The sequence below is a fragment of the Zingiber officinale genome, chromosome 5A, assembly GCF_018446385.1.
Source record: "Zingiber officinale cultivar Zhangliang chromosome 5A, Zo_v1.1, whole genome shotgun sequence".
NCBI classification, from domain to species: Eukaryota; Viridiplantae; Streptophyta; class Magnoliopsida; order Zingiberales; family Zingiberaceae; genus Zingiber; species Zingiber officinale.
This window is the reverse complement of record NC_055994.1, coordinates 87,128,049-87,272,227: the sequence shown is the minus strand read 5'-3', so window position 1 is coordinate 87,272,227 and position 144,179 is coordinate 87,128,049. Positions and strand designations below refer to the sequence as shown.

At 41.7% G+C, this 144,179-nt stretch overlaps 2 protein-coding genes and 1 long non-coding RNA gene across 4 annotated transcripts in view; all 3 read right to left on the bottom strand.

The window, feature by feature from the left end:
- The window catches only part of LOC121980863 (probable auxin efflux carrier component 5b), a 1,564-nt gene extending 798 nt beyond the window's left edge, over positions 1–766 (bottom strand). The window contains exon 1 of the mRNA XM_042533117.1: positions 78–766. Within this exon, the coding sequence (XP_042389051.1) occupies positions 78–727 (650 nt within the window). The 5' untranslated portion in view covers positions 728–766. The remainder of the gene's footprint in view (positions 1–77) is intronic.
- Positions 767–56,070: 55,304 nt separating this feature from the next.
- Positions 56,071–57,908, bottom strand: LOC121982984. The gene is made up of 2 exons (XR_006112346.1): positions 57,673–57,908; positions 56,071–56,385 (listed from the first exon to the last, which is right to left on the bottom strand). It is a non-coding gene; the product is annotated as an uncharacterized LOC121982984 (long non-coding RNA).
- A 6,085-nt stretch (positions 57,909–63,993) lies between these two features.
- Positions 63,994–109,558, bottom strand: LOC121980862 (stearoyl-[acyl-carrier-protein] 9-desaturase, chloroplastic-like). Of its 2 annotated transcripts, XM_042533116.1 has the most exons (4): positions 109,281–109,558; positions 106,721–107,219; positions 105,736–106,309; positions 63,994–64,127 (listed from the first exon to the last, which is right to left on the bottom strand). In XM_042533116.1, exons 1-3 carry the CDS (start codon positions 109,406–109,408, stop codon positions 105,749–105,751), a joined length of 1,188 nt encoding a protein of 395 aa, XP_042389050.1. In that variant the 5' UTR covers positions 109,409–109,558; the 3' UTR covers positions 63,994–64,127; positions 105,736–105,748. The 2 variants fall into 2 exon arrangements, with proteins under 2 accessions (XP_042389050.1, XP_042389049.1); XM_042533115.1 differs by lacking the exon at positions 63,994–64,127 and having other exon boundaries at positions 105,456–106,309; positions 109,281–109,557.
- Positions 109,559–144,179: the final 34,621 nt, after the last annotated feature.

Genomic DNA, 144,179 nt, shown 5'->3' with positions numbered 1-144,179 from the left:
ATATATATATAAACTTTTTTTTAAAGAATAAAAAATAAAAAAAATATGAGATTGACCACTAAATTTAGTATTATTACCGCTTCGCAAGGAAAGACCAAGCGAGGCCGAGAACACTGGCGTAGACGTTGGGGTTCACCGCCAGCTTCCTCAGCACAACCAACACCGGCGACCACCGGCATCTTCCGCCGTCTTCATTCCCTTCTTCACTGCCTCCGCCTCCCTCCGCCTCGCAGCCTTTACCTTCGCCGCCTCCGGGCCTGACCTTGATCATCTCCAGCATGAACAGAACCGCGGGAAAATACACCACCCCCTGCGCCACCGAGATCTGCACCACCACGTCCTGCGCCCACCGCCCGTACATCGCCTCCAGCATCGGCGCCCCCACCACGAGCGTGTTCGTCAGCTGCGCCAGCGAGAACACGGTGAGCACCCAGCCGGCGCTGCAGGAGCCCCACCGGTGCCATGCGGCGAGCAGAGCCGCCATCAGCAGCTTGGTGAGCGCGTCAGCCGCCAGGACGCTTACTCTGAGGGCGAAAGGATCGATGCCGGCGGTGAACCGGAAGGAGAAGAAGGGGACGACGAAGTAGACGACGAGACGGTGGACCGCCTCGCACTGATCCGCCGTGAAGAACCGCCACCGTCGGACGGAGGCGTAGCCCAGCCCCAGCGCCACGTAGAGCGGTGCCATCGCTTCCACCACCTTGTAGACGTCGCCCCATCGGATCATTATGGCTTCTTCCTCGCTCACTGTGCTCTGTGTTTCACCTCCGGCAATCAATGCGTTGTCGTCATGGTCTCTGGCTGGAGATTTATATAACAGGGTATGGCATTTACCCCCTTCGCATTATAAATATTACCAACTATACTAATTCAATGCTCTGAAATTAAAATTACAACAAAATATAGTATTATTTTTTTAAAACTTTATTTAATATTTAAAATATAATTCTATATTAGTGAACAAAACATTTCAGATCATTTTCTAAGGTAATTTAGTATATTTAATAGAATTTAGTAGTATTTTTAATACAATTTAACAATGTCTATCAATATAATTCAGCATTTTACTAAAGATGTTATCAAATCACATGCTCAATTTTTATAATATTTAAATGTATCATATTGTTGAAATATCTCTCTTCTTTCTCTTTAGATTTATTTATCAATTTCTTCTTAAATTGATTTAAAAAATTCTAAATTACTTTAAATCAAAATTAATGTACTCATTAAAACCTTCTTAATATATTTATGCTATCAAATTTGAATTTAATAGTATAAATTGAGAATAATGAATTTGTAAACTTATAAAGACTCGATAAAATTTCTACAAATTCATTATAAGATCTAAAATAATAATACTCACTAACCAACATTATTAAAAATTTCTACAAATTCATTATAAGATCTAAAATAATAATACTCACTAACCAACATTATTAATAGAGTTTAGGATTCCTTTTTTGAAAATATCAAACTTTCAAAATTTTGAACGGCTATCCATCAATTAGTCAATTCATTGACATAGAAAACTCAGAAATATACGGTTAAAAATCTCCTTAATATATATGCTCTCATATTTAAATTCGATAATATAAATTAAAAATAATGAATTATATAAATTAAAAATAGTGAATTTTTAAGTTGATAGGGTAAAAAAATTCAAGACGTGCTCTCAATTTAATTCATTGTTCTCTATTTACACTATCAAGCTTAGATTGGAGGGCATAAGAGGTTTTGTATATAAATTTTGATTTGAAGTGGAACAAAACTTGCTAAACCTATGGAGAACTAGGAGGGGTCTTTCGAGAATATGATACATGATTTTGATATTATAAAAGTTGGATATGTAATTTGAGTAATATAGAACAACTATCTATATAGATACTTACTGTACCAAACGTGGAGATTGTAATTTGAGTAGTAATATTGAAACTTATGTGATTAAGTAAAATGTCAAATATAATTCGATGGTAGTTGTATTTGATGATTCATGTATTATTTCACTTTAAACTTTTGTGAAATATAGAATAATCAGAGTAGGCATAAACATATAGAATCGGAAATCCAGTCAAGAATAAACAGAGAGACAAAAGAAATATATTTTAAAAATGAACTAAGAGATGTTTAAGTTTGGACCAAATCAAACTTTTTATTTAAGTTTTAGAGGGTGTTTGGTTGATGAATTTGAGAATGATAGAAAAACATAGTATTTGAATTGTGAATTTGAAAATGATAATTTAAAAATAATTTTTAAATTTATAGAAATAAATCAAACACATCTAACTATGTGTGTTTTGTTGGATATTGGGGCCTAAATGGACCAATACGATTTTGAGGAGGAAAAATCGGAAGCCATCAATTGTTGAAAGTCGTAATTGACTTCAAAATTGAAATCTATGTTTCGCGTAGATAGATTTAGACTATTAATTTGCTCAAAACCGATTAAGGGTGAATGAGAAATTAATGTTCAAAGTCGGCCCAAAATAACGTTGGTTATTTATTAAGGAAATGCAAGGGAGAATAGTCCCACATCGGAAATTTCCGATGTGCATTCCTTACTTATTAATGATGTTGAGTTATTGGAGTTAACTCAGAAAAGTACCAGGTACTCTTTGCTCAAGGGCGAGCAGGTGCTCGCACCTGTGAGCCCGCCACCCGCCACGTGCGCAATGGGCGCTTTGTAGGCGCACTTTGCACTTCGCACTTCGCGAGGAGCTTAAATTTATGCTCCAGGTGACATTGCAGTGCATACATGGCACTCGGGTGACGTGTCAGGCTAGTACCTGACATGGCAGTGCCTATGTGGCATCCTCGTGGGCAAAGGGAGATGACTGGACAGTTGGTTGGGCGAACGGATGGCAGCCGTTGATCAACGTTGATCAAAGAAGTATGGTGGATCGCTTGTGATGCGATCTAGAGCGTTGGATCACAATGAGTCACGATCTGACGGCTTGGGATGAGACATGATCTGAAGCATCGGATCAATGGATCCAGATCCGATGGCTGATAGATCTGAGGGTCACAACTCTTAGATCTGATGGATGAGATTAAAGGGGCTATGTGAAGGGTTATAACTCTTCAGTCCGGACGGCCCAGATTAATCCACCCAAAGGTCACACCCCTCCCTAAAGCCTCTTCCTTCTGTATAAATAGAACCCTCCAGATTGGAATCAAATCACTCAACTTAATCTTCTCTTCCTCAAGTATTCACTCACTCATCTTGTGCATTCAAGAGTCCAAGAAGCCTACGAGAAGGTTCGCTGGTCTCGGAAGTCGGAGTGCTACGATTCCGAGACGATTGTCGTCGTTGTATCTTGGGAACGAATTGCAACAATCCGTTAAGCACCGTAGCGGAGCAATATCGTTTACGGAGATAGTGTCGAACACTAGCCTCGACGATCAGTTTGCATACTCCGGAATTTACCGGAAACAACAGTCGTAAACGATATTCCATACAAACTGATATGGCTACCAACGACGTTCCAACCGCCATTCCGACCGCTGTTCCGATGGTCGTTCCGACGGCCGTTCCGACATCCATTCCGCACGGAGAAAAGCCGGAGAAATTCACCGGAGCCGACTTCAAAAGATGGCAGCAGAAGATGCTGTTCTACTTAACAACGCTAAACCTTGTACGATTTTTGCGTGAAGACCCGCCAGTCGCTACGGACGGTAGCAAGGCTGCTTGCGATACGTGGACGCACGGAGATTTTCTGTGTCGCAACTACATTCTCAACGCCTTGGACAACACGTTGTATAACGTGTATTGTTCATTGGAGACAGCGAAATCTTTGTGGGAATCGCTTGAGAAGAAATACAAGACCGAAAATGCCGGACTGAAGAAATTCATCGTCGGCCGGTTTCTGGATTTCAAGATGGTGGACTCAAAGAGCGTCTCATCTCAAGTCCAAGATATGCAATTAATACTGCATGATCTGGACGCCGAAGGAATGAAGCTGAACGAGTCATTCGCAGTTGCTGCGGTAATTGAGAAGCTCCCTCCGTCATGGAAGGATTTCAAGAATTACCTAAAGCATAAGCAAAAGGAGATAGGGCTGCAAGACCTGATCCTGAGGCTACGAATAGAGGAGGATAATCGAAAGTTATCCGACTGCAGAGGAACCAAGCGGACTATAGACGATATGTCCAACCTGGTCGAGCCGAACGCTAAAAAGCCGAAACAGTTCAAGAAGAAGGCACAAGCGAAGAAGTTCAAGGGATCCTGCTACAACTGTGGAAAGGCAGGACACCTGTCCAAGGACTGCAGACGCCCGAAGAAGCCAACCAAGGGGCCAAAGGATGCTGCGAACCACGTCGCAACCTCTCTTGAGGACTTGGATCTCACTGCGGTTGTATTTGAAGCCAACTTGGTGGATACCAACCCGAAGCAGTGGTTCATTGATACTGGAGCAACTCGTCATATCTGTTCCGATAAGGCGATGTTCTCCAAGTATACTCCGATAAATGGCAGGAAGCTCTATATGGGTAATTCCACGACGTCGCCAATTGTCGGACTCGGAAAAGTTGTTCTGAAGATGACGTCCGGAAAGGAGCTAACACTCATTGATGTACTCCATGTTCCCGACATCTGTAAGAACCTAGTTTCTGGAGCGGCACTAGTTAAGGCCGGATTTAGGCTAGTGTTCCAGTCAGACAACTTTGTACTTACGAAGAATAATATCTTCGTAGGAAAGGGGTACCTAGAAAAGGGTCTATTCAAAATGGTTGTAATGCCTGTACTCCGAAATATTGATGGTAATAAAATTAATGCTTCTAGCTATGTTGTTGAGTGTTTTAATTTGTGGCATGATCGACTCGGACATATGCATAATAATACTCTTAAACGTCTCGTCAAATTAAATTTATTACCAAACGTCAATGTTGACGGAACACACAAATGTGAAGTGTGCGTGGAAGCAAAAATGACGAAACTACCTTTTCATTCGGTGGAAAGGTCAACGACTCCTCTAGAGTTAATACATAGTGATCTATGCGACTTGAAATTTGTGCAAACTAGAGGAGGTAAAAAGTATTTTATTACTTTTATCGATGACTGCACAAAGTTCTGTTATGTCTTTCTTTTAAGAAGTAAAGACGAAGCCCTAGAGGCATTTAGAACTTATAAAACAGAAGTTGAAAATCAACTTGACAAACGAATTAAAATAATTCGTAGCGATAGAGGTGGAGAATATGGTGCACCGTTTAATGAATTTTGTTCAGAATCTGGCATTATTCATCAAACAACGGCACCTTACTCACCTCAATCGAACGGTGTTGCCGAACGTAAAAATCGGACACTAAAAGAGATGATGAATGCCTTGTTGATAAATTCAGGCTTACCTCAAAACTTGTAGGGAAGCAATATTATCGGCAAATCACATTCTCAACAAAATTCCTCATAAGAAAAGTGATAAAACTCCTTATGAACTATGGAAAGGCCGCGAGCCATCGTACAAATACCTGAAAGTGTGGGGGTGCTTGGCAAAGGTCGAAGTACCTAAACCAAAGCAAGTAAAGATCGGACCTAAAACGTTCGATGCGGTATTTGTCGGATATGCCCATAATAGTAGTGCATATCGTTTCCTAGTTCACAAATCAGACATTCCTGATATTCATGTGGGAACAACCATAGAATCTCGGAATGCAATATTCTTTGAAAACGTATTCCCAAATAAGAAGGGAAATGTTGAAAATGATAACAACGGAAGTTCAAACGAGAATGTCGTTACCGAACTTAGCTGTTATCAAAGAACTATTGACGATCAAAACAAAGAGCCACGTCGTAGCAAACGGGCTAGAGTTGAGAAATCGTTCGGGCCAGATTACATGACTTTCATGTCAGAAATGGAACCAAGAACATTAAGTGAGGCTCTCTCTAGTCCCGATGCTCCAATGTGGAAAGAAGCTGTCAATAGTGAGATTGAGTCTATCATGAATAATCATACTTGGGAATTAGTAGACCTTCCTTCTGGTAATAAACCATTAGGTTGTAAGTGGATACTAAAACGCAAGTATAAAGGCGATGGATCAATTGACAAGTATAAGGCCAGACTTGTAGCCAAAGGGTACAAGCAAGAGGAAGGCCTTAATTACTTGAACACCTACTCACCGGTGACAAGGATTACGTCCATACGAGTGCTAATAGCCATTGCAGCCTGTATGACCTTGAAATACATCAAATGGATGTTAAGACTGCGTTCTTAAATGGGGAGTTGGAAGAAGAAATTTATATGGAGCAACCCGAAGGGTTCATAGCTCCAAGAAATGAGAAAAAGGTGTGTCGACTTGTTAAGTCGTTATACGGACTTAAGCAGCGCCTAAACAATGGCACGAAAAATTTGACAAAGTAATCTGTCAAACGAATTCAGAATAAATGAATGTGACAAATGCATTTATGTCAAAGACACACCAAAGGCTATATAATCGTCTGTCATACGTAGACGACATGCTAATAATGGGCAGTAATCATGATGTAATCATGACTACAAAGAAAATGTTGACCAAAAATTTCGATATGAAAGATATGGGTCAAGCAGATGTTATATTGGGAATTAAAATTCTTAGGACATCAGAGGGGATAGTTCTAACACAATCCCATTATGTAGAATCAGTATTGAAAAGATTCAATGCGTACGATCTTTCTACTGTAAAAACACCTATGGATCTAAGTCAACACTTAGCGAAAAACCATGGTGAAACCATATCGCAGTTGGAATACTCTCGGATAATAGGCAGTTTGATGTATCTTACAAACTGCACACGTCCGGATATTGCCTGTACGGTCAACAAGCTGAGTCGTTTCACCAGTAATCCAAACGACGCCCATTGGAAGGCATTGATGCGAGTTCTTAGATATTTGAAATATACTATGAACTATGGATTACATTATGGAAAATATCCCGCTGTGTTGGAGGGATATTGTGATGCTAATTGGATATCAGATACAAAAGACTCCAAATCCACTAGTGGATATGTATTCACGATCGGTGGGAGAGCAGTATCTTGGAAATCCACTAAGCAGACGTGCATTGCTCGGTCAACTATGGAATCTGAGTTTGTAGCACTAGACAAATTTATGCTCCAGGTGACATTGCAGTGCCTACATGGCACTCGGGTGACGTGTCAGGCTAGTACCTGACATGGCAGTGCCTATGTGGCATCCTTGTGGGCAAAGGGAGATGACTGGACAGTTGGTTGGGCGAACGGATGGCAGCCGTTGATCAACGTTGATCAAAGAAGTATGGTGGATCGCTTGTGATGCGATCTAGAGCGTTGGATCACAATGAGTCACGATCTGACGGCTTGGGATGAGACATGATCTGAAGCATCGGATCAATGGATCCAGATCCGATGGCTGATAGATCTGAGGGTCACAACTCTTAGATCTGATGGATGAGATTAAAGGGGCTATGTGAAGGGTTATAACTCTTCAGTCCGGACGACCCAGATTAATCCACCCAAAGGTCACACCCCTCCCTAAAGCCTCTTCCTTCTGTATAAATAGAACCCTCCAGATTGGAATCAAATCACTCAACTTAATCTTCTCTTCCTCAAGTATTCACTCACTCATCTTGTGCATTCAAGAGTCCAAGAAGCCTACGAGAAGGTTCGCTGGTCTCGGAAGTCGGAGTGCTACGATTCCGAGACGATTGTCATCGTTGTATCTTGGGAACGAATTGCAACAATCCGTTAAGCACCGTAGCGGAGCAATATCGTTTACGGAGATAGTGTCGAACACTAGCCTCGACGATCAGTTTGTATACTCCGGAATTTACCGGAAACAACATGTTTCACTTTAATTTTCATTCTTATTCTATCTTACTATTAAATCTATGAGTTCATTCTAATCATTTAACCAAGCACCTCCTTAATATGCATTAGTTATATTTTTATATTTGAAAATGATATTAAATTTGAAACGTCCACCTTCAATAAATTTTAAAATAAATATAATTAAATTAGTTTTTTAATAAAAACATTTCTTCTAGATAAAATGCATTTAGGTATTAAGTCAAATCAATAAAAAATTTTGGCACTCTATGCCTAAGGTAGTTAAAATAGAGAACATTTTGATCTTATCAATCTAAACGTACAAAAAGCGAGGGCTGCGAATTAAAGTGAGTCGAAAACATTCTCCTTCGTACCTCGATAGATGAGACTCGAGTGCGCCTAAAGAACCCTTTACCCTTTCTTTCCGACAATTATCTAAGTGGAGGAACATCTCAGGAATCTTTCTACTCCCATGGCGCCTGCCCAAATCCCCCCATCTGACTCATACCACACCATAAACCACACTTCTCCATGTCATTACTCCAAAAGTACCCTAACATTCCAGTTTTCTTAGGTTTTTTTTTCTTAGTGGAATTGAGTGGCGTGAGTCACAATGGAGTAGAGGAGATCAACTAAGAAGAGATGTTTTTGTCATGCCCCCAGAAGAGTCCCTGTCCGAGAAAATTTCGGCAGCATCTCTCCTGTACGGCGGACAATCAAAATTTTCTACAAGCACTAAATACTCAGCCACAGGCGGCTGGAATAATAACAGTAATAAAAATCAATCACCACGCAGTTTATATATATATATTCAGCCTCTGGCTGACACAACCACGCAGTAATAATACTCTGACTCGAAATCAACCCTACTCAACTACACTCGTAAAGCCCAAATCCGATTTTTCTTACCTCTTCTGCCGTTCAGGCAGGCATGTAGTAGAGTAAATCCAAATCATACGAAAAGTTCATCCAACGGAAAGATTCCATACAATATCCATATGTAAGTCCAAAACAAAACTAAAATAAAGTCTGATAGCGAAAAGCTAAAATGAAACAACTCAAAAACCAGCAGCGGAGTAGCACCACGTGCAGTGGGGACTAGCGACTGGAACTCCCTCCTGACAGCATCAACCTGAAAATAACAACAATGGAGGCGGGGTGAGTCCAACACTCAGCAGGTACAGTTGATATGCAAAGTAAAGAAACAACACCTAGCACTAATCATGCGTACAGTCTCCTGATAAGAAAGATAAGAATGCATCTGAAATAAACAGGAGAATACTGTACTAACCAGGTCCTGAGTATAAGGTCAAACAGTCCGAGGGATAAGGAAATCCTGTATGCATGTCAAACATAGGTATCCAAACAATATGCAACATATAAATGCAGCAAACACAAACACAAGCAATAAATGCATCATGCATATGATGCCAATGATGCGTCCTGGTCACCCCTGACGCCAGTCGATCATCTCATACAAAAGTGAGGCCGAGTGGGTAGGGCTGTGACAACCGTGCACTCTGTCGTCACTACTCCTGATGAGTGACCGAGTGGACGGGATGCTGTCGGAGTACACCTATCCTCCTACCCCAAATCATAAATGGGGGAGCGCAATGCTCTCATCTCCCGGTACTCAAAGACGGGGAGGAATCCCTGCCGGATAACACGTTGTGTCACACTACCCATGAGCGGACCAACGGTGCCTAACAGAGTCCCTGCTGCAACACACTCATCCTGAATCGACCACTAACCCATGAGTGGTGGTGTGTGCAGATCCATGTAACTGGCGATGTGCTCAACAATAATGGAGCGGACTATCGCACAGCATGCAATCATGCAAATGATGCATGGCAATAACCATATAAACATCCTGACCTAATCCATATATATAGAAAAGTGCACCCTAGGTCAACGAATCATATCGAATCAAAGGTACACAGAAGGTATAAAAACCTAGGTCCTGAACATGGTCAAGCATGGCATATCACTACCCCTATAAGCATGTACAAACAGGTAAAATATACCTGAGATGCAAAACCAATCAATCAATCAAGCATGTAAGATTTGGGTAGTGATTAACCGAAACAGATAAGAAACACAATTAATGCAACATGTTAATTTAATTACTAAGCATATCAAATGACATAAGTCAAAAGTACCCGCCTCCGACAAAAGAAAGGTCCAATTCCGACTCCGAGATACTCGTCTCGCGTCAAAATCCTGTGTCACCAATATACGTACATTTATTTAGCTAGAACTCAACGAATAGCTAAATAAAATCTCAACAACCAATAGGATAAGATCCTAATCAAACTATTTCATATTCATCATCATAATAATCCAATTCCAACCTAATTCAATGTATTTACCAAATCTAACGATCCTCTACATCATGCATCAACTCCCTATGTCGTACCTCAAATCACAGCCTTGTTCAAGAACAAGAAACTACTGGAATTTGTTGAAATCAACGACTGCCAGATCCACGAAACCCCACACCTGCGGACCAGATCAGAAGGAAATCAAACATGCAACCAAATGTTCCAAATACGACCCACTCACCTTGTTGGCTCGGCAGTACAGTACCAGGGCACAAAGAGGGCAGCAAGGCAATGTTAGGGCACGGAAGCAAGCAGTCTCCAGTGATGGTCGACACTGCTCAGTCTGTGGCCGGAGGCAAGAGGTGAGGAGATGTGTCGGCGGCGGTGCTAGGGCACGGCGACGACGTCTGTGGCTGTAATCAACTCCCTCGGCATCGGCTGCTCGCGTGGATGAACGATGACGGCAGTGGCAACTGGTGTCGGCTATGGCGACGGCATCTGTCGGGTGACCTGGTTTTTCGGCTAGGGCACAAGGAAAAGGGGCTGACGCTAAGGCTCGAATGGCATCGTCATTGCCCGGCGGAGTGGAAAAGGCTCAAGTAGGTGTGCGGCAGTAGAGGAGAGATTAGGGCACAAGGGAAGGAAAAAGGGTCGAGTGCGGCTCGGGAGAGAAGAGATGAAGAATCGCCGCGAGCGGTTAGGGCTCTGAGGAAGAAGACTCGGCGTGAGTTCGGCAGGGAGAAGGAGTGAACGGCGACAACCAAAAACAAAGAAAAAGAAAATAAATAAAGAAAAAGGAATTAAGAAATTCAACTTTTCCTCTTTTAAATAGGGTAGTCAAAACAGGCTTTTCCGGGCCCCATTTTGTCCCTGTTAACTCGTCCATACGAGCTCCGAAAAATTTCCGAAAAATTTTCAAAAATTTCAGAAAATTCCCTTATTAATATTCGCCTATTTTCCGGTATTTTACATTCTCCCCCACTAATAAAAAATTTGGTCCCCAAATTTCGTTATCTACCATCAGCAAGTACTAACAACAGATATAGAAAGTATAAATGTTGAACGGTAAACTGAATCACATACCTCACTTAAAAAGATGGGGATATCGAGCTCGGATCGTATCCTCAAGCTCCCAAGTAGCCTCCTCGTCCGAATGATGCTGCCATCCGACTTTAACTAGCCGGATAGTCTTGTTCCGCAACTGACGCTCTTTCCGGTCGAGAATCCGTACCGGAACCTCCTCATATGTAATGCCAGGCTGAACTGGAACTGGAATATCTGCCAGCACATGTGTCGGGCGTTGGTTGCTACTCGGAAAACCTATAGGTTCCACTGTACAAAAATTTTGTACAAAGGTCTGAACCTTTTCCTAGCTACCATGTGTTCTTTTAAATTAAATTTTGGATCGCCTGCGGAACTTAACACGTTTGATCCAAAACTTAATCTATTTGTTCTTTTAGGTTTTGACTTGGATCTCCTGCGGAACTTAACACGTTCGACCCAAGTCTCCTTAAGTTATTAATTCCATTAAATATTAATTTCCATAAAAGGTTCCCAGTACTGACGTGGCGAGGCACATGACCTTCTTGGATATGGGAGCAACCACCACCGACTAGACAAAACCTTTAATAGAAAGCTAATATTTAATTTCCTAAAATAACTTTAGGTTAACCAAAGAGAACAATCAAATCACAAGGAAAAGAAAGAAACAAAAGAACACAACTTCGAAAAAACATATTCGAAATACTAGAACGTAAGCCTCTTGTATTTGGTATTATTTCCATAAATAACTAGCATGATGCGGAAATAGAAATTACTAGTTATACCTTGTAGAAAAACCTCTTGATCTTCTACCGTATTCCTCTTCTAACCTCGGACGTTGTGTGGGCAACGATCTTCCAAGATGAGAAACCACCAACCACCTTCTTCTCCTCCAAGCAAGGTTCGGCCACAAAAGAAAAGCTTTACCAAGGAGAAAAACCAAAATACTAACCAAGCTCCAAGAGATGCTAGCTTTCTCTCCTTCTTCTTCTTCTTCTCCGAGTAGTATCCGGCCACCACAAGAACTCCAAGGGAGAAGGAGAGGTTCGGCCACCACAAGAGGAAGAGAAGGAGATGATGGCCGGCCACACCAAGGAACAAAAGAGGGAGAGGAATAATAGATGTTGTGTCTTGTGAAGGCACCCTCACCCCTTCTTTTATATTCCTTGGCCTAGGTAAATTAGGAAATTTAATTACAATAAATTTTCCTTAATTTCCTTGACATGATTTAATTGAGAAAAATAAAATAATATTTCCCAATTAAACAATGATGGCGGCCAAATCAATAGGAAGCAAATTGGACAAGTTTCAATCAACAATTAAAACTTTCCTTATTTGTTTCCGGAAATTTTAAAAATAAAATTTCTCTTTAAAATCTCTTCATGGTTAATAAAGGAAATATCTATAATTTTAATTTTATTAACATGTGAATAATTTTAAAGAGAAAATAAAACATCTCTCAATCTACAAATAAGGAAAGAGATCTAATCTCTTTCTTTAATCTTTGTAAATCTTTTACAAGAGAGATATTTTAATTTTAATTCTCTTTAAATTAAATCTTCCACATAATAATAAACATTAAAATTAAATTTTCTTTTAATTAATTATGGCCGGCCCTACTAGCTTGGGTTCAAGCTAGGGCCGGCCACCTTCAAGCTTAGGTAGGCCCTAGCTTGGTTCCCAAGCTAGCTTGGCCGGCCCCTTTAGGTGGGTATAGAAGGTGGGTATATGTGGGTATAGTACTCTATAAATAAGAGGCTACGATAGGGACCGAGAGGAGGAATTGGTTTTGGTCTCCGATAAAATTAAGCATCCCATGTTTGCCCCAACACACAACTTAATTTTATCAATGATAATTCATTCCACTAGAGAACTATCATTGAACTACCGCACCAATCCCAAATTACATTTTGGGCTCCTTCTTATTATGAGTGTGTTAGTCTCCATGTGTTTAAGATATCGAATGTCCACTAATTAAGTGAGTTACTGACAACTCATTTAATTAATATCTAAGTCCAAGAGTAGTACCACTCAACCTTATTATCATGTCGGACTAAGTCCACCAGGTTTAACATGACAATCTTTATGAGCTCCTCTTGAGGACATTATCAACCTAGTATCACTAGGACACAGTTTCCTTCTATAATCAACAACACACACTATGAGTGATACCATTTCCCAATTTATCGGGTTTATTGATTCATCGAACTAAATCTCACCCATTGATAAATTAAAGAAATAAATATCAAACATATGTGCTTGTTATTATATTAGGATTAAGAGCACACACTTCCATAATAACTGAGGTCTTTGTTCCTTTATAAAGTCAGTATAAAAGGAACGACCTCAAATGGTCCTACTCAATACACTCTGAGTGCACTAGTGTAATTATATAGTCAAGATAAACTAATACCTAATTACACTACGACCTTCTAATGGTTTGTTCCTTTCCATTCTGGTCGTGAGCTACTGTTTATAATTTATAAGGTACTGATAACATCATCTTCTGTATGTGACACCACATACTATGTTATCTACAATATAAATTAAATGAACAACTACAAAACAAATGTAGATAATTAGATCAAATGTGATTCTTTATTCATAATGAATGTTTACAAAGCTTAGGCTTTCAGTATACACTCCAACAATCTCCCACTTATACTAATGACTAAGCTGCCATATCTTCTACCATACATCTGATTCTCATTCCCTCCACATGCCGATCGAAAGCTTTCGCCGGAAGGGCCTTAGTGAAAGGATCTGCCAGGTTATCCGCTGATGCAATCTTGGCGATGACAACTTCTCCTCGCTTCACGATATCTCGTATCAGGTGGTACTTGCGCTCTATATGTTTACTCGCCTTATGAGCTCGTGGTTCCTTCGAGTTTGTAATTGCACGCTATTATCACAATAAATTGTGATGATCTTGGGCAAACCAGAATCACATCTAAGTCCATTAGAAAGTTCCCGAGCCATACTGCTTCTTTAGCCTCCTCGGAGGCTACATACTCGACTTCCATGGTTGAGTCCGAAACGCATTTCGCTAACACTCCTCCATGAAATGGCTCCACCTCCTAAAGTAAACACATAGCTGATGTAGACTTACTATTGTCCCTATCGATTGAAAATCAATGTAACCCACATGGAGCAAATCATCCGCTTGGTAAACTAGCATATAATCCTAGTCCTTCTCGGTACTTTAATATATGCTTTACCGCAGTCCAATGTCCTTGTCCAGGGTTACTCGATATCTGCTGACCATGCCTACCAAAACAGATATCGGGTCTCGTATATAGCATTGCATACATTAGGCTTCCTACACCGAAGCATAAGGAATCGCTTTCAAGTCCTCTATCTCTTTTGATGTCTTTGGAGACATCTCTTTAGATAGAGCTACTCCATGTCTAAAAGGTAAGAAACCTTTCTTGGAGTCTTGCATGCTAAAACGAGCAAGGATTGTATCTATATATGAAGCTTGGGATAGACACAACATTCTTTTCTTGCGATCCCTTATAACTTTGATCCCAAGAATGTGTGCACATTCTCCTAAGTCCTTCATATCAAATTGTTTGGACAACCATACCCTTACGTCTGATAATACCTTGACATTGTTGCCAATTAACAAAATATCATCTACGTATAGTACAAGAAATACCACCACGTTTCCGTTACACTTCTTATATACACAAGACTCATCCGGACACTGAATAAATCCATATGACTGGATTACTTCATTAAACCGAATGTTCCAAGATCTTGAAGTTTGCTTCAGTCCATAAATGGACCGATTGAGCTTGCACACTAGATGCTCTTTGCCTTTTTCAATAAACCCTTCTGGTTGCTTCATATGGATGTTCTCTTCAAGACTTCCATTAAGGAAAGCTGTCTTGACATCCATTTGCCAAATCTCATAATCCATATGAGCAGCAATGGATAAGAGTATCCGGATAGACTTAAGCATGACTACCGGTGAAAAGGTTTCCTCATAATCGATTCCTTCTTTCTGAGTGTACCCTTTCGCAACAAGCCTAGCTTTGAAGGTTTCTACCTTCCCGTCTGTCCCTCTTTTCCTTTTGTAGATCCACTTGCATCCAACGGCTTTTACACCATCAGGTGGTTCTACAAGCTCCCAAACCTTATTAGAGTACATGGACTCTATTTGAGAATTCATTGCCTTTTGCCAAGATACTGCATCTATATCTTGGAGTGCTTCAATCCGGGGATCAGGTTCATGTTTACCCGGGATCAAGTCCGAAGACTCTCCCAAAACATGAATCTCTCAGGCTGCCTCACACCCCTCCCACTACGACGAGGCACTATCTGGGGTTGCGTATTATGTTTGACACGTGTTGCAGTCTCTTGTGGTACTTCATCTTGTACGTTTGGTACTGAAGTAGACATATCCTCTCCAAGTTCTTTTAAAACAACTTTACTCTGGGCTTGTGATCCATTATATAGTCTTCTTCTAAAAGCGAGCATTGGTGCTAACAATGACCTTCGGTCTTTAGGACTATAAAATAAACCACCTTTTGTTCCTTTGGGATATCCTACAAACACGCGAACTTCATGCGAGATTCTAACTTATCCATCTGGTTTCAGCACATGTGTTGGACTACCCCAAATCCGAATATGTCTTAGGCGGGTTTTCGCCATTCCACAATTCTATGGGAGTAGAAGAAACGATTTAGAAGGTACTAAGTTCGGAACGATATCTGCTTTTTTCAGAGCATATCCCCAAAACGAATTTAGTAATTCAATAACTCATCATTGATCTAACCATCTCCATAAGAGTCCTATTCCTTCGTTACGCCACACCATTCCATTGGGGTGTTCCAGGTGCATACAATTGGGATTGAATCCGACCTCGATAAGTAATTCCTAAACTCTCCTAAGAGGTATTCGCCACCACGATCGTAGTAGTGTCTTGATACTTTTACCTAGTCGTTTCTCCACATCAGCCTTGTATTCTTTGAACTTATCAAAGCACTCGGACTTGCGGCGCATTAGGTAAATGTATCCATATCTTGAATAATCGTCTATGAAAGAGACGAAATATTCAAAACCTCCTCTTGCCTGGACAGACATAGGACCACACAAATCAGAGTGAACCAACTCTAACACTTCTTTGGCTCTATACCCCTTGGCCTTGAATGGCCTCTTTGTCATTTTACCTTCCAAGCAAGATTCACAAGTTGAAAAATTTTCCAACTCAAATGAACTCAAAAGTCCATCGGCTATAAGCCTCTGAATCCTACTTAAGTTAATATGTCCAAGCCTTAGATGCCAAAGATATGCTTGGTTCATTTGCGAAGGTTCTTTTCTCTTATTAGAATTAGAAGATGAGTTATAAATTTCCATGTTTTGCTTTGTGGAAGAAATTGGATTTAAAGTATACAAATTGCCAACTAATGTACCAGAACAGATAATCACTTTATTTCTTTTAATAACTACATCGTTACTGAAAGAAACTGAATATCCATCTAAAAACAGTTTAGAAACTGAAATTAAATTCTTTCTAAAACTGGGTACATAAAGACAATTTCTTAAAACCAAATTTTTATTTCTACTAAAAGATAAGTAGACGTCTCCCAACAATGCCACCTTAGTAGCATTGCCCATGTAGACGGTAATCTCCCCTTCAGATAGTCGTGGGTTTCCTAGAACCCTGCAGAATTGCAGACATGATCGGTGGCTCCGTATCTACACACCGGTCTTTGGTAGATAACACCGCTAAGCATGTTTCAACAACTAGAGCATGAGATATACCTTTGTTTTGGTTCTTACGAGGACAGTCCGCCTTCCAATGTCTACTTTGCAGATGAAGCACTTGCCCTTGGCTTCTTCATTCCAGTTTAAATCCCGTACTCGAGATTTATTCACTTTCTTTCTGAACCACTTGTTTCTTCTTCTTCTTTCCTTCGGTTTAGAAGTAGAACCATTTTCAACATAGTGAATTTGAGCATTGTGACGAAATAATCCTTCTGCCGCTTAAGTTCATCAGTAGTTCCGCTAATGAATAAACCCTCTTATTCATATTATAGTTCGGCGGAACTGCTCAAAACTTCTAGGTAGCGTTTGGAGGATCATATCGATCCGGGTTTCCCATCAATTTCTCCTCCAAGGATGCGTATCTCGTTCGGATAAGCCATCATCTTTAGGATATGATCCTTACAGAGTACCCTCTTGCATGGTGGTCATTATCTTTCTCATGGCTTCTTGCCTAGAAGCTCTATCTTGATGACCAAAGAGTTCCTTGAGATTGTTCATAATATCATAGGTCGTTGGTAAATCTTGATGTTGATGTTGCAATACATTTGACATTGAAGCCAAAATGTAACACGTGCCATCTCATCTGCTTTTACCCATTTCCTATGATATTCAATCTCCTCTTGGGTAGATTCACCAATAGGTGCATCAGGGCATTGCTCAGTCAGTACATATTTATAGCTGTAAGAACAATGTCCAGGTTTCTTTTCCAATCTATGTAGTTTGGTCCAGTAAGTCTATTCATTTGAAGTATGATGGACAATGGGTTGAAAGACATCCTAAGAATCACAAATAACTTTTGGTCGAACTCTAAATTTAGAATAATATTGATTCCTCAAACAATACTATTTTAAATTAACCAACACCTCATCACACCGTGAATTTTGTATGCCACGTTAGTGTGGACGTATACAAATTCAACATTTGTAAAAGGAGGGTTTTAACCCATTAATTTTATTATCTTGTCAACCTAACTTTTTGACAAATAAAATTAATAGTTGGTATTATTTGGTCACACAAATAATAATAGTGACTCCGTTGGGGAGGATACTATTAGATGTGTCTAAGTGTATACCATTACTTGACACTAAGTCCATTAATAAGATTATGCCCCTTCCGTTGGAGAAGATCACACGCTCTTAATTAATTTCCTATAGTCATCCAAAATGGAAGTCTGTTCTAGTGATCCACAAACAAGCTCATCCGTTATGGAGGAAGGCACTCAGAGCCAACGCGCAAGCTTGTTTGCATCACTTACAAACCAGTAATGGAGACCATGGGATTTATTTAAAAATCTCTCTCCCACTTAGTTATTTATAAATGAGGAATTTTAACTATGCTAGCCTACTAAACTTGTAAACTAACATGCACACACAGCATAATATAAAAGCAATAAATAGAAAATCTAATTTTCAACTATTATGGCTTTTATCTTTAATTGTCCTCGGGGTGTTGTCATCACCTACCATATTTGGCCACCGCATCCATCTTGCTCCGTGTTCCGCTGCGCCTCTGGTCCTTAGAAGGTTCCACGCTTTGCAAGATTCGATCCGCGACATAAATAGAATTTTACATTTTGATCCTATATTCCATAAAAGGAATGTACATGTATCTAGATCAAAAATAAAATCCTAATAAAACTAAATACGACTCCTGCGTATTTTAATACAATCATGCACACACATATAAATTGCCCTTGACATGTCCAGGGTCCAATCACACACATAATTAACTAAAACCATAATAGTTGGATCCTGCATCCACAAAGTTAGCACATCCTACTATTATCCCCTAAATTATGTATGACATGTGCATAATTAAACTAAATACCAAATACAGAGGCAAAACCCTAGCTCGATACCAATTGTTGGTTGCTACTCGGAAAACCTATAGGTTCCATTGTACAAAAATTTTGTACAAAGGTCGAACCTTTTCCTAGCTACCATGTGTTCTTTTAAATTAAATTTTGGATCGCCTGCGGAACTTAACACGTTTGATCCAAAACTTAATCTATTTGTTCTTTTAGGTTTTGACTTGGATCTCCTGCGGAACTTAACACGTTCAACCCAAGTCTCCTTAAGTTATTAATTCCATTAAATATTAATTTCCATAAAAGGTTCCCAGTACTGACGTGGCGAGGCACATGGCCTTCTTGGATATGGGAGCAACCACCACCGACTAGACAAAACCTTTAATAGAAAGCTAATATTTAATTTCCTAAAATAACTTTAGGTTAACCAAAGAGAACAATCAAATCACAAGGAAAAGAAAGAAACAAAAGAACACAACTTCGAAAAAACATATTCGAAATACTAGAACGTAAGCCTCTTGTATTTGGTATTATTTCCATAAATAACTAGCATGATGCGGAAATAGAAATTACTAGTTATACCTTGTAGAAAAACCTCTTGATCTTCTACCGTATTCCTCTTCTAACCTCGGACGTTGTGTGGGCAACGATCTTCCAAGATGAGAAACCACCAACCACCTTCTTCTCCTCCAAGCAAGGTTCGGCCACAAAGGAAAAGCTTTACCAAGGAGAAAACCAAAATACTAACCAAGCTCCAAGAGATGCTAGCTTTCTCTCCTTCTTCTTCTTCTTCTCCGAGTAGTATCCGCCCACCACAAGAACTCCAAGGGAGAGAGGGTTCGGCCACCACAAGAGGAAGAGAAGGAGATGATGGCCGGCCACACCAAGGAACAAAAGGAGAGGAATAATAGATGTTGTGTCTTGTGAAGGCACCCTCACCCCTTCTTTTATATTCCTTGGCCTAGGTAAATTAGGAAATTTAATTACAATAAATTTTCCTTAATTTCCTTGACATGATTTAATTGAGAAAAATAAAATAATATTTCCCCAATTAAACAATGATGGCGGGCCAAATCAATAGGAAGCAAATTGGACAAGTTGCAATCAACAATTAAAACTTTCCTGATTTGTTTCCGGAAATTTTAAAAATAAAATTTCTCTTTAAAATCTCTTCATGGTTAATAAAAGGAAATATCTATAATTTTAATTTTATTAACATGTGAATAATTTTAAAGAGAAAATAAAACATCTCTCCAATCTACAAATAAGGAAAGAGATCTAATCTCTTTCTTTAATCTTTTGTAAATCTTTTACAAGAGAGATATTTTAATTTTAATTCTCTTTTAAATTAAATCTTCCACATAATAATAAACATTAAAATTAAATTTTCTTTTTAATTAATTATGGCCGGCCCTACTAGCTTGGGTTCAAGCTAGGGCCGGCCACCTTAAACCCAAGCTTAGGCCGGCCCTAGCTTGGTTCCCAAGCTAGCTTGGCCGGCCCCCTTTAGGTGGGTATAGAAGGGTATAGTACTCTATAAATAAGAGGCTACGATAGGGACCGAGAGGAGGAATTGGTTTTGGTCTCCCGATAAAATTAAGCATCCCATGTTCGCCCCGAACACACAACTTAATTTTATCAATGATAATTCATTCCACTAGAGAACTATCATTGAACTACCGCACCAATCCCAAATTACATTTTTGGGCTCCTTCTTATTATGAGTGTGTTAGTCTCCCTGTGTTTAAGATATCGAATGTCCACTAATTAAGTGAGTTACTGACAACTCATTTAATTAATATCTAAGTCCAAGAGTAGTACCACTCAACCTTATTATCATGTCGGACTAAGTCCACCTGCAAGGTTTAACATGACAATCTTTATGAGCTCCTCTTGAGGACATTATCAACCTAGTATCACTAGGACACAGTTTCCTTCTATAATCAACAACACACACTATGAGTGATACCATTTCCCAATTTATCGGGTTTATTGATTCATCGAACTAAATCTCACCCATTGATAAATTAAAGAAATAAATATCAAACATATGTACTTGTTATTATATTAGGATTAAGAGCACACTTCCATAATAACTGAGGTCTTTGTTCCTTTATAAAGTCAGTATAAAAGCGACCTCAAATGGTCCTACTCAATACACTCTGAGTGCACTAGTGTAATTATATAGTCAAGATAAACTAATACCTAATTACACTACGACCTTCTAATGGTTTGTTCCTTTCCATTCCGGTCGTGAGCTACTGTTTATAATTTATAAGATATCGATAACATTATCTTCTGTATGTGACACCACATACTATGTTATCTACAATATAAATTAAATGAACAACTACAAACAAATGTAGATAATTAGACCAAATGTGATTCTTTATTCATAATGAATGTTTACAAAGCTTAGGCTTTCAGTATACACTCCAACAATCTCCCACTTATACTAATGACTAAGCTGCCATATCTTCTACCATACATCTGATTCCCATTCCCTCCACATGCCGATCGAAAGCTTTCGCTGGAAGGGCCTTAGTGAAAGGATCTGCCAGGTTATCCGCTGATGCAATCTTGGCGATGACAACTTCTCCTCGCTTCACAATATCTCGTATCAGGTGGTACTTGCGCTCTATATGTTTACTCGCCTTATGAGCTCGTGGTTCCTTCGAGTTTGCAACTGCACCGCTATTATCACAATAAATTGTGATGATTTTGGGCAAACCAGGAATCACATCTAAGTCCATTAGAAAGTTCCTGAGCCATACTGCTTCTTTAGCTGCCTCAGAGGCTGCTACATACTCAGCTTCCATGGTTGAGTCCGAAACGCATTTCTGCTTAACACTCCTCCATGAAATGGCTCCACCTCCTAAAGTAAACACATAGCCTGATGTAGACTTACTATTGTCCCTATCGATTGAAAATCTGAATCAGTGTAACCCACGTGGAGCAAATCATCTTGGTAAACTAGCATATAATCCTAGTCCTTCTCGTGTACTTTAATATATGCTTTACTGCAGTCAATGTCCTTGTCGAGGTTACTCGATATCTGTTGACCATGCCTACGGCAAGCAGATATCGGTCTCGTACATAACATTGCATACATTAGGCTTCCTACAGCCGAAGCATAAGGACGCTTTCATGTCCTCTATCTCTTTTGATGTCTTTGGAGACATCTCTTTAGATAGAGCTACTCCATGTCTAAAGGTAAGAAACCTTTCTTGGAGTCTTGCATGCTAAAACGAGCAAGGATTGTATCTATATATGAAGCTTGGGATAGACACAACATTCTTTTCTTGCGATCCCTTATAACTTTGATCCCAAGAATGTGTCACATTCTCCTAAGTCCTTCATATCAAATTGTTTGGACAACCATACCCTTACGTCGATAATACCTTGACATTGTTGCCAATTAACAAAATATCATCTCGTATAGTACAAGAAATACCACCACGTTTCGTTACACTTCTTATATACACAAGACTCATCCGGACTTTGAATAAATCCATATGATGGATTACTTCATTAAACCGGATGTTCCAAGACTGAAGCTTGCTTGATCCATAAATGGACCGATTGAGCTTGCATACTAGATGCTCTTTGCCTTTTCAATAAATCCTTCGGTTGCTTCATATGGATGTTCTCTTCAAGACTTCCATTAAGGAAAGTCTTGACATCCATTGCCAAATCTCATAATCCATATGAGCGAATGGATAAGAGTATCCGGATAGACTTAAGCATGGCTACGGTGAAAAGGTTTCCTCATAATCGATTCCCTCTTTCGAGTGTACCCTTTCGCAACAAGCCTAGCTTTGAAGGTTTCTACCTTCCCGTCATCCCTCTTTTCCTTTTGTAGATCCACTTGCATCCAACGGCTTTACACCATCGTGGTTCTACAAGCTCCCAAACCTTATTAGAGTACATGGACTCTATTTGAATTCATTGCCTTTTGCCAAGATCTTGCATCTATATCTTGGAGTGCTTATATATGGGGATCGGGTTCATGTTTACAGGGATCAAGTCGAAGACTCTCCCAAAACATGAATCTTCAGTGCCTCACAACCCTCCCACTACGACGCCATCTGTGGTTGTGTATTATGTGTGACACGTGTTGCAGTCTCTTGTGGTACTTCATCTTGTACTGATGCTGAAGTAGACATATCCTCTCTAAGTTCTTCTAAAACAACTTTACTCTGGGCTTGTGATCCATTATATAGTCTTCTTCTAAAAAGCGAGCATTGGTGCTAACAATGACCTTCGGTCTTTAGGACTATAAAATAAACCACCTTTTGTTCCTTTGGGATATCCTACAAACACGAACTTCTGACGAGATTCTAACTTATCAAGATCTGGTTTCAGCACATGTGTTGGACTACTAAATCCGAATATGTCTTAGGGGTTTTCGCCCATTCCACAATTCTATGGGAGTAGAAGAAACCGATTTAGAAGGTACTAAGTTCGAGCGATATCTTCTTGTTTCAGCATATCCCCAAAACAATTTGGTAATTGAATAACTCATCATTGATCTAACCATCTCCATAAGAGTCCTATTCCTTCGTTCGCCACACCATTTGGGGTGTTCGGTGCAGACAATTGGGATTGAATCCGGCCTCGATAAGTAATTCCTAAACTCTCCTAAGAGGTATTCGCCACCACGATCGTCGTAGTGTCTTGATACTTTACCTAGTCGTTTCTCCACATCGCCTTGTATTCTTTGAACTTATCAAAGCACTCGGACTTCGCGGCGCATTAGGTAAATGTATCCATATCTTGAATAATCGTCTATGAAAGAGGCGAAATATTCAAAACCTCCTCTTGCTGGACGGACATAGGACACACAAATCAGAGTGAACCAACTCTAACACTTCTTTGGCTCTATACCCCTTGGCCTTGAACGGCCTCTTGGTCATTTTACCTTCCAAGCAAGATTCACAAGTTGAAAAATTTTCCAACTCAAATGAACTCAAAAGTCCATCGGCTATAAGCCTCTGAATCCTACTTAAGTTAATATGTCCAAGCCTTAGATGCCAAAGATATGCTTGGTTCATTCAAGGTTCTTTTCTCTTATTAGAATTAGAAGATGAGTTATAAATTTCCATGTTTTGCTTTGTGGAAGAAATTGGATTTAAAGTATACAAATTGCCAACTAATGTACCAGAACAGATAATCACTTTATTTCTTTTAATAACTACATCGTTACTGAAAGAAACTGAATATCCATCTAAAAACAGTTTAGAAACTGAAATTAAATTCTTTCTAAAACTGGGTACATAAAGACAATTTCTTAAAACCAAATTTTTATTTCTACTAAAAGATAAGTAGACGTCTCCCACTGCAACAGCTGCCACCTTAGTAGCATTGCCCATGTAGACGGTAATCTCCCCTTCAGATAGTCGTCGGGTTTCCTAGAACCCCTGCAGGGAATTGCAGACATGATCAGTGGCTCCCGTATCTACACACCAGGTGCTGGTAGATAACACCGCTAAGCATGTTTCAACAACTAGAGCATGAGATATACCTTTGTTTTGGTTCTTACGAGGACAGTCCGCCTTCCTGACTGCTTGAGATGAAGCACTTGCCCTTGGCTTCTTCATTCCAGCTTTAAATCCCGTACTACGAGATTTATTCACTTTCTTTCTAACTTGTTTCTTCTTCTTCTTTCCTTTCGGTTTAGAAGTAGAACCATTTTCAGCATAGTGAATTTGAGCATTGTGACGAAATAATCCTTCTGCCGCTTGAAGTTCTGTCAGTAGTTCCGCTAATGAATAAACCCTCTTATTCATATTATAGTTCAGGCGAAACTGCTCAAAACTTCTAGGTAGCGTTTGGAGGATCATATCGATCTGGGTTTCCCCATCAATTTCTCCTCCAAGGATCTGTATCTCGTTCAGATAAGCCATCATCTTTAGGATATGATCCCTTACAGGAGTACCCTCTTGCATGGTGGCTGTCATTATCTTTCTCATGGCTTCTTGCCTAGAAGCTCTATCTTGATGACCAAAGAGTTCCTTGAGATTGTTCATAATATCATAGGCTGTTGGTAAATCTTGATGCTGATGTTGCAATACATTTGACATTGAAGCCAAAATGTAACACAGTGCCATCTCATCTGCTTTTACCCATTTCCTATGATATTCAATCTCCTCTTGGGTAGATTCACCAGTAGGTGCATCAGGGCACTGCTCAGTCAGTACATATTTATAGCTTTCAGCAGTAAGAACAATGTCCAGGTTTCTTTTCCAATCTATGTAGTTTGGTCCAGTAAGTCTATTCTATTGTATGATGGACAGTGGGTTGAAAGACATCCTAAGAATCACAAATAACTTTTGGTCGAACTCTAAATTTAGAATAATATTGATTCCTCAAACAATACTATTTTAAATTAACCAACACCTCATCACACGTGAATTTTGTATGCCACGTTAGTGTGGACGATACAAATTCAACATTTGGAAAGGAGGGTTTTAACCCATTAATTTTATTATCTTGTCAACCTAACTTTTGACAAATAAAATTAATAGTTGGTATTATTTGGTCACACAAATAATAATAGTGACTCCGTTGGGGAGGATACTATTAGATGTGTCTAAGTGTATACCATTACTTGACACTAAGTCCATTAATAAGATTATGCCCCTTCCGTTGGGGAAGATCACACGCTCTTAATTAACTTCCTATAGTCATCCAAAAATGGAAGTCTGTTCTAGTGATCCGCAAACAAGCTCATCCGTTATGGAGGAAGGCACTCAGAGCCAACGCGCAAGCTTGTTTGCATCACTTACAAACCAGTAATGGAGACCATGGGATTTATTTAAAAATCTCTCTCCCACTTAGTTATTTATAAATGAGGAATTTTAACTATGCTAGCCTACTAAACTTGTAAACTAACATGCACACACACAGCATAATATAAAAGCAATAAATAGAAAATCTAATTTTCAACTATTATGGCTTTTATCTTTAATTGTCCTCCGTGTGTTGTCATCCGAAGCTGCTGCCATATTTGGCCACCGCCACCGGGTCTAACTGTCGCATCCATCTTGCTCCGAGTTCCGCTGCGCCTCTGGTCCTTAGAAGGTTCCACGCTTTGCAAGATTCGATCCGCGACATAAATAGAATTTTACATTTTGATCCTATATTCCATAAAAGGAATGTACATGTATCTAGATCAAAAATAAAATCCTAATAAAACTAAATACAGCTCCTGCTGTATTTTAATACAATCATGCACACACATATAAATTGCCCTTGACATGTCCAAGGGTCCAATCACACACATAATTAACTAAAACCCATAATAGTTGGATCCTGCATCCACAAAGTTAGCACAACCTACTATTATCCGAATTATTTATGACGAACTAAATACCAATATCACACGAGCCGCCGCAAAATGCCGAACCTGTTGGTTGCTACTCGGAAAACCTATAGGTTCCATTGTACAAAATTTTGTACAAAGGTCTGAACCTTTTCCTAGCTACCATGTGTTCTTTTAAATTAAATTTTGGATCGCCTGCGGAACTTAACACGTTTGATCCAAAACTTAATCTATTTGTTCTTTTAGGTTTTGACTTGGATCTCCTGCGGAACTTAACACGTTCGACCCAAGTCTCCTTAAGTTATTAATTCCATTAAATATTAATTTCCATAAAGGTTCCCAGATCTGACGTGGCGAGGCACATGGCCTTCTTGGATATGGGAGCAACCACCACCGACTAGACAAAACCTTTAATAGAAAGCTAATATTTAATTTCCTAAAATAACTTTAGGTTAACCAAAGAGAACAATCAAATCACAAGGAAAAGAAAGAAACAAAAGAACATGACTTGGAAAAAACATATTGGAAATAGTAGAACGTAAGCCTCTTGTATTTGGTATTATTTCCATAAATAACTAGCATGATGCGGAAATAGAAATTACTAGTTATACCTTGTAGAAAAACCTCTTGATCTTCTACCGTATTCCTCTTCTAACCTCGGACGTTGTGTGGGCAACGATCTTCCAAGATGAGAAACCACCAACCACCTTCTTCTCCTCCAAGCAAGGTTCGGCCACAAAAAAACTTTACCAAGGAGAAAACCAAAATACTAACCAAGCTCCAAGAGATGCTAGCTTTCTCTCTTCTTCTTCTTCTTCTCCGAGTAGTATCCGGCCACCACAAGAACTCCAAGGGAGAGGGAGAGGTTCGGCCACCACAAGAGGAAGAGAAGGAGATGATGGCCGACCACGGAACAAAAGAGGGAGAGGAATAATAGATGTTGTGTCTTGTGAAGGCACCCTCACCCCTTCTTTTATATTCCTTGGCCTAGGTAAATTAGGAAATTTAATTACAATAAATTTTCCTTAATTTCCTTGACATGATTTAATTGAGAAAAATAAAATAATATTTCCTCAATTAAACAATGATGGCGGCCAAATCAATAGGAAGCAAATTGGACAAGTTTCAATCAACAATTAAAACTTTCCTTATTTGTTTCCGGAAATTTTAAAAAATAAAATTTCTCTTTAAAATCTCTTCATGGTTAATAAAAGGAAATATCTATAATTTTAATTTTATTAACATGTGAATAATTTTAAAGAGAAAATAAAACATCTCTCCAATCTACAAATAAGGAAAGAGATCTAATCTCTTTCTTTAATCTTTTGTAAATCTTTTACAAGAGAGATATTTTAATTTTAATTCTCTGTTAAATTAAATCTTCCAGATAATAATAAACATTAAAATTAAATTTTCGTTTTAATTAATTATGTCCGGCCCTACTAGCTTGGGTTCAAGCTAGGCCGGCCACCTTAAACCAGCTTAGGCCGGCCCTAGCTTGGTTCCCAAGCTAGCTTGGCCGGCCCCTTTAGGTGGGTATAGAAGGTGGGTATAGTACTCTATAAATAAGAGGCTACGATAGGGACCGAGAGGAGGAATTGGTTTTGGTCTCCCGATAAAATTAAGCATCCCATGTTCGCCCCGAACACACAACTTAATTTTATCAATGATAATTCATTCCACTAGAGAACTATCATTGAACTACCGCACCAATCCCAAATTACATTTTTGGGCTCCTTCTTATTATGAGTGTGTTAGTCTCCCTGTGTTTAAGATATCGAATGTCCACTAATTAAGTGAGTTACTGACAACTCATTTAATTAATATCTAAGTCCAAGAGTAGTACCACTCAACCTTATTATCATGTCGGACTAAGTCCTGCAGGTTTAACATGACAATCTTTATGAGCTCCTCTTGAGGACATTATCAACCTAGTATCACTAGGACACGGTTTCCTTCTATAATCAACAACACACACTATGAGTGATACCATTTCCCAATTTATCGGGTTTATTGATTCATCGAACTAAATCTCACCCATTGATAAATTAAAGAAATAAATATCAAACATATGTGCTTGTTATTATATTAGGATTAAGAGCACACACTTCCATAATAACTGAGGTCTTTGTTCCTTTATAAAGTCAGTATAAAAGGAACGACCTCAAATGGTCCTACTCAATACACTCTGAGTGCACTAGTGTAATTATATAGTCAAGATAAACTAATACCTAATTACACTACGACCTTCTAATGGTTTGTTCCTTTCCATTCTGGTCGTGAGCTACTGTTTATAATTTATAAGGTACTGATAACATCATCTTCTGTATGTGACACCACATACTATGTTATCTACAATATAAATTAAATGAACAACTACAAACAAATGTAGATAATTAGACCAAATGTGATTCTTTATTCATAATGAATGTTTACAAAGCTTAGGCTTTCAGTATACACTCCAACATCGGGTCATGTACGTATCTCCTCAACATCGATACGTGGAACACATCGTGAACGCCTACCAGGGACGGTGGTAGTGTCAGTCGGTAAGCTACCGCTCCGATCCTCTCCAAGATCTCGAAAGGGCCAATGTACCATGGAGCTAGCTTCCCTCTGAGGCCAACTTCTTCACCCCTTTCGTGGGTGAAACTTGCAGAAATACATGGTCGCAAATGGAGAACTCTAAGAGTCTCCAACTCCGGTCAGCATAACTCTTCTGGCAGTCCTGTGTCTCTGACACTCTCCGTCTAATAGTACGGACCAACTCTGCCTCATGCTAAGCTCTATGAGGTCCCAACACCTGGGTCTCTCCAACCTCATCTAGAAGGTGGGTGTCCGACAAGGCCTACCATACAACGCTTCAACGGTGACATCTGGATAGCCGAAATGGAAGCTGTTGTTGTAAGCAAACTCTACCAACGACAAGTGGTCCTCCCAACTGCCTCCGAAATCCATACACAAGACCTCAGCAAGTCCTCTAGAGTCTAAATGATTCGCTTTGACTATCCATCTATCTGAGGATGGAAAGCTGTACTGAAACAGAGCTGCGTGCCCAAGACCTGCTGCAAGCTCTGTCAAAAACGAGACGTGAACAGGAGGTCTTTATCCGAAATAATAGTCAACGGGACACCACGTGATCTGATGATCTCTTGACAAAACAAATCTACTAATCGATCCAGGAAATCAGTCTTCCGAATCGCTAACGAGTGCGTGGATTTGGTTAATCGATCAACGATTACCCAAATCGCGTCATGGCCTCGTCGTGTCCTCGGCAATCCCACCACAAAGTCCATAGTAATATGTTCCCATTTCCACTCAGGAATAGGAATCTGCCGAAGTAAGCCGGCAGGTCTCTGGTGCTCGGCCTTCATTCGCTGACAGACAAGACATCTAGCTACAAAATCCGCGATGTCTTCTTTCATGTCGTCCTTCATGTCGTTCCACCAATAGAAACATCTCAAATCTTGGTACATACGGGTACCGCCTGGGTGGACATCAAATCATGAGTGATGAGCCTCCGGAAGTAACTCCTATAAGACCGGATGAGACTGAAGCACGCAAAATCTGCCTCGGTAGTGTATAACACTCTCCTCGTCTCGTGTGAACTCGGTCTGCTGCCCGGAAGCTATCTGGCTGTAAATTAAACTGCAAATACTGATCAGCAGCCTATGGCTCTCGTATCCTTGTCCTGATCAACGACTGAGCACCCATGGTACCAAAGTACCCTACTCTGTCTGTCCTTACCCCATCAAGGACCAAATCGGAGGAACCTTAAATCAAGTCTGTGACTACAACTCGGTGGCAACCTAAAGTCCCTCCGGACTTCCTGCTAAGCGCATCGGCAACCACATTAGCTCTCCCCGGGTGATAGCTAATGGTACAATCATAATCCTTCAGGACTCCATCCATCTCCTCTGTCGGAATTAAGTTCCTTCCAAGTAAACAGATATTTGAGACTCTTATGGTCAGTGAGAATCTCAAATGTAATGCCATATAACTAATATCGCCAAATCTTCATGACAAAAATAATGACGACTTGCTTCAGATCATGTACAAGGTAGTTCTTCTCATGTTCCTTCAATCGACGAGAAGCATAGAAGACTACCATATCGTGCTGCATCAGAACAGCGCTCAACCCTGAATAGATGCGTCGGTGTAGAGGACATATCCGTCCTCTCCAGAAGGTAACACCAAAATCGGAGCCGACACTAGTCTCCGCTTCAACTCCTAGAAGTTGGTCTTGTCATCCTTAATCCAAGTGAACTTCACGCCTTTCCAGGTTAGACGTGTCAATGACATAGCTATCCGAGAGAAACCCTCAACGTATCTCCGGAAATATCAAGCCAAACAAAGGAAGTTGTGAGCCTCTTTTATAGACCCCGTCTACTCCCAAGGTAACAACCTCGATCTCCTGTGGAACCATGATATACTCCTACTGATGACCGTGTGTCTCAAACATCTCACAGGAGACAATCAAAATACACACTACTGAACTTCACATATAGACGTTTCCATCGAAACATCTCTAGAACTATGCAAAGATAGTGTACGTGATACACCTCAGATCAGGAATAGATCACAACATCGTCAACAAAGACAATGGAAACCGATCCAAACATCCTGGAAATACCAAAATCATCAAGTCTCTGAAAACACTTAAGGCTTCCCAAACCCTAATGGAAAAATCATGACCCATAATGTCCATATCACAGACCTTCCCAATCCATAAGATCCTCGACAATAAATCTGAAATATGATCACCAACGAATAAATCCTCCATGGTGAGAGCAACGCTCCATTACAGGAACACCACATATGTGGGAGCAACGCTCTACCACAAGAAATCCTCAATATGTGGGAGCAACACTCCACCACAAATAATCTGAAATATGTATCTGCAATAAATATATGAGCAATGCTCCGCTACCAGTAATCCGTAATATGTGGGAGCAACGCTTCACCACAAAATAATACATAAGTACCCCAAGGCACCTAACTATCCAGCTAGAGATTGTACAAGATCTCTCTACCACAAATCACTGTGGTTAGCCTAGGCTATAACAACCTAGTAAACTAATCAAATCCATCATCAACTCTATCAGCATCCTAGTGAGTCATCCACTGATAGGAGAATTAGTTGACAGGGTTATACAATCAATAACATAATGTAGACTCACAGCATTCTACATTCAACATAGGTAGAATCATCATGATGTTACCCACTATACATCTGTCACAGATGCACACACAACATATGTATGATCGACATAATCATCCAATTAGTACACACCAAACACACTCATAGCACAGGTATAAATCAGTGTAATACCTCCAACAATACCTACCAAACCCGTGTGCATATATCGACATAGGTATAATCAACAATACACTTCAACAACACTCACATGACATATGTACACCTATGCCAAGAGTATAATCAACGTAATACTTCCAACAAATCATAATCGGCACAAGTATACTCTCAAAACAATCATATAATAAACAAGATACCTCAAATATTGCACCCAACACATCCGCACATATCATAACTCAGATTAGATCGATAAGATACATCCAATAAAACACTCAAACATATGTGCACATTCCACAACATAGTTTTTAATTGACAAATACCTCCAATAAACAATCAGACATGTATGTCTAACCACTCGGGTATAATCGACTAGAAACCCACAATAATCATATGTATAAAGGTGTACGATCCAAAAGATAAAGTCAGATTTCAAGAACATCAAGACACTCTCATTTTTATCCTAAAAAAATATCAGCCCACATAATATCAGATGAATAAATCTCTACTCCCCCTGAGAGCAAGTTAGCATTCTCAACATCAAATCATTATTTATCCACATAGTCCAATATCAGAGGAAGTAAACATCAATTTTATCATTCTGAACTAACCAAAACTAACCAGATTTATTAAAAATCTCATAGGCACTCTAAACCATAAACTCTCTAGCACCCGATTTATAATCTGACCACCAACTATAAACATCAAACCTGTGAATACCATTCATGACACTCACTATGTCACCATCAATGACAATCCAAATAATAGATCATCCTAATAGTTATCCACTAATAGATCATCAAAACAAATATCTAATAATGGATCATCAAACAACCACATAACATTTACTCTCATAAATCATTAGAAATCAACACATCACAATATCTGATCTTCCAATATCCCTCAACCTCAAATCATTCTCAACAATGATCAGACATGATAACTCTCCAATGCCCAATTTTCATCGTATCGGATACCCTATTATCCAAAAGATACGAGTATAAAAACTCTACCTGCTAAGTCCACAGGAATATATAGGTATCATCCATTACCCAGCTAACAATAGCAGAGGCTGATATGTGCCTCCATCTCCTAGTAGTAGTAACTGAAGCTAAAACTACTGATGGTATGATATGAGAAATCACCAGAGACTATAATCCTTGATCTCTATGAGGGTCGACCCAGATCAGTGGCTAACCCATCACATGTAATATGGCTACAACAACCAGACAGGTACTAAAGATAAAGTGCTAATACATGTCATAACTATCATAAAATAAACATCATACCTATTTGCTGTCTGGAGATGTTCAGTCCCCAACTTTTGACCTCAAACTCCGAACGAGAAACATCGGAAATCCAAATAAATCCAAAACGAAAATCGAAACATAACCATATCAAAATCCGAAAATGTCGGTTTGACTCATGAGGCTAACCCAAATATCCGAATACCAACAATGGTGTCGATAAATCTCGAACACCATAAGCAGTATATAGCTCGATACCAAATAAATTGGTATCGATAATTCCAAAATCCAAAATACAAAATCCAACAAGTACCGCCAAACTTGCGCTCCGATACCAAGTAAATAAATTGGTATCAGGTATCTCAAACATCCAAAATACGAAAACAAAAGATCGTAAACCCTCCGATACCAAATAAATTGGTATCGAATAAATCTAAATCCAAAACACATAGCAAGTATCGAATACCGCTCTGATACCACAAAATTGTCACGCCCCGGAAGAGTCCTTGTCCGAAAAAATAACTCCCCTGTACGGCGGACAATCAAAATTTCTACAAGCACTAAATACTCGGCTGGAATAATAACGATAATAAAATCAATCACCACGCAGTTTATATATATATATTCACCTCGGCTGTCACAACCACGATAATACTATGACTCAAAATCAACCCTACTCAACTACACTCGTAAAGCCCAAATCTGATTTTTCTTACCTCTTACGCCGTTCAGGCAGGCATGTAGTAGAGTAAATCCAAATCATACGAAAAGTTCATCCAACGGAAGATTCCATACAATATCCATATGTAAGTCCAAACAAAACTAAAATAAAGTCCGATAGCGAAAAGCTAAAATGAAACAACTCAAAAACCAGAAGAGTAGCACCACGTGCGGTGGGGACTAGCGATGGAACTCCCTCGACAACATCAACCCGAAAATAACAACAATGGAGGCGGGGTGAGTCCAACACTCGGCAGGTACAGTTGATATGCAAAGTAAAGAAACAACACCTAGCACTAATCATGCGTACAGTCTCACGATAAGAAAGATAAGAATGCATCTGAAATAAACAGGAGAATACTGTACTAACCAGGTCTGAGTATAAGGTCAAGCAGTCCGAGGGATAAGGAATCCTGATGCATGTCAAACATAGGTATCCAAACAATATGCAGACATATAAATGCAAAACACAAACACAAGCAATAAATGCATCATGCATATAATGCCAATGATGCGTCCTGGTCACCCCCGGTCGATCATCTCATACAAAAGTGAGGCCGAGTGGGTAGACAACCGTGCACTCTGTCGTCACTACTCCCGATGAGTGACCGAGTGGACGAATGTTGTCGAGTACACCTATCCTCCTACCCCAAATCATAGATGGGGGCGCAATGCTCTCAACTCCCGTACACAAAGACGGGAGGAATCCTGCGGATAACACGTTGTGTCACACTACCCATGAGCGGACCAACGGTGCCTAACAGAGTCCCTGCTGCAACACACTCAACCTGAATCGACCACTAACCCATGAGTGGTGGTGTGTGCAGATCCATGTAACTGGCGATGTGCTCAACAATAATGGAGCGGACTATCGCACAGCATGCAATCATGCAAATGATGCATGGCAATAACCATATAAACATCCTGACCTAATCCATATATATAGAAAAGTGCACCCTAGGTCAACGAATCATATCGAATCAAAGGTACACAGAAGGTATAAAAACCTAGGTCCTGAACATGGTCAAGCATGGCATATCACTACCCCTATAAGAATGTACAAACAGGTAAAATATACCTGAGATGCAAAACCAATCAATCAATCAAGCATGTAAGATTTGGGTAGTGATTAACCGAAACAGATAAGAAACACAATTAATGCAACATGTTAATTTAATTACTAAGCATATCAAATGACATAAGTCAAAAGTACCCGCCTCCGACAAAAGAAAGGTCCAATTCCGACTCCGAGATACTCGTCTCGCGTCAAAATCCTGTGTCACCAATATACATACATTTATTTAGCTAGAACTCAACGAATAGCTAAATAAAATCTCAACAACCAATAGGATAAGATCCTAATCAAACTATTTCATATTCATCATCATAATAATCCAATTCCAACCTAATTCAATGTATTTACCAAATCTAACGATCCTCTACATCATGCATCAACTCCCTATGTCGTACCTCAAATCACAGCCTTGTTCAAGAACAAGAAACTACTGGAATTTGTTGAAATCAACGACTGCCAGATCCACGAAACCCCACACCTGCAGACCAGATCAGAAGGAAATCAAACATGCAACCAAATGTTCCAAATACGACCCACTCACCTTGTTGGCTCGGCAGTACAGTACCAGGGCACAAAGAGGGCAGCAAGGCAATGTTAGGGCACGGAAGCAAGCAGTCTCCAGTGATGGTCGGCACTGCTCAGTCTGTGGCCGGAGGCAAGAGGTGAGGAGATGTGTCGGCGGCGGTACTAAGGCACGGCGACGACGTCCGTGGCTGTAATCAACTCCCTCGGCATCGGCTGCTCGCGTGGATGAACGATGACGGCAGTGGCAACTGGTGTCGGCTATGGCGACGGCATCTGTCGGGTGACCTGGTTTTTCGGCTAGGGCACAAGGAAAAGGGGCCGGCGCTAAGGCTCGAATGGCATCGTCGTTGCCCGGCGGAGTGGAAAAGGCTCAAGTAGGTGTGCGGCAGTAGAGGAGAGATTAGGGCACAAGGGAAGGAAAAAGGGTCGAGTGCGGCTCGGGAGAGAAGAGATGAAGAATCGCCGCGAGCGGTTAGGGCTCTGAGGAAGAAGACTCGGCGTGAGTTCGGCAGGGAGAAGGAGTGAACGGCGACAACCAAAAACAAAGAAAAAGAAAATAAATAAAGAAAAAGGAATTAAGAAATTCAACTTTTCCTCTTTTAAATAGGGTAGTCAAAACAGGCTTTTCCGGGCCCCATTTTGTCCCTGTTAACTCGTCCATATGAGCTCCGAAAAATTTCCGGAAAATTTTCAAAAATTCCGGAAAATTCCCTTATTAATATTCGCCTATTTTCCGGTATTTTACAGTTTTTCAGCTTTTAGGTAAGTCTAATGCATCAACCACAACAAGAAAATCAAGCATTAGTGATAGATTTTACCGACGGAGTAAATAATTTGTCGCTAATATAACTTATTCATCATCACTATTGACGGAGTAAATAATCTGTCACTAATAGCAACAACGCAAATACTTCATCACTAATTATATAATAAAATTTTAAAAATCAATTGATTATAGTAATGGAGTAACTATTAGCCATCACTAATCACTACTATTTAACAACGAAATTAATATTCCGTCGCTAATAGCGACCGTCGCTAAAATCGACTAATTTTTAGGGTTTCCGACTCCATCTCACATTCATGCGATCGATCTCCCATCTCTTGTTCACCCTCCGACAATCCTATCTGACGACTATCCGCGACATCTCTGACGCCCTTCCTCTCCGGCCTATCCTCTTCAGTGTGTCCTCTCTGACTAGTCCTTCACGAGTTCTCCGGTGCTCCTTCGTGTGCCCTCGGTGGCGACGTCTCAACCTCGTGTCTAGCGGCCTCAACCTCGTCTTCACTCGCCTCAACACTCTCTCCGGCTAGTCCTTGGTGCTCTTCGGCATTCGCGAGTCAGTGTGCCCGAGCTCCTCCTCTCTGGAATCTAGCTTCTCTCTGGCATCGTCACTAAGCCCTAGCTCTCCACCATTCACGAGCACTCCTTCAAGTGCTATTTGTCTGCTCCTCTTTGTCGCAAGGTAAAACTTTCTCCTTCGAAGTTATGTATGTTGGTGCGGTTAGCACTAACGGTCTAACTCAAGTTTTGATGAATGACAAAATAGGTTAAATTAGTTTCGTTGTTATCTAACACTTTGATCGAGTGTGCACTGTAGGATCGAAAAGAATTTAGATATCTCCACAATGATATGATATTGTCCACTTTGGGTCTAAGCCCTCATGGTTTTGCTCTTGGGCTCTACCCAAAAGGTCTCATACCAATGGAGATATTTTTCTCTTTATAAACTCATGATCTTTCCCATGTGTTTTCAATGTGGGACTATGTTTGCAACCTTGCAACACCAACAATCCCCCCCTCAAACAAAGAACCACAGACTTCCCATGTCCGATTTTCGACCCACCAGGTCTTTCTGCCCCTCGGTCCACCCGACCTACTAGGACTTCCTTACCTAGCCGCAACTAGGACTTCCTGCCTGGTGTCTGATCCTCTTGATCCGAATATAGAAGCCCTCACTTTCTTTGTTTGAGGTCAATATTGTACCCACATGACTCAATCAAATCATAGCTCTTATGCACAGTCGGTGGTTAAACCTTCTGGCAGTCCAGGCTCTGATACCAATTGTAGGATCGAAAAGAATTTAGATATCTCCACAATAATATGATATTGTCCAGTTTGGGCCTACGCCTTCATTGTTTTACTCTTGGGCTCTACCCAAAAGGTCTCATACCAATGGAGATATTTTTCTCTTTATAAACCCATGATTTTTCTCATGTGTTTTCAATGTGAGACTATGTTTGCAACCTTGCAACACCAACATGCAGGAGAAGTTCAGACAGGTCGGCGGGCTGACATGATGTCTGGCACGAAGCCCAGTTAGGTCGACTGGATAGCTGGCACGAAGTCCAAACGGGTCGACGGGCTGACCAGACGTTTGGCACGAAGCCCAGACAGGTCGAAGGGCTGACCGGACGTCTGGTAGGTAAGTGAAGGTAAGTCACTAGAGGGGAGTGACTGTGAGAGTGCGTTCCCGGGAAGGGAACTTAGGTGCCGATCCGACTTAAAACCATTTCGGAACTCTAAGTCAAGATCTTGACTAGATTCTAGTCTCGGAAAGACGGAATCTAAGTCATACTCTACTTGTTGAACTTAAATTGTGCTAACACTTTGTTTTGCAGGACATATGTATTATATATTTGCCTCCGGACTAACGTTTTCTTGCAGGAAGGAAGATGCTGGAAAACTAGGGTCCGGGTGCCCGGGATGGTTTCGGGCACCCGGGATGGTTCCGGGCGCCCGGGAGGTACCCGGGCGCCCTGAGGTAAAAATTTATCCCCAGCGTCATTTTGCCGTGTGGAGTTCAATTATTGGCTCGCCTACGTCACAACCAGGGCGCCTTGAAGGTTCCAGGCGCCCCGAACCTCATATATAAGGAGGGTCAAGGCTGGAATCAGAAAAACAACTCAGAATCTACTCTCGTGTGCTCCTGCGACGCTGCGAAAAGATCTCCGACGAAGTTTTGTTTTCTTTCCTTTCTTATTTTCTTAATTGTCGTTTTCTTTCACTACATAATTCCTGTACGTAGTTTGTAATAAGTTTCGAATTATTAGTGATTGCCCATCGAAAGCACCCTTGTGTGCGGGCCTTGGAGTAGGAGTCGCCAAAGGATCCGAACCAAGTAAAAAGAACTTGTGTTAGCCTTGCTCTTCTCTTGCTTATTCTTTTCCGCTGCTTAACTCTTTACGAAAGTTTTTAAAATTGCTATTCACCCCCCTTTTAGCGAAATTCACGATCCAACAAGTGGTATCAGAGCAGGTACCGCTCTGATTTGGTGCAACCACCAGTCAGAGAAGGGGGGGAAATTTTTTTTCTCTATTTTTTTCAGCTTTTCAGTTTTTCGCATAATTCCAAACTGGTACTATTACCTTTTTGGAAATATTTTCTCGTTTCAATTAATCTAAATTGGTGCAACACCAATTTAGTTATTTCTATTACTTCTATTTCTTCCCGCACTACTAATCCAAGACCAAGTCTTGGGACCTTGCTTGTCTAGTTGCTTTCTTGTGTGTAGGATGTCTCAGATTGAAGGCTTCATCACGGTACGTCCTCCCCTATTCAATGGGGACGATTTTTCGTACTGGAAAAAAAGAATGGAAGTCTACCTGAGGACGAACTTCGACTAATGGTTCAGCGTCACAAAAACCTACAGAGCACCAGTTGATAACTCTGGAAATCCACTTGATCCGGAACAGTGGACTCGGGGCATGAAGAAGAAAGCATCAACGGAGAACAAGACAATCAACACGCTACAATGCAGACTTACAAGGGAAGAGCTGAACTGGGTAGGACCGCACCAGAACGCGAAAGAACTTTGGGACAAATTGATCAAACTGCATGAAGGAAGTAGCGACGCTAAGGTAACGAAACGAGATTTGTTATTAAATAGAATGTTTAATATAAAAATGCAGGAAGGAGAAATGATGAGTCAGCTGCACGCGAGGATCAAGGATGTCCTTAACGGACTCCACGCGATAGGCCACCAGATGGAAAACCGAGATCTGATAAGGTACGCGTTAAATGCTTTTCCGCATAATAATTTGTGGGCATCTATCGTGGATGCCTACAAAATTTCTAAAAATCTATCTAAGTTAAAATTAGACGAACTATTTTGTGAATTAGAACTACACGAACAGACTAACGTCGAAGCCGAGAAAGGTATTGTCCTGTTTGTAGGTTCCTCCAAGGAAAAGACAAAAAACAAGTCTGAACTCGATGAAGATTCTGACCACGATTCTGAAGATGAAGAGCACCTGGTGAACCTGGTAAGAAAAATGTTCACCAGAAGGAAGAAAAGTTTCAACAAGAAGGACCTGCAGAAGATCAACTCTTCAACTGAACCAAGGAATGTGACATGCTTCGGGTGCAACAAGAAGGGTCACAACAAGAACGAGTGCCCGAGATTGAAGAACGACAAACCGAAGATGACCAAAAAGAAGGCCCTCAAAGCGACGTGGGATGACTCTTCCTCGAACGAATCGGAGACCGAAGATCAGAAGCACCAGAGTCACCTCGCGCTAATGGCCTGTGAAGCAGAGTCGGAGGACGAATCGGAAGACGGGTCCGAACTCAAATCGAGCCATGAGTCCGTACTCGTTTCCAAAGGTTCTGAAGAGGTATACCAAAATTTAAATCAAGAGCTCTTTAAAATTATTTCTTGTTTAAATAGGAAATTAGTTAAATTAGAAGATGAAAACAAATTACTCCTTGAGGAAAACCAAAACCTCAAGGAACAAATTACAAAAAATAACTCAACTCGAGATCTAACACTTGAGGAAGAGAATTTATCACAAAAATAGAAGTTAATAAATTAAAAGAAATGTTAGAAAAATTTACAACAAGATCTAAATTTAATCTTAAATAATCAAAAAATAATTTACAACAAAACCGGACTTGGCTATAAGTCAAGTTCAAATAAAACATTTAAATCATTAATAACCCAACATAAACCAACAAGTAAAGCTTGGGTTCCGAAAGTGTGCTTAACCACACAAGTAGGACTTAACCAATACTACATACCTAAAGAAAAAAATATACTATATAAAATCAGATAATTCAAATCAAAAACCTAAATACAAATCTAAATCAACAAATTCAAAAACTAAACATTTTAAAACTCACCAAAACTTAGAATATCATGAAGTTAAATATAATTACAAAAAGAACAGACATAAACCAAGAACTAAAAATTAAATAAAGGCCAATAATTCAGGGGGAGACTCCAGAATAGCTGGCACATCTAAAACTAACCTACCCGGCATGGTAACCCAAACTAATCTACCTGACAGGGTAATTAGGACTAATTAGAAAAGGTTCAAGTTTAACTTGACCTATGGTACTGGTGAAGTTTTGGATGATAGTACGTTAGGGAAGCTTAGTCTATGCATGTCTAGGAAGATATGGCTTTGACCTGGTACATTTGGCTAAGTGGAACTGACCGAAGCTACCCTTTATGAATTATAACCAGTTAGACCAAAGTTTTGTACTAAGTCTAGTGGATAGGACTATTTGTAAAACCTCGAAAGCATGGTTACTCTAATGATATCCAAGTGACTCACCATAACCCAGAAGTTTATTCAGAGAATGTCTATTTGTTGTACCCAAAACTAAATCTGAATCTAATACAAAGTTAAACCAAAGCCTAAAATTGAACCTAATTCATCTTATAAAATTATAAGATTCCCTAATTGAAAACGTAGATCGGATGAGATGACTACGGACTCAATTAAAATTATAATTAAATTAAATTAAATTAAATTAAAAATAAATTAAATTAAAATAAATTAAATTAAATAATATTAAATTAAATTAACCTTAAAAATTATCTTAAAAACTCTTTTAAAAAACTTTTAAAAATCATTTTAAAAATTATTTTCAAAAAACTCTTTTAAAAACTTTAAAAATATATATTTTAAAAACTCTTTTAAAAACTTTAAAAATCTTTTTAAAAAATTATTTTAAAAAAACTTTAAAAATCTTTTAAAAAATTAAAAAAAAACTCTTTTAAAGACTTTATTTTTTTTAATTTATTTTTAAAAACTCTTTTAAAGACTTTTAAAATCTTTTAAAAAACTTTAATTTTTTTAAAAAAAAATTATTTTAGAACCTCTTTTAAAAAGTTTAAAAATTCTTTTAAAAATTCTTTTAAAAACTCTTGTAAAGACTTTAAAAATCTTTTTAAAAATTCTTTTAAATTTTTTTTAAAAAAAATCTTTTAATTTTTTTTTTTAAAAATACTTTTAAAAATTTTAAAATTCTTTTAAAAAAAACTTTAAAAATCCTTTTAAAAACTTCTTCTAAAAACTTTGAAAATTCTTTTAAACTTTAAAAAAATTCTTAAAAAAAAAAAAAGGTCTTGTTATTCAACAAGGGCGCTCCGACCCCTGTACCACCTCCACATACAGGCCAAGCATCTCGCCCCGCTCCTCGTACTTTAGGCAATCAAGTTGTTAGACTCAAGCTATCCATGGCGAGCCTTCGTCAGGAGGTCTCCGATTTGAGACGAGATGTGAGACAGGATATTTCTGACCTTCGACGCGATCTGTCAAGTTCCCGAGAGGATGCCCGGACCCGCCACATTGAGCTGATCGAGATGTTCCGTTCCTTGGGTTTCGGACCACCCCATCCTCATCTTGATAGACTTCCTGATCACTATGTATATTTTATTATGATCATTGTACCTTGACTTTGACATTGACTTATGATATTATGGGTGACCCCTACTTAGGTATATCTCAACTTTGAAAATAATTGATTTTGACTTGTTTCATATATTAGGAATTTTAAAAATTGCTTTCAAAAATGATAATTTTCAAATTCTAAGGTAAAATGATTTTATAATTTCAAAATTTCCTATTTTTAGAATTTCAAAATAGTTTTAGCCTTAGACTAGAATAATCCCCTAGAAAGCATGTTCCCCTAGGACTAGTATTTGAGCATTTCACCATCACCTTAGGATTCCCTTGTTTGTGATTGCCAAACATAGAAAGGGGTGAGATGCATAGGCAAATTGTCTGAACTTAAGATGCTTATATCAGTACATCGATATAAGTCTGGGCGTTAAATACCAAACAAATAGTAATCAAGTTAAGTCATTCAGTTTAGCCAAACACTAACTGATGCTTAGACTTAACTTGACTAACCAAGTGAAAGCTGTTATCCTCTAAATTTTAAACTTTTCAAATTTAATCTTGAAAATAACACCTTCTAGACTTGGTTTCTGATTTAAACTTGCCAAACTCAGTTTTGAGTATTGTTTTTAAAACATTCGATCTTACTTAGTCTTGAAAACTTACCTAGTTTTGGAAATTGATTTTGAAAATTCGATGTTACTTAGTTTTAAAAATTGGATTTTTTTCAAACTTAATTTGAAAAATTAAATTAATTTACACCTATCTTTGAAATTTTGAATTTCTAAACTTGCCTTTTATAAAGTTAGCTTTAATAAAATTATACTTGAAATTAGCTCTTATAAATTTATGTTTTTTAAAATTATCCTTTGAAAATTAATATGCAAACTTATTACTAAGTTATTTTGCTAAATCAGCTAATTTTAAAATGAAAATTGTCTATTTTTAAACTCCCCCAAGCTAATCTGACTTACATTTCTAAATTTCTTTTACCTTGCATTCTTTATAAAGTTACCTTGCTATTCTATACTATTTTTTTTTATGAATGCCAAAGGGGGAGGGTTAGGTGATTAAGTTAGTTAAATAAAACTTAAAAGCTAACTTAACAACCTTAAGGTTAAAGTACCTTATGCTTGTTTCTTACTTACATATTTATAACTAACTTAATCAGGTTGTCATTGCATCAAAAAGGGGGAGATTATTGGTGCAGTTAGCACTAACGGTCTAACTCAAGTTTTGATAAATGACAAATAGGTTAAGTTAGTTTCGTTGTTAACTAACACTCTGATCGAGTGTGCAGGAGAAGTCCAGACAGGTCGACGGGCTGACCTGATGTCTGGCACGAAGCCCAGCTAGGTCGACGGGCCGACCGGATAGCTGGTACGAAGTCCAAACGGGTCGACGGGCTGACCAGGCGTTTGGCACGAAGCCTAAACGGGTCGAAGGGTTGACCGAACGTCTGATAGATAAGTGAAGATAAGTCACTAGAGGGGAGTGACTGTGAGGACACATTCCCGGAAAGGGAACTTAGGCGCCGATCCGACTTAGAACTATTTTGGAACTCTAAGTCGAGATCTTGACTAGATTCTGGTCTCAGAAAGACGGAATCTAAGTCATACTCTACTTGTTGAACTTAAATTGTGCTAACACTTTGTTTTGCAGGACGTATGTATTATATATTTACCTCCGGACTAACGTTTTCTTGCAGGAATGAAGATGCTGGAAAACTAGGGTCCGGGCACCCGAGAGGTACCCGGGCGCCTTGAGGTAAAAATTTATCCCCAACGTCATTTCATCGCGTGGAGTTCATTGATTGGCTTGGTTACGTCACAACCAGGGCACCCTGAAGGTTCCAGGCGCCCCGAACCTTATATATAAGGAGGGTCAAGGCTGGAGTCAGAAAAACAACTCAGAATCTACTCTCGTGTGCTCCTGCGACGCTGCGAAAAGATCTCCGACGAAGTTTTGTTTTCTTTCCTGTCTTATTTTCTTAATTGTCGATTTTCTTTCACTACATAATTCCTGTACGTAGTTTGTAATAAGTTTTGAATTATTAGTGATTGCACATCGAAAGCACTCTTGTGTGCGGGCCTTGGAGTAGGAGTCGCCAAAGGTTCTGAATCAAGTAAAAAGAACTTGTGTTAGCCTTGCTCTTCTCTTGCTTATTATTTTTCGGCTGCTTAACTCTTTACGAAAGTTTTTAGCGAAACTCACGATCCAACAATTTATGCTTGTGAGGCTACCTACAACCTTACGTTGTGCTGCCGAGGCTAGGCTATATATATATATATATATAAAAAGAACTCGTTCCTTTATATATATAAAGGAAATCGTTCTTTTAATCTAATTATAGGATAATCTAATTATAGGAGAACCTCTTACAAGATACTAAGGTTTCCAACATTTACCTTAGAAAAATAATTATCTAAAAAAAATTTATCACTTATAAAATACTTGAGTAATATGAGTGCATACTATTATTATGAAAGTTATGTTTTTTTTTACTTTCTTTTCCCAATTGTCTAGTTAATTTCTACTGCAAAGCCGATTTAGTATCAAAACCAAGAATTAGAAAACCAATAATTTTAATATTAAATCAAGGTAGGAGTAAGCTCGGTAAGCAAAAAAAAAAAAAAAATTGAAGTACAAAAGTGATAAGAATATCAACCATAGCTAGTGAATACATGTTTTCTTATCATATATTCATAACAAGTTTTTGGATTCATATGTATGAGAATATCATTAACTAAGACAAAGATATAGCATTAACTTAATCAAAGATGATCAAAATAATTTAAATATAAACATGCTTAGTTTGACATGATTAATCATATTGGAAATTCTATTTCCATTAAAATATAATATGTATAAACAAAACTTGAATGTACAATAGGTTACATAATGGATTTATCAGTCAAATTTTTTACCAGGTTGAAGAGTTTGCGAACTTCGCTAAATCTCATTCAGAATGCTTGAATGGTGTTGAGTTAAAATGTCCATGTAAGCAGTACAAATATTGAAATATAACTTTCCATGATGAGTATATATATATATATATATATATATATATATATATATATATATATATATATATATATAAGTTTGTTCTAAATTATTACAATTAGTATTGTCATTGAGAGTCATATATATTTGACCAAATTGAACCTTTTGTTGCTTCATTATCATGCCCGATTGCTCTAGAGGAATCATCAAGATCTGTAAATTCAATGCAATTAATGGTTTACAATGCAATGAATGCATATGATCAATAGAATATAGAGGAAGCACCTACGCCCTTCAAAAATTGTATGACATGTTAAAAACTGATGAAAGAGATTTATGGGAAGACGCAATACAAAGAAATTGATTAGAAAGTTAGGTTTGCCGGTAGAGAAGATTTATTGTTGTATCAATAACTGCATAATCTTTTGTATGAAGATAGCGAACTGATAACTATCAAATGTGTAATCACCTTTGTTATAAGCATAGTAGTCGCATACATGGGAGGAAGAAAAAAATCATTCCCTTAAAAATCATGTATTATTTCCCGTTAACTCTTAGGCTCCAACGAATGTATGCATCTGCCGCAATAACAAGTCACATGAGGTGGCATCTAAACTATGTACACGAAGAAGATATAATGTGTCATTCTTGTGACTCCCTGCATGAAAACATCTTAATACAATATTTTCTTCCTTTGCAATGAAATTAGGTAATGTAAGACTTGGATTTTCTACAAATGAATTTCAGCCATTTGGAAATTATTGACATCAATATTAATCTTGGCCAGTTATATTAACACCATATAACTTACCTCTATAGATCTGCATGAAAGATAAATTTATGTTTCTTACTATGCTTATTTCACGTCCTCAAAATCCAAAAGGACAAATAGATGTTTTATTTTTACAACATTTAATTGTAGAGTTGAATCATTTATAGAATATAGGGCCAGAGACTTATGATATTCTAAGTAAATCAAATTTTACAATGCATGCTGCTTTGCTATGAATGATTAATGATTTTTCAGCATACTAAATGTTATCAGGATGGAGCACGATTGACAAGTTAACATGTCCACATTGCATGAGGGAGTTTGATGCATTGTTTATTGCTTAGCAGTGAAAAGATATTCTGATTTAATAATCATCATAAATTTTTATCAGTTGATCACTCATTCAGGCAAAATAAAAAACTTTTAAAAGGAATGAAATAGTCAAGAAAACTTCCTTTAGTATGGAAGTCAGGTGAAAGAGTTATTGATAAAATTGACAACTATGTATTTCTACCAGTATATTAGGATGGTTCTGATGACAAAAATAAGTACCTCGTTAGAGTGAGCAAGTGTGATTGAAAGAAAAGAACCATATTTTAGAAACCATTCTATTGGAAATATTTACTCATTCAACATAATTTAAATGTGATGCACGTTGAGAAAAAAAATTCTTCAATAAAATCTTCAATATTGTGATGAATGTTCATGGAAAAACTAAAAATACAACAAAATCACATGAAAAATTAAAAAAATAGTAAGCAAACCTAAGTTACATCAGAATGAAGGCAAATATCCGAAGGCTTATTATAAATTAGACAAAAAGGTAAGCAAGCATTATGTTCTTGGTTGAAATCAATCAAATTTCCTGATTGATATATTAAAAATATTTGGAATGAAGAGTCACGATTGTCACATATTTATGCAAAGACTAATTTCAATAGCTTTCCATGACCTACTTCCTAATAATGTTTAACAAATACTTACAGAATTGAGTTTGTTTTTTAAATATTTAACTTCAAGGGTTATTATTGTTGGTCCCTTAACGGCTGGCTAGATGGGGTGAGTAACCCTTCAATTAAGACAAATCTACCTTTCTCTTTCTTTCGATATTAGCTACGACAATAAAAAATAAATACAATAACTAAAAGAAATACGACGCAAAAGGTTACTTAGTTTGCAACCGGGGAAGTTACTAATCTAAGGCAAATGAAGCTCTTTAAGTTGACTCTTTCTTCGACACAAGTTGGAGATGGAGAAACCTCATACAAGACGTTGATAGCTCACGAACAATAAAAAACAGGAAATTATTCGAGTACAATTCAAGTGTTGTTTGAATGAAGAGAATCAGGGCTCTATTTATAGTCCACTAGTCAAAAATAGGCGTATGCTGATGTGGCGACTCCAGGCACCTGGACCCACTCCGGACGCCCCCAGCTGTGCAACGTATTTGCTCACAACGTCTACGCAACGGTGCAATGATAAAATTTTATCACCGTCCGGGCGCATAGACCACGTCTGAGCACCTGGAGTGCTGCTGACGTGGCCTCGAAGGTGATCCACAACAACGATATGTCTGTTCGGCACCTAGGTGGTTCGGGGGCCTGGATGAGTCAGCTTCATGCTGACTCGTCCGACTTCTTCTTCAGTCGAACGGGCGATCCTCTAACCATCCAGAGTTGAACTCATCCGAACCCAACTCCGGCCTTCTCCACAAGGAATCTTCTACTCTAGCTTCTCGTCCATCGAAAGCCCCGTGCACGTCCTTCGCGCTCCACCGATGTACTCTTTTGTAGTTTCTCATCTCTCGGATGCACCGAGCTCATCGACTTAATTCTTATGCTATCATTCTCGTCCGCCGCGTCTTCCATTTAACATCTTGTGTTCCTAAGTCCCTACACACTTAGACGTATGAAATCAACTACGCAGAGCCTAACTTAACTTGATTAACTACATCAAAATTAACATGGGGTACTTCCAATCTCCCCCTTCATGATGTGAATCAACTCAAGTTAGGGTTAAACTAATACAGTTAATTAAATGAATATGCAATTTAGTACATTTAATTTGTAAATTAAAATAATTGATACAAAAAAATTATACCTCCCCCTAGATTTAATCTAATTTCTCCCTCTTTGATCATATTAAAAAATAGTGTAATCATTGAAAAAAAATCTGAAAAAAATTCTAAGGGCTACTAAAATATTGATCAATTTTTAGAAAATTTATGGAAATTATTTTTCAAAAATATGAATTTTTACGATTTAAAAACTAATTTTTTTAAAAAATAAAAATTATTTTTAATCTATGAAAAATTATGAAAAAAATTTAATGTTAAACACAATAATCCTGAATAGTGTTAAATTTTTCAAGAATAAACAAAATTAATATAAACAATAATAAATTATTTTATATAGAGATATATTTATTTAAAAAATATTTAAAAATAGATTTTGAGCTCGAAAAATTTTATAAATTTTTCTGAGTATGTAAAATAGAAAATTTATCTAAAAAAAATAAATTTTTAAAGATTGATTTTTAAAAAAAATAATATTAAAAATTAATATTTTTGCAAAATATTAGTAGAAAATTCACTAGGATCAAAATTTTTTTTTAAAAAATTATTCAAATAGGGATTTTATCTTGTTATCATTGTAAAAATTTTGAACAAGAAATGCTAATAGAAAGTTTGCACGAAAAATATTTTTCTAGGTAAAACAATTTTAGTCTAGCAAATCAATTAAATTTAAAGAAAAATTTAAACTAGATATGATTTTAGAACCCAAAATAAGTTTGATCCGGTGATAAGGTAGGGCCCGGCCGGTAAGAGGTCAAAGTGGTCAACATTAGGCGGGCATCCGATCGGGTGAATTACCTCTGTGGCCAGCAGGAAGAGTAGACGGTCCGACACTTCGACGACTCAGTTAGACACCGAGCTTCCGACGCTCATAAAGCTCAACCAGGGAGGCACAAAGACTGAGCCACCATCCCACGCGACCAAACAGTGGATGCAGCCTCGACCTGGTAGACAGGGCTCCCTCACCCGATGGGGGGAGCCAACCATCAGAACATTGGCCGAGCAGACGCTCAACCCGGCTGTTGCATCACCCGGACGACAGACTGGCCGAGCGGTTCTCCCGCTCGGGACGCTCGGCCCGACTGTTGCATCACCTAGACAACAGACTGGCTGAGCGGCTCTCCCGCTCGGCCCAATAATAGACAAAGAAGCAGTTGGCAATATCTTCCTAGGGATCAGTGTCATCGACATGCGACATGGTCGGCGACGTGGTTAGACAGAGGATCGTACGGTAGAAGCTTCCACTGTCACGTCAGGGATATGCTCGGGCTGTTAAGGTATGACGTCAGACATGCTTTTCTGACACGGCATTTCCAAGTATGCTTTAGGAAGCGTGTGTGCGCCTCCTGGGAGCTCTATATAAGAAGCCCCAAAGCTTCATCGGAGGTATGTTTTTCATCACTGTAGCTACAGTCACGCTGCTGCTCCTTTCTTCTGTACTTCATTTGCTTGCCGCCGGTAGCTGACTTGAGCGTCGGAGGGCCATCGTCGGAAAACTCCTCCTCGGCTCAGCACTAACGACTCTGTGATTGCAGGCTTAGCTCATTGGAGGTCCGCATGACCTTCAATCGACATCCAGTCAACGTAAGCGTCATCTTCCCAGCGTTCGTCTACTCATACTCGGACAAGATCAAATTTGGCGTCGTCTGTGAGAACACACCTGAATCCGAGCTGAGGAGATGGAAGAAGCTGGATGTCTCCACACCGTGACGCTCACTCCAGAGGAGCTCGATGCGCTCATTCAAGTGCGGGCGACAAAGATAGCCGAACAGCAACAGCAAACAGCATTAGTCGATCGTCTGGCGCAGCAAGCGCCGTCGGCCTCAGGGGGCCGAGCGGCGCACGAGGATCGGCCGGAGCAACTTTCTATCTGGGGATAAAACAAGACGCCGACCGACACTCCAGGAGAGGTTCCACCAGCGCCCATTCCGTTTCACCGAGCGTTATTTCAGACACCCTCAGAAATCGCTCAAGCCAACTAGGACTGGGGTTCTTCCTCGGACGAGGCTCCCGTGCGGGACGCAAGAAAAGGCAAAGCACCTCGAGCTGATTCATCGCCCGAGCGGGTCAACCGATAATTCTCCGAGGCCATTCTACAAAATTCGTTGTCGAGGCACTATGCTCCCTTGGCGATCGACGAATATAACGGGTCGATCGACCCAGACGACCATCTCGGTAAGTTTGATAACGTCGCCACTCTGCATCAGTACATAGATGGAGTCAAGTGCCAAGTCTTCCTTATTACGCTCTCCGGCTTGGCACAGTGGTGGTTTCGGAGGTTGCCGGATGGGTCAATCAGAAGCTTTAAGGATTTCCGAATGGCTTTCCTTCACCACTTCGCGTGCAGCAGACGTTATCAGAAAACAAGCGTCAGCTTGTTCTCCATGAAGCAAGGCCAGAGGGAAACTCTCCGAGCCTACATCCAGCGCTTCAACTAGGTGGCAATGGATATCCCCTCGATCTCGTCCGAGACCATGATGAACGCGCTCACACAAGGGCTCATGGACGGGGACTTCTTCCAATCGCTCGTCCGGAAGCTGCCCCGCGACTACGACCACATGTTGAAGAAGGTCAATGAGTACATAAACGTGGAGGAAGCCCAGGCGTAGACCCGACCCCGGGCCGGGTCTAGCCCGGACCCGGCCCGGGCCCGTAACCGGGCCAGTTGCCCGTTGACCCGGTTCGCCGGGTCGAACCGGAACCGGCTCGGCAATTTGCCGGGCCGATTTCGGTTCACCCACTGTAAAATCGGCGAACCGCAGGTTAACCGGCGGGTTGAACCGTCGGTTCAGCCGATAATTTTGTTTTTCTTAAACGGCTTGAACCGCCGGTTAACCGACGGTTCATAGCCGTTGGAACCGTCGGTTAACCGGCAGTTCGTAGCCATTGGGAGGATTTTTTGGGTATTTTTTTTTCAACGGTTAGGATCATTTGACCGTTTTTTGATTAATGGCTATGATTTAGTGTCCGTTACTATCAAAACTCTATAAATAGAGAGCTCATTTCATCATTTTTCACACACATCTTCTCTACTCTTAATCTCATTTTCGTATTCTCTAATCTCTAGATTCTACACGCTTTCGTTTCCAATTTTCAATTACAATGGAAGGAGGCCGCGGAGGTACATCATCTCAAACTCGAAAGGGAAAGCAAATAATGAATCCGCGAGAGGAGGACCCCAACATTCAATCCACCGATGATGAGATCGAGCATCTTCCGAATCCGACACCCGAAACACAAGGAAGTACCGATGCAATTACTTCTAAGGTTCGGGAGCTTCCTCCTCTAAAGTCTTCTATTTCACTAAACATTTTGAGAATGTCACTCTTCTGTCGGGAGAAATGCGTGCAAAATGTAAGCACTGCAATGCTTCCTACAAATTACAAGCCAGCGACAGCCATGGGTCGTCAAAACGACATGTAAAAACGAAACCCCCGACGGAATATGGACTCGACCGTTCTCAAACACAATTATCAAGATTTTCTTCAACTAGCGGTAGTACCGATTTCGGTTTATTTTTATATTCGGATAATAAATTAAGAGAATTATTAGCTAAATTTGTTTTCATAGAACATCTTTCTTTTAGTTTTGGATCTAAATGCACATGTGAAGATTTTTGTAAAGAATCTCTTAATCCATGTGCTAAACGTGTTCCTAGGACTACACTTACTCGTACAATTAAAAAATTAGAAAACAAGAAAAAAGAATTTAATTGATGAATTTAGTAAATTAGATAATAAAGTTTCTTTATGTTCCGATATTTGGAGTGATAATTGGCAAACACATTCGTATATGGGTTGACTTGCCATTGGATCGATAACTCTTGGAACTTCCAAAAAAGATTATTAGCTTATAGAGTTTTTGATGAATCACGTAATGCTCATAATATCGCACAATTATTATGTTTAATTTTAGATGAATATGGTTTAACTCATAAAATATTTTCAATATCATTAGATAATGCTAGTTCCAATACCGCTTGTATAGATGATCTAAAATTTGTTTGTCAACCTATTATTGGAGGTTTATTTTTTCATATTCGTTGTGTATGCCATGTTTTAAATTTATGTGTTCAAGATGGTTTAAAAATTTTAGAAAGTTATATTAAACCAATTAGAATTGTAATTTCTTATTTATGGTCTCATCCATCTATAATGAAACAATAGGGTATGTTTTATAAAATTAATGGGATAAGACCTAAAAAATTTCCACGTGATGTACCAACACATTGGAATTCAATATACTAATTATTACAAGATTCATTTCAATATAAAGAATTATTATGTTCATTTTTTGCATAAAACACTAAAACTAATATATATTTATTTTCACGACAATGGAATATGTGTAGTAGTATTTGTGAAATTTTAAAAGTATTTAATGATGCAACCGAATAACTTTCCGGTGTTTATTATCCCACTGCTCAATTAGTTTTAAAATTTTTTTCTAATATAGTATTAGATTTAAATGAACATATTAATAATGAATCTTTATCTCCTTGCATCTTAGCTATGAAAATTAAATGAAAAAAATATTTTTATTTAATTCCTGAAATTTATTTAATTGCATTTGCTTTAGATCCTAGATTTAAATTAGAAGTTTTACAAGAAATGTTAACTTTATATTATGACGCTTTAATTCCAATTAAAGATTCTTCTTCCCCTAATCCATTTAATATTATATATAATGTTAGAATTTATTTATATGATATTTATAATCAATATTATGCAAAATATGAAACACAAATTAATATTTCTGAAATACAACAAACTACCCGTAGTAATTTAAAACTTACAAAAACACAACTCTTATTAAAAGAATGGACAAAATGTCCACGAGGATCCTCAAGTTCCACACAGGAACTTGAGAATGTTTTTACGACTTCTTTTGATTTTAATAAAGCAGATAGCGAAAACTTCGATATCTTAAAGTGGTGGTCACAGAAGGCTCAAAGCTTTCCCGTTCTCTCCGTGATCACAAAAGAAATTTAACTTGTCCAGTGTCAACTGTTGTTGTGGAACAGACGTTCAGTGCCGGCGGCAACATATTAGATGAACAACGATCAACTTTGTCTCCCAACTCATTGGAAGCCCAAGCATTACTGGACGATTGGACTAGAGCGGAGAAAAGAATCCAAGGAATGCAACTTTCAGATGACGAAGTTGAAGATTTTGATACTGAAGGAACAAATACAACAGGAACAGGAAATGGTAGTAGGTGAAAATGTAAAAGGATAAAAATGTAAAAGAACTACGTGGGTTTTGATTCCCCTAAAGAGATACGTAGGCAACTTAAATAAGTGCAAGCCCTTTTTCCAATAAATTTTAATTTTTAATTTTTAATTTTTAATTTTTAATTTTTTTTAACATAATAATCTTGAACCGTGACGAACCGTGAACCGGCGGTTCCGAACCGTGAACCGTAACCGTCTTGGGCGGTTAAGGTTAAGGGTCGACCTGTCTGGAACCGTCAAACCGGTGGTTCCGAATCGTCGAACCGGCGGTTCCGAACCGTCGGTTTCGAACCATCGACGCCAATCGAGCGACGGTCGCCGTCCAGCCATCAGCCACTGAGAGGGCCACGAGCCGAAGGAGTGTGGCCACACCAGGAAGCAAGGTCGCACGCCGTCCAGCATATTGCCGCAGAGCGGCCGAGACCCAAGGGGAAGGTATGGACCTCTTTGTTCTGCTCGTTCCATCAGTTCGCAACTCATAACACCCGCGACCGTCGTGGGTTCAACCCAGTCGCCCAACCGACGCCTAGGAGTTATTGTCGCCGATCCCTCTCTCCTGACCGACGACACGAGTATCATCGTTCCAAGCGAAGAGAAGAAGCAAGGTGATCCCCGAGGTCACCTCATCGGAAGAGCGCAGAGCCGGCGAGAGCCGGGCGAGAGCGAAACAGGTCATCCGCTCGGGAGGAGGAGAACAGGAGCAATGCTGCTCGAGGGGAGATCAACATCATACCTGGCGGGCCGACCGGCGGAGATTCCAATCGAGCTAGGAAGCCACACGCTCGGCGGTTAGAAATCTATGCGGTGGGCTGCAGTCGGGAGTAGGCCAGTGGACCCGAGATCAGCTTCGATCCTCGTGACCTCGAAGGAGTTGAAGTGTCGCACGACGACGCACTCATTATTCGAGCGGTAATCGTCAATTACACTATTCGTTGACACAGGCAGCTCGGTCAACATCATTTTCAAGAAGGCATTCGACCAGCTCCAAATTGACTGAGGCGAGCTGTTGCCAATGACTACCCCTCTATACAGGTTCACCGGCAATGAAGTCTTGCCGATCGGCCAGATCAAGATGGCCATCTCGCTCGGGGAGGAACCACTTCGGAGGACAAAAGCCACCAACTTCATCGTAGTAGATGTCCCCTCAACCTACAATGTCATTTTGGGCCGACCGTCCCTCAATGAATTCCGAGTGATCGTCTCAACCTTCTGCCAGAAGAGTAAGTTCCCGGTAGAAGATCGAGTGAGAGAAATAAAGGGGGATCAGCTGGCCGCTCAGAGATGCTATGTCGAGATGGTCAAGACCAAGGCAATGTCCGCTCAAAAAACACCTCGGATAGAGGTAAGCACCATAACCGAAAAGCCCCCTACTTTGGTTTATGTGGAGAAAGAAGAAGTACAGATACACTCGGGCCGAGCAGAGGCGACGACCTTCATAGCGTCAGACTTGGAGGCCGAGCAGAAGGCGGAACTGATCAGATGTCTTTAGAATAACCATGATGTCTTCACATGGTCAACACATGAGCTACCCGACATTTCCCCGAGCGTCGCGCAGCATGAGCTCCACGTCCGACCAAACGCTCTGCCGGTGAAGCAGAGAAAGAGAGACTTCAGTGTTAAACAGAACCTGATTATCCGGACGGAGATTGAGAAGCTACTGGAGGCCGGCCACATACGCGAAGTTCAGTTTCCAAGCTGGCTCGTCAATGTGGTGTTGGTCTCCAAGTCGGGCAATAAATGGAGGGTCTGCATCGACTTCCGGGATCTTAACAAGGTGTGTCCGAAGGACTTCTATCCCTTGGCGAGGATCGATGATGGTAGACTCCACGGTCGGGTGCGAGCTGATATGCATGCTGGACGTATATCAGGGGTATCATCAAGTGCCACTCACCCGCGAAGACTAAGAGAAAGTCAACTTCATTACCACCGACGGTACCTACTGCTACAACGTAATGTCATTCGGCTTGAAGAATACAGGAGCCACCTACCAGAGGCTAATGAACAAAGTCTTCCGACGGCAGGTCGACCGCAACATGGAGGTATATGTCGATGATTTATTAATTAAATCCCTCCAAGCTACCAATCTCTGTGCAGATATCAAGGAGACCTGCTAGACCCTCCGGACATACGAAATAAAGTTAAATCCTCAGAAGTGTCTGTTCGACGCTAAAAGTTGGCGCTTCTTAGGGTATATCGTCACCGAGCGGGGCATTGAGGTAAATCCCAGCAAGGTAAAAGCACTCCAAGATATGCCACCAGCAAGAAACTTGAGGGAAGCTCAGCGCATCACCGGCCGGATAACAGCATTATCACGATTCATCTCCAAGTCGTCCGACCGGAGCCTTCCTTTCTTCAAGATTCTGCGTCGAGCCACCAAGTTTTAGTGGGACGAGGAGTGTGACCAGGCCTTCGAGGAACTTAAAGCATATCTGAACTCACTACCTGTACTAGCTAAGCCTACTGCCGGTTAACCGCTCCGGATCTATTTGTCCACGACCGAGCATACTGTCAGCTCGGCGTTGGTTCGACAGAACGACGAGGAACAACCAGTGTACTTCTTGAGTTATATATTAAAGGATGCTAAATCTTACTACACTGGTCTTGAGAAGCTCGCATTTGCATTGGTACTCACCGCTCGTGTAACGACCACCCTCCTTACTACTCCTCTGAGGGTGACCGCTACTGAAACTACTATCTCCACATAACTGATACTACTTACTTTTAACACTAGAAATGCTTTAAACTGCTCTGATGCTTATATTTTCTTATTTTTCTTACTTGTTTAAACATGCAAACAAGTGTAACACAAGTAAGTGTATTATATAGGCAATGAAGCTTAAGTATCTCTACTGTTTGCTACTTCCTTTATTAACTTGCATTCATGAAATCCTACCTAACATTTCCTTGTCACAAAATTTTAGTTATTCATTCTACAACCAAAACAGTAATTTAGAGGAAGTGAAATAGACTACTACTTATTCATGTCCTAATAAGCCGAAATCTATGCATTTCTTTCATACACATGCTTTTCTTTCATACACCAAAACTCTACTGCTCATGCTTTCCTAACAAGCCGAAACAGTGCACTTTTATAGACAAAAGAACTCCTGCAGATATGATTCCCACGGCAGAAATAAGACTCCAGCTTTAGCACTTAAATACCGAGCAATGTAATTCCCACGGCAGAAAACTAACAACAATAGTGATACCAGTATACATGAGAGACTACTGTGCAATCAAATCCGAACTTCCCAGCAGATTTAACCTTCCAGAAATTTTAACCTTCCATCAGAGTATAATGAAGTAATGGACTTAAGCATTTAACATCCGAATAAATCCAGCAACATAACATTCCAGCAGATTTATAAGGAGGTACTGAGCATAAGAATATTTCTAGCATTTCACAGCAGATTAAAATTTCCAGCAATAACAAAAGAAAAACTAAGCATAGGAATTCGCTAGCTAGTCATATATCCTACTCATTGCAATTGAAAACAAATTTCACTACAGCAGAAGTAAATCATGTGACAGTTCCATTAAAGCAAACTTATATAGCATACTAGCATCTAACAATTTTTTTAACATGGCAATATAGTTCTACTATGGCAGAAATCAAACGAGCACTAGCAAGTAACATCTCCAAACTCTTCTAGCAAGATCCCATACTTCCATAAACAGCCACCACACACACACCATCAACGTCTCCTTGTCGCCTTCTTCTATGCCACTTTAGCTTTTCCTTTATTTTTATCTATATCTGCAGTAGGAGGAAAAAGTAGTATCTATAAGCTAAAAGCTTAGTAAGTGCTTTCTACTCACAATATCCGATAAGGAATGCATAAACATAAAAGAAAGCAGGGAAATACATGCTCAACATGAAAATAGCAAATGGAACTACATCATGCATCTCTAAAGGAAACAACAATTTAATTTGCTAAAATTGGCAACTTTGATAAAAGAACTTGTTCTGTTGGTTTCCAAATTAATACTTGTATACTTTAAAAATAATATTCAACTTAACTTGGGCCCGGCATTGTACCACTTTGCGCGCCTTTCTTAATGAGAATTGAGGTAGCTAATCCCAAAACCATTAAGACACTTCTAGACCTTATGTCTAGGGGCAACTTGGAGCCCATCCCTTGGACCTTATGTCCGGTACATGCCCTTGAAAGTAAAATACTTTTCTTTATATCTTTCTTTAATTACTTCTTCTAATAAAATGCCTTGGCATTTATTAGAGGCAATTTAAGCAACTCATTTAGCAGCTCAAACACATGCCACGTTCACATTAAGGGTTTAAGCAATTTAAGCATATCCCTCTTTCACATTAAGCTACAAAACTAACTCCAATACCAACTTTTCATACCTAACAGATGTAAAGGTAAGAATTCTAGAAATAACCCAAAAAATATAGCCTCATGAGACATAGCTGAATCAACTCAATATATATCACATCACAAGTAATCAGTTTTCTACTGCGAAACTATCCATAACCAATTATGATCAATTTGCATGCTTTATCATGATTGAATTGATAGGAAGACTAAAGTTCGAATCTACTGCATTCATCACTAAAACTAGTTTCTATTGAACTAAAATTTGCTTCCAATAGAAAACATCTGAGGATGATGGCATCCAAACAAAGCACTAATACATCGGCACTAGCATTTCTAATTCAGTACTAATACATGAGGTTAGCCAATTCTATCGACAATAATATTCCAGGTAATGCCAGATAGTATAATTCCAGTGGTAACACAACAGGCTTAAACTAGAATATATCTACTTAAACATGCTTGATGTGTAAGGTAAACACACCTAACTAGCATGCTGTGGTATCAAGGGAAACCCTCAAACCTTCTGTTCGTGCACTAAATAAAACATCAAGGACTGAAACCAAAACTTAAACCTATTTGCCAGATCAAGGAACAAGATCCGAAACTTCATACACTGAGGAAAAAGGCTACTGTTGTTCATTTCACAACAACAAAACACAAACGAAAAACCCCGAAAGCTACTCCTACCGCAGGTGAGAAGCACTTACCGCGGTGGTTCTTGGACTTACAACACGAGGAGCGCCCTAGGGTTTCGGTGGAGCTTCGATTCCACCTTTTTCCTTGTATTTCTCGAGCTCTCCTTGCCGGAATAGTCACCCACGAGTGGAGACCGGTCGGAAAAACACGTCGCCGACGCCGGAGGGGAGGAACCCTAGCCTTGGCTGCGGTTTCGCTCGAGAGGAGAAGGCGGCGTCGCGTGATGAGGAGGGGAAAGTGATTTGCGGTTTTTAGGATTCGGGAAGAAATTAACCTCCTTTAATAACTTGAATGATCCGAATCTACCTATAACTCAAATATATTCGTTCACATACTTAGTTAACAAAACAAGCTCAGCTCGGTTGGTTGGGCCGCTTACTGCTTGGGCCCGAGAAGCTGGGTTCGAATCCCAGCTCTTGCACTTTGGTTTTTTTATTTTATTTTATTTTTTTTTTTTTTAAACTTTCTCCACTCGGTAAAAATACCAAACGGACTCCAAAAATTGCATAAAAATACTCTAAAAATTCCTAAAAATCTCTAGAATATTTTAAAAGCATTTTCAAATATTTTTGAAGATATTTAGAACTCAAAATAAGGAAAATTGGGTCGTTACAATTCCCCATACCTTATAAAAAGTTCGTCCTCGAACTTAGAATAGTTCTGGATATTTCTGTCTCATACTATCCTCCCGCTCCCAAGTGACTTCCTCGTGTTCCTGGTTCTGCCAGACGACCTTCACTAGTGGTACTTCTTTGCTTCTTAGTCTCTTGACTGCTCTGTCCACTATCCGTGTAGGTCTACTCTCAAAACTAAGATCCTCTTGGATCTGCACTGACTGAGGCTCAATCACTTGGCTAGGGTCATGGAGGCACTTCTTTAACATGGAGACATGAAACACATTGTGTATTGCTGACATGTCTTGCGGTAATTCCAGTTTATAAGCTACCTTACCAATCCTTTCTGAAATCAGATAAGGTCCTATATAGCGAGGACTTAATTTGCCCTTCTTGCCAAATCTCATCACTCCCTTCATAGGAGCAACTTTGAGAAAAACTGAATCTCCTACTTGAAATTCCAGTGGCCTACGACGTGTGTCAGCATAGCTTTTCTGTCTACTCTGGGCAGTCTCAATCCTCTGTCTGATTTTCTGAATAGCCTGAGTGGTTTCTTCTATCAGCTCTGTCTGAATGCCCAGCTCTACTTCCATTTCCTTTCTTTCACCTGCTTCTTGCCAGCATATAGGTGATCTGCACTTTCTGCCATACAACGCCTCATATGGTGCCATCCTGATGGTGGCTTGGTAGCTGTTGTTGTAGGCAAACTCAGCTAAGCACAGATACTTGCACCAACTACCCTTAAAATCTAGTGCACAAGCCCTGAGCATATCTTCTAAGATCTGATTTACTCGCTCTGTCTGTCCATCAGTTTGAGGATGGAAGGCGGTGCTGAACTTGAGTTTGGTGCCTAGTGCATTCTGAACACACTCCCAAAAGTTAAGATTTGGGAACTCCGTGAAGTCCGATCACCTCTTTAACATACAGCTGTGCTAACTGCTCTATAGAGTGAGACACTTTGATGGCTAGAAAATGAGCAGACTTGGTCAATCTGTCCACTATCACCCATATCGCATCATATCCATTTGTGGTTCTTGGGAGACCTGTTATGAAGTCCATGGATATGTCTTCCCACTTCCACTCTGGTATTGGAAGAGGTTGTAAAACTCCTCCTGGTCTCTGGTGTTCTGCTTTGACTCTCTGACATGTCAGGCAGGTACTGACATATTTAACTACATCTCTTTTGAGTCCAGACCACCAGAACTTCTGTTTCACGTCTTGGTACATCTTGGTAGAACCAGGATGCATAGAGTATGGCGTACTATGGGCCTCTTCTAAAATTCTCTTTCTCAGCTCTTCATCATTGGGAACACAAAGGCGATTTCCCTGATAAAGAATTCCACTGTCTGATACTCGAAATTCTGAATTTCCTTCTTCTTGTATTCCTTGCTTGATCTTTTGGATATCTGGATCTTCACTTTGCTTTTTCTGTATATCCTCAAGCAGGGTTGACTCTAGGGTCAATGCAGAAAGTTGCCCATAAATAATTTCAAGTCCGAAATCTGACAACTCCTTCTGTAGTGGCAGGGCTAATGATGATAAGGACATCAAGGATGCACTGGACTTTCTGCTTAGTGCATCTGCCACTTTATTAGCTTTACCTGGGTGGTAGAGGATTTCACAGTCATAATCTTTGACCAACTCTAGCCACCTGCGCTGTCTCATGTTTAAGTCCTTTTGAGTGAAGAAGTACTTAAGACTCTGATGATCTGTGAAGATTCTACACCGGACTCCATACAAATAGTGTCGCCAGAGTTTCAGTGCAAAGACCACAGCTGCCAGCTCAAGATCATGAGTGGGGTAGTTCTTCTCGTAGTCTTTGAGTTGTCTGGAAGCATAAGCTACAACTTTTCCTTCCTGCATGAGTACAGCTCCTAAGCCCATCTTGGAAGCATCGTAGATGTCAAAACTCTTGTCATCCTCTGGAACAGTCATTGGTCAGTCTCCTCTTGAGTTCTTGAAAACTCGCTCACATTTATCGACCATTCAAACTTCTTGTCCTTCCCGGTGAGGTCTGTAAGTGGAGGCTATCTGGAAAAGTCCTCCACAAATTTCTGTAGTACCCAGCTAAACCAAGGAAGCTTGATCTCCTGGCATTCTTGGGTCTCTTCCGATTCTTGACCGCTTCTACTTTGGCTGGATCTACCTGAATACCTTCTTTTGAAACAATGTGACCTAGAAATGCCACCTGTTCCAACCAGAACTCGCACTTTGAGAATTTAGCATAGAGTTGCTTTTGTTGAAGGGTCTGCAGAACTATTCTCAAGTGCGTGTCATGCTCCTCTGAAGTTCTGGAATAGATTAGAATGTCGTCGATGAACACAATGACAAACTTGTCAAGGTATTCACTGAACACTCTATTCATCAAGTCCATGAAGACTGCAGGTGCATTAGTCACACCAAAAGGCATAACCACGAATTCATAGTGTCCATATCTGGTCCTGAAAGCAGTTCTGGGTATATCACTCTCCTTTACTTTTAACTGATGGTACCCAGAGCGCAGATCTATCTTAGAGAACACTGTTGCCCCTTTCAATTGATCAAATAAATCATCGATCCTGGGCAGTGGATACCTGTTCTTGATGGTCACTTGATTCAGAGCTCTATAATCTATGCACATCCGCATAGATCCATCCTTATTCTTGACAAACAACACAGGAGCTCCCCATGGTGAGTGACTAGGGCGGATGAAGCCTTTGTCAAGCAGCTCCTGAAGTTGTTCTTGTAGCTCTTTCAACTCTGCTGGGGACATGCGATATGGAGCTTTTGAAATTGGACCGGTACCAGGAACCAGTTCAATCTCAAACTCCACCTCTCTATTCGGAGGTAGTCCAGGTAGCTCTTCTGGGAACACCTCTGGATACTCACAGACTACCCGAACTTCCTCCTGCTTAGGTCTTTCTTCTTCCTCTGTACTCACAATGAATGCAAGAAAACCAACACACCCTTTAGCTAACATCTGGTGAGCTGTGAGAGAAGAGAGGAATTTCTGGGTCTTCCTCCTTGGTACTCCTGTAAATTCAAAGGAAGGTTCACCTTCTGGGCTAAAGATCACCTTCCTTCTGCGGCAGTCCAACTTGCTGAGGAAATCCATACCAAAATGATATCGAAATCCTGCATAGCTAAGACTACCAGGTTAACATATAGCTCTCGATGCGAAATTCGACCCATGCATCAAGCCATCGACTAGATTCCATGACTTCCCCAGAAAGTTGTCGGAACTTGGAATTCATGCTTTCTGTACCTGTAATTCTTTGGCAAAAGGTATGGATACAAAAGAATGGGTCGCCCAAGTATCAAATAGCAGTAGCTACATGTCGAAAAATAACTACTTGACTGTTACAACCAGGAGGCACTAGCGCTTCCTCTTTGGTAAGGAGAATACTCGCATTGTCAAAGGTGGGCCGTGGAGCTTCCAACCTTCCTTGACGATCGAGGTCCTTCGAGTTGCGGGCATATAATGTAGTTGAGGCTTGGCTCCATATTGTATTGGCTGTGGCTGGGGTGTTTTGAACTTGTTAGGACACTGTTTGGCCATGTGTCCTTCTTGACCATAAGAATAACATCTAGTCTTACCCAAGAGGCAGGCTCCTGGATGTGTTCTCCCACATTTAGGGCAGGGAAGGAGCTTAGTCTGCTTGGTTTCGGTCCCCCCTTCGGTTACTTCATGAACCTCTACTTCTTGGCCTTGTTTAGGACAGTCATGAAGCGCTTGCCATTTTCCAGGCCGCTTGCGTTCTTGTATTCACCTGCATTTATGCCATTAAGGGTAATAATTAATCAAAATTCTGTTACCTCCTTGTCCACCTCCGATTGCTCTCTTTACTCCTCGATCCAATACCGAGGCCGGAGGTGCTTTCCTTCGTTGTCTGCTGGAGCTTCAACGGTTCCTCCAACACAAGCCATTTGAATCTTTAACCGCTTCCTCCACTGCTCGATCTGTCTGAACTCCATAAACTCCTCGTAGTGCTTATTGGTGATCCTTTGGCGGAAGAACTCGTCGTAGAACTCTGTCTCAAAATCAATCCATCTCATCCGATTGACCGCCCTCTTGCTCTTGACTCTCTCCCACCACATGCGTGCGTCTGCTGCAAGCAAAAGGAGGCACACTTGACCTTCTCGACTTCCAGCCAAGAAGCTCCATGGTGCTCTCCAAGAGAACCAAGCTCGGGCATCCTGTGGCTCACGTGCTCGAGAAGCTCTGGTTTCGCCACCATCAGATAAGGTAAGCTTCTTGTCTCAGGGTCTGTGGACGACTGGTAGTCAGGAACCTCGCTACCACCGGAGTCTCCACGCTACTGCTTGAGGAGTAGGAGGGATGGTTGTTGATTTGCCATCGATTGGCAATTACTGCTCGCCACTACTTGTTTCTGAAGTTGGGCAACAACTTCAGAAAGATTGGGCTCAGTTGAGCCTGGCCTCTCTTCCTCCTGAACTTGGTCCTCAGTACGAGCGGTACGGGGACGTCCTCTTCTCGACATCTAGTTAAACAAATAAGCAAATTTGATAATTTCTCTACCCTTTCTAAACATACACATTTATATATTAAGAAAGGAAATAGCTAAAAAAAACTCTTATCTTACTTAATCACTTATAAACAATCCATCCATACTGCAAATAATAATAATAAAGGAAAGCAATAAAGAAAGAACTTAAATACTTTCTTACTTGAAGACGGCAAGGATGATGCTGATGTGTGTGTGTTGCTGGAAAATGGACCTGCTCTGATACCAACTGTAACGACCACCCTCCTTACTACTCCTCTGAGGGTGACCGCTACTGAAACTACTATCTCCACATAACTGACACTACTTACTTTTAACACTAGAAATGCTTTAAACTGCTCTGATGCTTATATTTTCTTATTTTTCTTACTTGTTTAAACATGCAAACAAGTGTAACACAAGCAAGTGTATTATATAGGCAATGAAGCTTAAGTATCTCTACTGTTTGCTACTTCCTTTATTAACTTGCATTCATGAAATCCTACCTAACATTTCCTTGTCACAAAATTTTAGTTATTCATTCTACAACCAAAACAGTAATTTAGAGGAAGTGAAATAGACTACTACTTATTCATGTCCTAATAAGCCGAAATCTATGCATTTCTTTCATACACATGCTTTTCTTTCATACACCAAAACTCTACTGCTCATGCTTTCCTAACAAGCCGAAACAGTGCACTTTTATAGACAAAAGAACTCCTGCAGATATGATTCCCACGGCAGAAATAAGACTCCAGCTTTAGCACTTAAATACCGAGCAATGTAATTCCCACGGCAGAAAACTAACAACAATAGTGATACCAGTATACATGAGAGACTACTGTGCAATCAAATCCGAACTTCCCAGCAGATTTAACCTTCCAGAAATTTTAACCTTCCATCAGAGTATAATGAAGTAATGGACTTAAGCATTTAACATCCGAATAAATCCAGCAACATAACATTCCAGCAGATTTATAAGGAGGTACTGAGCATAAGAATATTTCTAGCATTTCACAGCAGATTAAAATTTCCAGCAATAACAAAAGAAAAACTAAGCATAGGAATTCGCTAGCTAGTCATATATCCTACTCATTGCAATTGAAAACAAATTTCACTACAGCAGAAGTAAATCATGTGACAGTTCCATTAAAGCAAACTTATATAGCATACTAGCATCTAACAATTTTTAACATGGCAATATAGTTCTACTATGGCGAAAATCAAACGAGCACTAGCAAGTAACATCTCCAAACTCTTCTAGCAAGATCCCATACTTCCATAAACAGCCACCACACACACACCATCAACGTCTCCTTGTCGCCTTCTTCTATGCCACTTTAGCTTTTCCTTTATTTTTATCTATATCTGCAGTAGGAGGAAAGTAGTATCTATAAGCTAAAAGCTTAGTAAGTGCTTTCTACTCACAATATCCGATAAGGAATGCATAAACATAAAAGAAAGCAGGGAAATACATGCTCAACATGAAAATAGCAAATGGAACTACATCATGCATCTCTAAAGGAAACAACAATTTAATTTGCTAAAATTGGCAACTTTGATAAAAGAACTTGTTCTGTTGGTTTCCAAATTAATACTTGTATACTTTAAAAATAATATTCAACTTAACTTGGGCCCGGCATTGTACCACTTTGCGCGCCTTTCTTAATGAGAATTGAGGTAGCTAATCCCAAAACCATTAAGACACTTCTAGACCTTATGTCTAGGGGCAACTTGGAGCCCATCCCTTGGACCTTATGTCCGGTACATGCCCTTGAAAGTAAAATACTTTTCTTTATATCTTTCTTTAATTACTTCTTCTAATAAAATGCCTTGGCATTTATTAGAGGCAATTTAAGCAACTCATTTAGCAGCTCAAACACATGCCACGTTCACATTAAGGGTTTAAGCAATTTAAGCATATCCCTCTTTCACATTAAGCTACAAAACTAACTCCAATACCAACTTTTCATACCTAACAGATGTAAAGGTAAGAACTCTAGAAATAACCCAAAAATATAGCCTCATGAGACATAGCTGAATCAACTCAATATATATCACATCACAAGTAATCAGTTTTCTACTGCGAAACTATCCATAACCAATTATGATCAATTTGCATGCTTTATCATGATTGAATTGATAGGAAGACTAAAGTTCGAATCTACTGCATTCATCACTAAAACTAGTTTCTATTGAACTAAAATTTGCTTCCAATAGAAAACATCTGAGGATGATGGCATCCAAACAAAGCACTAATACATCAGCACTAGCATTTCTAATTCAGTACTAATACATGAGGTTAGCCAATTCTATCGACAATAATATTCCAGGTAATGCCAGATAGTATAATTCCAGTGGTAACACAACAGGCTTAAACTAGAATATATCTACTTAAACATGCTTGATGTGTAAGGTAAACACACCTAACTAGCATGCTGTGGTATCAAGGGAAACCCTCAAACCTTCTGTTCGTGCACTAAATAAAACATCAAGGACTGAAACCAAAACTTAAACCTATTTGCCAGATCAAGGAACAAGATCCGAAACTTCATACACTGAGGAAAAAGGCTACTGTTGTTCATTTCACAACAACAAAACACAAACGAAAAACCTCGAAAGCTACTCCTACCGCAGGTGAGAAGCACTTACCGCGGTGGTTCTTGGACTTACAACACGAGGAGCGCCCTAGGGTTTCGGTGGAGCTTCGATTCCACCTTTTTCCTTGTATTTCTCGAGCTCTCCTTGCCGGAATAGTCACCCACGAGTGGAGACCGGTCGGAAAAACACGTCGCCGACGCCGGAGGGGAGGAACCCTAGCCTTGGCTGCGGTTTCGCCCGAGAGGAGAAGGCGGCGTCGCGTGATGAGGAGGGGAAAGTGATTTGCGGTTTTTAGGGTTTGGGAAGAAATTAACCTCCTTTAATAACTTGAGTGATCCGAATCTACCTATAACTCAAATATATTCGTTCACATACTTAGTTAACAAAACAAGCTCAGCTCGGTTGGTTGGGCCGCTTACTGCTTGGGCCCGAGAAGCTGGGTTCGAATCCCAGCTCTTGCACTTTGGTTTTTTTATTTTATTTTTTTATTTTTTTTTTTAAACTTTCTCCACTCGGTAAAAATACCAAACGGACTCCAAAAATTGCATAAAAATACTCTAAAAATTCCTAAAAATCTCTAGAATATTTTAAAAGCATTTTCAAATATTTTTGAAGATATTCAGAACTCAAAATAAGGAAAATTGGGTCGTTACAGCTCGGAGGCTTCGTCTTTATTTCTCGCTCACAGTATCGTGGTAATAACCAACAGCCCTCTAGGAAGAGCCCTGCTTAACCCAGAGGCATCCGACCGGCTGATCAAATGGACAATGGAGCTCAACGAGTTCGATGTCAAATATCAGCCCCGAACGGCCATCAAAGGGCAGTCCTTAGCCAACTTTGTCACGAAAGTACAAAACCCTGAACTCGACTCGGTCTGGAAAATATATGTGGATGGGTCGTCCAGCCGGCAGGGTAGTAAGATTGGCAAACTGCTTATCTCCCGACAAGAAGAGCGGGTGCAGTTGTCCGTTCGACTAGAGTACCAGGCGACTAACAACGAAGCCGAGTACGAGGCTCTTATAGCCGGCCTACAAGCCGCTTGGCACGTCGGCGCTGGTAGGGTGCTTATCCATTCTGATTCTCAATTAGCCGCTCAACAGCTGGTGGGAGCATTCGAGATCAGTAATACGCGGCTCAAGTTGTACGTCGAAGCCTTCGAAAAGCTGAAGGCAAACTTTCAGGAGGTAATCATCCAGAAGATCCCCCGAGCGGAGAACCAAGCGACGGACGAGCCTTGGTAGCGCATGTCGATCGGATGGAGGGGCTTACTTTCCCTGGCGATTGAAGAACGACCATAGCAGAGTTTCTAAGATCTGGAGCTACATCGTCCGATCGGGAAGAAGCCCGCTTATTGAGAAGAAGAGTCGATCGTTTCACCCTCATCGGGGACCAGCTCTATAAGAAGGTCTTCTCCAGGCCATTGCTTAAATGCGTCGGATCATAGGATGCCGACTATATACTACGGGAGGTACACCAAGGCTCCTGTGGGGGGCATCCAGGCGGTCGGACGCTAGTAAGGAAGATTCTGTTGGCAGGGTACTTCTGGCCGACTCTACAGGAGGATACCGCTCGGACAGTAGCTAATTGCTTGTCCTGCCAGAAGTACCACCATGTCTCCCATCGGCCAACCGAAGAGATGACGGCTTCCACTGTGTCGTGCCCGTTCGACCAATGGGGCATGGATATTGTGGGACCCTTCCCCATGGCGGCCGGGCAGTGAAAATTTTTTCTCGTCACGGTAGACTACTCCAAGTGGATTGAAGCCGAACCGCTGGCAAAAATAACCGAGCAGATGGTCCAAAAGTTCATCTGGCAGTATATCATCTATCGGTTCGACAATCCGCGTCGACTCGTCTCAGACAATGGAAGACAGTTCGCCGGACGGAAACTCAAGGAGTGGTGCGAGGAGTATGGCATCCAATAGGCCTTCACCTCCGTGGCGTACCCTCAGAGCAACGGACAGGCTGAAGTCGCCAATCGGGAGATCTTGTGGATTTTGAGAGTTCACCTTGACCATATCGGAGGAAGCTGGGTGGACGAGCTCCCTGGCATGTTATGGGTAATCCGCACGACCCCTAAGGAAGGCACGGGTGTAACCCCGTTCCACCTTGTATACGACGGTGAAGCGGTCGTCCCGGTCAAAGTCGGGATCGAATCTGATCGAGTACAGCACTGCAGCGAAGATAACGCCGAGCGGAGGCTTCTAGAGCTAGACTTCGTGGATGAGACGCGCGACAAAGCAACCGTTCGGCTGATGGCTTATAGGCAAAGGATGAGGCAGAACTACAATCAACGAGTGATCCCGAGTTTGTTCCAGGTCGGCGGCCTCGTGTGGAAGATGGTGAAGTCGGTCGGCGACGTCACTAAACTAGAAGCTCCGTGGGCCGGACCATTCAAAGTCGTGGAGAAGCTCCACTCTGGCGCCTACTACCTAGAGGATGAAGACGGACGACAACTAGAACGTCCTTGGAGCGCGAACCATCTCCAACCGTACCGAGCTGGATGAAAGGTGCGCCAATGTAATTGATGTGTACTCTCCATTTTGTCTGTTTCCTTTGAGCGCAGGATTGGAATGAAAAAAAAAGGTTATCAGAATTCTCGTCGAGCGGCGACGTTAAACCCATGTCTCCATCGATGGTCGAGTGGCAACCTTAAACCCCGATCTTCACCAAATCCTTGAGCGATGACGTTAAACTCATGTCTCAATCGACGGTCGAGCGGCGACCTTAAATCCCGGTCTTCACCAAATCGTCGAGCGGCGACCTTAAACCCCGGTCTTCACCAAACCGTCAAGCAGCGACCTTAAACCCTGGTCTTCACCAAATCGTCGAGTGGCGACGTTAAACCCATGTCTCTATCGACGGTTGAGCGATGACCATAAACTCCTGCCTTAGAAGATCGTCTAGCGGAGACGTTAAAACCCAGAGTCGAGTGGCGACTATAAACCCCAAAGGTATGATCCTAGCGAATCTTTCAATACTGAAAGTACGGTCGTAATAGCCGATCAGAACTACATAGCCGAATATCGACAGAAAGATAGCACACGAAGAAAGGGCACAAAAAGGTTTCATTGATAATAGGTTAAACACTGCCGAACGGCAAGAGTACATTCAAAGCTTACAAAAATATGCTCTCTACAAGTCCCTCGCTCACTCAATATAATCAAAGGCTTCGTCGAGAATGGACTCGAGGAGCTAGACGCGGTCGACATCCTTATCGGACAGAGCTTCAGAAATATGGTCGTTCATCTTCAGCTGGATGAGCGTAGCGTCGATGGTCAGCTCGAACGAACGGACAATCCGGTTGGTCACCTTCTCCAGAAATTGGTCCAAGCGAAGATTTCCAAATATGAGGGCGACTAGTTGACTTCTGGTAGGTTGTTAGCGCCGCCCGAGAGGCCCCCAGATCCTCTTCAAGGCGCTTCACTTGATCCTAAAGCTCCCCCTTCTTAGCTGAGCGACTTTCCCGCTCAGCAACCAGGGAGTCCTCTACCTTCTTCAGCTTCTCGGCCAACTGCCGAGCATCCTAGTTTTTCTACTCCAGATCGGCGATGGCTCGTTGTTTCCTTTTGGAAGCCAGCTCGAGTTTATGATCGTAGGTCTTCAATTGTGCCTCGATCTGGCCCAGCCTGTTGGCTTGCTCGGCTGACTTATGCTGCTCCTCCGCAAGAAGTTGTTGGCCCTTTTTCAGGTCGGCCTGCAGGCGTGCGGTCGGTGGCCCCTAGGAGGAGGAAGCTCCGGAAATCTTGAGCTTCTTTAGCTCGTCCTCCACCTGAGCCAACCACTGGCACATGGCGATGTTCTCCACCCAGAACTGCAAGCAAGCATTAGTGCCGATCGGAGGTAAATCATGAGTTGATAGTTGAGAATACTAACCCTAGTGGACATCTCCAGGGGACTATCGGCAAGCGCGTTAAGGGGTTTCATCGTCGCTCGTGCCCTTGCCTCTTCCCAGACGCGGGTGAGACGATCACGAATGTAGACTTGATGCTAAGGAGAGCTGGGCTGGTCGCCCGGCCCAAAAAGGTCCTCCGTCGGAAGGCGAAGCGTGGTAGTGATGGATCGTCTCCCGCTCGGCGCCGATTGAGTGGAGGCCGACGGGCCAGAAGCTTGAGCAGGCGGGACTGGCAAGATAGCGGACCGTGTCACCTTCCGCCTAGCTAGCGGCAAAGAAGTGATCGGCTGAACAGCGAGCGGCTCCGATAGCTCAGCTAAAGATGAAGTCCGCTCGGAGGAAGTGGCCTCTACTATTACGGGAGCGGCTGGAGACAGTGTGCCTCCCCATGCAGAGGCTTGGACGACCAAGGTTGCGAAACGGGAAGGCGCGCCCGTTCGGCGTCTCTTGCGGGAGAGCGGTACTTCATCGCCCGAGAACCCCGAACCCTCAATAGGGATGACGGGTGACGCTTCTCGGACCGATCCTGGGTCGGTCGCCCCTCCTGCGCTGGGCGTTGGCTCAGCGGTCCCATCACCCATAGTTGCGGTCTCCCCAATCGTGCCCTCTTGTGAGCCGACATGGGTCAAGTCGAGCCGCTCCATCTCCTTGGCGACAACTGCTTCAATCTCGGCTTGCTTAGCCTTCATTATTTCGGCTACCCAGGCGCACATCATGATGTCGACTGCAAAAGAAAAACAGAATAAGTTAGACTCAAAGGAAGAAGGTTGAGAAATTTCGTACCTAGGCTGCTCGAGAGATTCGTTCGGATCGGACTTAGTCCGAACACATACATCACACCCTCTGGCAGCAACTTATGAATGTCGAACTTCAAGTCGGCCAGCATATTAGCAACATGGAGGTAGTCCGGTCGGGTCTTATACCTCTTCAGATTAGGTTGAATGGGAAGCTCGACCTGCCATTTGGTCCGGAAGCATGGCCGCTCGGGGAGTCTCAAGAAGAAGAAGTACTCCTTCCAGTGTTTGTTGGAGGAGGGCATTTTGTCAAAGAAGACCAAGCCGATGCGAGATTGGAACAACTAAGTGCCTAGCTCAGACTGTTTGGGGTAGTAAAAGTAGTGGAAGACCTGAGGGGTCAATCGAATGTTGTGCACTCGGAACAACACTACCACGCCGCACAGCAGGCGGAAAGAGTTAGGGACGAGCTGGGCGAGCGGGACACGAAAGTAGTTACAAACCTCGGTTATGAAGGGGTGGATGGAAAATCGAAGACCGGCCACAAATTGGTCTCGGAAGAAATAGACTGTGCCGATCGACGGGTCATTGGGCTGGTCGGACGGGGAGGCTAAAACTATTTCATGGTCGGACAGGAGGTCATAGGCGTTTATCAGACTCGCGGCGTTGCCCGCGTCGAACCGAGTCTCCATGGTAGCATACCAGAGACCTGGAGCAGGGTCGGACGGCTGCGAGGAACTCGCCATGGCCGGGAAACGAAAAGGCAGAAGGCTCGAAGGGAAAGATGGCCGAAAACATAGAAAGCTAGAAAATACGGTGGCAGAAAAGAAGCAGCGGGGAAGCAACAAGGGAAAGGGAAAGCTTACGAGAGGGAGAAGACCACCGCAGGGAGCAAGGAATCGCCGCAGCAAAGAGTCGAGGATGGCCGGAGCACTAGACACAGAAGACTCGCCGGGGCAAAATCATCGGAGAGAACGAAGAAAACGTAGAGGAAGAAATGGCGACGCTGAGACTTTATAAAGATGGGCGCGGTCGACCGAAGATGTCCGATCTAGGGCACGGGACTCAGAGTGCACATGTGAACGTTAGGCGCAGGGACGTGATCCGGTAGTAAGGTAGGGCCCGACCGACAGGAGATCAAAGTGGTCAACATTAGGCGGGCGCCCGATCGGGCGAATTACCTCTGTGGTCAGTAGGAAGAGTAGACGGTCCGACACTTCGACAGCTCGGTCAGACACCGAGCTTCCGACGCTCATAAAGCTCAACCAGGCAGGCACAAAGGCTGAGCGACCATCCCGCGCGGCCAAACAGTGGATGCAGCCTCGAGTTGGTAGATAGGGCTCCCTCACCCGATGGGGGGAGCTAACCAGCAGAACATTGGCCGAGCGGACGCTCGGCACGGTTGTTGCATCACCCGGACGATAGACTGGCCGAGCGGCTCTCCCGCTCAGGACGCTCGGCCCGACTGTTGCATCACCCGGACGATAGACTGGACAAGTGACTCTCCCGCTCGACCCAATAACAGACAAAGGAGCAGTTGGCAATATCATCCTAGGGATCAGTGTCATCGACATGCGACATGGTCGCCGACGTGGTCAGACAGAGGATCGTACGGTAGAAGCTTCCACTGTCACGTCAGGGATATGCTTGGGTTGTTAAGGTATGACGTCAGACACGTTTTTCTGACACGACCTTTCCAGGTACGCTTCGGGAAGCGTGCACACGCCTCCTGGGAGCTCTATATAAGAAGTCTCAAAGCTTCATTGGAGGTATGTTTTTCATCACTGTAGCTACAGTCACGCTGTTGCTCCTTTCTTCTCTACTTCATTTGCTTGCTGCCGGTAGCTGGCTTGAGCGTCGGAGGACTATCGCCGGGGAACCCCTCCTCGGCTCGACACTAACGACTATGTGGTTGCAGGCCTAGTTCGTTGGAGATCCACATCACCTTCAGTCGACATCCAGCCAACATAAGCGTCATCTTCACAGCATTCGTCTACTCACACTCGGACAGGATCAAAGTTCTTACCTACTGTATTAATAAGATATTTCTAGAAATGTATTTTTGTGATACTTTTACAATTTGACCCTTGTCATATCTGAAATACCAATTTAGTCCCTAAAAATTTCTAAGTTTATGAATATGTGAACATGCATCACCATTTTTCAATTGTTCTAATTTTTCTTTTAACTTAACATTTTCAATTTTTAATTTCCAATTTTTAATTTTCAATTTCCAATTTCCAATTTCCAATTTTTAATTTTCAATTTTCAATTTTCAATTTTCAATTTGTCAAATCTTCTAATAAATAGGATTTTACCAAGATTATTTTGGTTTTTCTTTTTTAATTGCATATTTTTCATTTTCAATTTACAGAGCGATTTAGACATAGATTTTATTCCTAAATATAATTAATTGGGAGGTAAGAGACATACCTCACTTACCATATCGGATCTGAAACTAGATTCTTCCCCTGTATCGTTGCATTCTTTTGATGTGCCTCCCTCTTCATTGATGTTAGCTTCCAAGTTACTTGGTTCTTCGTGACTAGCCATCAGTGTCAGTCCAGCATACACTTCTATCTCGAATTCGAATAAAGAACTTTCATCCCAGGTGGCCTTAAGATTCTTGTGCTTGGATCGCCTTGGCCCTTTGCATTTTTCCTTCTTGAGCTTTGGGCAATCATCCTTGATGTGTCATTCTTCATGACAATTGTAGCATCAAACCTTTCTTCTGTTTCTTGGATTTTTCTTAGTCTGTATTTCATTAAATTTGTTAGATCTAAAAAACTTTTTGAATTTCCTTACCATATATGCTTCTTGGTCTGCATCAAATTCTGAGTCGGACTCGAGTTCGTCCTTCTTTTTAGCTCTTAGTGTTTGATTCTGACTTCATTCTTTTCTTGTACCTGCACATCTAGATTTATATAATTCTAATGTTGAAAAGAGACCTTCTAACATACTTACCTCTAGATCCTTTGATATATAATATGCGTCTATTATCGAGGTTCACTCTAGAGTTCTAGGAAATGCATTGAGTGTGTAGCGGACTAAGTCTTAGTTATTACCGCTTTGCCGAGATTGATCAGTCCGGTGATTAACTCCTTGATTTTCGTATGTAGTTGAGCCACTGTCTCACATTTCTCGAAACAGAGGTTTGTTAGCTGACTCCGAAGGATGTCCCGTCAGGTAAGCTTCGCTTCGGATGCGCCTTCATGGAGTTCCAAAAATTTCTTCCAGTGTTTTTTGGCTGAGGTGTAACTTCCGATACGGTTGACCTCTTGAGGTAGCAGAACACTGAGCAAGCAAAATACTGAGCAGAAAGAACTCTACTTTTCCGTTGGCTATAAATTCTGGTTGTCCCTTTTTGGTCCAGTGATCTTCTTCTTTTACGTTGCCATTGTTATCACGAGGTTTCACAAAACCGTACTTTATTGTTAACAATATATCAAAGTAAGTTTTAAAAAACACCTCCATTTTTTCTTCCAGTAAGTGAAGTCCCCCTCGAACTTAAGCGGGTGAATGCTAGCTCCGGCCATCTTTTTTTTTTTTGCTTCGGTTAGCTGTTAGTCTTTCTAGAGCTCCCTTGCTCTGATATCAATTATTGGCCCCTTGGCGGCCGACTAAAGGGAGTGAATAGCCGTGCAATTAAGACAAATTTACATTTCACTTTCTTTCGACGTTAACTATGCCAATAAAAAATAAATACAATAACTGAAAGAAATACGAGGCAAAAATGTTACTTAGTTTGCAATCGAGAAGATTGCTAATCCAAGGTAAATGAAGCTCTTTAAATTGACTTCTTCTTCAACACAAATCGGAGGTGGAGAAACCTCATACAATTCAAGCTCACGAACAATAAAAAACAGGAAAGTATTCGAGTATAATTCAAGTGTTGTTTGAATGAAAAGGATCAGAGCTCTATTTATAATCCATTAGTCGAAAATAATCGTTTGTTGATGTGGCAACTCTGGGCACTTGAACCCGTTTGAGTGCCCCTAGTTGTGCACCTTATCTGACTGCAATGGCTATGCAACGGTGCAATGATAAAACTTTATCACCGTCCGGGTGCCTAGACCAAGTCCGGGCGCTCGGAGTGCTGCTAACGTGGCCCCAAAGGTGATCCCCAATGACGAGGCGCCTGTTAGGCACATAGGTGGTCCAGGTGCTCGGACGAGTCAGCTTCAGGCTTACTCATCCAGCATCTCCTCCAGTCGAACAAGTGATCCTTCAGCAATCCAGAGTTGAGCTCACCTGAACCCAACTCTGGCTTTCTCCTTGAGCAGTCTTCGGCTCCGACTCCTCGTAACTTGAAAGCGCTGTGCATGTCCTTCTTACTCCACCGATGTACTCTTTCGTAGCTTCTCGTCCCTCGGATGCACTGAACCCATCGACTCGATTCTCGTGTCAACCTTCTCGTTCACCGCATCTTCCTCTCGACTTCTTACATTCCTAAGTCCCTACACACTCAGACGTAAGGCGTCAACTATGTAGAGCCTAACTTACTTGGTTGACCACAAAAGAAATTAACATGGGGTACTTACAATTATGACATCCAATATGCTTCAGCTTCAAACAGATATTCAATAATACTCTATAAGCTTAAGCGCATATTATCACATATGTTCTTTATTCAATAGAACATTTACCTATTCATTTACCCTATGAAGCACAACTATGTGGTCATGTACAATACAGATGGATGTACCAATTTGAAAGAACTTGAAGAAAAATAAAAAAATAATATTCGTAATAAAACAAGAGTTGAAGAATCAATATGTAATGCATATTTGATTAAAGAAGCAAATTCCTTCTGTTCTGATTATTTTGCTGATAATGTGAAAATCAGAAATCGTAAATGTCCTTGAAATTCTAATTGATCCGGTGGTAAGAGCCCGGGACCCCCTAACGAGGGGTCAATGCCACGTGGAGGTCAGAGAGCCGGGTGGTCCGTCGAAGAAGGGTGAGCCGACCGGACGTATGACAAAAGGGCAGGCCGATCGGCCTGCCCGTACACGTCTGATAGTGAAAGACGCCCTGACAGGGGTCGGGGTTCCGACGCTCAATGAAGTAGTAAATGACCGAGCGGAAGGCCTAAGAGAAGGCAGGACATAATGGGCGCGTCGTCCGGCTGGCACCGGGAATTAAGGCCGTCCGGACGATGCTCTTCGCGCCGGCCGGCCGGACGGTGGGTGAAGGATAGGAACATCTTCCGACACCAAGTCCTATGGCTAGGCCATACTCTAAGTCTCGACAACAAGGTGTTCTGTTGTCCCATCAAGACGTGATTGAATCAGAAAGATGGTGTCGTAAGCTCTCCGACAGTACATGCCAAGGTATGGGTCATGGACACGTATGCGCCTTTGGACGTGCATTAATTTTTTCACCGCCTATATAAAGAGCCTCTTCCTTCGCCGGAGGTACGCTTTCTTGGATATTCGGAGTCACCTTTTGCTGCCCACGACTTGAACGTCGGAGGGTCGCCGCGGAACCCCTTCCCGCCCGACTGCAGTTCACGAGATTCGTGCGACTGCACTGAGGCCTACACCATCGACTCAGGAGTGCGCCACGTGCCCGGCCCTTGGTTCTGCGATTCGGACAGGATCAATTACGCTGGTGCAACGCAACATCCGATGGCAGCCGACTGCCGAGCGTCCAACGACCTAGCGAGATTGGTGACAGGTCAGCGAGCTAACCAAAGAGCTCGAGCAAAAGACCCTATTGACCGCAAACCAAAGCACCAACAAGTACCGATGCGTTGATCCCATACCACCGGCTGTTATTTCGCACACCCTCAGAGCATAGCCGAGCTCATAGGACACAAGGATCTTCTTCGAGAATGCACTAGTCCAGATGACGCAAAAGGGCAAAGCAACCCGACGCAATGACTCTCCCGAGTGGATCAATCGCCAATTTTCGCAAGAGATCCTCGACGATCAATTGCCACCTCACTTCAAACCTTTAACGATCCGAAAGTACAATGGGACAACCGACCCGGATGATCATCTACGGAAGTTCGATAACATAGCCTCTCTCCACCAATACACCGATGGAGTCAAGTGCCGAGTTTTCTTCACCACTCTCTCTGGATCGGCTCAGCGGTGGTTCGAGAGATTGCCGACGGATCCATCACGAACTTCAAAGATTTCCGAACGGCCTTCCTCCACCATTTTGCGAGCAGTCGACGCTACCAGAAAACGAGCGTGAGCCTGTTCGCCATCAAGCAAGAAGCTCGTGAATCGCTTCGAGCTTACATCCAGCGGTTCAACCAAGTGGCGATGGACATTCCAACGGCCACCTCGGAAACGATGATGAATGCCTTCACACAAGGCCTGGTGGATGGGGATTTCTTCCGATCGCTCATCCGAAAGTCGCCCCGAGACTATGATCACATGCTACATCGGGCGAACGAATACATCAACGTGGAAGAGGCACAAGCGGCTAGGAAAAAAGAAACTCCAACCGAGCGGGCTCCTCTAGCCGAGCGGAAACAACACGCCGTTCATCAGCCGCCCAGAGGACCAAGGGCCGAAGTAATTCAATCCCCCCATGCCAGGTCCCACGTGCAAGAGGTAGCCGCCGCCCGGCCCAAGCCAAAAAAGAAATGGACCCCGATGTTTTGCTCCTTCCACCGGACGGATACGCACAACACAAGGGATTGTCGAAGTCTTCCCTTCGTGGCTCATCTTGCGCCCCGGAATGCCGGACGACGGTCTCCTCAGTCGACAGGCAACGGAGGACTCATGACGCCGATCGGACGTGAGCTGATAGGCCACAGCAACAGACTCCCGATCGGCATCGTTCCCCAAGGAAGGAGAATCGCCGAGCGTCCAGAGAACGATCTCGAGCATCCGCTCGGGAAGAGGAAAATAGAAGCAATACTTCCCGAGGCGAGATCAACGTTATTGCTGGCGAGCCGACCGGAGGAGACTCCAACCGAGCTAGAAAGGCGAGCGTCCGGCAGCTCCAGATTCATGCGGTCGGCTGTAGCCAAGAACGAGCGGAAGGACCCGAAATTAGTTTCGGGCCCGGGGACTTGGAAGGAGTTGAAGTACCCCATGACGATGCTCTGCTCATCAAAGCGGTGATAGTCAATTACACTATTCACCGCGTATTTGTTGACACAGGGAGCTCAGTCAACATCATATTCAAGAAGGCGTTCGATCAGTTGCAAATTGATCGAGCCGAGCTGCTACCCATGACAACTCCGCCTATGGGTTCACTGTAACGGTTCACCGGTCCGACAGATCAGCCACCACCGGGAGAAGAGCCGCCAGAGGACAAGAACAACAAACTTCGTAGTCGACTCTCCCTCTTCCTACAATGTCATTTTGGGACAACCGGCGCTCATTTCGAGCGGTCGCCTCAACCTTCCATCAGAAGATCAAGTTCCCTGAGGAGGACAAAGTGGGAGAAGTACGAGAGATCAGCGCGGCGATGCTACATCGAGATGGTCCGAGCAGAGCCAACTCGGAAGGCGCCCGGATTGAGGTAAACGCCATCACCGAAAAGCCACCCTCTTTAATTTATGAAGAAAAGAGGAAGTGCAGATTCACCCAACCCGATCGGATGCCACGACTTTTATTGCGCCCGATCCGGAGGAGAAACAGAAGAGGAGCCGATCCAATGCCTCAAGAAATCATGATGTCTTCATCCGGTCGACACATGAGCTGCCCGAATTTCGCCAAGCATAGCGCAAAGACGAGTTGCATGTCCGACCGGACGCTGAAGCAAAGAAAAGGGACTTCAACGAGCGTAATGCCATCATCCCAAGTGAGGTGGAAAAGCTTTGAAAGCCGCCATATACGCGAGGTGCCCCCGAGCCGGTCATTAACGTAGTATTAGTCTCCAAGCCGACAACAAGTGGAGAGTGTGCATTGATTTTCGGATCTCAACAAAGCTTGCGAAAGATTTTTATCCTCCGCCTTGATAGATCACCGGTGGACTCTACTACGGCCACGAATTAATCAGATGCTCGACGCCTACTGTGGCTATCACCAAGTGCCGCCGCCGTGAAGATCAAGAAAAGGTTAGCTTTGACGGCCGACGGCAATTATTGCTATAATGTAATGCCGTTCGGATTGAAGAATGCGGGGCCACATATCAGCTTGATGAATAAAGTATTCAGAGAGCAGATCGGAATCTAGAAGTTTATGTGGACGACATTCTCATTAAGTCCTACCGAGCGGCCGATATCTTCAAAGACATGGAGGAAACCTTCCGAACGCTGCAAATACGGAGTCAAGCTAAATCCCGAAGTGCCTGCTCGGAGCAAAAGGAGTTCAGGGTACATAGTGACCGGGGAATCGAGCAAATTCCAGGAAGGTGAAAGCTCTACAAGATATGCCACCTCCAAGAAATACAAGGGAAGTGCGCTTTGACCGGCCGGATCACCGCGTTGACTGTGTTCAAAAACGCCGACCGGAGCCTTCCTTTTTTCAAGATCTTACGCAAAGCTACAAAATTTTACTGGGACGAAGAATGCGACCGGGCGTTCGAAGATTTGAAGGCATTTCTGAACTCTCTCCCGGTATTAGCCAAGCCGACTGCGGGTGAGCCACTTCATATGTACTTGTCTTCAACCGAGCATGCAATCGGCTCAGCTTTAGTGAGGTCGAGCGGAGAAGAGCCTGTATATTTCCTTAGTCACATTTTAAAAGATGCTGAATCTCGCTACACTGGGCTCGAGAAGCTGGCTTTCGCTCTGGTTTTGGCCGCTCGGCGCCTTCGTCCATACTTCCTGGCGCATACGATCATTGTTAAAACCAATAGCCCGCTCGGACGTGTCCTACTAAATCCAGAAGCATCCGAACGGCTCATCAAATGGACGACGGAATTAAGTGAGTTCGACATCCAATACCAGCCCCGCTCAGTGATCAAAGCGCAATCCTTGGCTGATTTCGTGACTGAGGTGCAAAGGCCGGAGCCGGAAGCTATGTGGAGAATATATGTGGATGGGTCGTCCACTCGGCTCGGAAGCGGGATTGGAATATTGTTGCTCTCCCCTCAAGAAGAAAAGATGCACTTATCCGTCCGGCTGGATTATAAAGCTACCAACAATGAAGCAGAATATGAGGCCCTCATAGCTGGTTTGCAGGCTGCCCGGCATGTAGGAGCCGGTCGAGTAACGCTTCATTCGGATTCGCAGTTGGCCGCTCAGCAGCTCTCGGGTACCTTCGAAATTAATAATGCCCGACTCAAACTCTACGCTGAAGCCTTCGAAAAGCTCAAAGCCGATTTTAGAGAAGTTATTGTTCAAAAGATACCCAGAGCAGAAAATCAAGCGGCCGATGAGTTAGCTAAGCTCGCGAGCTCAATAACGTCGATCGCCATTCAGCAGCCAATTGAAAAAGTATTGTTGGTGGCGCATGTCGACCGGATGGCAGGCCTCACGATTCCAAGCGACTGGAGAACACCCATCATAGAGTTCCTCCGCTCGGGCGCCACACCATCCAATGAGTATGAAGCTCAGCTGCTAAGGAGAAGAGCCGGTCGGTTCACACTCATCGGCGATCAGCTTTACAAAAAGGCTTTCTCACGCCCGTTGTTGAAATGCGTGAGCTCGGAGGACTCGGCTTACATCCTCCAAGAAGTACATCAAGGATCGTGCGGAGGGCATCCGGACGGACGATCGTTGGCCAAGAAGATCCTCCTGGCCGGGTACTTTTGGCCGACTTTACAAGCAGACGCCGCTCGGACCGTGTCGACGTGCCTTTCATGCCAGAAGTACCATAACTTCTACCACCGACCGGCAGAGGAAATGAAGGCATCTACAGTCTCGTGTCCGTTCGACCAGTGGGGAATGGATATCGTTGGTCCATTTCCTATGGCCACCGGACAGCGGAAATTTCTACTAGTGGCGGTAGATTATTTTTCCAAGTGGGTGGAGGCCGAGCCGCTAGCCAGGATCACCAAACAAATGGTCAAAAAGTTCATATGACAACACATCATTTGTCGGTTCGGCATCCCTCGCCGACTGATTTCCGACAACGGACGGCAATTCACAGGGAAGGTGCTGGAGGATTGGTGCAAGAGCTACGGCATCGAGCAACACTTCACGTCCGTGTCTTATCCCCAAAGCAACGGTCAAGCCGAAGTGGCCAATCGGGAAATTCTTCGTATTCTGCGCGCTCGGCCGGATGAAGTGCCGGGCGTTTGTGGGCCATCCGGACGACTCCGAAGGAAGGGACGGGCGTCACACCATTCCATTTGGTGTATGGTGGCGAGGCAGTTATTCCGGTTGAAGTCGGCATCGAGTCCGTCCGGATTCAGAGTTATGATGATGGCAACGCCGAACGGAGGAATATAGAACTGGATTTGGTCGACGAGGAGCGAGCCAAGGCGTCCGTTCGGCTGATGGCGTACCGGCAGCGGATGAAGCAAAATTACAACCGCCGTGTAATCCCCAGATCATTCCAGGTCGGCGATCTTGTCTGGAAGAAAGTCAAGTCGGTCGGCGATGTCGGCAAGGCCCCTTCAAGGTTATTGAGAAGCTCCGATCGGGAGCATATTATTTGGAGGATGAAGACGGGCGGCAGCTGGATCGACCGTGGAGTGAGAATCATCTCCAGCCTTATCGAGCGGGGTGAAAGGTGCACGAATGTAAATCATTTTTGTACATATTAGTCGCCCATGTCCTTGTAATGCAGGAAGCAAAATTAATGCAAAGGATGGCCAATGGATTCGCCGATCGGCAGCGTCAAAATTAATCTTGAAGACCGTCGAGCTCCGACGTTAAATATCGAGAGACGAGCTAGCGTCTATAAACGTCCGAGCGGAAGACCGTCGAGCTCCGACGTTAAATATCGAGAGACGAGCCGGCGTCTATAAACGTCCGAGCGGAAGACCGTCGAGCTCCGACGTTAAATATCGAGAGACGAGCCGGCGTCTATAAACGTCCGAGCGGAAGACCGTCGAGCTCCGACGTTAAATATCGAGAGACGAGCCGGCGTCTATAAACGCCCGAGCGGAAGACCGTCGAGCTCCGACGTTAAATATCGAGAGACGAGCCGACGTCTATAAACGTCCGAGCGGAAGACCGTCGAGCTCCGACGTTAAATATCGAGAGACGAGCCGGCGTCTATAAACGTCCGAGCGAAAGACCGTCGAGCTCCGACGTTAAATATCGAGAGACGAGCCGACGTCTATAAACGTCTGAGCGGATAGCCATTCACATGATACGATCAACGACAGCCTGGTCGTCAAGACCAACATACGGCTGAGCGGCTCGCTTATCAAATGTGTACGGAAAACCCCTTTGGGGGTAAGGCACAGAGAAAAAGTTTGTCAGTAGAAGTTAAAAGATATTAGCGTGTAAACGCCGAGCGGCTGCTCAGTCGCATGATAAGAGACCTTAAAAACAATCGACTTGTCTGGTAGAGCGTGGTGCCGAGCGAAAGGGTTTTAAAGAACACTTCGGTCGTGACGAGAGAAAAATTTCTTGCCAAACAGAAGTTGAAGGAACAGAAAAGATTATCTATTATACACTAGGTGAACCAAAAAGTTACTACAAATACAAAAAGTTCATACGAAAACGCTTATCACGCGTCAAAGTCAAAAAGAGTGTTGGGATGGCGCCCATCACTACCGCGAGGTCCCTGGGGATAGCCACGGCAAGGTGTGGCCCTTGGTCTTCGTGTAATCCACCGCCTTTGATCGCTTCTTCGAAAGTGAGGGATATCTTGTCGATAAACTTCTCCGAAATCTTCCGAGCGAGATACGCCTCACTTCGCCGAACGGCCGACTCCTCTTGATATTCTTTCGAGCGCGGCGCCGGCTTGAGATCCTTCAAGTCTCCATCAAATTTGAGATCGGTAGCTCTCCTTCTCTGTAGCCAGCAGAGCATCCAGATCCTTGATGCGTTGCCCCCTGATCTCCACCTTCATCCGGTCCATATCCTCGATGGCCTGGAGCTTCCGGGTGGTCGCCGCCTTGATCTCCTTATCTCGTTGCTTGATCATCGCCTGCCGAACGACCTTGTCGCGATCGGAAGCCCTTTCCGCTCGGCTTCCAAGGATTTTTGGCCTTCCGAGCTACTGCCGAGTGTTGGTTGTCCCCGCGACTTTAAGTATCCTCGCCTGTCCTCCGCCGCCAACCGATTGCTAATGGCAATCTGCTCACCCAGTTCTACGAGCAAAAGTGAATAGGTTAAAACTTAATTCAACTACACGAATAAAGAAGAAGAGCATACCCCGGTTCCGAGGTTGCCGCCGAGCCGGGAGTCATCGCCTTTATGCGACGCCGAGCGTCCTCCCAAGCTTTTGCAAGGGGATCCGTCAAGGTGATCTGCTGCTCGGGGACCACGGGCCGATCAGTAGCAGCCATGTATTTCTCTGAGGGGTGGCGCAGAACGGTCTTAATTAAATTCGAGCCGCTCGGCTCGCTCTGAGAGGCATCGGCCTTACCGGTGGACGAGGAGGGAAGGTCGCCCAAACGCCTGATACGGCGCAGAGTTCTAGAAGGGTTGGATGACGACACCTCAGAGCTGGCCCTCGGAGAGCCATGTGGGGTCGGAGTATTCTCGAGGGAAATCGTCCCAGACAACATCGGAGCATCCGCGCCCCGCTCGGGCTGTGGCTCATCAGGTGGAGTGGAGGCAGACGCAGATTCCGGGCGGCGGCACTTCCGAGTGACTAGCGGAACATCGTCGGCCGAACGGCCCTCCACCTCGGCTTGGGTAGGAGGTTCGGTGTCGCCCGCTGCCTCCTCGAGGGAGGTAGTAGCTGCTACGGCTTCAGGGGCATTCTGAGTCCCCTCACTTGCTTCGCCGGTCGGATCAGCTAGACCAAGGCCCCGCTCGGCGACTTCTTTGTGTAGGACCGTTAGATTCGATAGAGGGGGGGTGAATATCGATTCGCAAAACAAGAGTTTAAGCGCAGCGGAAAAAGATAAAGTAGACACAAATATTTTTACTTCGTTCGGAGCCTTTGACGACTCCTACTCGAAGGCCCGTGGTCCTTGACCACTTTCGTTGGGCAATCACTAGCAAGTCGAAATATGATTACAGAAAAAGTACAGGAGATGCTAGTAATAATAAAGCAATACCGACAAAAAGAAAATTAAACAAAAACCGGAAGAGCACTTTTGTCGGAGCGTTGTTGGCGTCGCACTTGAACGTCGAGCAGCAAGATCAGCAGAAGAGTTCTCAGTCAAAGTTGATTCTGAAGCTCCTGTCTAGGGCTTCTTTTATATACTGTTCCGGGCGCCTGGAGTGTGACGTAACTACTCAAATCAAGATGCTCCACGTAGCGACGAGGTGTCTGGATAAAATTCGCCTTCCGGGCGCCCGGACCACCTTGTTCTAGAAAGATTCTTTTTTCCTGCAAAACAAGGTTAGTCCGAGGCAAATATATATCCTGTAAAACAAATGGTTAGCACAGTTAAAGTTCAACAGATAGATAAAGATAGTATGACTTAGATTCCGTCTTTCCGAGACCGGAATCTAGTCACGATCTCGACTTAGACATCCGAAATGGATCTAAGCCGGATCGACGCCTAATGTCCCCTTCCCGAACGCCCCTCACAACTCCCTCCAGGACTTACCTCACTTACCGCCAGACGTCCGGCCACCTGCCGACCCGTCTCGACTTCGCCAAGCGTCCGGCCACCACGACCGCTTGACTTCTCGCCACCATCCGCCACCGTCGACCTAGTCGGACTTCTCGCCAAGCGTCCGGCCACCCGTCGACTGCTTGGACTTCTCGCCAGGCCAGCCCGTCGACCTAGCCGGACTTTTCCTGCACACTTGATCGTCGATAAACAACACAACTAACTTAACCTATTTGTCATTCATCAAAACTTGAGACCGTTAGTGCTACCCGCACCAACAATCTCCCCCTTTTTGATGGAATGACAACCTGGTTAAGTTAGTGAAATCATATGTACGAAACAACATGCATTTGTGTGGTTTTAAAGTCAGTTTGTGTTTTCAAATTGGTTTAGCTAACTTAACCACCTAACCCTCCTCCCCCTTTGGCATTCATCATAAAAAAAAACAAGGGTAAACAATCATAGTGTAGAGTTACTGAATAACACTTAAACAATCATAGTTCAGAATTTAAGGACAAAAGTACAATTTTTCAATCCAAGAAAAGATCAAGTTGACTTGGGGGAGTATAAAGTTTTGAAAACTTGTATAAAGCAGTAGTTTTTAGCTTTTAGAAAAATTTCAAGATTTAAATTTACAAACATAAGTGTATAAGGTCTAAATTTCAAGATTTAAATATTCAAAACAAGTTTCAACTTTGAAACGCTTTTTCAAACATAAGTTTTCAAAACCAAAAATTCCAAAACTAAGTTTGAAAAACCTATTTTTCCAAAACTGATTTATTTTTCACCACTAAATTTGTAAACGATTTAATTTAAAACTTAAGTTTTGACAATGATTTAAGTTTGAAAAATCTAACTTTCATAATTTTCAACACTGAGTTTTGCAAATCAAATTTCAGTTTGCAAATATTGATTTTGAACTTTACTTTTAGTTTTCAAAAGAGTTTGGGAGAACTAACTTTGATAAAGTAAAATAAAAAAAATTCAAACTTTTAAAGTTCAAAAGTACTAGTTTCAAAACCATGGTTTAAAATACTTGAAAAGTTGAGTTTTCAAAGACTAAGTAAAAAGGATAAAAAGTTTGTGATTTAAAACAAACAATTTTGAGTTGATTTAAAAAATTTCATAATTTTAAGCAAGTTGATTTTGAAGATTGATTATTGAACTTTGATTTTCAAAATTAACAATAAGATGTAAAACCTAATTCTTAAAATCAGCTTAGTTTTATAAGAGTTAGTTTTCAAAAGTAGGTTTAAAAAAAATTTTAAGAAAACATTTTTCAAACAAAATTTAAAATATTTTATATAAAGGAAAATTTTTAATTAATTCCTCCCCCTGAACCTGACATAACTTTAACCAGCTGTCTAACAAATTAGGTACTAACTAACTATCAGAAGATAGTAGCTTTCACTTGGTTAGTCAGATTAAGTTAATTACAACCAGTCAGTGTTTGACTTGACTGATGAACTTTAATCTGATTAATATCTGAATTGTATTTAACGTCCAGACTTATGTTGATGCACTGAAATTAGCATCTTAAGTCCAGACAGTTGGCCTATGCATCTCACCCCTTTCTATGTTTATCAAACACAAGCAAGGTAAACCTAAGGTGTTGGTGAGATGCTCAAGAACTAGACCTATGGGCACATGCTTTCTAAGGATTCAAAACTAGTCTAAGGCCAAAACTGTTTTTGAAAGTCTAAGAATGGAAAGTTTGAAAACAAACAAGTTTAGCCTATAAGTTAGTAAAATCATTTTTGAAAGTATTTTTGAAAGATCCTAGCATATTAAGATAGAACATATTCAATGTAAGTTTGAAACGCCACTAGATAAATCCAAAATATTTTACAAGTAGTGTAGCTACAGAAGTAGGTCATCACTAAGGCTACTGAGATGATGGAGGTGGTCCAGATCCCAAGGATCAAGAAGTGCCATCACCGCAGGTCGGTGACCCGGCATCAGAATCCCAAGAACCTCGCCGCGATGTCCCGATGAAAGTCGAGTTCTCCCTGAGACTCGCCATAGCTCTCTAGTCCGGTCATACGGTCGGCTAGAGTGCGGGGAGCGTGTTGTGGTGCTCGAGCTGGGGTGGTGGTGGAGCCGGTGCGGCTTCCTGAAATAGCATGAACTCGTCCACCGCTGCGTCTGGATCGGGCTGGTGTTGTGCCCCCTCCGCCAAGACATAGTCCCGTCATCTCTATCTATGTGGATGCCGGCTAGGAAAAGTTTCGAGCGGCTATAACATCGAACTCGGTCATATGGGCAACGCCTCCCCTAGTGACATCAATGTGCAACGAGGGCATATAGGTTGCAGAATGTGACCAAATGGTATATGGACTCGATTGTCAGTCACAAATCCAATTGAATAGATAATGGTGGAGAAGATGTAGGCTAATGTCAATGTCTAACCTATGAATCAGTGGCATAAAGTAAGAACGAATGGAATGGGCGATCACACGATGTCCCGAGTAGTCAGTGGTAAAAATGCAAAGGACTACAACCCTATAAAGAGCGTAGTCCCGGACTCAAGTTCTACTGACCTAAACTGTGTCAACGTGATCTCTCTCTCAAAAATACGAATAGATCGACGAGAGTAATATGTGAGTAGGGATCTTCGAACGATAGCCCTCGGAGGATAGCACAAAAGGAGCAAGTAGATGGACGCAACTCTAAAAACTCTTGGATAGTCGTAGGGGAAAATACGATATCGCTGCCCTAGTGGTATAGGTGAAATCGTCTACTTTTACTAGGTTATTGCAAAATTCGGCACACAGGCTTATGTTTATTGGACTGGTACATTCGACAAGGTTCGTTAAGTTATAGTAGCCTATAACCTCTAAAGCAGAGGGACATGACCTTAGAAAGAACGATCTATCTATGCAGGTAGTCCTTATGGCCTTATAAATGGTGGACTCAAACTTAATCCTAAGTTCGTCTGTGGGAAACCTAGGGTCTGTACTAGCATTGGAGGGTCCAGCACCAGTATTTGTTCGTTTCTTACTGTTTAAAAAAATATTCTAAGAGAGTTTGCAAAGATAATTTCAAATAAAATTTCAGATAGGGGAAGAAGTTTTACCGAGGAGCCATCGATAAATATAGATCTGACGACCTCGGTTGAATCGCGACAGCGTCTTCACCGTAAGAAAATTTTAGTTAAAAGTACTTTCGCGCTGAGGTTCGAAGTGAACCTTGGCAAAAGTGAGAGTGAGTGGTGCAAGAATTGGGAGCGCCTGCTGCCCCTTATTTATAGGGGACTCCGGGCGCTCGGATCCCTTCCGGGCGCCCGGATCCCCTCCGGGCGCCCCGGAGGGGAATACCAGGGGCGCCCGCCCCTGGTTTTTTACTGCATTTTTTTTTATTTTTTTAAAGTTTTTGGTTTTGGAGTTAAGTTTTAAAATTAAAATTTTGAAAATAATTTTTAAAATTAAAATTAAAATTTGAAAATAATTTTTAAGTTTAAAATTTTGAAATTAATTTTTTAAGTTTAAAATTAAAATTTTGAAAATAATTTTTAAGTTTAGAATTAAAACTTTGAAATTAATTTTTAAGTTTAAAATTAAAATTTTGAAAATAATTTTTAAGTTTAAAATTTTGAAACTAATTTTTAAGTTTTAGAATTAAAATTTTGAAATTAATTTTTAAGTTTAAAATTAAAATTTTGAAAATAATTTTTAAGTTTAGAATTAAAATTTTGAAATTAATTTTTAAGTTTAAGATTAAAATTTTGAAATTAATTTTTTAAGTTTGAAATTAAAATTTTGAAATTAATTTTTAAGTTTAAAAGAACTTTTAAAATTAAAATTTAAGCCTTATTCATCTCACCCGATCTATATTATCAATCAGGGAATCCTATGATTTTGTGAGATGAAATTAGTTTGATTACAGAGTTTTGTTTTAACTTGTGTTAGATTCAAACTTAGCTTTGGTTTCCACAAATAGGCATTCTTCGGATAAACTTCTAAGCTTGGTGAGTCACAAGGACATCATTAGAAGTAACCAACCTTTCGAGGTTTTCCGAATAGTCCTATCCACGGAACTTAGTACTAAATCTTGGTCTAACTGGTTAGGATTCGTTTAAGGGTAGCTTCGGTCAGTTCCACTTGGCCAAATGCACCAGATCGAAACCATATCTTTCTAGACATACGATGCCCAAGTTTCCCTAACGTACTATCATCCAAAAATTTCACCAGTACCATGATTCAAGTTAAACTTGATCTCTAATTCTAATTGCCCTGCCGGGTTTGTTAGTTTTGGGTTACCCTGTCGGGTAAGTTAGTTTTGCTGGAGCCTCCCCCTGAATTATTGGCCATTAATTTAAGTTTTGATTTTAGGCTTGTGTCGATTCTTTTTATAGTTATAGTTAACTTGGTGATAATTTTGTTGTTTTTTAAACTGTTTAGATTTTGAATTTTGGTTTGGTTTATTTATATAATGTATTTTTTCTTTAGTTATATAATATTGATTAAGTCCTACTTGCGTGGTTAGACACGCTTTCGGAACCCAAGCTAGATTGGTTGACTTGTATTGGGTTATTAATGATTTGAAGGTTTTATTTGAATTCGACTTATATCCTAGTCCGGTTTTATTATAACATGCTTTTTGATTATTTAGGATTAAGTCTAAATTTTTTGATCTTGTTGTGAATTTTTCTAACATCTCCTTTAAATTGTTTATTTCATTTTTTAATGATAAATTCTCCTCATCAAGTGTTAGATCTTGAGTTGGATTTGAATTTTTTAATTGTTCCTTGAGGTTTTGATTTTCCTCAAGAAGTAAGTTGTTTTCATTTTCTAATTTAGTTAATTTGCTATTTAAACAGGAAATAATTCTAAAAATTTCTTGTTTAAATTAAAATATACCTCATCGAAACTTTTGGAAACGAGTACAGACTCGTGGCTCGATTCGGGTTTGGACCCGTCTTCCAATTCGTCCTCTGATTCTGATTCGCGGGCCATCAGTGCGAGGTAGCTTCGGTGCTTCTGATCTTCGGCATTTGATTCATCTGAAGATGATTCGTCCCACGGTACTTTGAGTGCCTTCTTTTTAGTTGCCTTGGTTTTGTCGTTCTTCAGCTTTGGGCACTCATTCTTGTAATGACCCTTCTTGTTGTATCTGAAGCAAGTCACATTCTTTGGTTCGGTAGTGGAGTTGATCTTTTGCAAGTCATTTCTACTGAATTTCTTCTTTCTCCCGGTAAACATTTTTCTTACCAAGTTCACCAGGTGTTCTTCATCTTCTGAATCTTGATCAGAGTCACCTTCAAATTCAGGCTTAGTTCTTGACTTTTCTTTGAGGAACCCGCAAATAAGGCTACACCTTTCTCGGCTCCAGATTAGTTTGTTCGTGCAATTCTAATTCACAAAAGCTCATCCAATTTTAATTTAGAAAGATTCTTAGAAATTTTGTAGGCATCCACTATTGATGCCCACAAACTATTACGTGGAAAGGCGTTTAATCCGTACCTTATCAAGTCTCGCTTCTCCATCCGTGGCCTATCGCATGGAGCCCGCTGAGGATGTCCTTGATCCTCGCGTGGAGTTGATTCATTGCTTTCTCCTTCCCGCATTTTTATATTAAAATTTTATTTAAAAGCATGTCTCGCTTTGTTACCTTAGCGTCGCTTGTTCCTTCGCACGATCATTGTCCCACAATTTTTAGCGCTTTGTGTGGACCGACTGCTTAGCTCTTCTCTGTTAGTCCGCACCGTAGGGTGTTGATCGCTTTGTTTTCTGTTGATGCTTTTTCTTGAGATCCGCTGTCCGTCTTCAGGATCCACTAGATTCCGGCGTTGTCCACCGGAATTTTGTAAGGTTTCGTAATGCTCATCCACGGGTCGAAGTCTGTCTTGAGGTAGACCTCCATGCGCTTCTTCCAAGAAGGGAGTCGTCCCCGCTGAAGAGTGGAGGTCGTACTGGTGAATCCTTCTTGTTGGGACATTCTGCGTACAGGTAATAACCAAGAAAATATCCCAAGACTTGGTCTTGGATTAGTAAAGTGAAGAAAAGATAAAAAACTAGATTCGTGTTGCACTAATTTAAATTGATTAGTTAAATATTAAGTTATTGAAACACCAGCTTTAAAATTAATTAAAAAATTCACCTTCTCGATTGGTGGTTGCACCAAATCGTAGCGACTGACTCGATACCACTTGTAGGACCGTTAGATTCGATAGAGGGGTGAATATCGATTCGCAAAACAAGAGTTTAAGCGCAGCGGAAAAAGATAAAGTAGACACAAATATTTTTACTTCGTTCATGTGACTCCTACTCGAAGGCCCGTGGTCCTTGACCACTTTCATGGGCAATCACTAGCAAGTCGAAATATGATTACGAAAAAGTACAGAGATGCTAGTAATAATAAAGCAATACCGACAAAAAGAAAATTAAACAAAACCCAAGAGCACTTTTGTCGAGTTGTTGGCGCCGCACTTGAACGCCGAGCAAGATCAGTGAAGAGTTCTCAACAAAGTTGATTCAAGCCCCGCCCGGGCTTCTTTTATATGCCCGGCGCCTGATCCCTTCCGGCACTCGAGGTGACGAATCGCCAAATCAAGATGCTCCACGAGTGACGAGGTGTCCGGATAAAATTCGCTGACCACCTTGTTCTAGAAAGACTCTTTTCCCGCAAAACAAGGTTAGTCCGAGGCAAATATATATCCTCAAAAACAAATGGTTAGCAGTTAAAGTTCAACAGATAGATAAAGAGAGTATGACTTAGATTCCGTCTTTCCGAGACCGGAATCTAGTCACGATCTCGACTTAGACATCCGAAATGGATCTAAGACGGATCGACGCCTAATGTCCCTTCCCGGGAACGCGTCCTCACAGTACCCCTCCAGTGACTTACCTCACTTACTCGCCAGACGTCCGGTCAACCTCGACTTCTCGCCAGCGTCCGGCCGTCGACCCGCTTGACTTCGCCACCATCCAACACCACGACCTAGCCGACTTCTCGCCAAGCGTCCGGCCGTCGACCGCTTGACTTCTCGCCACTATCCGTCACCACGACCTAGCTGGACTTTTCCTGCACACTTGATCAAAGTGTCAGACAACAACACAACTAACTTAACCTATTTGTCATTCATCAAAACCTGGGTTAGACCATTAGTGCTACCCGCACCAACACTTTGTTCGTAACTGCCTCAATCTGAGCGGCTTTCAACTTGAGCTTCTCAGTCGCCTTGGCGCGCCACATGACTTCAGCTGCAGAAGCAAAAAATAAATCAGTTAGAACAAAACAAACAGGAAGATAAGGGAACTTACTCATACTGCAGGGCAGATCGGCTGTGGTAGAGGACAAGCCAAATATGTGCATTACTCCCGGAAGGAGCAGCTTGTCAATATGATAACGCTGACCAACCAGCCGTTCGGCTGCATGAAGGTAGGCTGCGTCGCCTCTAAATTTGCCAAGCTCCGGCTGCGCTGGCATCGCCGTCTGCCACTTGGTACGAAAAGTTGGCCGCTCGGGAAAACGTATATAGAAAAAGTGCTCCTTCCAATGTTTGTTGGAGCTCGGCATGCCATCGAAGAGGACGAAACCTATCCTAGATTGAAAAACAAAAGTTCCCCACTCGGCTTGCTTGGGATAGTAAAAGTAGTGGAAGATTTTTGGGTTTAAGGGGATGCCGTTCAGTTTGAACAAAACTATTACTCCGCTCAGCAGCCTAATAGAGTTGGGAACTACCTGGCCGAGCGGAATGCGGAAGTAATTGCAGACTTGCAGGAAAAATTCATGGGGTGGGAAGCGTAGTCCGGCCATATATTGGTCTCGAAAAAAAAGAACTGTGCCGATCGGCGGTTCATGAGGCCGATCGGCTGGTGTGGCTAATACTATTTGGTGGTCGGAAAGAATGTCGTAAGTCCGAGCGAGACGCAACGCGTCCTCCTCGTCAAAACGGCTTTCCATGGTCGAGTACCATAGACCCGGGGCACCGCCGGTAGACTGCGAGGTGCTAGTCATGGTCGAAAGACAAGAATGCGGGACAAAAGGGGAAGGTTCAAGCAAGGAATGGGTGGAAACCGACTGAAGGAAACGATTAACAGAAAGAAGAAAACGTTGGGAGCAAGAAAAAGGGTCTTACGAGCAAGGAAGATGGTCTGAAGAAGCTGTAGGGTCGCCGGAAAGCCGAAACGCAGGGTCGCCGGCGAAAGGAGGAGCAGCGGGATGTCTGGAAACAAGGAGGTCGAAATGCGGCGAAGAGCAGGGGTCGGGAGCTTTATATGGGCAGCCGCCATCAATTTCCACCGTCCGATTCAGGTCACCGATATCAAGGTCGTCATCCAGCCGTTCATTTTAAACGGCGGCTGTCCCATCGGAAGTGACGCCACCGCCATACGCTGACAAACGCACGATCGCCACGTGTCAGCAGGATACTGGCCGCATTTAATGAACTCCCCTTACCGTGCGCAGCGCACATGATGGGTAATAGGGGAGAGCATCGGACATGGATGCCAAGAAAACACAAGGCATGGACAAGATACTACCGAACGGATGAGCATCCTTACGCCTGGCCGATCGGCCCAATGCAGCAATCATTGCTCAGTCAGTCGGACTTCGCCTCCTTCGACTAGACTCGAGGGGGAGGCAAGTGATCCGGTGGTAAGAGCCCGGGACCCCCTAACGAGGGGTCAATGCCACATGGAGGGCAGAGGGCCAGGTGGTCCGTCGAAGAAGGGTGAGCCGACCGGACGTATGACAAAAGGGCAGGCCGATCGGCCTGCCCGTACACGTCTGATAGTGAAAGACACCCTGACAGGGGTCGGGGTTCCGACGCTCAATGAAGTAGTAAATGACCGAGCGGAAGGCCTAAGAGAAGGCAGGACATAATGGGCGCGCCGTCCGGCTGGCACCGGGAATTAAGGCCGTCCGGACGATGCTCTTCGCGCCGGCCGGCCGGACGGACGTCCCGGCCGGGCGGTGGGTGAAGGATAGGAACATCTTCTGACAGCCGTCAAGTCCTATGGCTATACCATACTCTAAGTCTGACAACAAGGTATTCTGTTGTCCCATCGAAGACGTGATTGAACTGTAGCAGTATGGTGTCAGGTAAGCTCTCTGACAAGTACATACCGAGGTATGGGCTGCGGACACATATGCGCCTCGGTGGACGTGCATTAATTCTTTCACCGCTCTATATAAAGAGCCTCTTCCTTCGCCGGAGGTACGCGTTCTTGGATATTCGGAGCCACCTTTTGCTGTCCGCTTACCTGACTTGAGCGTCGGAGGGTCGTCGCCGGGAACCCCTTCCCGGCCCGACTTCTGTGCAGGTTCGCCGGAGATTTGTGCGACCAGACGGAGGCCTACACCATCGACTAGGAGTGTGCCACGTGCCCAGCGTCCTTTGGTTCGGCGATTCAGACAGGATCACTAATAATAGTCAACCGGTTGATCCAAATATACTTTCTATTTTCAAGTTTTCTGGTAAGGCAATGGGTACAACTATTTCAAGATGGTTAAATGAATAAAAATATCATGCTACTAGGGCATTTATACTCTATGAAAAGGTCAAACCATATATAAGGTAATAGTTAAAGTATATATACATACATAGGTTTTCATATATTTGACATGTTATCTAATATATCTTCAAATTACCTTCTTTGATAGCTTGTATGAACAACAACTAGCCCCCACGGGCGGGATCAGCCGGTTATGACATGGATTCTTGCAACATGGGTCGAGAGGTCAAGGGTCTGCGGCAGCAAATGCGATAACATCAATATCTGTCCGTGCTAAACACCTGAGACCATCATGTCATAACCGGGCCCGTATTCACCGTGATTTACTCCCTCTCATACTTGTGGGGCCGGGGTGAGGGGGCCGCTGGGTTGGCGGTTCCAACCTTTTTGCAACTTGTATGAACAACAACTACAACAAAAACGATCAATAAGTGCAAGCGAGGTACATCATAAGTTAGAGGATGAATTTGCATTTTAATTTTATATTTATGTAAGTTAACGATTAAATTATTTATTACAATGCAATTGTATATACATCTAACTTATATTATAACTACTATTATAGGTGAACAATCATAGAATGTCAAATGTGCAAAATGAAATGGTAAAAAATCTTACATCGGGGCCTCTCCGTAACATAATAATCTACTTAGATTATTATGTTAATGAATTCAGACTCCACGTGGCCTAAAGCGATTCACAAATGGTTACGTATAATTCTGGTGTTTGCGTAAGAGGATCCACAAACAACAATGATACTCAATTTGATTATTATGATAGACTTAAGAAAATCATGAAGGTTGAGTATCTTGCTTTACCTTTAAAAAGGTGTACATTATTCAAATGTTCATAGTATGGTTCAACTCCAAGAACATCTTTGCGGTACAAGTTGGTCAAGTATTCTTTCGAGTACCCAACGAAAAGAAAAAAACCTAGTGAATGGTTAGCAATGTGTCAAATAAAGTCTCGATCAACCATAAAAATGTCGAACACCAAACTACACAAAACTATGATGCATATCAAAATGAAAAAAATCGAGATACACCTAGTTGATTCAGAAATATAATTCACATCACAATTACTTATAGATGCTAATGTCACTTACAAGGAAATAGATGATGGAGAGATGTCTAGCAGTGAGGAGGTTGATGTACCAATAGAGTATAACGGTGAGAACTTACAAAATATTAATTTAGTTGATTCAGAATGACATCAAGTGATTAAAAATTAGTAACAATGTCATGGTATATTTTATAGATTTTTTTTCATCTCACTGGTTAAAAGACATTATTATTTCAAATGTGTATGTCTTATACTGTGATTTTGTATATATAGTCATGCTGCCAGGACATAGAGATTAGTAACAATGTCATGGTATATTGTATGAGTTTTATTTTTATTTTTTTATCTTCCTAGTTAGAAGATATTATTATTTCAAGTGTATATGTCATATACTGTGATTTTATATATATAGTCAAGCTGTCAGGACAAATATTAGTAACAATATCATGGTATATGAATTTTTATTTTATTTGTTTCATCTCTCTAATTAGAAGATATTATTATTTCAAATATGTATGGTTTATACTGTCATTCTACATATATAGTCATGTTGCCAAGACATAAAACACATGGTAACTGATATGGGTTAGGTGGCATGAGTCCCCTATAAGGAAAGGAATGGAGAGGATCAAACGAACAAGATAGGTTAATATTGGCTGAGATATACCTCAAAGGAGGTAGGCCAATATCGGCCGGGATATACCTCCAAAGAAGGTAGGTTTGTATCGACCGAAATATACTTCCCAGAAGGAAGATTTACATCAATTGGCATATACCTCAAAGGAGGTAGGCCAATATCGGTCGGGATATACCTCCAAAGAAGGTAGGTTTGTATCGACCGAAATATACTTCCCAGGAGGAAGATTTACATCAATTGGCATATACCTCAAAGGAGGTAGGCCAATATCGACCGGGATATACCTCCAAAGAAGGTAGGTTTGTATCAACCGAAATATACTTCCCAGGAGGAAGATTCACATCAATTGACATATACCTCAAAGGAGGTAGGCCAATATCGGCCGGGATATACCTCCAAAGAAGGTAGGTTCGCATCAACCGAAATATACTTCCCAGGAGGAAGATCCATATCAATTGGCATATACCTCAAAGGAGGTAGGCCAATATCAGCCGGGATATACCTCCAAAGAAGGTAGGTTTGTATCGACCGAAATATACTTCCCAGGAGAAAGATCCATATCAATTGGCATATATCTCAAAGGAGGTAGGCCAATATCGGCCGGGATATACCTCCAAAGAAGGTAGGTTTGTATCGACCGAAATATACTTCCCAGGAAGAAGATTTACATCAATTGGCATATACCTCAAAGGAGGTAGGCAATATCGGTCGGGATATACCTCCAAAGAAGATAGGTTCGCATCGACCGAAATATACTTCCTAGAAGGAAGATTCATATCAAGTGGTATATACCTCAAAGGAGGTAGACTAATATCGGTCGGACTATACCTCCAAAGGAGGTAGATTTGTATCGACCGAAATATACTTCCCAGAAGGAAGATTCATATCAAGTGGCATATACCTCAAAAGAGGTAGGCTAATATCGGCCGGACTATACCTCCAAAGGAGGTAGGTTCGCATCGACCGAAATATACTTCCCGGGTGGAAAGCCGAGACCGGCCGATTGACCAATACCTGAGAAAGATACTTGATAAAATATAGCCTAGGGCTAGTTAGGATCGGTAACATAGAAGGTTGCCTCATTAACTAAACATAATCATTACCAACTTCGATCGATATAAGGAATATTGGTACATTGAGTTATCTGCAGCAGGAGGGGTGAAACGATAATTAATGAAGATATCTGCAATATATAACTATATGACAGGAATTATATATTTTGACGGAAAATGTGTTTTTAGATTGTTTTGCAGGTGTTAAACGACAAAGAAGGTACATCTGGGGTACAAGAAAGATTCCTTAAAAAGTCATTCACCACAAGTACACGGCTTACGTCATCTCATAACAAACTCTAACAAACCAGGGTCCACTTCATGACTACGGAGGTCATATGAAGTGGAATAAAATGGGGAATCATCTCCGTTGGCAAGGTAAGTTCACATCACCAAGCACATTCGTAACCCTAATTTTTCAACTACTGTTCATCTTCTTCCTCCTTCTTCTTCCACACCAAGAGAGATCACTGACTTGAGCGTCGGAGGGCCTAGCCAGGGATTCCCACCCCGTTCTTAGGTCACTGACGATAGTGTTGGTTGGTCTTTGGTGCGCAGGAAGTCTCGAAAGCTCCGGATTTGGGTGTCTCTTCAATTGGGTTTCCTTCTCATTACCAGGTCTTCGTGCCGGGAGGGTATTTGGTGACCCTATTCTCCCTGATCCGCTTTGGGTTTCTCGGATCAGTATTCTACATGTATTATTCTTCACCGGCGATAGGTTTTTTCTCCCGGATCTCCGTCTTATCCAGCCTCTCAGACAGGATCAGTAACCAAATTATTTTAAGGGTTGTTAGTAGTTAGTAAGTATTTATATATTTAGTAATTATTCTAGCACTTAATTTTCTTTTTATTTATCACACATATTCATACATGATATTTTTCCATATAGCTTTATCTCAGATGACCATCAGGTCACAACCTACATATCCAAGAGGTTTAAAGAACTTTGCCCCCATCTAGTACTATATGGAAGCTTACAGATAGGACATGAAGGACTTCCATTATGGTGAATTTTTTATAAATATTTTGAATATAAAATGTATTTTATAGTTTAAAATTAAAATGATACTAATTTTCAAAATCTATTGTTGCAAAAGATGTATGTTTGGAAGGACGGCCACGAAGTTGAATTTTAAAAAAAAATTAAAGCAACTACTGTGCTAAACTGTACAGGAACATCTAATACAAGTGAAGACAGAAGGGCATCAGACCATCCGAGGTCCTTAATGCAATTTGGACGGCTTGGAGAGCCATTTGGGTTGCCTAGCATTGACAGTCTAATTCAGTGATTGCTTGAGACAATGACAATTCAGAGTCTGTTTGGCCGAACATCGGATCCACAAAACATATTGCTGGATCTCATTTTATCGTAGAGCATGTCTCTTAAGTAAGTTTAAAATTAAGTTATATAAAAATTTCTTACATATATTTACATTCTCTTTACGTAGGCTGCTGAATTACAGAAATATGTCACTTGTTGGAAGTTATTTAACAAGACCCATAAGAAGAATGATAGGTCATTTGTCGATTGACGTTCCTCAACAATTAACGTAAGAACATTAACTTACATGAATATATTTGTAGACTTTATGTGAAAGTTAATAAAATTATTATTTTAACACATAAAACAATGTTTATTAGAGTTGTGTAGACATCTCAGCCTGGTGTAGAGGGAGAGGGACAACAACTTTTTTCCATCGATGATGTTAATGACATTTATTATGATGACATCGATGGAAGAAAGAAGACCTCCCTCTACGAGCTTGACTCTTAGGCCAAAGTTGTCTTTGTCTGGATGAGGGCTCCAAGTATCAGGGGGCATCTCTCCTCTTCATCTAGTGAGGTACAAGCATTGTGGCTAGAAAAATCAGAAATTGTTGACTTAACTCTCATCATTGGAGGGGATGATGGTTGAGAGAAAAGAAGAGGCATAGGAGATACGTGAGCGACAGGCTCGAACTGATGAAATAGTTCATCATATGCAAGCATTTGCAACAACGTACATTCTCAATTTATAGATGTCGCACCCTCATCGTTTGGAATCCAAAGAGACCGAGAATCCCGACGATTCCCCTACTAAGTAGATTATTTTGAAGTATGTTATCCTTTATTTTAACTTTTAATTTTTCTCTGTATTTTAGTAAAAAAATTATTACTTTTTCTAAAATTATATACATTTTTAATTATATGATAGTTGTTGGAACCCCTAGGTTGTTTTGATATGATCAACAAGTTAAGTTAAGTCCTGTGGTGTTTTAACCTTGTGGCTAAGTGTGTAGGAGCTTACGAGCACAGGAAGTTGAGCGGAAGATGCGGCTAGCGAGAAGGACAAAAAGGGAGAGAGTCGACGAGCTTAGTGCGTCCGAGGGACGAGGTGCCGCGAAAGAGTACACCGGCGAACGAGAAGGGAGCGTGCAGTGTTTCCGAGGGACGAGAAGCCGGAGCAGAAGATTGCTCGGGGAGCAAGAGACGCAGCTAGCGAAAAGGTCGGCACGGGAGAGAGTCGACGGGCTCGGTGCGTCCAAAGGACGAAGAACTGTGGATGAGTACGCTGGCAGACAAAAAGGAAGCACGCAATGATTCCGAGGGACGAGAAGCCGGAGCGGAAGCCTGCTCGAGAAGGCCGGAAGTTGGGTTTCGGTGAGCCCTATTCCTGATGGCCAAGATCACCCAAGCAAACGGAGTCGAAGCGGAAGACCCGGACCAAAGCGAGTTAAACCAGAGCAGAAGGCCCGGACCGAAAAGTCAACATTGTTGACTTTCTTGGTCTGGCCGCCTGGAACCATTTCGGGCGTCGGACCAGTCCGGGGCGCCTGGAATCCTTTCAGGCGTCCGGAACTAGATGTTATCCAGATCGCGGTCAAACGCGATCTTTGCGAGAAGGGATATCTAAGAAGCTCAACAAGACTATAAATATCCCTTCTCAGGCGCTCCGACCAAGGTTATAAATATAGTCTTGATCCCAGAAGCTCAACAAGACAAGCAATTCTGATCACAACACTTGTATGCTTTCATTATTAGTTTAGCTTCTTATTTTTCTGTGCTTGAATGTTGTAAGAGGCTTCTCCGCCTGAAAGGAGATATCTATTACGCTTCATTTTCCTTGGATTAACAACTTCCTTGGTTGTAACCAAATAAACTACTGTGTCTCTTCTTTCAGTTTTATTGCTCTTATTTATTTATGCAAGTATTAGTTTAAAAAGCCCCAGAAGAGTTTGTTTTTATAAAGTGTTGTAATTAGAATTGCTTGTCTTATTGAGCTTCTTATTTTCTCTGTGCTTGAATGTTGTAAGAGGCTTCTCCGCCCGAAAGGAGATATTTATTGTGCTTTATTCTCCTTATATTAACAACCTCCCCGATTGTAACCAAGTAAACTCATATGTCTCTTCTTTCAGTTTTATTGCTCTTATTTATTTATGCAAGTGTTAGTTTAAGAAGTCTGAGAAGGGTTTGTTTTTATTTTATTTTTTTTTGCAGGGTTATTCAACCCCCCCTTCTAGCCGGCCCAGCGGTCCCAACAAGTGGTATCAGAGTCAGGATGCCTCAGGAGGACTAATCCCCGACTGAAGCAACGAGATAGCCGGAGCTAACATCTACCCACCAACGTTCGAGGGAGAGTTCGCTTTTTGGAAGCGACGAATGCAGGTTTATTTTAAAACCGATTTTAATATGTTACTAACAATGAAATATGGTTTTGAAGTAAACATGCATTCGTCGCTTCCAAAAAACGAACTCCCCCTCGAACGTTGGTGGATAGATGTTAGCTCCGATCATCTCGTTGCTTCAGTCGGTGGTTAGTCCTCTTGACACGTCCAACTCTGATACCACTTGTTGGGACCGCTGGGTCGGTTAGAAAGGGGGTTGAATAGCCCTGCAAAAATAAATAAATAAAAACAAACCCTTCTCGGACTTAGAAACTTATGAGCACAGGGAGTCGAGCAGAAGATGCAGCTAACGAGAAGGACAGCACGGGAGAGTTCATCTAAGGGACGAGGCGCTGCGGAAGAGTACACTGGCGGATGAGAACGAAGCGTGCGGTGTTTCTGAGGAACGAGAAGCCGGAGTAAAAGATTGCTCGGGGAGCAAGAGGCGCAGCTAGCGAGAAGGTCGGCACGGGAGAGTGTGTCCGAGGGACGAAGAGCTGCGGATGAGTACGCTGGAGGACGAGAAGGAAGCATGCGACGATTCCGAGGGACGAAAAGTCGGAGCGGAAGCCTGCTCGAGAAGGTCGGAAGTTGGGTTTGGGTGAGCCCTATTTCGGATGGCCGAGATCACCCAAGCAAGCGGAACCGGAGCGGAGGACTTGGACCGAGGCGAGCTGAATCGGAGCAGAGGGCCCGGACAGAAAAAAGTCAACTCTGTTGAATTTCTTGGTCCGAGCGCTCGGACCAGTCCGGGGCGCCCAAAACCCTTCCGAGCGCCCGGACCAGTCCAGGGTACCCGGACTTGTTTGCTATCCAGATCGCGATCAAACGCGATCTTTGCGAGAAGGGATAAAGTTTTATCCCCTCCCAGGCACCTGGAACCCTTCCAAGCGCCCCGACCAAGGCTATAAATATAGCCTTGGTCTAAGAAGCTCCACAAGACAAGCGATTCTTATTACAACACTTGTATGCTTTCATTGTTAGTTTAACTTCTTATTTTCTCTGTGCTTGAATGATGTAAGAGGCTTCTCCGCCCGAAAGGAGATATCTATTGCATTTCATTCTCCTTGGATTAACAACCTCCTTAGTTGTAACCAAGTAAACTCCTGTGCCTCTTCTTTCAGTTTTATGCTCTTATTTATTTATGCAAGTGTTAGTTTAAGAAGTCCGAAAAGGGTTTGTTTTTATTTATTTTTTATTTTGCAGGACTATTCAACCCCCCTTCTAGCCGGCCTCCAGCGGTCTCAATAAGTGGTATTAGAGTCAGGACGTCTCAGGAGGACTAACCGTCGACTGAAGTAACGAGATGGTCGGAACGAACATCTACCCACCAACGTTCGAGGGGGAGTTCGCTTTTTGGAAGCGACGAATGCAGGTTTATTTTAAAATTGATTTTAATATGTTATTAATAATGACGTATGGTTATGAAGCTCCAAAGGATACAAAAGGAGAAGAACTTGAGGAGCATCAATGGACTAACGAGCAGCGTGATGAATTCATGACAAACGATAAGGTTGAATCCCGCCTTCTGAGTGTACTACCTACCCAAGATCTCGAAAGAGTCAGAAAATACAAAAGCACAAAAGAACTTTGAGAAAAGTTCTTAAAGCTCTACGAAGAACCATTTGAAGCCGACTCCTCGATGGACACCGAGCCGTCGTCAGAAGAATCCGAGACGGAGGAAATTACCGGGACAGCCCTAACAGCCGAATTCCATCCCGAGGATACAAAAAACTCATCCCAGATAAGTATCAATGAAGGGGAAGAGTATTCGGAAGAAAACAGCTCAACATGGGGAGCATCAAAAGTCGACAAGATAAGTCAGGTACGGTCTCCACTCCTGACCAATTGTTTAATTCAGTTAAAATAGTGTCGAAAGATTTTTCGAGTTAAAAATTAAATTATCGAAATATTTTTGCGAATTAGAAATTAAAAATAAAACAAAGAATAGTGAGTTTAAAGAAACTCTAGCAACAGATTGTCGATTAAAGAATCTCGACAAATTAACCAGAGAAAATGACATGTTAAAGGAACAAATACAATTTTCTGCATGTTCAAAATTCCCTACTTTAAATTTGAGAAATTATGACAAACTAAAATGGAAATTTAAACATTACTAACCTAAACTGTGAATTAGAGTTAGCGCTTTCAGCAAGAAAATTAAACAGCTAATTTCTTTATGAGATTTTATCTAAGAAAGTGGTTGTTGCTCCAATAACCAAGAAGACCTAGTGTCTCGCCACTGTCTGGAAGTCAAAATATTAAAATAAAATGTTTAATTAACTTACTGATAAAGTATTGAAAGTAAATAATACTTCAAAATGTTTTTAAACTTTTTTTTTGAAAAATTTCTCAAAATTGTTTAAAAATTGTCTAAGTTAGAATTTTCTTTTACTTAGAAAATTTTCTTCCTTAAAATTTGTTACTTATTCTCAAAATTAATTTTTCTTGCAAAACTTAAGAAAAATTTCTGAAAAAAAATTGTTTGCTAAACATTTTTACTTAGAAATTTCTTTGAAAATTATTGCAAATTTTTAGTAATATCAAAATAATTTTTCAAAGCCTTTTTCAAATTATTACCCTTAGATTTTTTTTATAACCTCATTTTTTATGTGATCAAAGGGGGAGAAGGAAAAGTATAAGTCTAGGAGGAAGTAGACCAATTTTTCTATCTTTTTTACACTTTATTGCAATATTAGTTATGTTACTCTTATGTCTATTTACCCTAACTTAACTTGGGTTGCTCACATAAAAAAGGAGGAGATTGTTGGAATCCCAAAAGTTGTTTTGATGTGATCAACAAGTTAAGTTAGGTTCTATAATGTTTTGACCTTATGTCTAAGTGTGCAGGAGCTTAAGAGCACAGGGAGTCAAGCAGAAGACGCAGCTAGTGAGAAAGACGACACGGGAGAGTGCGTCTGAGGGACGAGGCGCTGCGGAAGAGTACACTGACGGACGAGAAGGAAGCGTGCAGTGTTTCCGAGGAACGAGAAGCCGGAGTGGAAGATTGCTCGGGGAGCAAGAGACGCAGCTAGCGAGAAGATCGACACAGGAGAGTATGTCTGAGAGACAAAGAGTTGCGAATGAGTACGTTAGCGGACGAGAAGAAAGCACGCGATGATTCCGAGGGACGAGAAGTCGGAGCGGAAGCTTGCTCAAGAAGGTCGGAAGTTGGGTTCGGGTGAGCCCTATTCCGGATGACCGAGATCACCCAAGCATGCGGAGCCAGAGCGGAAAACTCGGACCGAGGCGAGCGAAACCGGAGCAGAGAGCCCGGACCAAAAAAAGTCAACTCTATTGACTTTCTTGGTCCGGGCACCCGAAACCATTCTGGGCACCCGGACCAGTCTGGGGCGCCTGGAACCCTTCCGGGTGCCCGGACTTGGTTACTATCCAGATCACAGTCAAACGCGATCTATACAAGAAAGGATAAAGTTTTAGCCCCTCATAGGCGCTTGGAACCCTTCTAGGCGCCCCGACCAAAACTATAAATACAACCTTGGTTCAAGAAGCTCCACAAGACAAGCAATTCTGATTATAACACTTGTATGCTTTCAGTGTTAGTTTAGCTTCTTATTTTCTCTGTGCTTGAATGTTGTAAGAGGCTTCTCCGCCCGAAAGGAGATATGTATTGCGCTTCATTCTCGTTGGATTAACAACCTCCCCGGTTGTAACCAAGTAAGCTCCTGTGCCTCTTCTTTCAGTTTTATTGCTCTTATTTATTTATGCAAGTGTTAGTTTAAGAAGTCCGAGAATGGTCTGTTTTTATTTTTATTTTTTTTACAAGGCTATTCAACCCCCCTTCAAGTCGGCCCAGCGGTCCCAACAATAGTTTTTCATGATCATTTTCAAATGTTGCATATTTCTATCACCATATCTAGATATCCAAAATCTAAAGCGAGGTATATTTTTTTATTTTGTATTAGATTTTCATCAGGATGTCTTATATAGATGATATAAATTTTGTGCCCAAACTTTTGATGTACTATGCAATAGATTCTATTAGTTTTGGATGTTATCTTTTTTTGTGTATGGATTGTATTGTTTAAGTTGATATGGATGTTTGTTAATGTGATTTTGTGTTGTGAACTTGGTGATATGGATTGTATTGTTTATCTTGAAAATCATCGTTTGTGATGATTGTACTTGATTATATTTGGATGTAAACAGAAAAAAAGAAAAAAAATGAAAAGTTTTTTTATGAAAATTAGAGACGGATTTTAATATCCGTCACTAATTGATTAACAAGTTCCATTTATCAAATTAGCGATAGATATTAACTTACCGTCACTAATTAGCGATAGATTTATATAATTTTGTCATTAATTTGTTTACGGAATTTAAATTCCGTTCAAGATATTAGCGACGGCAAATATATTCCGTCGCTAAAAGCATCTGTAATAGAAATCTAAACGATGGAATATATTTTGTCGCTAATCCGTCGCTAATTGCATAAAGCGATGGATTAAGTACATTACTAAATGTTAGATTTTTTTGTGTAGTGAATGCTATGCTTAGCCACAAAGCCATGCTAATTAAGCACCAACACAAGTATCTGGTGATTAGAGAATCAATATATAGAAGGGTTAATGCAGTTTTAGTTCTGGACAAGTTGAAAGTATAGTTGAATATTGATCAAGGAAAAGAAAAGAATTGGGAGCAAGTTCTATGTGTGGATGTTGCAATCACCAAGCAAAGAATTTGCATCACTAAGTTAATGAAAACAATTAACTATTTGTAATTGTAAGATCCATGCTATCAAAGGTATCAACTTCGATATTAATGATAATAATTAATAGTTTAAAGTTGGTGTATTAATTTCATCACCCTTGTAATAATTAGTGTAAGTTTAAAGTGCTAACGATTTAGAACTAAGATTCTAACACACTTATGCGTATTAAAGTTACATTTAAATAAGAAACGATAGTATATAAACCATGCGTTTGTCTCTTATTATTAGATAAATAAAAACATGTGCATGAATCCATTAACATGCAACTCAATCACAAAACAATCTGCAAAATGAATCTCAAAAGCAATGTCTTCACTGTCTGTCTTTTTTTTTCCAGAATGTTTAGTTGATTTTATTCTGAGTAATTGACTTATTTTATAAAGCTCAACTAATTTTATATCCAGATCGACATTCAATCCATCATGCAATCCACATGGAAACTCTCATTGCACATTCTCAACCACATCCCTTTGCCTCGTGCCTAAGAAATCTTGTAGTATTTCACAACTGCACCACACCCATGGTAGCAACCGGAGAGCATTTCTAGTACATGCTAATATGGATAGAGCACTCCTTTATCCTCAACTATGTTTTCATAGAAAATATAATAATAGGCTGAGGCAAAGAGAAAGGCTCTGCTATGAGTTTCATCTGCCTTCTCTTATTGCTCTAGCACCTTAGTCAACTACGCCATTTCCATCTCCACCTTGTAAGAGTGGACTAACCGTTACTCTTTTCAAGTTGAAGTATCACTTTTCAATCAAACATGTTTCAGAAGTGGTTTAATGATGTAGCAATTTATCTCCAGATTCTTTGAGAATATGTAGATTATCATCTACAAGACTTTACCTGATAATTTAGATCTTTAATTGGTAGGTGTGTTGTCAAAATATCTTGTAATCTTAGAGTCTTTTTTACAGATCATCCTGGACTAAACATGCTAACAATCTGACGTTGTAATTCAGAGTCTTAAGTTGTCAGAACTTGGAACATATGTCATGTGCATAATGTAAACTTGATATACTTACAAAACCTTCAGTTTGAGAGCAAGATGTAAAGGAAAAGGGTTATAGCATATTATCTATTCAGATAACAGTACAAGATGCAGAATCTAAGACCATACCATCATCTTAATTTCTTTCTCTAAACCTAAAACCTAAATGCTCATTTGTATTCCTTGTATGGCCTGTCAATTTATTCATTTAAATCTATTTCAAGGATAAGTATTTCACTCTTAAGTATACCACAAATAATTGCATTCCCAGAATTCTATTTCTAGTTTGATAATTTAATCCTACTTGAGGAGGAAAACACAATTCGACTCATCTCAAATTCTCTTAAAACAAACAAAGCTCCATATATATTAATTATCCCACTCAAACAAACAACATACTTGTCCAGGAAAAATAAAACATAATGATAAAAAACCTTTCTTGATCTGAAAACCTAGTTGAAGCAAGCATTAGCCATGAGATCTATTTACCATACCTTAGAAGATTGTACCCTTCCTAAATCGATGTCACCATAGCAAAAGAAAGCCATAGCATGAACCTGATTCTAAATCTTCTTTGACACTCTATGAATAAGCAAATGGACAGCAAAGTGAGAATTGCTTACATGGATTACTGAATTAGAGCAGCACTTCCCTGTCATAGATCCAACTGAAGGGTATGACTGATGCTTTCTTGGCTCTCCCTTGAGCTCTTTCGTCGAGCCTTCTAATCCTTGGAGCTAAAGTGCAGACAAAGTCCTGGGCTTTATTACCTTCCCCAGAGAGGCCTGTTAGCTCACCGACCTTCCACCTTGCGACAAGGAACTCTAATATGTCGGCATAGTCCTTAGCTGTGTAAACACCCAACCTCTGTGCAACAGCTGAGAAGTGATCAAACAGCTTATCATCACATCCATCATACATCAGATGAGCAGGCATTGAAATCTTCTTCTTCATCATGTCAGCAAATGCAAGAACAGTACCATCTGGGTCAATTTCAAACAGTTTTTCCACTATCTTAGTGTATGCAGTCTCGTGGCGCTTCTCATCAGATGCAATTATACCGCATATCTGCGCCAACTTGAGGTCTCCATACTCCTTAGCATGCCTAGCAGTGTTTCCATGGGAGATGAAGGTTGCCCGTTCCTGAAACGATGTATAAATAAAACCAAGGTAGGGATTGTTCTCGGTCCTGGGATCCTGCAAATGAAACTACACAATCAATTCACAAAACATTGACAAGGCACTAAGTATGTGCCACCAAACACAATTTGCACATGCAACAGAATCTTATGCATATGTATCAACTTCTAAGAAATATTTGTTTTCACAAAGATCGATAAACTATAAGGCAATAAATCAACAATAATTCTAAATTACAGTTAGAATGTCATCATTAATGCTGCAGGATAGATCAATATATCAATACAAGGTATATATCTTAATGGTTTAACAAGCAGCATGATTCAGATCTTCAACTCATGCACCAAATAGTCACTCGCTATCTCTGATCATATCCCATAAAGGTTCTTGGAAGAAAAATTCAAATAACCTAGGCAAAGAATTTAGGAGTGATGTCAAGACCAACAAAGGTAAGTCAAGAAATTTTACCATTCCGGAACCAATAAGATACTGGATTGTTTTCTCAATTTGTTTCATGTCCACTCTTCCAGATAAGTATAGATACTTGTTCAAAAGATCTCCATGCCTGTTCTCTTCAGCAGTCCAAGCCCTAGTCCAGACAGCCCATGAGGTAAGACTTGCTCCTGTCTCATCCCTAACACCATCAAGGGTATTTAGCATTGTTTGATATGTAGGAAGAGCTTCTTCAGTAATCATATCTCCCACCAAGCAAACAAAATAGTCATCAGGAATCTCCTTACACCGTTCTCTCAGTTCCTTAACCTCTTCATAGAATCCCTCTGATGAAGGATCTGGAAGAAAATCTTGTGGCTGCCAACACTTCTCGACAGGCTTCAAATGCACTAATATATTTTCCTCTGCCCAGCCTTCCAATGATTTAAAAATTTCAATCTTTTGAGGAGGCATGGAATGAGTGACTTGGACATGCATCTCGCGAGGAGTGAAGAGCTTTTTGGGGGTCTCAATCCTAGAAGAACAACTGGAGTTCAGAACATGCATTTGATTAACAGGAAACAATGAGTAAAATGTTAAAGACTAAGTTCAGGGATGAATAATAGGTTAAACTAACACATCTTTGAGATTCACTATAATGGTACAGCATCAAATAAATTAGCTTCGAGATAACATAAAGATGGGAGCTGGACAAATATACATGACAGATTTAAGAAAAAATGAAAACTGTAAAGAAAATTTTACCTGAATATCTACAGAATCTAAACAAGAAAAAAAGGGAAAAAATGTGCAAATGCAAAAAATTCAAATATATCTTTTTCTGAATAAGAAAGTTATGATGTTTGTTGAGTAATCAACAGCCCAAACAAAGGCATGAAGAGATTTATTAGGAAAAAGCTTCAAAAGGCACTTCCATAATTGCGATAAACGAGAATATAAACATCTTTTAACATGAACACAGGGTGGCTGCAAGATGATCTGGATATGTCACAGGACCATAGATTCTAGTTCTAACTTTATTGAAAGGAAAACTTTGACTATAATCTCAAGTAACAGTTTTGCCATCTCATAACCAACATAAACACTACGGCACAAGCTAACTAGCTAAATTTCTAAAATGGATAATCATAACACCATATTTTGCTAAAGGTATTGCACAAGTTGCACATTGATGGAAACTTTTAACGATTTACATATCAAGTCACACTTTCCTTGACCTGTCACAAACAATTAGATAATATCCAGTACTTAAAAAATAATTAGCATCATCATCATATACAAAAATATATTGCATGTTCTTTATTATGATATTGAACAAGTTATTGCATATATATGCTCACAGATGTATATCCACAACCTTCCAGATTCCTCAAAAAGGATCCTGTCGCTTGCAAATTATTTCGTATATAAAGCATATTCATTTCTATTTCATTAGGCTTTGTGCATTAAACAAAGAAAAATAAAATAAAATGGCTATTAAAACAACCATTAGGGAATTATTTGTCTTCTCAACTGCATTTATGTAAGTACATCGGGATTATAAGAAAAATTCATCAAGGTAAATCATATCAAGAAACTGTTTGTCTCATCATGTTCAAAAACATTTATCTAACGTATATCTTGGTTGAGGGATCATAGGAAAGATCCAACAAAGTAAGCAGGAACACCACAGGTCAGAAAATCTCAGAAGAAAGGACAATGCTCATTTGCAACATAAATGCATAAGCGCAAACAAATGTAGATAATGAGAAAAGTAAATATTCTGACAAACAAGCAAATAGTATAGCAAGAAAGCATTGTTGTGATTCAAGAAAAGCAGTCCCTTGATTATAACATTCATTAATTTACAAAAAAAAAACAAATTTTTAGACACTTGAATAATATAAGCAGAAAGAAATCATGGCATTCCACCAGAACTGAGTATGTGTTTAACAACAGGAAAATTGAAAAGAGACAAGAAAACTATACAAAGACAACTAAGTTTTATAAATTACAGATATGAACTCGAAATAGAACTAATGTACCATTATCAAGCATCATATCAAATACAATACTATTCCGTAACATATCATGCCACTTTTTGACCATTTCAGAGCTAAATTTGAGAGGGAAAAACACTGAAACCAAGATAAAAGTGTGTATTTGTTCGGCTGAGAGAAGGAAATCCTCACTCCTTGATTAAGTAAATCACGGCAATCCATACAAATTAATTACAAATCTCTAGTTTGTAAAACACTAAGATTTTTATAGATCATAATTACCAGTGTAATTATATCCTAGAATCAAAGTCGCATCTTTTGAAAAGCGGAGTTAAAACTTAACTTCCCCAATTCCAATTTATAGAAGAAAAAAAAAAGACTAAATTTACGAGACGTGGACTCAATTCCGCAATTTCTTCATTCCAAAACAAGCTGTATTGAAAATAAATTTGGATATATTATACATCCATTCGCCCTAACCAACCCAATCACCGCAAGGAAAAAAAACACGAAACCAGATCGGAGAACTGGCAAGGGCGAGGCTCAAAGGTTACATTCGGACAGACGATGAGATCGGGAGGATTAAAGCAGCTCACTTGGTGGCGGCGGCCGCAGAGGGGATGGTGGAGGCCATAGAAACCCTGGGAGATCCGCCGCTCCTCCTTCCTCCGAAGGGGGTGAAGAAGAGGAATGGTTCCGTTAGGAAGGCGACTCGAGAAGCCATATCTTCCCCTTCTGCTTGGCCCTTCGTCTTCCTCTCCCTCTTCCTCGTCGGAGATAGCGAGGAAGTGGAGCAAAACGCTTCGACACTGTGCTTCGTTGGCTGACGTTGGGGACACGACGGTGGCCGCAAGTGAGATATTGCCAAATCTCCAATGAAATTCCACCAGAAGAAATTTTTTTTGTTTTCCTTTTTTAGCCAAAAGCAATATATGAAAATCCTAAACTGTATTTTCTAAATAAGGTAAATATTTAACTAATTTTTTTAAGCTTTGAAAATATTTCGAGCATTGTTCGTGATGTTTTACATTTTATTGACCAGTTTAGATATTATTTAATCATCTATCCAACTTTCATAATACCCAAATTATTTCTTCTTTATTGACCTTGAAATGAATTGACGAGGAACAAACATATTCATCTTTTATCATCATAATACCCAAATTACATATCATATTCTCAAAAAACCCTTTCTCTATAAGTCCACTGGCTAGTTTCATCCTCCCCTTTATTGACCAACTATAGTTTCCTAATTTACTTCCTTACAGATAGTCATGGAGTCAACCGAATGGGGCCACTAGGGTAGTAAATGTTGGATCGAGATGCACGTGAGAGGAGGATGAATCATATGATTTTGAAAAATCTTATCATTTCGGATTCGAAATCAAAGTACATGTAGCGGAAATACAAATAAAAATAGAAAAGTAAAAGCAAGTAAAAGACACGAATCGATTTTTTACTTAGTTCGGAGTCTTCGATGACTCCTACTCTAAGACTCAGGTCTCGTGGACCTATCAACGGGTAATCTACTAAAACACCTTTTTCGGAATCGCCGGAAGAAGGGATCAAGTACAAAAAGTATCAAAAAGTGTAACAAACTACAATTTCCGTTTGTAGTAATTAAGTACAGGAATTAATGCTTTGTTACCAAACACATTTCATAGGCAATCGGCTCTAGCTCGGTGTTTAGTTGGCTTCTCAACGGCAGTCGGGCGTATCAGAATTGTAGCAGGGCAGCAGCAAGAAGCTGGAACAGTCGGAAAGCTGATTGGATGCGTAGAAACTCGTATAGAAGTTATGTTTTGAATGCTCCTCAAAACACCCTTATAAAGAATGTGGAAGGCGCCTTCCAAAGCCTTGAAGGCGCCTCCAACGTGCCTAATCTAACCCCGAACTCGTTGCTTTTTATCTACGATGAAGTTTGAATTCTATCCCTTGGAAGACGTCTTCCATAGCACCGAAGGTACCTTCCATGAACAGTACGAAGGTACCTTCCAATGCTTGAAGGCACCTCGGCTACTGTTCACCCAAGGTCTTTTTGTTCCTTTGGCCCTGCAAGTTAGGTTAGTCCAATACGACAATATCTAACCTGCAAAACAAAGTTAGCACAGTAAAAATATTATTAATATATGACTTAAACCCTGTCCTCCAGAACAGGATCTAGTCAGAGTCTCAATTTAGATTTCCAAAATAGACCTAAATTGGGCCGACGTCTATTGTCTCCTCAACCAAGACGTATTCTCACTTTGTCACTCTCCTCTAATGACTTACCTTCACTTACCATGTGTCACGTTATCTCCTTGACGTCAATCTGACCCACCAAGTCTTCCTGCAGGAATCATACATCCGAATTTCGCCACTCGAGAATCACACATCCCGATCTCTTATCGAAATTGCAAATCCAGACTTCCTCCTGCCAGAATCTCACATTTGGACTTTGTCAATCAGGAATCACACATCCCGACTGGACTTCCTATAAGATGTCAAGTCCTCTTAACCTGTAACGACCCGACCCCTTGGCCCCCTGGGCGGCCCAACTGGCGGCCCATTTGCCGGCCCCTTGGCGGTCCCTTGGGCGGCCACAATGGCGGCCCAACTGGCGACCCCTTATGTCGTCGACCGACGACCCTCAGGCGTGTGTGCCCCCTTACTCACAAGGTCTTCCCACCCCTGGCCAGTGGATTTTTGTCTTCCCCAGGATTCGAACTCTAGACCTCCAGGATAAGTACTAGAGTTTTTGAATCCTGGTAGCCAAGTGAAAAAAAATATTGTCAAGCCCAAGATAGTCCCTGCCCGAAGAAATTTCGGCAGCATCTCCCCTGTACGGGTGATAATATGAATCCAAAATACATATATCATACCTCGGCCCACGTAGTTTATATAATCATTCCACGCAATTTATATGATGAAAGACGATATAGAAATCATCGACGATATATGTAAATCATCCTACTCCACTACAACAAAGAAAAACGAAATCCACGAAGTAATGAAAATATATCCGCAGCAGAAAAACAAGAGTAGCAAACTCGAATGTTCAACATAAAGTCCACAATACAAAACCCACATCATAAGTATATAAGATGTAAAAGCAAAACATATCCCGACAACAAAAAATCCTCGCGATAAAGGGGCTAGCGACTGGAATCTCCCTGATGGCCTCAACCTGAAATGGTTATAATAACGGGGTGAGTTCAATGAACTCTGCAGGTAATCCAATAGATATGTATAGCAACATATAACTACCATCAACAATCCTACGGTACAGTATCATAATAGTACAACATATAGTACAGTCTCCTAACAATATAACAGGTATGCATAACTGAATAAACTGCAGTAACCAACAATAGGCATGCAATATAGTCTACTGTAAGAATAATAACAAATGCAATACTAAAATAAACAGTACTCACCTGCGAGGCTTGAGCAAATGATTGTGAACATACACAGATAAAGATAATCAGAGCAAATAAGCATGTATCATATATGCATGTCAATCATATGCAATCACCAAAGTGCATCATCCAATATGCAACAATCACAATAAATGCAATCTGTGCATATGATGCAATATGACATGGTCACCCCTGACGCCAGTCAGCCATCTCACACACGATGGTGAGACCGAGTGGGTAGGGCTGTGACACCATGCACTCTGCCGTCACTACCCCTGATGAGTGACCGAGTGGACAGGATGCACCGGAGTATACCTGTCCTCCTACCTCAACCATAGTAAGGGAGCGCAATGCTCTGATCTCCCGGTACACGATGACGGGGAGGGACCTCGGCGTGCTACCACGCTGCCTATCACACTACCCATGAGTGGAGCCTCCAACGGAGCACCACCGAGCAACCTACACACCTTGTGTGTTGTGCCACTACCCATGCAGTGGTCACGTAGTGTGCAGGTCCATGTAGCCGGCCGACGAGCTCAACAATAATGGAGTCGTCAATCGCCCAGCATGCAATCATGCGATATGGTGCATGCGGCTACAGTATGTCATACCTAAACATATTCTCCTCCATATACGTAGTTGCCGAAAAGATAAACACGTATATAACAAGGATAATAACTATAGGAATCCAACATCACATATCCAACATGTCTATCTACTAATCTAGTATCAAGAGAAACACAATAAATAGCTTTATCTCTATGAACACAGATAAGCATAGCGAGAAAGAAAAGCATACTAAGGTATAACAGCTAATAGTAGAAGCATGTATCAAGTATCAACTAAACGAAATCAGGGAAGTACTAAAACTATCAATCACTAGTAATTATATATAAACTGCACGTATCATAAGACAATATCAACAAGATAAGTCAAAGGGTACCCGCCTCAAATAACAGGTAGTATCACGCCAAATCCAACGCCGAGACGCCTGTCTCGAATCAGAGTCCTGTGTCAAACAATATATATATATATATATATATATATTATTTAGCTAAATCCAAATGAATAGCTAAATAAAATGCCTAAAACTAAATTAGGACAAAATCCTAATCAACACAACCTCAATCTACCTAATTAAATCTAATGGTTAATCAGAGTTAGTTACCTAATCCCTACTCGCCAATTAGATTAGAAATCTAGACTCAAATCAAATTCAATAGTTGACTAAGATTAATTGCCTTAACCCTAATCATTCAATTAGATTAAATCTAAAACATGATCTACCACATGTTCTATTCTAAATTCAATTCAAGCATAACCCTAATTCAAACATAGAACATGTATCAATTACTCCTACACATACCTCAAATCCCAACTCTCTGCTCTTGATCCACAACTAAAGAGGAGCTGGTGAAAAGAGTGCTGCCGGAACAAAGTGAGCTGGATCAAGAACACCACATAACCGATCCTCACTGATGGATTCACCTCATGATCACAAAACCTCACCTCACTGGATCGGATCACAAGAGATGAGATCAGGTACTCGGCTTCTCTCCCAGTGAACACTTGGTGATTACGATCAAGAATCGGTAGCCGACGGCCAAGATCCCTCTCCGATGATGGCTCTAGGGTACATATTAGAGAGAACAAGGGTAAATGTAGAGATGAACCCTAATCTAGCTAATACATAGATCCAGCGACACCTTACCTCTAAGATCGCTCCTCGGTGGCGTCGCTCCGTCCAATTTGACCAGTGAAGAGGTGGATCGCACTGTGAGCAGCGAGAGGAGAGGAAAGGGAAGGTCGATTGGCTGGGAGACGACAAGAATCAAGCCCCCCGGCGTGCCCTAGCCGATGTATCGCCGACGATCGGTCGTTGAATCCACCGAACAGTAACTCCTCGGCCGAAGAAGATTTGAACTCCGCTGGTCCCGTCGTGCTCCAGCAAGCTCCGACAACGATCACTCAGTCGACGTCGAGGGTCGCCGGAAGTCCGTCGGCTTCGATTCATCCGCGAGAGGAAGAACAAGAGGAAGAGGGGAGATCGGGGAAAAGGATGAAGAAGGTTTAGGTCGGGAAATCAACGTTTTAAGGAGGAAAGAAAAAGGAATATTTATATTAAAATATTTCCTCACTTAAGCGGTTATCCTAAACAGGCTTAATCCGAACCCGTTAGCCCATCCCCTCAAAACTTGTCGTACGAGTTCTGAAAAATTCCCCAAAAAATTTTAAAAATTTCGGAAAAATTCCATAAGGCTATTTTCCAAATAACCCTATTTATTTAAATTTCCCAATATCTCACATTCTCTCCTACTAATAAAAATTTGGTCCCCAAATTTCACTATAACCAACAGCAAACACTAGAATATAACAAACAGTATAAATACTAAAAGAAACTCTAACCCATATACCTCAAGTAAACAGATGAGGGTATTGAGTTCGGATCGTATCCTCCAACTCCCAAGTAACCTCCTCGTCAGAATGATGCTGTCATCCGACTTTAACCAGCAGAACAGTCTTGTTCCGCAGCTGACGCTCTCTATGGTCCAAAATTCGTACCGGAACCTCGTAAGTAACGTCATGCTGAATAGGAACTGATATATCTGACAGAACATGTGCCGGATCGGATACATATCTTCTCAGCATAGATACATGGAATACATCATGAATGCCAGCTAGAGATGGTGGTAGCGCCAGACAGTAAGCTACTGCTCCAATTCTCTCCAAGATCTGGAATGACCCAATATATCGTGGAGCTAACTTACCTCGAAGATCAAATCTCTTCACCCATTTTGTGGGTGAAATTCTCAAAAATACATGATCACCCATAGAGAACTCCAAGGGTCTCTGTCGTCGATCAGCATAACTCTTCTGACGGTCTTGAGCCTCTGACATCCTCTGTCTAATAGTACGAACCAACTGTGCCTCCTGCTGAGCTCTCTGAGGTACTAGCAGCTGGGCCTCCCTAATCTCCTCCCAGAGGGTGGGTGTCCGACAAGGTCTACCATACAACGCCTGAAACGGGGCCATCTGGATAGCCGAATGATAGCTGTTGTTGTAGGCGAACTCCATCAAGGGCAGGTGATCCTCCCAACTGCCTTGGAAATCCAAAACGCAAGACCTCAGCAAGTCCTCCAAAGTCTGAATGATCCACTCTGACTGTCCATCTATCTGCGGATGGAATGTCATACTGAAACGGAGTTGCGTGCCTAAGGTCTGCTGCAGACTCTGCTAGAATCGGGACGTGAACGGTGGGTCTCTATTTGATATAATACTTAAAGGAACACCATGCAATCTGATTATCTCTCGACAATATAACTCCGCTAATCGATCCAAAGAATCAATCTTTCGGATCACTATAAAATGTGTGGATTTGGTTAATAGGTCAACAATTACCCAAATCGCATCATGGCCTCGTCGAGTCCTAGGCAATCCTACCACAAAATCCATAGTAATGTGCTCCCACTTCCACTCTAGAATAGGGATCCTCTGAAGTAATCCAGCAGGTCTCTGGTGCTCGGCCTTCATCTGCTGACAAACAAGACATCTAGCTACAAAATCTGTGATGTCTTTCTTATACCGTTCCACCAATAGGAACGCCTCAAATCGCGATACATACAAGTTCCACCTGGGTGGATAGCAAATCTAGAACGATGAGCCTCCTGAAGTAACTCCTCCATGACCGGGTTGTTGGTGCAATATCCCTCAGGTCAAGGTTGACCTGGGTAACCAAGCTGAGTCTTGGTTTGGGTTTAGATGTTTGACAATAAGATATTGATTGAAGAAGAGTCAAGTAGGTCAAGGTTGACCGGATACTTGACTGGGAAGTCCTAACTGGGATGTTAGGCAAAATGAAAGACCTAGTGAGTGAAGCTAGGCAGATGGAAGTCCTGGTGAGTGAAGCCAGGCAGAAGGAAAGTCCTGGTAAGTGAAGCCAGGCAGAAGAAATGAGTGAAGAGCAGTGGGAAGTCCTAGTGAGTGAAGCTAGGCGGATGGAAATCACGGTGAGTGAAGCGTGAAAGTCCTAGTGAGTGAAGCTAGTGATGGAAAACCTTAGTGAGTGAAGCTAGGTGAAAGTCCCGTGAGTGAAGCCGAGCAGGGAAAATCCGGATGGATCAAGGATGATCGGACATCCGGTGGGAAGTCCAAGTAGGTCAAAGGATTGACTGGATACTTGGCATGAAAGAAAAGTCCAAGTAGGTCAAAGGGATTGACCGGATACTTGGCACAGAGAAAAGTCCAAGTAGGTCAAAGGGATTGGCCGGATACTTGGCAAGAGAGTCCAAGTGGGTCAAAGGATTGACCGACACTTGGTAAGGGAGTCCTAGCAGGTCAAGGGAGTGACTAGATGCTAGGCATGACATACCAACAGTCAAGGTTGACCGGATGTTGGTTTGGGAGGTTTGGGACTTGGTTTTGGACAAAATCAAGTCTCTGGATCGATCGGTGGATCGATCCAGACCTGTCCCAGCGAACAGAGAGCCTCCGGATCGATCCGTGGATCGATCAGAGGTCCCAATCGATCGATGGATCGATTGGGACGCGACTGCTTCGCGCGATATGGATCGATCCAGGCGCTTCCGAGCACAGAGGCGCTCTGGATCGATCCGTGGATCGATCCAAAGCCTCCCGATCGATTGGGAATATTCGAATCGATCGGGATCCGACCGTTGGCGTCGTTTATAGCTGCAGGCGTTCGATCCAGCTCCTCCACAGCACTCTCAAAGCTCGTGATCGCCAGTTCTTGAAGGTTCTTGGAAGCTCTCCGAGTCAAGAGGCGGATCAAAGGCAAGAAGAGAAGCTAGGGTTAGGGTTTTCTGCATTCATTGTAAGCTTTGTGCTTGTATTTTGTTTCTCTTTCCTTCTTCTTGTACCGAGAGTCTTGTAGGGCTTCTCCGCCCTTGGTAGTTACCATAAAGGAGAGTTTTATTTAGTGGAGGGTGTGTGTGTTGGTGTGGATCCTTGGATTAGTCACCTCTTGTGAGGTGGATACCAAGTAAACCAACCGTGTTAGCGTTGTGTGATTGTTTCTTTGTATTTCCGCTGTATATTCTTGAAGAAACAAGCAACGCCAAGCAACGCCGAGCACCGAGCGAACGCGACGAGCTATTCACCCCCCCCCCTCTAGCTACTTTTGGTCCTAACAAGTGGTATCAGAGCAAGGCCGCTCTTCACCGGAATCATCGCCGGAAGGGTCAAGTATAACAAGAAAAGCTAGAGGGTGAAGAAGTTGGAGCAAATTCTTCAAGTTCAAGATTTTATCAAGCTCAACTTCAAGATGCAATTCCAAGATGGGCTTGGATTTGACACAAGGGTGGTTCCACCATACACTTCTACGAGTTTCGATTCTTGGAAATCAAGAATCAAAAATTTTCTTATGATGGAGATAGAGCAATGGTTTGCTCTCATGGAAGGTTTTGAAGCTCCCACAAATTCCAAGGGCAAAGTACTCAAAAGGAGCAAGTGGAGCAAAGACCAAATCCAAAGATGTGAGGCCAATGACAAAGTGACCAAGCTTTTGGTCAATTTATTGCCAAGAAACATCTTGGAACAAATTGGAGAGTTTGAAGATGCCAAGGAACTTTGGAGCAAATTGGCTAAGCTTCATGAAGAGATCCCCTCCACTGTACAAGATCATGAAGAATTCAGAGAGGATGACTCTTTGGAGCAAGACCAAGAGGAGGACTCCGAGGTTGAGAGATGCTCAACCTCCGAAGAAGAGGAAATCCAAGAAGCTTCATCCTCAAGGGAATGCAACGAAGGGAACAAGGAGGGAGCATACTCCTTGTTTCATATTCAAGATGATGAAGCATCCACCTCTAGGATTGAGGGGGAGCAATCCTTGGTGACATCGGATCAAGAAGAAGGAGAAGCTTCTACATCCGGGTCAAGAGAAGAAGAGGAGGAAGAAGCTTCTACCTCCACAAGTCAAGAAAAATCAAATGGAGGAGAATCAAGGTCCTATCAAAAGGAAGTTTCTACCTCTGGATCCAAAGAAAAAGATGCCACCCCTACAAGCAAAGGTATGAATATTTCAATTAATAATAAAAATCATATAATATGTTTTGAGTGTAGGGAACATGGGCACTACAAGAGCAAGTGCCCTAAATTGACCAAGAAGAAGGGCCAAGTGGCACAAAAGGGCAAGGTGAAGCCCAAGGAGACCATCCCCGGAACGAAGAAGAGCAAGGAGCATATCATATGCTTCTCTTGCAATCAAAAGGGGCATTACCGAAGTCAATGCCCCAAGGGGAAGAAGGTGGTCACGGCTCAAGGAGGCACTAGTCAAGGGGGAGCCTCTAAGGTAAAAAGGAAGGTAACTTTCATTGAGCCTATTCCCTTACAAAATGGTAAAAAGCATGCTAGGTCAAATTTCTATCATTTTAATGCTATTTACCATGAAAATAGAAAGTATGATAGCGTTAAAGAAAAACATATAGCTTTTCATGCTAAAACTACTACACCTAAGACTAGGAATGTAGGTAAAAGTCTAGGTAAAAACTCTAAGGATTGCAGCTACAAGCCTAGAAACAAAAATGCTCATGAACTTAATGGAAAACCAAAAACTAAGGACTTAGTGATGGAAAATCAAGTCTTGAGGTCAAGGCTTGATAAAATGGAAAGGACCCTAAAAAGGATGGAAAATATCCTAAAAGGGCAAAATGAGCATAGCCTAGGTCTAGGAGCACAAAGGTCATCTAATGGTCATAGAGGTTTGGGATACAAACCAAAGGCTAATAAGGATGTGCCCTCTTACCATAGAGTTCCATATAGTTATGGAACAAACCCTAGGTCTAGTGGTCAAGCCAAGAATACTAGGGAAGTCATCCCTAAGAGTATTTTTGCAATAAATGTGACTAAGAGTTCTAAGAAGTCTAAGAAAGTCACAAAGAAGGTTACAAGGGAAGCTATCCCTAGAGTTGACCTAGAAAATGTGACCAAGGCTTCTAAGAAGCCCAACAAGGTTACTAGGAAGGTATCTAGGGAAGTTATCCCTAGTGAGTACCTAGAGCATCCAAGGAGCACCAATAGGTGTTGGGTTCCTAGGAGCATCTTCTCTACCCCATAGATGGGTTAGAGAGTGTCAACTCCGATTAGAAGGGTAGTTAACCCAACTTTGAGGAAATTGACACTCAAGGAGCATTTTCAAGGTTTTAGTTAACCTTTGAAAATGAAATGGAATCTTTGTTTACTCATTGAAAGAGTAAAATGTGCCTAATGGTGGAAGAATTGATTTTAATCTTAAATGGCACATATTGGGAAATTCATAAGAACTATCAAGTTGGGATTTTGGTATGTTCTTAGGCAATTTAAGTCAATCCGAGCCTTAATTTAAAAGTGCTACTCTTGTGAAAAAATGGAATATGCCAACATTTGAGGAATATGCTTAATTTTAATTGGCATAAATTAATCAAGGGAATTAGAAATGCAAACTTAGGCTTTGACATTTTCTTGAAGCACTTTAGGGCAATCTAGGTTTAAGTTGTAAGTTTAGCTAAGGTTTTAAGGATACTTAGATAGTTAATCTAGGTATATTTTATTAATGCTAAATCTTGCCATGATTGTTTGCCCATCATATGCCATGACATCAAGTTTATTTGTGCATTCATGACTTATTATGAAAATACAAAAATACCATGTCATGTCATACATACATCATGTAATTATAGGAATCTTTCTTTTGAAAGTTATTTCATTTTGATGTATGTCATAGCATAATCATGCATTAAGTTTAAATTCCTTGAAATTAAGGACGAATGGCATTTAACGACACTTATTGACAAGTGACATCCTGGGTGGATGTCTAATATCTCTAAAATGCCTAGATAGATATGCATGATCCCTAGAATAGGGCAAAACCAAATTTTACATCTCACAAAGACCTCTGAGATGACTTGTATATGTTTAGTGCATATTAGATACAAGTGAGATGTTAGGATGATGAACAAAGCTCAAGATGTTGATTTAGTGCATTCTTTTGAGTTTTTAGGTTCATCAAAACACATAGTTATGTGTTTTCCCATCATTGGGAAAGCTAATGTACAAGTCATGTGCATTAAGCCCAAGGAATGTGATGGGATATTGGTTTTGAAAATGTTTTTAAAATGTTTTTGGAAAACCTTGGTGAAGGCTATCTTTTGATAGTAATCACCATTGAATAGTTAGACACAAACTTGAAGAGAAACACTAAAGTTTTTGCAAGTTTTCAAGTTTATGTCAATCTTTGAAAATATGAAGTATTTTCATAGAAAACTATTTTTCCGTGATAGTAAACGCCCTAAATAATGTCTACACGAAATTTCATAATTTTTGGATTTTTGTAGAATTTTCTAGGGGTTTCTGAAGTTGACTGAAATGGAATTTCAGCAACTATCAGAGCTCCGATCGATCCATGGATCGATTGGAGTGCCCGAATCGATCCGTGGATCGATTCAGAAGGCAAGTCTCCCGCGAGCAGAAGCTCGCTGGATCAATCAGCCGATCGATCCAGGTAGTCTGAATCGATCCGTGGATCGATTCAGAAAGGTTCAATCGATTGGAACCCAACTCCAATCGATCCAAGTTGCTGATTTTGGCTGGGAATGCTTGATTTCAGCATCTTTGAAGCTCCTTGAGTCTAGGTAACCATTCCAAACCCCTTAAATACATTTGTATACATACAAAGGGTGTTTTCATGTTGAAAACAAGGATGGATTGGTTAACGAAGACTAAGTAAAAGTTTAGGTTGAGGTTGTTTCAAATTTTGAATATGTGAACCTCAAAACTTCTAAATTTGGGTTTCCTAATGTTTTAGGGATTCCAAGTCATTGTTGGTGCAATGACAGAAGTTACCACCATGTCTTTAGGGGGAGGGACTCTTTAAAGACATGAAAATTATTTTTCATGAACCTTGGAAGGTGGTTAACCTTCTGTTGTGGACTTGCTCAAGGTTGAGCATTTAAACTTGAAATTGGGAGAAATGGGGAGTGGATATCCTCATTATTTCAAGTGGACACTCAAGTGGTTGAAAATGCTCAAGGTTGGGTATTTGTCAACATTGAGGGAGAAGTTAAGGTGATAATGACGGGTATGGGATCTCATTATCGGGAGATCACAATGAGTGAAGTTGTGATCACGATGAGCAACTCTTCAGGGGGAGAGTCTTCAACAAATGGATTTGTTGAAGTGTGCCCAGAATTGGAGCATAGGTTGATATGTGTCCAACGATGGGTTGATGTGTGCCAATAGGGGGAGAATGTATGGTTAAGCTTAGGCCTTCATTACCTATGGGAAGGTCATAGGGGGAGAATGAAAGGACTCATGAAAGGGAGTAAGTTAGACTTTCATTACCTAGAGGGAGTTTGCCCTCTTAGGGGGAGAATGAAGAGCTTAATTTATGCTTTCATTACCTAGTGGCATGAAGAAGGAGGCTATGGGATTAGCCTAACTTACATATAGGATTGTAAGTGTTATTGTGGTATTGTCAAACATCAAAAAGGGGGAGATTGTTGGTGCAATATCCCTCAGGTCAAGGTTGACCTGGGTAACCAAGCTGAGTCTTGGTTTGGGTTTAGATGTTTGACAATAAGATATTGATTGAAGAAGAGTCAAGTAGGTCAAGGTTGACCGGATACTTGACTGGGAAGTCCTAACTGGGATGTTAGGCAAAATGAAAGACCTAGTGAGTGAAGCTAGGCAGATGGAAGTCCTGGTGAGTGAAGCCAGGCAGAAGGAAAGTCCTGGTAAGTGAAGCTAGGCAGAAGAAAAGTCCTGGTGAGTGAAGCCAGGCAGAAGGAAGTCCTAGTGAGTGAAGCTAGGCAGATGGAAATCCTGGTGAGTGAAGCCAGGTGAAAGTCCTAGTGAGTGAAGCTAGGCAGATGGAAAACCTTAGTGAGTGAAGCTAGGTGAAAGTCCTGGTGAGTGAAGCCAGGCAAGGGAAAATCCAGATGGATCAAGGATGATCGGACATCTGGTGCTGGGAAGTCCAAGTAGGTCAAAGGATTGACTGGATACTTGGCATGAAAGAAAAGTCCAAGTAGGTCAAAGGGATTGACCGGATACTTGGCACAGAGAAAAGTCCAAGTAGGTCAAAGGGATTGACCGGATACTTGGCACAGAGAAAAGTCCAAGTAGGTCAAAGGGATTGACCGGATACTTGGCACAGAGAAAAGTCCAAGTGGGTCAAAGGGATTGACCGGACACTTGGTAAGGGAGTCCTAGCAGGTCAAGGGAGTGACTAGATGCTAGGCATGACATACCAACAGGTCAAGGTTGACCGGATGTTGGTTTGGGAGGTTTGGGACTTGGTTTTGGACAAAAATCAAGTGCTGGATCGATCAGTGGATCGATCCAGGCTCTGGATCGATCAGTGGATCGATCCAGACCTGTCCCAGCGAACAGAGAGCCTCTGGATCGATCCGTGGATCGATCGTGGATCGATCCAGAGGTCCCAATCGATCAGTGGATCGATTGGGGATTCAGGCGCTTTTCCAGAGCACAGAGGCGCTCTGGATCGATCCGTGGATCGATCCAAAGCCTCCCCGATCGATTGGGAATATTCGAATCGATCGGGATCCGACCGTTGGCGTCGTTTATAGCTGCAGGCATGTGATGGCTGCGGCATCTCTTCACGGTTTCATCTCAGATCTTCGCCAGCTCCTCCACAGCACTCTCAAAGCTCGTGATCGCCAGTTCTTGAAGGTTCTTGGAAGCTCTCCGAGTCAAGAGGCGGATCAAAGGCAAGAAGAGAAGCTAGGGTTAGGGTTTTCTGCATTCATTGTAAGCTTTGTGCTTGTATTTTGTTTCCCTTTCCTTCTTCTTGTACCGAGAGTCTTGTAGGGCTTCTCCGCCCTTGGTAGTTACCATAAAGGAGAGTTTTATTTAGTGGAGGGTGTGTGTGTTGGTGTGGATCCTTGGATTAGTCACCTCTTGTGAGGTGGATACCAAGTAAACCAACCGTGTTAGCGTTGTGTGATTGTTTCTTTGTATTTCCGCTGCATATTCTTGAAGAAACAAGCAACGCCGAGCACCGAGCGAACGCGACGAGCTATTCACCCCCCCCCCCCCCCCTCTAGCTACTTTTGGTCCTAACAGACTGAGGCACACATAATCTGCCCGGAAATAAACAATACCCTCGTCATCTCGTACAAACTCGGTCTATTGCCCGGAAGCTATCAGGTTGCTAATGTACTGTAAATGTTGATCTACGGCCTGGGCCTCGGAATCCTCATCCTGATCGACGACTGAGCAACCATAGTAACAAGAATACCCTGCTCTGTCCGTCCCTGCTCCTCGAGGCCCAACTCGAAGAATCCTTGAATCAAGTCTGTGACTATAACTCGGTGACAAGCTAAAGTCCCTCTGGACTTCCTGCTAAATGCATCAGCAACCACATTAGCTTTACCTGGATGGTAGCTAATAGTATAATCGTAATCCTTCAGGAACTCCATCCATCTCCTCTGTCGGAGATTGAGTTCCTTCTGTGTAAAAAGATATTTGAGACTCTAATGATCAGTAAGAATCTCAAAAGTAACACCATAAAGATGATGTCGCCAAATCTTCAAAGCAAAGATAAAAGCAGCTAGCTCTAAATCATGTACTGGGTAGTTCCTCTCATGCTCCTTCAACTGACGAGAAGCATAAGAGACTACCCTACCGTGCTGCATCAAAACAGTGACCAAGCCCTGAAGAGATACGTCTATGTAAAGTACGAATTCGTCATAACCAACAGGTAAAACTAACATTGGTGCTGATACTAATCTCCGCTTCAACTCTTGGAAGCTGGTCTCATAAGCTTCTGACCACGTAAACTTTACGCATTTCCTGGTCAGACGTGTCGGCGGCATAGCAATGCTGGAGAAACCCTCAACAAATCGTCTGTAGTAGGCAGCCAATTCCAAGAAACTATAGACCTCCTGGACTGACTTCGGCTATTCCCAGCTAGTGATAGCCTTGATCTTCTGAGGATCTACTGAAATACCTCAGCTAGAAATCACATGCCCTAGAAAACCAACTGAGGATAGCCAAAATGCACATTTGCTGAACTTGGCATACAGATGATGTCGTCGAAGAGTCTGCAAGACCATGCAAAGGTGCTGCGCATGTTCCTCCATGGCACGTGAATAGATCAATATGTCATCGATAAAAACAATAACAAACTGATCTAGATACTCCAGAAAGATACGGTTCATCAAATCCATAAATACTGCGGGAGCATTGGTAAGCCCAAATGGCATCACCAAAAACTCATAATGTCTATATCTAGTGCGAAAGGTTGTCTTCTGAATATCAGAATCTTTGACTCTCAGCAGATGATATCCAGACCGCAGATCAATCTTAGAATACACTGATCTATCTCTGAGTTGATCAAATAAATCCTCGATCCGTGGCAAGGGATACTTATTTCTGATAGTCACTGCATTCAGCTGCCTATAATCGATGCATAACCTCAGTGTATCATCCTTCTTCTTGACGAATAGTATCGGAGAACACTAAGGCAGAATACCGTGGGGTTCTCCACAAGGACATCAGAATACTCCTGACCGTGTATGCCATAAGCAGCACCTGCAGGGGGAGTTGTCCTCTACTAACGATGTGAAGATTGGGCTTTCGGCCCGCCTCGCTGGTCCTAGACTGACCAACCTGTCCTCCCGGAACAGGAACTCCGGAAGCTACATGCTGAGCCTTTAGTGAACAATTTTGACTCATGTGTACAGGCAGTTTGCAATAATAGCAAACTGACTGACCCAAGGTGCATGCAAAGGTGATGTGATCTCGGGGTCCGCATCAGGTGCAGTAAGGGTCACCGGTGGACTGTTTCTGGTTCTGTTGAGAAGACCGGGAACGTCCAGATGAAGATCGTCCTGACTTCTAGGGTCAGCCAGATAACCCAGAAGTACCCTAACCCGTTTGAGTGCGACTGCTCTGCTGTTGTCCCGTAGTCTGTGGCTGCTGGATCTGTTCGAAAGTTCGATCAGTCTGCTTCCTCTTCTTGTCTGCATTCACTCTCTGATGAGCAGACTCAATCATAAGAGCTCTATCCAGTGCCTCTGTGTATGATGAACTACCAAAACCGGCAATCTCCTGAAGATGCCCGTCTAGTCCCTGGACAAACTGAAGCATAGAGGATCTATCCTCAACAACTAACTCAGGACAAAATCTGGTCAACCGATTAAATTCGACATTATACTCCATCATTGAGCGGTTATTCTGTCGAAGACTCGGGAAATCCTGCCGACGTGTCATCTGATACGCCCGGAGAAAATACTGACTCTCGAATGTCTCCCTAAATTTCGTCCAAGTAATACGCTGCTCACCAATAATCGAGCGTTGCATGTCCCACCAGATCTCTGCCTCGTCTCGAACCTCAAGTACGCAGTAGTAGGCACGACTGGAGGGAGTGCTGAGTATACTGAAGGTGATACCACTAGTGGTACAGTCGAGGTATGTACCTCTGAAGTTAGAATCGTTAGGGTCAAATAATCCGACGTGCCTATATCTTGACGAGTCTGTCCCTAACGGACAGGCTCGACCCTAGTAGATCTCTCTGGAGACTTTATCTCCGGAGAATCTATCACCCTCTTACGTGGACGACCACGTCTCGGTACCGGAACATGTGTATGTATCATATCTGAAAATAAATATTACCCAGATATTACTATAGGTATGAAAACTATAAAATTACCTAAATTTACCTATTTGTCGTCTGGAGATGTCCTGTCACTGCTTAATCCCCCAAATAGAACCTCATCAAAATATACCTCAGAATTTCGAAACGAGAAAATCGACGGAAATCCGTACAAATCCAAAAATATCTAAATAAGCTCGCAAGACTCGTAAAAATATACCGGTATCGCAAACGATGCTTTGATACCAAAAATATTGTTATAAGATAAATCTCAAAAATCCAGAATGCATAGCAAGTATCGTAAACCTGCTCTGATACTAAATAAATTGGTATCAAATAAAATCCCAAATATCCAGAATGCCTAGCAAGTATCGTAACTTGCTCTGATACCAAAAATATTGTCACGCCCGAGGTAGTCCCTGCCCAAAGAAATTTTGGCAGCATCTCCTCTGTACGAGTGACAATATGAATCCAGAATACATATATCATTGTTGGTTGCTACTCGGAAAACCTAATGGTTCCACTGTACAAAAATTTTGTACAAAGGTCTGAACCTTTTCCTAACTACCATGTGTTCTTTTAAATTAAACTCGGATCGCCTGCGGAACTTAACACGTTTGATCCTAAGTTTAATTTATTTGTTCTTTTAGGTTTAGACTTGGATCTCCTGCGGAACTTAACACGTTCGATCCAAATCACCTAGGTTATTAATTCCATTAAATATTAATTTCCAAAATTGGCTTCCAGGGCTGCATGACGAGGCACATGGCCTTCTTGGATATGGGAACAACCACCACCGCCTACACAAAGCCTTTTAAGGAAAGCTAATATTTAATTTCCTTAAATAACTTTAGGTCAACCAAAAGGAACAATCAAATCACAAGGAAAGAAAATAAAAGAATACAACATCGAAAACTAATTCGAAATACTAGAATCGCATGCCTCTTGTATTTGGTATTTTTACATGGAGATAAAACTAACATGATGTGAAAAACTATATTAGTTATACCTTACTTAGTAGATAATGACCTCTTGATCTTCTACCGTATTCCTCTTCTAATCCCGGACGTTGTGTGGGCAACGATCTTCCGAGACGAGAACCACCAAGGCACCTTCTTCTTCCTTCCTTCAAGTTTCGACCAAGCATATCTTCTAAAGGATGAAGAACTTTTTTCACCAACCAAGCTCCAAGGGATGCAAGCTTTCTCTCCTTCTTCCTCAAGCTAGATCTGGCCACCTCCTCCAAGCTCCAAGAGATAAAGGATTTCGGCCACACAAGAGGAAGAAAGAAAAGGAGAAGGGTCGGTCACACGAAGGAAGAAAAGAGGGAGAAAATATAATAGATTCGTTCACCATGAAGCCTCCTCTACCCTCTCTTTTATAATCCTTGGTCTTGAAAATAAGGAAAATTTAATAAAAACTTCCTTAATTCTTTTGCCATTGAAAAAGAAAATTTATTTAATTAAAAACAATTTTCTTCTCATCAATTATAATGGTCGGCCATATTAAAGCTACAAACAAGGAGAGTTTTAATTAGGGGTGTCAAAAATGGACTCGACCCGAAAACCCGACCCGAGTCGACACGAAAAATATTGGGTTAGGGTTGAGGTTTTTGGATTAGGATCAGATTGGGTTGAACCCGAAATCTGACCCGATTTCTTTTTTCCGGGTTGGGTTGGGTTCAGGTCAACCCGGGTTGACCTGAATTAAGAATCAGGTCACCCATAAACCCGAACCCACCCAAACCCACCCGAACCAACCCGAACCCACTAAACCAAACCAATTTTTTTGTATTTACTTATTTACTATTTAATTAATGTTTTAACTTTTAAACTTTTAATCAATGGGGCTTTTCTGCTTTACGAATTACGAGCTAGGGGTTAGGGCTACGGTTCGCAGTCGGCAGTTCCGACTTCCGCCACCGCCAGTTCGCAGAAAATCGCAGAGAGCCAGAGACCGAGAGATGCAGCTTCGGTTCGGGACTTCGGCCTTCCGCCTTCGGGAGAATCGGGACTCGGGAGTTTAGGCTCTAGGAGGCAGGCGACAGCTCATAGCAGCGACACAGACATCGCAAGTCCGCGACAAGCCGACAATCGACAGGGACCAGCCTCACAAGGGTTGGGTTGTCGAAGGAAGGGGTTCACGATTCTCTTCTATTTCTCCAACATCGTCATCGACAACATGAATTCTCAACCTATTGATCTCGATCAAGAGGAGAATAGTGAGGAGGAGGAACTGGAGGGTGCACCAGCTGTATCTACGACTATGAGGGATTTAAATGTAGATGAAGAAACGTCTTTGCAAGGCAAGGCCTCCGGAAGTGGCAAACGGAAGAGAGTCTTGAAATCAAAGTGGTGGCAATATTTTGAGATGCTTCCTAAAATAGAGGGAGAAGATTTGCATTGCAAATGTAAAGCTTATGGGATTACATACAAAGCAGAAAGTAGCATGGGTATAGGTAATCTCCGACGCCATATCCTTAATCAATGTCCTAAACAGAAAACTAGTGATATTGCTCAAGCTTTGTTAGAACAAGGTGATAAAAGTCTTGTTATTAGGTCACAACGGTTTAACCAAGAAAGATTTAGAGAGTTGCTAATCTTAGCAATTGTGAAGCATTATTTACCTTTTCAGTTTGTGGAATATGAGGTAATTAGATCTATTTTTACGTATTTTGAACCTCAAGTAAATTATTTCACTAGAAACACCGCAAGGACTGATATTCTCAAGATGCATAAAAATGAATGCAATAGAATAGCTCAAGAAATGCATTCATGCCCTGGAAAAATTTGTTTCACTTCTGATTTGTGGACTTCTATTGCCACTGATGGTTATATATGTTTGACAGCACATTTCATTGATTCCAATTGGGTTTTACAAAAAAGGATAATTAACTTCTCTTACATGCCTCCACCTCACTCTGGTATTGCATTGTGTGATAAAATTAATAGTTTATTCAATGTTTGGGGAATTCAGAGAAAGGTTTTCACAATTACATTAGACAATGCGGCTGCAAATGATGTGTTTGTTGGTCTTTTAAGGGATCAACTTGGTTTAAATTGTTCATTAGTGAGTGGTGGCGAGTTTTTGCATGTTCGTTGTTGTGCACACATTCTCAATTTAATTGTGCAAGAAGGTTTGAAAAGAATTGATAGTTCTATTGATAAGATTCGTGAATGTGTACTGTGAAAGGAAGTCAAGTGAGAAAGCAAAAGTTTATAGAATCGATTACCCAAACTTCACTTGATTCTAAGAAATCACTAAGGCAAGATGTTCCTACTAGATGGAATTCTACGTATTTGATGCTTTCTAGTGCCATGTATTATCGGTGTGCTTTTAATCATTTGAGATTAGTTGATACTAATTTCACATATTGTCCATCGGTTGATGAGTGGGGACAAGTTGAAAAAAATATACAAATTCCTTGAGGTTTTCTATGAGACAACAACTTTGTTTTCTGGAGTGAAATATCCTACTGCCAACCTTTACTTTCCTCGCATCTTTACGGTTCAGTTGACAATAAGTCAAGCCTTGCAAAGCTCTGATGATTTCATGAGATCAATGGCCAATCGGATGTTTTATAAATTTGATAAGTACTGGAAAGATTATAACATTTTGTTTGCCATTGCCGTGATAGTTGATCCGAGGTTCAAGATGCAATTTGTTGAGTTTTGTTACAACAAGTTATATGGACATGGCAGTAATGAATTAAGTCTTGTAAGATCCAAATTGGTTTCTTTGTTTGAGGAATATATGCATATGGGTATTGCTTCCAAGGTAAGTACTAGCAGTGCATCTTCGAGCACTCATAGTGCCATTGATGATAATGCTTCTCTTGCTCTAAATTTAGGCAGCGGATGCATGGATGTTTTGAAGGTACCGTTGATAATTTTTTTTTTTGCATTTCCTCACTATTTTTTACTACTTGTTACTAATATATTTCATTTATGATATAGGAATTTGACACTTTTCAAAGTTTAGAATTCATTGGCAGAGCTCAAAAGAGTCAATTAGAGCTGTATTTGGAAGAACCAACAATTGATAGAATAACAAAATTGGATGTTCTTGTGTTTTGGAAAGCTCACCAATTTAGGTATCCTGACCTTGCACAAATGGCTAGAGATATCTTGAGTGTTCCAATTTCTACAGTTGCTTCTGAATCGGCTTTTAGCACCGGTGGTAGGATACTTGACCAATATCGCAGTGCAATGAAGCCTGATGTTGTTGAGGCATTAGTTTGTTGTAGAGATTGGTTAGCTGGAGGGAAAGGTAACTAGTTTATTTTTTTATTTTCATTTTAAAGTTATTTGTTTTACTAATATTTGTTTTTGTAGAAACTACTGAGGTGGGGTTGAATGATTTGACTGAAAATATTATGAATTTATTCACAAATGAGGATACTGGATTAAAACCTACTACAACACATGATTGATGATTCTAATGAAAAGTAAGTTGATTAAACCATTTAAGTTTATTAAGTATAGGTTTTTAAAAATCTTTTAGATTTTAATTTGTTTATTTCATACCTTGTTGGCTTGTTTCAAGGTTTGACTCAGTACAAAGGAGGAGTAAAACAATGGAGAAGTGGAGCTTGAAACTGAAAGTTATTTTGTGAAGCTTGAAAACTTTTTTATTTTGTGTTGATATTATAAATTTTCTTGTATAAACTCTGGACTCTGGAGGATCTTTTACTTGTATAGACAATATAGTTGTATTAACCTTTAATCCTTTTGGATTGTCTTAAAAGTTAATTTCTGGGTTTCATGTGGAACCCCCTTTCATGGGTGATGGAAATGGCTGCCATCAAGGCCATTGCTTTGGCCAACGGCAGTGGAAAACCCCCAGACTGGCAAGACTTTGTCGGTATTGTAGTGCTGCTCGTGATAAACTCCACCATCAGTTTCATTGAAGAAACCAATGCTGGCATTGCTGCTGCAGCTCTTATGGCTGGCCTGGCTCCAAAAACGAAGGTACAAGCTTATAAGATCCCTTGGGAGCTTTCTTTCTTTCCTGTAAATTCTGTTTACCAAAATTGTTGTTGAATGTTGATTACTTGATTTGATGCTTTCAGGTGAGTGGTAAGATTGTACTTGTTTTGCCCTTTTTTGAAGGAGTGTGTTTTGAAGGATGTTAGGATGGTGACCTCCTGGACCCTTGGATTGAATTTGTGAGACATTGAGGTATTTCCAAACCTAGCCAATGGCAAACCAATGGCATTTAGATTTACCTTATGAATTATGATGTTGTAATCGGTGGTTTCTTTTCCATTTGCAAGTAGTAGAGCATTGGTATTTAGGACGAGCTTAGAAAATGGGTTCAATGTTTTGGTTATGCAATGGAGTTGTTATGGCTTATGGTCCTCCTTTGTACCATATTGCATGCGATGCATGGATGGAAAGAATTAATTGAAGCAAATAATACATTAGTAATTATGAGTCTTTTTCAGCTTTAGTTGTGTGAAAGAGTTCAAAATGGATTTGCTTTCTGAGGCTGAGTTATCTTATTGCATCTTTTTTACTGCTCTGGATGTATATTCTTCTTGGCTTTTCTTTCAAAATCACTCTGATACGTCTGGATCTTTCTGCGTCGGCGTGTTATCCGGCCTGATATTTTGTTGCTCGCTATCTGATGTTTAAGTTTTGACTAATAAGTTTTTATTTCGACGTGCTGGTCTAGTGGTCTGTTTGGTCCTCTTAATCATGACTTGATCTTCATGTGACTTTGACTTCTACTGATCATGAAATATTGAAAGCAATAGAGGAGAATCTAATTCTAATTTTGAGAATCTCACCCAATTCCGGTAGAAAATCAACAAAGAGGACTTTAGTCTCTAGATCTCTCCCTATGATTTTTTGTATAATTTTTTTACCCAACACTTGTCCATCTCAAATTGAAAAATACAGCTACCTCTACTGCTCTACATTCGAAGATGGGGAAACCTCCATTTACCCAACACTTTGAGGCAGCATGATGTATTGATGTGTCTGCGAGCATGAGGCCACGGCGGTCTTCAATAATACGAGACAAGTTCGATGAATAAGCCATTCTACCATCTACACAAATCAGCTCGGGCACCTTAATGACGGTTCCATAAATTATCCGCCACTATCTTAGACTCTTAGTAAAGAAGGCAGCATAATTGCATAAAGAAGCTAGAATAAAGAAAGCATCAAATACTTCACCACATATTGTTGACACCACTATTGCTAATAATAGAATGGTTCAGGCATGGGTTTTTCCAGACACAACAAACTATGGTGAGCAAGAGTCAGCACAAACTGGAACTAACACAACTTTCCATCAGAAATGAAAACGAAACTATCAACAAACAACACACAAGTCAAAAGCTATGCAGCATCGGTAACCTCTTCAGTCTTCAACTCCTTCTACAGCTGTTGCAAGCCAGTTAGAAGCAGATGCATGGATCTCAGGCTCCATTTGCAATTCTAAAGGGAGATGTTAGAATTTAGATGCTAGAATCATGAAAATGGGTTCAAAATATTTTTAGATTTTGTCATTTTGTGTTCCATTTGCTCCTAGTCAAAGCATCGAGACTGTTTAGCTGTTTAGGAAATTAGTTGGCTTTGATGGTTTTGATTATGCAAATGAGATTCATGCTGATAAAGACTTAAGAGTAGGGTTCTGGTCTCCTGGATACCATCAGATGAATAATGAATTGTAGGTAGGATACCATCAAATGAGATTCAAGCTTTTATTTTTTTTTGAGACTGATAAAAAAAAAAGAATAATTAAAAATAAAATCGGGTTGGCGGGTTGTCCGGGTTGTAACGGGTTCGGGTTCGGGTTTACATGTTTTGGGTTATAGTCGGGTTCGGGTCGGGTTCGGGTTGGGTAATTTTTTAAAAAACTGATTTTCAACCCAACCCGAACCCACCCAACCCACCCGAATTGACACCCTTAGTTTTAATTAATTAAAACTTCTTAATTTGTTTCCAGAAATTTATAAAAAATTTCTCCAATAATTTTCATCCCTTTGATTGGTTAATAAAAAGGAAATTTTATAAATTAAAATTTTTCTTTTAAACATGTGGATAAAAAGAAAGTTATCTCTAAAAATTAAAATCTCTTTTAATCTACAAATAAGGAAAGATATCAAATCTTTTCTTAATCTCTTGTAGAAACTTATAAAAGAGAATATTTAATTTTTAAACTCACTTTTAAATCATGAACATGGTTAAAAAGAAAAGTTTTCTTAAAATTTAAAATCTACCTTTTAATCAACAAATGAGGAAAGATTTCAAATTTTAAACTCTCTTTTAAACATGTAGATGATTTACAAATAAGGAAAGTTTTTATCAAAAAATTAAAATCATCCTTTTAATTTACAAATAAGGAAAGAGATTAATCTCTTCTCTTAATCTTTTGTAAAAAGCTATAAAAGGAAATTTTTAATTTTTAAACTTTCTTTTAAAACCATAGTATCCACATAAGAAATAATTTTAATAAAAATCCTTTTTAATATTTTAGTGGCCGGCCACCTAAGCTTGGGACCCAAGCTTTGGCCGACCACCAACTTGGCTCATCCACTTGGTCTTGGCCGGCCATAGCTTGGGTTCCAAGCTAGCTTGGTCGGCCCCATTGGATGGGTAAGAAGGTGGGTATGTGGTGGGTATAAATCTCTATATACAAGAGGCTACGATAGGGACCGAGAGGCGGAATTGGTTTTGGTCTCCCGATAAAATTAAGAATCTCGTGTTCGCCCCGAACACACAACTTAATTTCATCAATAATAATTCATTCCACTAAAGAACTATTATTGAACTACCGCACCAATCTCAAATTACATTTTGGGCTCCTTCTTATTATGAGTGTGTTAGTCTCCCTATGTTTAAGATAACAAATGTCCACTAATTAAGTAAATTACTAACAACTCACTTAATTAATATCTAGCTCCAAGAATAGTACCACTCAACTTCATCGTCATGTCGGACTAAGTCCACCTACAGGGTTTAACATGGCAATCCTTATGAGCTCCTCTTGGGGACATTCTCAACCTAGATTACTAAGACACAGTTTCCTTCTATAATCAACAACACACACTATAAGTGATATCATTTCCCAACTTATCGGGCTTATTGATTTATCGAACTAAATCTCACCCATTGATAAATTAAAGAAATAAATATCAAATATATGTGCTTGTTATTATATTAGGATTAAGAGCACACACTTCCATAATAACTGAGGTCTTTGTTCCTTTATAAAGTCAGTATAAAAAGAAACGACCTCTAATGATCCTACTCAATACACTCTAAGTGTACTAGTGTAATTATATAGTTAAGATAAACTAATACCTAATTACACTACGACCTTCCAATGGTTTGTTCCTTTCCATCTTGGTCGTGAGCTACTGTTTATAATTTATAAGGTAATGATAACATGATCCTCTGTGTGTGACACCACACACCATGTTATCTACAATATAAATTAATTGAACAACTACAATTATCATAAATGTAGACATTTGACCAATGTGATTCTTATTTCTAGATAAATGTTTATACCAAAAGCTAGACTTTTAGTATACATCCTAACAATCACACCTTGGTCCACACAGCCGGAATCAATACAATACAAATACTAATACAATACAAATACTAAACAATACAAATACTAAACAAACCACGCAGTTTATATAATCATTCTACGCAGTTTATATGATGAAAGACGATATAGAAATCATCGACGATATATGTAAATCATCCTACTTCACTACAACAAAGAAAAACGAAATCCACGAAGTAATGAAAATATATCCGCAGCAAAAAAAAGAGTAGCAAACCCAAATGTTCAACTTAAAGTCCACAATACAAAACCCACATCACAAGTATATAAGATATAAAAGCAAAACATATCCCAACAATAGGAAATCCTCGCGATAAAGGGGCTAGCGACTGGAATCTCCCCGACGGCCTCAACCTGAAATGGTTATAATAATGGGGCGAGTTCAATGAACTCTACAGGTAATCCAATAGATATGTACAGCAACATATAACTACCAGCAACAATCCTACGGTACAGTATCATAACAGTACAACATATAGTACAGTCTCCTAACAGTATAACAGGTATGCATAACAGAATAAATTGCAGTAACCAACAATAGGCATGCAATACAGTCTACTGCAAGAATAATAAGAAATGCAATACTGAAATAAACAGTACTCACCTGTGAGGCTTGAGCAAATGACTGTGAACATACACAAATAAAGATAATCAGAGCAAATAAGCATGTATCCTGTATGCATGTCAATCATATGCAATCACCAAAGTGCATCATCCAATATGCAACAATCACAATAAATGCAATCTGTGCATATGATGCAATGTGACATGGTCACCCCTGACGCCAGTCAGCCATCTCACACACGATGGTGAGACCGAGTGGGTAGGGATGTGACACCGTACACTCTGCCGTCACTACCCCTGATGAGTGACCGAGTGGACAGGATGCACCGGAGTATTCCTGTCCTCCTACCTCAACCATAGTGAGGGAGCACAATGCTCTGATCTCCCGGTACACGATGACGGGGAGGGACCCCGGCGTGCTACCACGCTGCCTATCACACTACCCATGAGTGGAGCCTCCAACGGAGCACCACCGAGCAACCTACACACCTTGTGTGCTGTGCCACTACCCATGCAGTGGTCACGTAGTGTGCAGGTCCATGTAGCCGGCCGACGAGCTCAACAATAATGGAGTCGTCAATCGCCCAGCATGCAATCATGCGATCTGGTGCATGCGACTACAGTATGTCATACCTAAACATATCCTCCTCCATATACGTAGGTGCCGAAAAGATAAACGCGTATATAACAAGGATAATAATTATAGGAATCCAACATCACATATCCAACATGTCTATCTACTAATCCAGTATCAAGAGAAACACAATAAATAGCTTTATCTCTATGAACATAGATAAGCATAGCGAGAAAGAAATCCATACTAAGGTATAGCAGCTAACAGTAGAAGCATGTATCAGGTATCAACTAAACTAAAATCAGGGAAGTATTAAAACTATCAATCATTAGTAATTATATATAAACTGCACGTATCATAAGACAATATCAACAAGATAAGTCAAAGGGTACCCGCCTCAAATAGCAGGTAGTATCACGCCAAATCCAACGTCGAGACGCCTGTCTCGAATCAGAGTCCTGTGTCAAACAATATATATATATATTATTTAGCTAAATCCAAATGAATAGTTAAATAAAATGCCTAAAACTAAATTAGGGCAAAATCCTAATCAACGCAACCTCAATCTACCTAATTAAATCTAATGGTTAATCAGGGTTAGTTACCTAATCCCTACTCACCAATTAGATTAGAAATCTAGACTCAAATCAAATTCAATAGTTGACTAGGGTTAATTGCCTTAACCCTAATCATTCAATTAGATTAAATCTAAAACATGATCTACCACATGTTCCATTCTAAATTCAATTCAAGCATAACCCTAATTCAAACATAGAATATGTATCAATTACTCCTACACATACCTTAAATCCCAACTCTCCGCTCTTGATCCACAACCAAAGAGGAGCTGCTGAAAAGAGTGTTGCCGGAATAAAGTGAGCTGGATCAAGAACACCACAGAACCAATCCTCACTGATGGATTCACCTCACGATCACAAAACCTCACCTCACTGGATCGGATCACAAGAGATGAGATCAGGTACTCGGCTTCGCTCCCAGTGAACACTTGGTGATCACGGCCAAGAATCGGTAGCCGACGGCAAAGATCCCTCTCCGATGATGGCTCTAGGGTACAAATTAGAGAGAACAAGGGTAAATGTAGAGATGAACCCTAATCTAGCTGATCCGGTGGTAAGGCCGGGGGGCCCTCATGAGGGAAAGGTCAACGACACGTGGAAGTCAACAGTCAAAGGGGGGTCAACCCCATGGGCTCGACGAGCGGGCGGGACATGCCGATCACTAGGCAATGACCTTCATCCGAGAGAACAACCATCTGGCCATGAGCCCAGATTTCCAATGAAGAAGATCATATGGCCGAGCGGATAGTCCGCTCGGCCGCGGTGCAAGGCAAGAGTAAAGGCCGAGCAGTCTGCCCGCTCGGCCAGGGTGTCAGGCTATGAGAGCCGAGCAGGCGACAACCCTGAACCTTCCCGGACGGACGACCACCTACGCCAGATCAAAGGCGAATGTTCTGGCTGAGCGGCTTGATGGTTGATCCTGGAAGAGGAAGTCAAAAAGTATGGGACAGTGGGGATGTCATCTTAGTAATCCCTGTTGCTGACAACAGGCATGTTCGAGGACCAGGCCATACTCAGTATCGTACGACAAAGGGTTCTACTGTCCCATCAAGGAGACGCTCAGACTGTAGCAGTGTGTCGTCAGACATGCTCTTCTGACAAGCCCATGCTGCGGTACGATATAGGACACGTGTACACCTCGGTTTGTGTGCACCAGGCTCCCATAGCTCTATATAAGAGCCCTTAGACTTCACCGGAGGTATGAAATCTCTGATCCTGGGAGCCACTTTCTTATTTTTCGTCTGCCTGACTTGAGCGCCGGAGGGTCATCGCCGGGAACCCCCTCCCGGCCCGACTTCTTTGCAGGTTCGCTGGAGTTCCATACGGCCGGTTGAAAATCTACGTTAGCAATTCGGAGAGAGCCACGTGCCCAGCTTCCGTTGATTCAGCATTCGGACAGGATCAATTTGGCGCAGTCTGTGGGAACGCTCCTGCATCCAATCGGAAGCAATGGACGAGGCTGGACGACCGCACTCGGTGATGCTCTCCACAGAGGAGTCCGACGCTTTGATCGAGACAAGAGCCGCTAAGCTTGTGGAACAGAGACAAAAGGCGCAAGCCTAGCGGGTTGAACAGCAAGCAACATCAGCATCAGGGGGTCGAGCGGAAGCACCTCATGCCACGGTTCCATTTCATCGGGCCTTATTCTGCACGCCTCCTGAAGCCGCAGCAGTGAATCGTGATCGAGGATCTTCGTCAGATGAAATACCAATACGGGACAACAGAAAAGGCAAGGCCCCCCGAGCGGACGCTTCTCCCGAGCGGATCAATCGGCAATTCTCGGAGGCCATTCTACGAGACCCTCTGCCAAAGCACTATGTGCCCCCGGCGATCGGTGAATACAATGGAACCACCGACCCGGATGATCATTTGGGTAAGTTCGACAACACGGCTACCCTTCATCAATACACAGATGGGGTGAAGTGTCGAGTTTTTCTAACCACCCTCTCGGGATCGGCTCAACGGTGGTTTCGGAGACTGCCGGACAGATCTATCTCAAGTTTCAAAGACTTCTGCACGGCCTTCCTCCACCATTTTGCAAGCAATCGGCGCTACCAGAAGACTAGCGTGAGCTTATTCGCCATCAAGCAAGAGCCCAGAGAGCCGCTCAGAGCTTATATCCAGCGATTCAACCGGGTGGCCATGGACATTCCAACGGCCACCTCCGAGACAATGATGAACTCATTTACGCAAGGCCTCGTGGACGGGGACTTCTTCCGCTCGCTCATTCGGAAGCCGGCCCGAGACTATGATCATATGCTACACCGGGCCAATGAATACATCAATGTGGAGGAAGTCCAAGCAGCCTGAAGGAAGGAAGCACCAACCGAGCGAGCGCCCCCTGCCGAGCAGAGGCCGCACACTACTCATCAGCCACCTAGAGGACCGCGAACTGAAGCAGCTCGCCCCCAGCAACATGCAAGATCTCACGTCATTCAAGAAGTGTCTGCCGAGTGGCCCAAGCCTAAAAAGAATGTATGGACCCCAATGTTTTGCTCATTTCACCGGACAGACACTCATAATACAAGAGACTGCTGGAGCCTTCCCCTGATTGCCCACCCCGTGCCCCGAGGTGGCCACCGTCGAATGCCCTCATCCGACAGACGACAGCGCCCTGGCGAAGCCGATCGGATGATATCCAACAGGTGGCCACAGACGCCCGAGCGGCATCATACTCCGAGGCGTGAAGACAACCCCCGGAGGTCTAGGGAGCAGCCTAGGCCATCTGCTCGAGAAGAAGAAAATAGAAATAACACTTCCCGAGGCGAAATCAATATCATTGCTGGGGGGCCGACCGGCGGTGACTCCAACAGAGCAAGGAAAGCGGGCGTCAGACAACTTCAGATCCACGCGGTCGGCTGCAGCCAAGAGCGGGCGAGCGGCCCCGAAATCAGTTTCGGGCCCAGGGACTTGGAGGGAGTCGAAGTGCCACATGACGACGCTCTACTCATCAAAGCGGTAATAGCCAACTACACTATTCACCGTGTTTTCATTAATACAGGAAGCTCGGTCAATATCATATTCAAAAAGGCCTTCGACCAACTACAAATTGATCGATCCGAGTTGCAGCCCATGACAACCCCCCTCTATGGGTTTACGGGCAACGAAGTTCTGCCGGTCGGACAAGTCCGACTTGCTATTTCGCTGGGAGAGGAGCCGCTCAGAAGGACGTGGACTGCAAACTTCGTCGTGGTTGACTCTCCTTCAACATACAACTTCATTTTGGGGCGACCGGCGCTCAGCGAGTTCCGAGCGGCAGTCTCCACCTTCCACCAGAAAATCAAGTTCCCGGTGGAAGATAAAGTGGGAGAAGTACGAGGAGACCAGCTGGCAGCTCGGCGATGCTACGTCGAGATGGTCCGGGCAGAAGCTAATTCCGCTCGGAAGACGCCACGGATCGAGGTGAACGCTATAATCGAAAAACCGCCTACTTTGGTTTATGAAGAAAAAGAGGAAGTGCGGATTCACTCGACCCGATCGGAGGCCACCACGTTCGTGGCGGCCGATCTAGAGGCGACCCAAAAAGAGGAAGTGATCAAATGCCTCCAGAGAAACTGCAACGTCTTCGTCTGGTCTGTTGGTTGCTACTCGGAAAACCTAGAGGTTCCACTGTACAAAAATTTTGTACAAAGGTCTGAACCTTTTTCCTAGCTACCATGTGTTCTTTTAAATTAAATTTTGGATCGCCTGCGGAACTTAACACGTTTGATCCAAAACTTAATCTATTTGTTCTTTTAGGTTTTAACTTGGATCTCCTGCGGAACTTAACACGTTCGACCCAAGTCTCCTTAAGTTATTAATTCCATTAAATACTAATTTCCATAAAAGGTTCCCAGTACTGACGTGGCGAGGCACATGGCCTTCTTGGATATGGGAGCAACCACCACCGACTAGACAAAACCTTTAATAGAAAGCTAATATTTAATTTCCTAAAATAACTTTAGGTTAACCAAAGAGAACAATCAAATCACAAGGAAAAGAAAGAAAACAAAAGAACACAACATCAAAAAACATATTCAAAATACTAGATCATAAGCCTCTTGTATTTGGTATTATTTCCATAAATAACTAGCATGATGCGGAAATAAAATTTACTAATTATACATTGTAGAAAAACCTCTTGATCTTCTACCGTATTCCTCTTCTAACCTCGGACGTTGTGTGGGCAACGATCTACCAAGATGAGAAACCACCAACCACCTTCTTCTCCTCCAAGCAAGGTTCGGCCACAAAGGAAGAACTTTACCAAAGAAGAAAATCAAAATACTAACCAAGCTCCAAGAGATGCTAACTTTCTCTCCTTCTTCTTCTTCTTCTCCAAGTAGTATCTGGCCACCACAAGAACTCCAAGAGAGATGAAGTATTCGGCCACCACAAGAGGAAGAGAGGGAGAAGGGTAATGGCCGGCCACAACACCAAGGAAAAAAGGGAGAGAAAACAATAGAGGTTGTATCTCATGAAGGCACCCCTACCCCTTCTTTTATATTCCTTGGCCTAGGCAAATTAGGAAATTTAATTACAATAAATTTTCCTTAATTTCCTTGACTTGATTTAATTGAGAGAAATAAAATAAAATTTCCCAAATCAATTTCAAGTGGCCGGCCACATCATTGGAAAACAAAAGAGGACAAGTTTTAATCAACAATTAAAACTTCCTAATTTGTTTCCGGAAATTTTTATAAAATAAAATTTCTCTTTAAAATCTCTTCATGGTTAATAAAAGGAAATATCTATAATTTTAATTTTATTAACATGTGAATAATTTTAAAGAGAAAATAAAACATCTTTCCAATCTACAAATAAGGAAAGAGATCTAATCTCTTTCTTTAATCTTTTGTAAATCTTTTACAAGAGAGATATTTTAATTCTAATTCTCTTTAAATTATATCTTCCACATTATAATAAAAATTAAAATTAAATTTCTTTTTTAATTTATTTTGGCCGGCCCTACTAGCTTGGGTTCAAGCTAGGGCCGGCCACCCAAATTCCTAGGCTAGCTTGGTTCCCAAGCTAGCTTGGCCGGCCCCTTATTGGTGGGTATAGAAGGTGGGTATAGGTGGGTATAGAACTCTATAAATAAGAGGCTACGATAGGGACCGAGAGGAGGAATTGGTTTTGGTCTCTCGATAAAATTAAGCATCTCGTGTTCGCCCTGAACACACAACTTAATTTTATCAATGATAATTCATTCCACTAGAGAACTATTATTGAACTACCGCACCAATCCCAAATTACATTTTTGGGCTCCTTCTTATTATGAGTGTGTTAGTCTCCCTGTGTTTAAGATATCGAATGTCCACTAATTAAGTGAGTTACTGACAACTCATTTAATTAATATCTAAGTCCAAGAGTAGTACCACTCAACCTTATTGTCATGTCGGACTAAGTCCACCTGCAGGGTTTAACATGACAATCTTTATGAGCTCCTCTTGAGGACATTATCAACCTAGTATCTCTAGGACACAGTTTCCTTCTATAATCAACAACACACACTATAAGTAATACCATTTCCCAACTTATCGGGTTTGTTGATTCAACGAACTAAATCTCACCCATTGATAAATTAAAGAAATAAATATCAAATATATGTGCTTGTTATTATATTAGGATTAAGAGCACACACTTCCATAATAACTGAGGTCTTTGTTCCTTTATAAAGTCAGTATACAAGAAACGACCTCAAATGGTCCTACTCAATACACTCTGAGTGTACTAGTGTAATTATATAGTCAAGATAAACTAATACCTAATTACACTACGACCTTCTAATGGTTTGTTCCTTTTCCATTTTGGTCGTGAGCTACTGTTTATAATTTATAAGGTACTGATAACATCATCTTCTGTATGTGACACCACATACTATGTTATCTACAATATAAATTAAATGAACAACTACAAACAAATGTAGACAATTAGACCAAATGTGATTCTTTATTCATAATAAATGTTTACAAAGCTTAGGCTTTCAGTATACATTCCAACATGGTCGACGCATGAGCTGCCCGGAATTTCACCGAGTATAGCGCAGCATGAGCTCCACGTCCGACCGGACGCTCGGCCGGTGAAGCAAAGAAAGAGGGGCTTCAGCGCCGAATAAAATGCCATCATCTGAGCGGAGGTTGAGAAGCTCCTGGAGGTCGGCCACATACGCGAGGTTCAGTTTCTGAGTTGGCTGGCGAATGTTGTACTAGTCTCCAAGCCGGGCAACAAGTGGAGAGTGTGCATCGATTTCCTGGATCTCAACAAAGCATGCCCGACGGATTTTTATCCTCTGCCCCGGATCGATCAACTGGTGGACTCCACAGCCGGCTGCGAGTTGATATGCATGCTCGACGCTTATCAGGGCTACCATCAAGTGCCGCTCGCCCGAGAAGATCAAGAGAAGGTTAGCTTCGTTACAGCCGACGGCACGTACTGCTACAATGTGATGCCGTTCGGATTGAAGAACGCAGGGGCAACCTACCAGCGCTTGATGAACAAAGTGTTCAGGGAGCAGATCGGATGCAATTTGGAAGTGTACGTGGACGATATTCTCATCAAATCAGTCCGATCGGCAGATCTCTTTAAAGACATGGAGGAGACTTTCCGAACGCTGAGGAGGTATGGAGTTAAGCTGAACCCTCAGAAGTGTCTGTTCGGAGCAAAAGGCGGGCGTTTCCTGGGCTACATAGTGACCGAGCGGGGCATCGAGGCAAATCCCAGCAAGGTGAAAGCATTACAAGATATGCTGCCTCCAAGAAATCTAAGGGAAGTACAGCGCTTGACCGGTCAGATAACAGCATTGTCCAGATTCATCTCAAAGACGGCCGATCGGAGTCTCCCGTTTTATAAAATCTTGTGCAAGGCTACCAAGTTCCATTGGGATGAAGAAAGTGATCGGGCGTTTGAAGAACTGAAGGCATATCTTAATTCTTTGCCTGTGTTAGCCAAGCCAACTGTGGGTGAGCCGCTCTGTATTTACTTATCTTCGACCAAGCAAGCAGTGGGCTCAGCATTAGTGAGGGCGAGCGGAGAAGAACCCGTGTATTTCTTAAGTCATATTTTAAAGGACGCAGAATCTCGCTACACCGGGCTCGAGAAACTGGCTTTTGCTTTGGTCCTCGCCGCTCGGTGCCTCCGTCCCTATTTCTTGGCTCATACTATCATCGTCCGGACGAACAGCCCTTTGGGAAGAATGCTGCTGAACCCAGAAGCTTCCAATCGGCTCATCAAATGGACAACGGAGTTGAGCGAATTTGACATTCAGTATCAACCCCGCTTGGTGATAAAGGTGCAATCCTTGGCAGATTTTATCATCGAAGTGCAAAGGCCAGAGCCCGAGGCTATGTGGAAAATATTTGTGGACGGGTCGTCCACTCGGCTCGGAAGCGGGATTGGCGTACTGTTACTCTCTCCTCAAGAAGAAAAGATGCACTTATCCGTCCAGCTGGATTATAGAGCTACAAATAACAAAGCAGAGTATAAGGCCCTTATAGCCGGCTTACAGGCCGCTCGGCATGTGGGGGCCGGACGGGTGACGCTGCATTCAGACTCTCAGTTGGCCGCTCAGCAGCTCTCTGGTACTTTTGAGATTAACAACGATCGGCTCAAACTCTACGCTGAAGCCTTCGAAAAGCTTAAAGCCAATTTCAGAGAAGTCATTATCCAGAAGATACCCCGAGCGGAAAATCAGGCGGCAGATGAGTTAGCCAAACTCGCAAGTTCAATAACGCCAGTCGTCATCCAGCAACCAATTGAACAAATATCTTTGGTGGCGCACGTCGACCGGATGGAAGGCCTCGCGTTTCCGAGCGATTGGAGGACACCCATCATGGAGTTTCTCCGCTCGGGTGCTACACCGTCCGATCGGGATGAAGCCCAGCTGTTAAGAAGGAGAGCCGGTCGGTTCACGCTTATTGGAGACCAACTCTACAAGAAGGTTTTCTCTCGCCCGCTTTTGAAATGCGTGAGCTCGGAAGACGCGGCGTACATCCTCCAAGAAGTACATCAAGGATCGTGCGGAGGGCATCCGGGCAGACGGTCGTTGGTTAAGAAGATCCTGCTGGCCGGATACTTCTGGCCAACCCTGCAAGCAGACGCCGCTCGGACCTTCGCGACGTGTCTTTCCTTCCAGAAGTATCACAACTTCTCCCACCGACCGGCGGAGGAAATGAAAGCAGCTACCGTCTCATGTCCGTTCGACCAAT

Bases quoted from the DNA above. Each gene is read 5' to 3' on its own strand.
- LOC121980862 (XM_042533116.1), bottom strand. From the start codon at position 109,408: ATGGCTTCTCGAGTCGCCTTCCTAACGGAACCATTCCTCTTCTTCACC. The intron at 107,220-109,280 runs GTGAGCTGCTTT...TTGTTCTTCTAG, and splicing joins TCTGCGGCCGCCGCCACCAA to GATTGAGACCCCCAAAAAGC. The intron at 106,310-106,720 runs GTAAAATTTCTT...TTTCATTTGCAG, and splicing joins ATCTTATTGGTTCCGGAATG to GATCCCAGGACCGAGAACAA.